We start from the raw sequence: 143,750 nt of genomic DNA on the forward strand, positions 1-143,750 counted from the left end.
ACATATATCAAACTCCCTCTTTGCAAGGAAGAAAAAGGTTATCCTGATAGCTCTCCTGAGCAGATAGATCTGTGGAGAAAGGTTACCCATATCCAAATCAAAAACACTCAAAGGACAAGGCTGCTCATATCTTAAAGGGTATTTCTGCACTGTTAGTTAAATTATTTGACTCTCCAAAAAAAAAAAAAACAAACCCACACCTGTGGAAATCAAGCAAATGGCATTTATGGTATATCCATGCTAATCTATAAGGATGAAACATCCTTATGGTGGTCAGTTAAGCATCCACTTATTTTCTCAATCAAGGAACAAATACTGGCATGTCAGTAATTAAAAAAAAAAAAAAAAACACGCCTTTTGAAGTATTCATCAACCTGAACATCTGCCGGGGAATTCAGAGAAGTAATGACCCATATTAAGGTTATTATACAAAAGGCTTAAAAGGGATGCTGTCTCTACCTCATACTAAATCTACTAAAAGTTACACATGGAAAATAATTACATACAATATAGGCCTCCAAAAGGGAATGAACTTTTCTAACATTGCTTCAGAGTATACACAATTTTCCCTAGGACCTGTCTCTACTCAACTTAGTCATAAATCTTCTCCATGGACAAAGCAGCCATAACAGCTAGAAGGCATCTCAAAACATCAAAGCAAAGAAATACTAAAGAAAGGTGACTTTCAGAATCACATGGCAGCCAAGGACAAAGCAAATATGACTTATATTAACCAACGGAATACAGACGAGTAAAATGAGACTTGGATCCTAGTATTTTAGCCAGATTTGACATACACAAGAAAGAAAATACTGTTAAAAGAGAGTTTTCAGAGTCCATTTAATATTTTGCTATTAAACAAACAGGAAAACAAATATCTCATTAAAGACAGATTCTACTTTTCAAGCCTGTAGTAGCCCTTAGCTCTTCTTTATACAGTAGCTTTAGCTAGTGATACTACATCTCCTCAATTTACCTAGTTTTTATTAGATGATACTCAGCATGGAATCCAAGGCTGTGGCCATGATACAATTCTCAAATTTCTTTCTTAGGAAAAAGTAATGTTTGCAAATTGATGAAGGGTTGTTTATCTGGATCAATTTTAAAAACAACTCAATGTAGATATTTTCACTACTATCCATCATCTTCTGTATTAGCCACTGAGATTAGTGCAGATGAGGTATAGCCTCTAGTCCACCTTTCTCATTTATTAGTCACAGAAGAGAACCTATTTATCTGAAAATAACACATTTTTAAACTGTTCATAAGGTAAGAGTAGGACACTGGTCTAGTTGTATATAATGATTATTTCTTCTCCAGATTACAAGTTAAGATTCTGTAATTCAGTTCTATCAAGCAGATGCAGGGGTGAGGGTGGTTCTATAACACCACAGAAGGCTTTGTATAACGTAAAATTAGCTTCCCCACAGAAAGGGTTCTCAAGATATCTTTTATATTTATATTTTTTATTTTAGAAAGCTTTTGCTTTCTTGCAAGAATCTAGTCACAATATCCCAGTGCAATTACAGGCACACACATCTGTAAACTTAAGATGGCTGCAACAGAAGTGTATCATTTTTATTTACAAAATAAATCAACTAGGACTATGCAAGCCTAAGATTACCTTCTACTGTTTTGTCTCCAAAGTTATGTGGCATGGGGTTATGGAACGACCCCTGTTGTCTGCCGAGCTCTACCCCAGTGGCCTGCTGAAGTTCTACTGCAGGATAGTCTGGTGAGTAAGTATCACCAAAACCTTGGTGGCACCTAAACTGAAAGTGTTTCCAATACTAGCATTACTTAAAGTTTCTAAATAAAATCATGTAGCTATGAAAAAAAAAAAATAGATGAGGGAAAAAGGAGAGAAGGTCTGTAGTGCCTTTTCTGGTGTGGTCATCTTACAATGTCATTACTGAAGCCCAAACCCATTTGAAGGTTTCCATAAACACTTAAGATAGCGATCTCATTCCATGAGAGACAGCACCAAAGTCACACTAAAACTGCAGTGACAAAAATACAAAGAAAATTCCTTCAAGAATTGACTAGCCGTAACTTAAAACTACTGCTCATGCAGTGTATGTGTTGTTCTTGCATACCACATGAAGCCTTTGAGCAGTACCACGAACACAGCACAACAGTGAAGAACTTCACACAGAGAAATGAACAGAGGCTGCCTGGGTGTGCAGCTCTTCAGTGCTACCCAAGAATATTTTGTATTAGCATGTAACACACTGCCTCCTTCCCCTGCTGTGGGCTCATAAGCAGTGATCCACTCTCGTTCAGAGAACCCACATGGCAGAGCTTAAGCAGTGTCCATAAACAAGCAGTGCATATGAGACAGTCAGTCACTGGTTTTAAAAGTTGTTGGTTTCTTTTAAGTCACTTGTTTAAGTCACCTCTGGCAGCATACAATATGGTGGCTTTTCCATAAAAGGCTGGCAGAGAGTAAACGTATTCTCAAGATGTGTTCAAGAAAACATACAGAAAAAGTGTTACAACCTACTTGGATCAGGAACGCAGCTTGACAAAGTCATGAGGCCAACAAGCGCCCGCTGGTGGTTCTGTGGCTCTTCACATCAGGGTACCTTTGAAAAAAACCAAAAACCTCCTTTTACTTTTATAGGCCTTTGTGAACTGCCTAGAAATACTGGTCTTTAATATGAATCCCTAATCCTTGAATAACTCTGAGAATTTCAGAAGAAAAAATAGTCCAAATTCAGCCTCCTACACCTTTGCACTGTACCACAGATAGAGGTGTCACTAATTTTTTTTGAGGTTCGGACATCTCTGAGGGCTGTGTCACATAATGCACTGGTGTAGAGGACACACCACCCACTTTACCTTGCTCAGCATAGTACATTCAGGGAAACAACTCTGGATTTGACAGCCTTCTACTGGTAGCCCTGTACTGCTGTGTCTTCAAATTACAGTCCACACTGGAGGTAAACACTGGAGCACTGACCCCGCAATCAAAATGAAGTTCACATCCTGGCATTAGCACTCTCAGAGAGTTTATTATATGCCACATAATCCACAGAAATATATATTCATACCTGCCCTATTCTGTCACAGATATTTTTAAATGCATAACCAAAATACTTTCTAGTGCACAATATTCCACATGATGCCAGAAGGCAGAAGCACTTCACACAGCAGTTTGAGTTATTTAGAAGTTTTTCGTGCAGTTCAATAAATACTGGAGTTCAGTTACACTTGATTTCAAAAGGCCACCAAGGCTTTTATACTGCTTCAGCAAATTAACCATTCTTGGGATCTTTATCTCGTCTGAAAAAAAACCACACATCATTCTATGCATGTGATAAGACAAAATTTTTTGTAATCCTTGACCTTTGGCAGTACAAATGAAGGCTATGTCAAAACTACATTTGAGCCCCAAGCAATAGCTGACCCTTTAAGCCACATAAACAGCAAATACTTTTACAAACTTCCAAAGCAATTGCATAAGCAATCTGAAGTGAAGAATTACCTGTACTTGACTTGAGGAAGGACAATTAGAATTATATAAACTATAGAAACTAATGTAACAAATTGTTTCACTACCATATATCTGATCTTTAGCTCAGTAAAGTGTTAGGGGTTAGACTGAAGCTTTCATCAGGATGAATGCTCTCCCACAGGTCTTGTAAATTCCCAAAAACCTAGAGTAACCTGCTCCCAGGTGTAACCCTGTAGGGGAAATTCCTGTATTTCTGAAAGAAAGCAAAAGAAAAGATATCTTCTGAAAATAAACAGAAGTTTCTGTCACCATGAACGTTAAGTCTCATACAGCATTAAATCTCAAGCGACAGAAAAAGCCAGCTTCTTGATTAGATCTGCGGTCAGGCAATAGTTTGGTCCTAAATTTCACCCTGTACTTTGTGTGTTTGCTACATAGCATCTTCAGTTAAAAAAAAAAATAAAAAATCAGTATAAGTTAAACTTACTTTACGAGTAGCTAAAGCAGAGGTGAGAGAATGTAGGGCATAGATTTTTATTTCCCACTGTGGCACATACATAAGTGTGAAAGACCTCCCAGAAGGTAGATCTTGGCATTTTGTACAGGAGACTGGAGGAAAATGTTTTAGAATAATCCATTTGAAGAAGGAGGAAAGAATGAAATCTTCGCTCATTTTCAGTTACGAGGTAGTTTCATCTGAAGATTTGAGAAAAGAGCTCATAGCTGCTGTGCCAAGCACTCTGCTGTTGCAGATGCACCTCAGCCTGTGAAATTGGGGTTTCTTCCCCCTTCATTCACTCTCATTAATGTTCTGTGATGCTCCATATGAAAGATGCTTATATAAAAATATGTATTATTTTACTAAACATCTCCATGTTTATCAAGTAAGAGAAATTATCAGCCTACCAATACCCTGCACTGTCAGAGTGTCTTTTGATGAACCGGGGCCGAAATCCGAATCCTAACGACAAACACGCTTTGTTAGAGCAAGCATGGTAAAATTCTGGATCTATGTTTCTCAGCTGGTCACATTATCTAAAACAGGACAGACCAGTCCCAGATATAAATATACCCACACTTTAAGGAATTCAACATTTGGACTCTTTTCCTAATTAGGGGTCCAGGGCATTATTATTCAGGTAACATTAAATCACAGGCAGAATATGCTTTTAAAACTAATAGTACCACTTTGTTTCGATAGCTCAGCCAATTTCTTGTGTGCAGGCAATATTTAACGGAATACTGCGAGGAACAAGAGGCATTCCTTGCCAACAAACCTGTGGCCTTCATCCTGCTGTGGAAGGCCATCACTGGACCACTTCCATGCTGAACCCACTAGAACTACTGATGCCCTCTGAGACAAAGGAGCCCAGATCAAAGGTGAGAAGGAGAAAAGGCAGTCTCGGCTCTGAAGGGGGCAGTCTCTGCAACAATCTTCTGGTGGACTTCAGGGTTAACCCTCCTGAGAACCACTCACTTATCTGAAGGGAATATTTTATCATCATTTGAGATCAAGGACAGTGGTGGATGAAGGGTGAGTGAGACCATGACTAATGGACTTAACCTAAACAGCCCCATAATACAAACACTCTTATAATGCAGGGAGAACTCCCATGTGGTCTACAGAGGACCTCAAATTAAGCCTGTTCTCACATGTTTTTCTGAATAGGGACAGATTTAAATAAGTACTTTTTCTTAAAGCAGAGCCTTAAGCAGTAGAGAAATCAATAGAAGCATTTATCAGGAAAAGGTAAAAATCAGTTACTTTTGATTCAAAATGAACGCTGCGGGCAAATTAGGTTCAAATCCTTCTACACAAGCAGAATTAGAATTTGTAGTGGAAGGTTGTGTAATATAGTTAGCTAATTCTTAGCACCAATCTTTCAATATCAGTATAAATCCTAAAATCCCCCTACAACTAAAATGTTGTCAAATTTCATTAGCAGTAAAACAAAAAAAAATATCCGTAAACTCAGTGCTAGAGATAGACTGTTGTTTAGCTGGTCAATAAACAGTAACTACAGCAGTTTCAGCTTTTGTTTGGGGATTAGTAGGACTGATAATCAGAAGTTTACAAGAGTAATAATCCTGCATAAATTGTTTCTTAACGTACTTTTTTGTAAAAATAGCAGTAACTACAATAGTACATAGATATGCCTTGAATACACATGCAGTCTTGGAACAACACGTGGCTTACAGTGAGAGGAAGTCTTCTGCAGCGTGAAGAAATTGTGAAAGAAAATGAAAGAGCTGATACCCCTAACTTTTTGCTACATTTTTAACTCACACCCACCCCTATACACCCATTTTGTTCTCTCACCTGCTGTCTTCTTTTCCTCTTCTCCATCTTGCTGCTCCCTTTAGTTATCCCTTCTGAAGTAGCTGACTCAAAGTGATTAACAAATCTTTGACACCTGAAGGTTGCAGCATTAAGCTCACCTCTTCAGCAGGCCTTCCCTAGAGGATGAGAGCCAAGTAAGGCTAGTGCTGTTGAATATGTTCCCTGGAAACAACAGTGGGAACAAAAAGTCACTTTAGAAGCCGAGAACCGGGACGCTGATATTCCCAGGGCTGTTGCATGCCAAGATGTCCATGTAATGCTAGCACATCTTGGAGCTCTTCAATGTCTTCTCTCCAGAAGAGCTGCAGAGACAACACGGGCTAGAAATGACACTGCAAAATAAAGATTGTCCACCTGTTCTCCTTTCAAGCACCAGTGGCAATTTGCCATCAAAAGCAAAAAAACACCGCTTTTCCTATCTTTTCTGTGCTGCTTTAGGTGTGTCCATGCTGACACGGAGCAGGTGGGGGAAGGCAGCAGTAAAGCCATACAGTGCAGTCACACACATCCCAGAACAGGTATCTTCAGACAAGGGTTAAGATACAGGATAGGCAAGTGACACTGGAGGCTGAAAACTACAGGACAGTTGGACAAAAAAGGTACAAGCCGAACAGTGGGTTGTACAGAATTTTTTAGCATCCCACAGCTACCATTTCACACCATTCATCTTTTCAAGGTGCTCCAGCCTCCCTTCTTTGCTGTTTATTTCCCAGCAGTCCTGTTGCTTGTCCTGGGAGACGTGGAGGTGATGGAGATAGAGTACTGCTCCCATATCCAGCAAGAATAGAACAGACAGGCTGAGGATTAATGTTACCCTGAGAGCAGAAATTTCTGTTTGACCTGGGGATCGTACTGGTTTCATGCCCATATGTCCATATATTTTCATTCTCCAGTGTCTAAACCTGCCAGAATCAGCAGATGAACATTCCTCGGCCTCCCTGAGGACCTCTGACCTCATGTCCCTACCTGAGACACACCCAGGGATTGCTCTCCACAGCAGCAGTAGCCATTTCCATTCGAGAAATACAGCACAATGCAGAGTTCAGTGATCAATGTACTATTACAGAATACAAGAGACCAGTAACTTCCCTCCCTTCTTAAGTTTCAGCCCCTCACCTCCCATCTCGCAAAAGCATGTATGTTGGCCCAGTCAATGTTATGTTCCCTCTGTCTTGCACAATTAATTTTGATTGTTTCAAGATAAGTGCAACAGCTTCAACGGGAAAGTGGCTGAAGTCCCCACATACCACAGGAGCCTACAACTTGGCACTTTCCTTCTGTCTTGGGAGGCACAAGTTTGATCCCTCCAGCTCCAGAAGGAATTAAACTTAGGAGTATGATCTCACCAGAAGGTGGTCCCATAAAGACAAGAAGGGGACACTGGCACCATTAATCCAATTAAACAAGCAGAAAACGCCAGTCCCTGATGTATTTTTGTTTTGCGGGGTTGGGGGGAGCAAGGAACGGGAGGAATCAATGTCTGACCTCAGGGCACCGAGACATCATAATCCCCTGGGGATCTGCGTGGAGGAAACTGAGTCAATGTTTTAGGGAAAGCAGTGTAAAGAAAAATTGAGAAGTCTAGTACATTCCTTGTATCCTGTAACCAATGACAGTACCTAGATGCTGATGGCTTCATTCCCAGGACTGTTGCCTTGAGATGAGAAATGACGAAATTACGTACAACTAAAGAGACTTTACTGTCCCTCAGGATTTTCCCTGTAATTCGGCATCTCTCTCCTGTAATGGTGTGAAAATATATTGGGCTTTTTGTTTTCACTCTGCACAGAGAAATGGGTTGTCGCAATACAAACACTGATCTGACATTTACAGGGCAGGATCATGCCATGTATTGCTGAAGGGCATTTTGATAGGTCTTTTCATACACTACTTTTGCCTGAACCTGGTAATCAAACAGATAGAACGAAACTAACACTTACTGACTAAACCAGTGCCAGCTCCTCAGCAATCCGACTGTGTTCCCATGGCGCAAAACAAGAGCACAATATGAATTCCTTCCTGTTTCCCTCAATAGAAAGGGACTTGAAGCATTTTCCAGTACACATGGGAGAGCACTTAAAAGGTCAAATTCATCCCTGATAGACTGATGCCGATGCCATGACAGCAGCTGTTTCTAAGGAGAGCATTTATCTGAGAGCGGAATGTGGCACTGCTCTTCTCTCATATTTAATTTCAGATAACATTTATGATCCAAAGAAGGGAAAAATAAGGGGGGTTTTGCTGTAACAATCCCCACCATCCAGCTACGCTCTCCAAAGGTAAATGTAAGTCTAAACTTTCTCCCCATCCCCAAATTAGCTCCTAATTAGAGACTTAATTGTATGACACTCTCATGCAAACAACTTTATAGGATAAAGCAGAAAAAGATGGCCAGAAAGATGTCAAGCACATATCCCCATAAGATGGTTCACTCATATTTAAGGGTCCAAAAAAACAAATTCATTTTACTGAATATATGGCCAATTATTCACAGCATCAGAATTAACATAATTCAAATTATAATGGATTTCTTCAAAAGGGCACTGCTGTAGTAATTACATAAGGCACTCTAAATGGGAAACAAAGCCAACTGCAAATTTCAGATGTTATTTTATGCAAATAATGTAGCTGTAGTTTTCTGAAGAATTCCATTGTGAGCTGAATTGTCCATTTCTGATGCTATGAATAATTGCGTACCCATTTATTTCTAATAACCTATTATTTATGTGCAATTTCTTTTGTCCTTTCTAAATGCTATGAAGCCATTTAGAGAAACCACCTACATGACAACTTACCAATTATCCTTATAAAAACTTGTATTGCTTTGGATTAGTTAAATGCATAATTAAATGCCAGCTAACTATTATGTTCATATAAGTTAGCAAAAGTCTGCAAACATCAGCAATATAATATTGCATTTAATTCTAAACAACTATTTCTAAAAGGAAGTGATTTATATATAATCACCCCAGAACACAATCAAATTACACCCAGTTTTACCATTAAAAAGATTAGTGAGTGCATGTATCAATATATAAATAGGCAAATAACAGCCACCATTTTCCAGACCATCCCCAAAACAAACTCATTGACTGCTTTACTCTTCCAGTGCACCAATATTGCAGCCACTTACACATTTGCCCAGCAGTATGCCCACGAGCAGCCCCATGGCAGTACATATTTACCCTCCATGTTCACCTCAGGGTACACTGGCATTGCATTTGGTCACTGAGACACAATTTGGCTCAATGTTGTCAAACTGGATTGCTAAAGTCTGTTTCATCCATGCTGCAGGGCTTGGCTTTCCTCTTGGTCACACTGCTGTGCTCCGGTGTAATTCAGAGGGCCTGGGCTCAGGCTCTCAGCCAGCATACAGGTGGGTCTCGCCACATTCAGTAGAGGTGGGGGAATGGCAATTTCTCCCAGCACAGTCACGTGGTCCAAGACGCTGCCACTGTGCCACATTTACTTACTGCTATATCCTTACTGCCTGGGCAGAGCGAGGCAGCCCACTGTTGCCAGTAGCATTGCAGAAAAGCACAACACCATCTGGTATCTCAGCCACCCTTTTACTACGGACACCAAGGACGCTCTAGCTTCCTTAACCATAGAGGGGCATCTGGCAGCACCTATTTTCAATCCGCTGCTTGCCTAAAGGTAGCTCTGGCTACACAGATGAAAAGTACTACCAGACTGGAGAACCATTAGGTTTACTTCACAGGCACCGGTAAAGGCTGTGCTATTACGCTGCACTATTTCCATACCTTCAGAAAGTCAAGCCCCACGCTGCTTGGACAGGCACCTCCTTGCCTACCCCCAGACAGAGATGCCGGCACGGTCAGGATACCAGCCTGCAACACAGCATACCCCTTGCCAGACAGCCCAAAGGCTTATTCTTTCACGAACGTTGAGGAATTTAGTCAATCTGGGCTTTTGCTGAAAACAGAACATGGAAAGCCTGTGGCAGCACTGAAAAGTAGCAAGGAGAAGACAGAACTGGCATACACCCTCCAGAGCTCACAGAGTAACACATAAGCTTGTCAGTGCAAACCAATAGCCTCTCCCTGTCCCACAACACATCAATCAGGACAGCTTTCTTGTGGGGGGCCATAACTACAGCACCCCAGAGTAAATGCAGGAGAGCTATGTGCCTTTCCCAGACTGGAGACCAACTGGTCCCAACCAAAGCTCTAAACAAACCATGCACATGCTCTAACAGCCCCCTCAAGGACAGCAACTTCAGAGCAGCCAATCTACAAACAAGCAGCCTAGCTTGGCAAATTGATGTCTCCCATACAGTGAATGAGGGAAGCAAAGCACCCGAGAAGAAGGCTCACGTTGCCCGGCACGCTGAATGGGAGTGGGTGAGGAAGGGCAGACATCACTGCAGCTAACTGCCAGAGAAGATTGCAAATGCATCAACGTGAAAATCCACCTTTCCCCTCCCCAGCCACAGGCAGAGACGGGAGCTGGAACGCAGACCCTCAAGGCACTTCTTGGGCTTTTGCGTCTATCTTTAGCCTCCAGCAATTAGTATGTGCTTTTCCTTCCAAACAGCCCCTCTGGCAGATGATTTGTGATTCTATTTTAAGTAAACACATCTCATTTTATCTATGCATATACTTTCTTAGGCCTTTTTTTTGCTGATGTCTACACCATCTTTCAGAGGCACAGCGCAAGTAGCCCAGTGTCAGCCAACAAACCTGGCCTGTGTGGCTTGCTAACATGAGTTACTCAGGACTGCAGTAATCACAGCTCTGCAGCTCCCAGGCTGGAGCTGACTCCTGCCTGACCAGCTCGAGCTTGCTCACAAAAAACATTCAGTGCATTTCTTTTCAAGCGACTTTCCTCTCTCTAAGCATCTTAGTAGCTCCCATGCCTGGGAAACTGTGCCTGGTGCTACCTCAGGGTACGGCAGGGCAACCCTGGCGTACAGCAGGACCCCCAGCAGGGAGACACACTACCACAGGCAGGTTATGGGGGCAGCGAACAGGATTCAGTCCTGGAAGCCTCCGTATCATAAAACAGGACTTCATGTACATCGATGTAAACAAGTGTAAATGTAATCCATGGCCGGTAGGCAAGAGAAGCTCAATTTGCCCAAAGGGATCTTGGCCTAACTTCTGTTTTCTTTAGTTTCAAGTTTTTCTGTACTTATATTCTTTTGCAAGATGCTGCGTTTGGTTTGATTTCCATCTTTTTCCAGCTGAACCGCTCTTTACTCAATGATTTGCCATCTTGACTCTTTTGATACACTTTCCTTGTGTATCAGCATCCACCTCCACTTCTGTGCCATGAAAAGGCTGCAACATCACTGTACCCAAGATAACACTGTCTCGTCTCTTCCTTTTACCTTCAGTGATTTTGACTTAATTCTGGACTTTGAGCAGTTTTCCTTCTGAAGCAAACTCGGGCTACTTCTGTTATTGTTATTCTGGAGGGTCTGTCATGCCAGCAAACAGCTTTGTATTTACAGTAGTTATTAATGATACTTATTCTACTGTATTACATAGTTGTCTTTCCATACTAATGCATTTTTCATCTCTTTTGGTGCCCTTGGGCCTTCAGCACGCAATTCATTTGCGGACAAGGCACTTGTTATGGCCCTGTATTTTAAACGATTCAAAACACTGTCAGTGAAAAATGCAACACGAGAGAGCCCTAGAGGGCCTGTCCTGCACTGCACAGAAACTTTGAAATCACCCACGTATAAAATACACACTCTGTCTCTTGTGCTTCAGATTGCTTATTTAAAACGGCAATAGTCAGGGCACTGAGGCTGGAGAGGCACAAAATGGCCTGCAGAAGCAATTAAGTGCCACAGAGACATTCACATTCGATAACCACAGAAGGTTGTTTATTGCCCTGTTTACTCCTCCACTATGAATACTGTGCTCCATGGTACGACAGCAGGAGGCCTGAGCAAACCCCAGTGCTCGGACACATTTGTTGCTGGGCTGAGGGTCCGCAGCGCACCCACGATTCCCACCGGCATTGCCGTACAGGTGGCCTTCACAAGGCTTTTTACTCCAAACAGTGATCTCTGGCTGTCCGGGGAACACACCCATCAAACACAGATGGATTTCAGAGCCGCTTCCCTGACCACGCTCGCTTGCTTTGTGCTCCCATTCCCCCACATCCTCCCACACCACGTTTTTTCTCTCTGGCAAGACTGCAGCTGGGCTTTACTGCTAGAAAATCCTTTAGAAAGCATGAGGGATTGCATTTAACACCACTGTGTGACCGCTCACGCCAGGCAGGCCAGCACAAGAAGTCTGTAGGACAGAGGTAGGTCACCAGGAGGGGAACCGACTCCCCCGTGTATTCACCCCAGCCTGGTCTGAGAGCTGAACCATATTTTTCTGACATGGGAAAAAAAAACTTTTCCCACCTTTAAAAGTAGGCCGTGTTGCGTTGGACAGCCCAAGAGAGAAAACTCCTGCAGTGGGAGAGCCCAGGCCAGGGGGCTTTGGTGGCCATGGAAGACCCCGCTTCCCCTGAGGCAAGCTGAGGCGAGAGGGGTTTTCCCTCCACAACCTCCCCTCAGGGCAGCGAGGGCCCCGGGCCCATCTCTGAGGTGACACCACCAGGCATCCCCATCCGAGTTTGGAGGGACTGAGGTGCAGGGAAGCCCAGCCTCTGATGCCGCTCCTTGTCCTGCTCCAGTTAACCCTCATCCTCTTGAGGTAGGGCCGCCCTGTTTGACAGGGAGACCACAAAATGGCGCCTTGGTGGAGGCAGCACCCCCCAGGCCACGGCCCAGCTCCCCCCGGGCAGGGGCAGACAGGCCCTCAGGGCCCCCCTCGCCTGCTGGCACAAGGTCCCACCACCTTACAGCCTCAGTGCATAAAGCTTCTGTTTATATTCCCTCAGCACCTAAACGTTAAGGTAATTTTTTCTCCGGTGATGCAGAAATGGCTAACTGTGCCTCCAGTACCACAGCAGCAAGAAAGCTGGGTGTCCAGAAGCTTACACATTGCAAGGGAGGACAAACACAGTGGTTTGCCAAGAAAAAATAAACAAAAAGAAGAAAAAGATACAGTGTTCTAAACGAATAACAGCCAGGAAAACAAAGATTCCATGGCATCAGGAAAAAACCAGGGTGGGTTGTGCTGGGAGACCAGAAAAAAAAAAGAGAATTGTAGTCAGCATAAATATTCTCCCAAAGAATGAAAGAAGAGACCAGCCTGGTCATCTGCAGAAGTTATTCTGATCACCCTCTGTGCCTGCAGAAAAGAAATGAAGAAGAGGGAAGAATATAAGTGCTCTGTTTTTTGTGGTTTGTGGTGTGGTTTTTTTAACATTTTTGGGGACATGTGGCTAATGCCTAAGATTATCTTGTATTTCATTTTTTCCTCTGAATAAAATTACATTGCCTATGGATATATCAGAAATACACAATAATGAAACTGACTTATTTACCTGCTGGGGAAAAGCTAATGAGTGTTGTAGTAATGAAAACAGCTTCACTGGCTTGTAAAATGCAAAACAGCAGGGAACTCGCTGGAGACCCAACAAGCATATGTCAATAAGCTTATATTATTCTCAAGTACACAAGCCTCCCAAGACACCAGTTTCCCAGCCTCCTTTCATTTCCTGGCTGCTCCTGACTGCCTCACGTTTTGAGCAAAGTCAAAGACTAATTTTCTATCTTCCTCAAGCCTCAAAAATCTTTGCCAAATGATCATATGAAAAACTTTCCATTCAGATGCAAACTGAATATTTTATCGGCTAATACTTCATATTATCCGATCTACAAGTATTACAAAGTTTGATAGCAATACAGGACAATAGTATCCATGACCGTAAACATCTGAATGCAAATAGCATTTTACCAGAGCGCTCAGGCACAGCACTGATACAGTATACTCTCATTCAGAATGCTCTTCTCTATTTCTCTCCTTTGCATCAATCCCAAGAATATCAACATCCGTAACAACCTCTGACCAATCTCATTTCAGCACTTCCAGTGTACATTGCCAAGCTCTGCCGTGTGTTAAGAGTGAAACAGAGGGTGCTAATCCCCACCACAGGTGGTCGTTCGGCCAAAATTCAGATCGAAGTGTTAGGACTTTAACAAAAAACCCAGTAGAATTCAAATTGCTGTGTTAACAAGATTGCGATGACTGTATTTCATGTCCCCCTTCATTATAAATCCATTTGGCATCCTTACTAATAGCCAGTCTACCCTCAGAAAAAAATTATTCGACGTTCCTGTGGATGTCATATGTGTCCTGTACTTTTACAGCACTTCTATTGTAATTTAACATTAATTATCTTTCCAATTAATGTACTGCATAATGCTGCAATATGAAATGCTCGCATTTTATAAATGAGAAAATTGAGCTCAGTTCTGTCTGCTTTGATCCCATTTACTTCTATTATAATTTGGTACCAGAATTCTTTTCCTTTTTGGTTGGGTTATTGACATCCTGAACACACAGAGGGGAGCCATCTCTTGCATACAAAAGATACATTTATGCTTCTCTTTTCTGAGAAGACCTCCAATTTCTCTTTTTCAATATCATTTTAATATACTTTCCTGCCTTATGATTGTTACTGAACAGCTCATACGGGAAATGGAGGTGACAAAAGTACTAATAGAGCAGCATTTAGCAGTTATCATAAATGTAGATATTGTAAATACCTACAACTGCTGGGAAATGGTAAATGTGAAGGAGGTCACAAATACATTAAAAAAAAATTAAATCAAAACTGTGATCAGGGAGTGAAAAAAACCTCTTCTTTAGAAGCTGAATGATCCAACATATTTTTTAAATGTTGTATGTGAGAAATACCATTTAAAGTTTTACTGCTGAGTACCATAATAAAAAGGAAAGTATAAAAGGGAAAACAGCTATAAAGTATAAAATATAGAAATGGAAAATACATATTCAGAATTGCTCCCTATATGTATGGCTGAAAGAATATATGACTGGTGATTTTCCACAATGAGGAGTTTAGTTTTTGTGTTGAGTTTGAATCTTTTGTTTAGCTGCTGTCAATAGCTGCAATCATCATGAGCTACTGGATTTGACCTTCAATGCCACCATCTCAAAGCACTTCACAGTGCTTTTTCATCCTGAAAGCACTTAAGTGCTTGAGGAAGGTACAAATTCTTCCTTTCTCTGATGACATTATGACTAGCTTTCTTCCCTGTTACCCCACATCATTTTTAACAGAACCAAACCTAAAACACACAGAAAGCTGCAGAAAAAATCAGCCGCCCCTCACACTCACTAGTCTTATATTTGACGTTCTTCAGTGCTTATCATTAACTGGCAATTACTGAGTATGTGAATATGTGCTGAGAAACACGTGCAGATCAGACTGAAGGAATTTAAGAGTGTCACCTACAAAATATTCCTTCAGATAGCTAAACAACCTCAGCTTAAATAACCTTGCTGGTCAAAAGGGGTAAAAATTTAAGAGTAGCCTATTTAGCACCTTGAGATGGGATTTCCTCTTGGACTGCCCAGGAATACTTCATTGTAATTTTAAACTGAGAAATACGGTGGTTTAAGTGGACAGGCTGGCTATTACTGATCTATCAGTAATTCAGGCAACCTACTTTAACAGGAAGTGGTGCTCCTGTTTCAACATCACCCTTAACCAAAGCCTTTCAAATTTCCTTTTATTTATTGCTTAGCAATGATCTTGACCTACTGCTGCAGCAGGTACGGCTGAGGCAAATAGCCATGGAATGTTGCTGCTTTTCCCAGTGCCTATGTAAAGCTTATAGGCAACCTCAGATTTGTTTGAGACTCTAGTGACCTGAAACTTTAATTTGTTTGGTATTAACCCACTTCATTCTGATACAGTTTGGTTTCGTGTGTTCTATGTTGCTCTTCAGTCCTCACTGTTAACCTCCCTTTTGGTTTACTTATTTCGAATGGCCATTATTACAGCTGTTAATTTTGAAAGGAAATTCACATCTGCATCGATCCTTCCTTCCCACCATGTGAATGACAGCCTTTGGGACACTGGCATTTCAGCTAGTCAACCTAAAGGACCACCAGCTGGAGGGTTTTGTGCCATCGGTGTAGCTGTATGCCGCAGCAAACACGGCTGGAACAGGAGAAGAAAATTAAAAGTGGAATATGACAGGAAAGAGAGACAAATAAGATTTCATGGAGATCTGACAATGAAATTACAAGAGATTCCTAACTATGCATTGAAGATAATTTGTCTTAATCATTCCCCTGTCGCTGGCAGGCTTTCAGAAGGGGATTCTCATTAGCACTAAATGACTGGGCATTTGTTGTGTTTACCATCAGCTAACGAAGTGTGCCGCAGAAGGTCTCATGGAGTCCATCTGTGTCAACACCACAAGTACCCAATATTTTTTTCAACGTGGCTAAGGTATACTCTTTACCCAATATTGTTGTAACAAACACTCCTGACAAATCATTTACCACACTTAAGAAAATTATTTCTCAGACAGAAGCTGACAAACTACGAGGAGGAAGACTTTAACCTCCCCTACTGGCTAAATTAGCAACTGTGTGCCTATTACATGCATATTCCTTCTTGGAGTACTTTTTCCTTTGTATTTGTTTGTTTGTTCTCTTCGACGATAAGGAAATGCCTCTGGTGGGGAAAACAACCAGCTGTCAAAGACTAGTGTTTAACCAGCCTCCCAACGGAAAACTGCAGCCTAAAAAATCAGCCCTTTACGAGACCGTTCAATGTTCAACTGTCTTGTGCCCACCTGTCTTCTGGCACCACCCAAGGACAGTCATTCTGTTCTGGACAGTGGCACTTCAAAGCTCCCAGACAGACATCCAGAAAAAAATCCACGTCCTGGCTCTGAGATCGTATATACTACTGCTGGGCATAGTGTAACCCAGGCAAACCCAGACAACCCAGGCTCAATTTCCCGAGTTATGCAGGTATCACACTTCCTTCTCTCATGTCTAAAAAGTCCCTTCTTCCAAACAAGTCAACCAGATGGTTACCAACCCCTCTGCCTCCATACCATAAAGAAGTGACTTCCCCCACAGTCCTGACCAGCCAGGAGCTTCTTCATGTGTCTCCTCAACATCCAAAGCAGGGTGGGTGCTCAGGAGTCCAAACAATCACATGGACAAAACCTGCCATTCTCAACATATGTTTCCAATTTCCCTGATGGGTAACCCTCTGTTGAGGGTAAGCAACAAAGCAAGCCACCACCAGGAGGGGGACTCCAACCTCCATGAGCAAGTTCTGTCCAAGGCAATCCCTTCAACTGCTCAGGATGAGATCTCCCACTACCAAAGGAAAGAAAAATATTATTGCCGAAAGGGGGAGAAAATTTCCACCACGGAGTTCCTTTACTTTTTTCACACATTTATCAGCACACAGAAAGTGACTACAGACAACTACAACAAGACATTTTGAAATTTCATTTTACAGTATAAACTTAGAAATTAAAATTATATATGAATACTATGAACTTAGAAATTAGGAATCAAAACGACACTTCATGATAGTTTTAAAAAATCTCTTGGAAAATCACTTCCAACATACTGAATGCATTTCCAGTGATTTCAGCAGGTTTAACTACTGCATACATATTCCACACAGGATTCTACCAGGTAACAAGAAATCATAGCTAAAACTCAGTGTTGAAAACTAAGTGAGGCCAAAGAACTACAGGTCATTTAAGATAATCCACTGAAGTCAATGATATTAACTGCATGAGGAAGGATTTCTTGTGTAAGTTAAGACAGCAGAAAAGGTTTGCAAATTGCATGGATTTTCAAAATTTTTAAATCAGATATTGTCCTGGTTTCTGTTTTATTTCATAAAATTGAATGAAAAGCAGCCTGGACATAAGTTTTCTCTCTAAAGGAGGTTCAGGCCTTGCAGTACACATCATATTTTAACTTCGCATCCAGCTTAGTTCCTTCTAAGCATACTTTGAATTTGGCATCCATTTCCTGGTTCTGGGCTTTAGTGAAAAGATTTTTCCAGTCTCCAACAACACCTGGAACATAAAGAAAAGTAAAATACTACCCTTTACTGTAAGAACAAAGGAGTATGACTTAAAACAAAGAACTACCTTGTCTCCCTTATTATCATATTTCAGGATAATCCATTTTTGATTTTTTTTTGTCCTTTTCCCTGCAAGAAAAGAACCTTTGACCTAAGAATACACTCACGATTGCCTTATGTTTGGTGTCCTCAATAGAGCGTGAACACAAAACGAACACAGGAAACTACTGGTCTGCCTTCATAGCTTTGGCATGCGTCTTGTACAGTTGCAGAAAACTATACAAGATGACCAGCAGTTGTGAAACCAACCCAGAAATTCAAAGATGCGGCTTTTAACTGCAGGAGCTTTGTGCACTGCAACCAGACACTGTCCTAAACTGCAGTCTACCTTTAATCTAGATCTCGGAGAGCCCACAGTCTGAGGTTGTCTGAGTCTACAGCCTTAGTTTGATCCATGGCTAAAAGACACAGCTCAGTCTGTGTTGTGTCTGGATTCCATGTGTTGACTGAGGTTCACAGGCAATCACAAGGCTTATTTCGAAAACCCAAGGAGAAAAATCTGTGGAGGCACTCTGTAGACCAAGTGCCAGGCTATCCCCAGGACTCACAGAAGACAAAATAAAACTCTTCTTTGTTCTAGCTGGTGCTTACTGCATACCACGACTGAAGGGTGTGCTAATTGTAGCACACTTCTGCTGATCACATTGTACAGGGCTTTACCTAATGGTACTGGCCCTTGTGATGAAATTGTGTGACACCGTCCTGCATCACAATCAGTGTTGCTTAAACAACTCCCAACCTTGAAAATTATATATAAAGATTAACCATCTACTGACTCAAATTCCTGCCTGCCCAAGATGCAGGGCTACCATTTACCACCCTGGCAAAATAAAAACAAGTTTACCTTTGCGGAAAAGAATTGAGCCAACAGCACCATGAGTCTCCTGAGCCTTATCCTTCACTGCCTGGAAAGTGGCCCTGTCTGCAACGGACTGGATCTGCTCTGCCGTTGGGGAGAATCCAAAGAATTCAGCTATCTGCTTTACACTGGCAGTCAGGTTCTGAAAGCAATACAGTGAAAGGGAGTCATGCAATATGCTTCCTCTAAAAAAGGAGTTAATCCACTTGGGATGTGCATTGCCATCATCTATTAACAATATTTGCCTTCACAGTATGTTTTCTGCATTAAATTGGAACTCAGCTTTTGTACACTCAGACTCAACTTGTCATTAAAATCAAATTGATATTTGCTCTTTCAGAAACCTACGCCTTTCACTGTTAATTTCAGCAGATTTCAAGGAATGGGCCCAGATGTGTTTTGCCTGTCAAGTACACAGCACCTGCTTTACCTCTTTAAGGTCTTCATATATTATGAACATAGTATTCTCATCATCAATGTGTTTGTTCCAGGTGACTGCATGATCAAAATAGGAACCCCAGCCAACTGTAAAGAAGAGAAAAAAGCATCAGTGTGACCTTCTTTTCTTACTGGGTACTTATTTCTCTCCAACTGAAGCATTGCCTTCTGTTGCCTATTGGTTACATCAATGCAAACAAACAGAACAGCCTCGCCTTTCCATGGTACTGTACAACAGAATGACAGAGGCTTCCTCTGGGCTTTTGTATGTAAATGGTTTCCACGCAGAAATACGAATTTCACTCTGTGCTCTCCCCTCTGTTACTATACTGTCATTTAAACACCTCTTAAAAGCCAAAGCCAGACATCAGTCTAAATCTAAAATTTGGGTTGCTAATGCGGTGTTTGGCCTTGTGTTCAGAAACAGTAAAGACAACAAACTGTCATTTCATTACCACTTCAGATCTGTAGCATTTCCTCCATCACTAAGTAGCGGAATGTTGACCAAATGCCATTGTCAAGCTGCCATGCAACTCCCTCACCCTTGCCGGGAAGAGCAAAATGCCCAGAAGCAAAGCATCTTTTGGACATTCTTCCCATTCTGGCATTCAGCTGCCTCCTTTATCATGACGTATGGCCATCAGTAAACTAATTATGACACAGCTGTTTTCCCACTGGCCTCATCTCGTTGTTTTTAAGTATTTTTTTCTGTTGCTTCTTCAGCTACATTCAATAACTATAACAATACCTTTCCCATTCATGAACTCTGAGAAGAACACATCCCAGGAGCTGTAACTGGGGACGCCTGGCACATTGTTGTGGAAATGGAAAAATGAAACAGCTGTATCTTTAGGGTTTCGAAACAGCACTAGTATCTGGAATGGGAGAAAGAGGTCAACCATTTTAGATCACTTATTTCCCCCGGCAACCAAAATGAGACTATAACCAAACATTCTGCAATCAATAACACACTGGGGGCTATAAAATATTTTATTAGTTAAGGCATGGAGAACAAATTTATAATGTGATCATAATAAAGACCTTGTTACCACTTTTAGGATTTCCTTATGTCATGAAGCAATTGTAGAAAGAAGCAACTGGAAAAACTGTAATATTGTCATTGAATATTATCCCATAACTACCTAAGATCTGGGAAATTGTAAGGATCCATTTGCAAGCCCCCTGCTAGGACAAGCTCTGTATAATTCTCCTTCAGGAAACTGCAGCTGTTACAATCACCTCCCATTTTTCAAAGCATGGTAATAATGTTCTTGAAATCCTAAGAGAGTGTAATCCTCAAAGAAGCATAAACACTTCTGAAAACATGTTATACACATTATTTTTTTTTGTTATATGCATTATATTTTTTTCCTGTCTCATACAGGAAAAAATACCAGCGAAACATGGAAAAAATCCCCATCCCTTAACCAATTATTTCCGTCATCTGTGGGACATCTCCTAAGTGCTATCTATGTATCCGCCATTCTTCAGTGATCAAGTACCAAAGATACTAAAGTTTTAACAGTGTGACTCTTTGCAAAGAGACCGCCAATGTCCCAGAGATACTGCTGCCACATTCATTACTACCACAGCTGTGAACAGAAAAGAGCGGCATAAAAAAGCCACTTCTGAGCACTGCAACAGTCTCTAGATCTGTTCTTGTTCATGTCAACTACATCACCTCTAAGGCTACTGTAAACTGTAAGGGCTGCTAAGCCAGCCCAGGCATCATGAGATTCCCACTGTCTCCAAGTTACTTTCCCCCAGTGCCACCTACTTGGGGACAAGAAAAGGATGTGGCCCCAAAATTATTCTTGCTTGCTGGTATTGTCAGAGAGATGAGGCTTGTTCTTGGAAAAAGAAAAAAGCCCACCTTGGCTTTGTTCTTGAAAATAGACTTGGGGAGGCAATCGTAATTCAGATGTGTTGCCAAAATCCTTGGAGATGGAATCTGCTTCATCCTCTTTAGAAATAAACAGAATCATAAGTGAGAACAGGTTTATTACATGGGTGCAGCAATGATCTGCGAGAGACGCCTGTGTGAAACGGCCCCTAATCAAAAGGCATTAGTCATCCAAGATTATCATTTTTCCCCTCTCAGGAGAAATATCTTTACTTGCTGCATGACTTCATTTTAATAACTTGTGTGCGGGGGTGCAGAAGAGAGAAAACAACAGACTTTAAGTGGTTCAATAGTTTCTTTTCACTAACCTGATATTTATCTGGATCTCCACATTCAATAAATGGTAGTTCTGTGCTTACAGGTTTACTCTGGATAGTTGTAAATATCAAATCACTTAAAATCTGGATAAGCCAGTTCACACCTGCACCAAGAAACCCAGAGAACAAAATAAAACATATCAGAGGTTTATGTAAGTTCTCAGAGCCTTCTCATTACATGGCTTAATTCAGTGTAATAGACAGTCATCAAATAACACTAAAGCTCTCAAACGATTATAAACAAAATAATGTTTTCCATTAATGAGATCCTCAACAGCTTCTTAACTGTGACCTTCTTGGCTCACTTATAACTGGTACGTGGAAAGCACTGGGGGCAGAAATGACTCAATGATGCACTTAACATCTTTTTAATACATTCATAAAGCAGTCAGTAACAGACAATAAAGGGAGCTTTCCTGTCCTTTACAGAGAAACACGTGGGAAGGGTCTGGACAGGAGAAGCAAGGAATGAGCAAGGAGCTTTACTCATTCTGCCAAGGAAAGCCTCTGTCCCTCTCTACTGCCCTGGGTCAGGAATGTAATGGAGTCATCTATTCAATGTCACTGCCAGTGCTTGTCCTCAGTTGTGCCTGTTGCCGTCTCCACAAAGCACATGCCAGCACAAGTGCTAGAAGAGCTGTTACCCACTGGATACCTGCATCTCTCCTCACCCTTTGGAAGGGGTCTTGCAGCAAAACCTCCCCCATACCGCACCCTGTTCCAGCATGAGCATGTGGCCAGCTCCTGGAGCTGTGCGGTGGCGCCTGCTTCCCCAGGGTTTCCAGGAATCACATTTGCTCCACTGATGCTCTGCCGATTGCTGGCAGGACAGAGCAAGGGAACAGCGTGTTCACCTTGGCCTGCAGCACCCTCTCCGCATCCTTGTAGGGAGGCGCTTGGAAGGCTTCCCGCTGGGCCCACAGAGATGGAGCTGTGGAGCTGCTGCCGCCTCCTGCATGCCGCGAGTCCCCTGTGAACGCAGCTGCCAGAGGCACTAACAGGGAATACACAATGTAAACAGCTTTAACCTCTCGTGCTTTCAGTAGAAAGTTATTCCCAGAAAGGAATAACTTCCACCTTACATTATAGGAAGTGTCTCAGGATGCTTGGACGGAAGCAGCAGATACATGTCATTTATACAGTAATTTGTATACATCGTGCAATGTCTTATAATACATATTTAGCTACCTACATAAATTTATATACCACCCAATATCATATTTATATAGAAGACATTATATGATGTATTTAATTTATATCACTCTCCCATTTACATACAGAACAGATCAAAAAGCCTTAGAGTCTCCAAACCCATGTCCTCATCTATCTGCCCAGTATTAACTGCATGTACACAAATACAAATTTTGTTTTAACAAAAAGCTACAACTGATAAACCTAAAATTCCTAGTCTCTAAATCCCCTACTGTCTTTTCAACTGTGCGACCTGTCCCTAGGAAGTACTGCATCCTGGAGTTCCATCGTCCTTTACCCCTACCTCATCAGTGTTCTCTGCATCAGAGTTTTCCTCTCCACTGCGCACAGCTGAGTCAGGGGAAACCTTTTATATAGTGAGACTTTACTGTAACTTAACCTTCATAATACTTAATAAGTAAAGTGGATATGGACAATATTAAAGCATTGAGAGGCAAAGCTTTTAAAAGGTCTCAGTGCGAGTCCTTCATCAAGCATGTTCATAACCATCTACACCTGCAAATGCCAAAGAGTTCGAGCCCTGCATGGAAAAAACCTGAGAAGCTAGCAGAGGAAGCCAGGCACATGGCTCCCTTGGTTTGAGAAGGAAAGAGATGTGCAGAGAGATTTTTATCACCACCTGGTGACATTACACCTTAGTGGGTCCAAGTATTGTGTCAAAGGGCAAAAGGGAGCACAGCAATATCTGGATTTCAAAGTACGACAGATAATATTTTCTTTTCTTTCTTTATCCTCCTCTCTTGCAAGCATTAGGAAATTAGGACAAGAAATCTATTTAGCACTGTTTAAGAGTGTAAGAGCAAACATCCAAATGGGAGAAAATTCCAAGATTTACCTGCAAACTCTAACTACAGCGCACTGCACAAATACAGCATTTTCTCTCCCTCCTGCTTTCCCATTTCTTCCTGCAACCTCCTGTACATGCCTTTCCAGGAGTGCCTGCCGGGTAACAGGGTGCCGCATTCCCTGGCAAACCACAGGCAGCTGTGTGCTTCCTCTCCTGCTGAGCAACTGACAGTGGTCTTTGGTAAAATTTCCCCCTGCTGACCTACCATGAACTGCCAGATATTAACAGTGTGAGATCTCTTTCTTTATCTATTGATCCCCCTCCCTGAGCAGGAAAGGTTTACTGAGTTACTAAACCTCAGATGTAATCAGCATCACAACTCCATGTCTGAACTCTTCCAAACTCTCTGAGAAATCAAAGCCAGTGCCAAGTTATGACAATGACCTTTTAGGTCTTTGTAGGGTCCAGAAGAACTCTGGACCCAAACCCCATGGAATCACAGGCTCCTTAAGCTAAAAATGCACATTTCACATTTTGTGCCAGCTCCCTCCTTTTGTATTTGCCCCCTTTGTCTTCGTTCACTGTTCTGTCTCAGAGCTGCTATAAACTCACCCTAAACACTACAGGCATACTCCTTAAGGCCCTAAATACACCACAGTTTCTTTCCAGATCAGAACTTGACAACCAATGGGAATTCTACGTGCTGAATGAGACCTTGACCTAGGACTCTCCGGTTAGAGCCCAACTTGACCACATCCACTACCATGCTAGTGCAATGAAATCCTTCCATGGACCCACATTTTCTCTGACAAGCCTAAGCTTCTGCTGCTTGGGTCTCAAAGAAGAAACTTATGCTTGGATAGGACTTCTTAGATTAGGAAAACCCATGCCTTCCTTGTAAGCAATCATGTCATAATTGACATCTAATAAAACCGATCCAAATCAACATGTTGGTTGCTTGGGGTTTTTTTCACTGCTCCTGTTGCACCTTCCCTCCTTTCTGCAAACCCCTGACTAAAAGATTTAAACTTCCAGTATGTCTTAGTCAATGCCATTTTGCAGTAACAAAACAAAAACCAATGCTGATACTGAATAATGCCAAGAAAAAGCTTATAATTTTACAAGTAAAGATGCTGTGCCATGTCACTTTTTACACCGTAAAGAGTCTAATGCATAATTTCATTGCTTTTGTACACTACACTGCATTACATTACTAACACGCTTTTCAGAATACAGTTTATCATGCTGGCAGAGTTGTCTTGTCCCACTGATACGTAAAAAGCTATGTACTTTATTCTCGCTTCTTCAGCCAAAAATATCTTTGAACACTAAAACTTATTTTCCTTTCAGGAAACACAAACCATATTAAAAAGCCGTGCAACAGACTGCTTAATTAAGAAGGACAAAAACCTGCTGCCTCTGGTTGTAGTAGAAATGCCCAATATTCTCACACAATGTACAATCACAATCAGTTGGTTTTCTTCTTATTGTGTCAGCTAATTAGTTACAGTATTGTAGACTACAGCAAGCAATATATAATGTATTCACCGCATTTAGGGTAGGACACCAGCACCATGTCATCTCTTCTGGCTTCCAGGTTCTCCAGGGCTTGGAACGTTTCTGCACTGCACACCGTGACAGGATATGGGGTCCCCCGGTAGGAGAACAGCAGATCCTTCAAGGTAAGCCCTTCGGACTTTGCCAACGCTTTATTTATCTCATCAACAAAGGCTTTTTTATCCTCAGCCATGTTTATCACTTTTGGGGTGTGAAACTGTTAGTCTAATGCAGTAAGTGCCTTTAAATAGACATTTTTAAAAGGTGGAGTAGAAATCCTCGGCATTACTTCTGCCCTCCCCCGAATTTGATATGTTTCTTTCTCTCCTCCCTTCCCACCTTTCTGGAAATGGAAGCTGGGTTGATTCTGTCCACTTACAATCTACAGAGCAGGAACTACTTGAATAAGAAATCCCATTGAGGGCAAGTAATACTTTGCAAGCTCAGCCACCAGGAAAACAGAATTGGAAAATCAATCACCCTGTACAAAAGAGCAGTGAAATATTGTATCTGATCTTATGTAACATTAATAGGAAAAAAAGCATCTCACAAAGAAAAGAAAGCCCGTAATAAGGAAAATCCCAAGAGGTTTTATTTTGGCAATAAAGTCAGCCCTATACTATGAGTTAAGAGAAACAGGTAGTGAATAGTAGAAAATAATGAAATCAAAACCACAGAACAGAAAGAACACTGAGAGGGAAAGGATGCTGCCACTTTTGATTCTAAATACCCTCTGTGGGAGCTGGTCTGTAAAGTCCTTTTTCATGTTGAAAAGACAATTAAATACTGAGCTCTCACATGGCGCTTTTTTTTTCCAACAACCCCATGACAGAACTATGACCCCTTGTTAACAGCTGTGAGCCTTATGTATCTAGCAGTGTTCTCCCCTAGCAGAAAACCCAGAGCGAGCGGTGCTGGCTCCCCGGAGGAGCAGGGGTGCTCTCCCACCAGCCGAGGCGGCAGGAGAGCCGTGCTGAAGGCAGGCCTGCTCCCTTGCCTGACAGGGGGCACCCACTCAAGACTTTCAACGTGGGGCTGCAAGGCCTGGCCCGGCCTCTTAGCCGTGGTGGGCACACAGGCTGCCTGCTCACAGCTGAAACAGCGAGGCGAGGAGAATGGGTTCCCCCGGGCAGCAGGGAAAGGCGGTGGCGAGTCGGACCTGCTGCGGGCAGCCACCGTGGGCCGCCGAGGGCGAGCCGCAGCAGCCAAGGACGGCCACCTGCACCCAACGCCATCGCTGTGCTGAGCAACGGACCCGCCTGGGCCTGCCCGCGCAGACGAGACGCGCCTCCGCCTCCTCTCTGCCGCCCTCCACAGACCCGGACCGCAGCTTAGCGCCTCGGCGGGATCCCACGACCCCGAGATCGGTGCTGGGTCGACCGTTACGGGCCCGTGCGGACGCGAGCGGAAGAAGCGCGCATGCGCTGCCCACCCCGTGCGGAGACGGAGCGCAAACGGGCTGGCGGCGCGGGGGCGCCGCGCATGCGCGGCCGTTACCGGCGGTAACGGAAGGGCGCCGTGCCCCGGCGGCGGCGATGGCGCGGCGCGTGGTGAGGGGGCTGCTGCTGCTGGAGGCGGCGGGGCTGCTCGGCGCCCTCCTGCTCTACCGTGCCATGGACCGCAGCCAAGGTGCGGCGCGGCGGGGGCGGCCTGGGGAGGGGGCGGCAACCAGCGCCGCAGTGACGGGCGGGAAGCGCCTCCGCGCCGGGGGCTGCCTCAGGTGCCCGCAGCCCCTCACGCCGCGTAGGCGGGCGCGTTAGGAAAAGCTGCCGCGTTAGGGTCAGTAGTTGGGGTTGTATTAGCGTAGGTGCATCTGGAGGACAGCTGCTAAAAGAAAAACCGCTATTTTAGTTTTGCGAAATCAAAACCGTGAGGAAGCGTTCGAAAGGCAGCACGTGACCGCCAGGAACAAAGCTGAATCTTGGGCGTTTCGGTAGTTACAGCGTCGGCTCAAACAGCGACTTAAAAAGGAGAGGCCGGTTGCAAACGAGGCGGGAATTGATCAATACCGCTTCAGGCGTCTGGTGGTCGTGGCCTTCCCTGGGTCTGGCGGGCTCTGTGGTTTGACAGAGCCGGCTGGCAAGTGGAGGCGGCAGCCAGCATCGTCTTAGAGGTGACGTGGCTTCGGTCCCCCTTAGGACTCAGTGCCTAGGTTAACACAAGAAACATGCCAAGCGCCAACCCAGTTGCTGCAAGGAGATGTGCTGTGGACAGCAGCGCCTTATTTTCCATTCAGGGTGCAGCGCTAGTTGGACAGGCCTGTGTCCCTCCAGGACAAGGCCGTGGGTCCTGCTACCCGCAGGGTCAGTGCAAGACAAAAGGCAGCCACTGCTGGGGCTGGGAGGGCACGAGCCCACCCATTTCAGCAGTTGTGCGGTCTACACAGCCAGTTCAAGCTGAATTTCACTTCCACTACATCAGTTTGCATCTGTTTTCCCAGATTCAGATGCAGGCAGGCTGTTACACTTAAGCTATCTTTCTCTTTGCATTTTTATTTAAAAAAATATATAACCAAAATGTGGAGAATGGATGTATTGGCTTGTCTTGGTAACTTAATGGTGGGCATTCATGGTTTCTCATTTCTGCCTTTTCAGTTCTAGGTCCTTGTTCTTCTGTGTAGTGCAGATTAGTTCCTGTAGTTCTGTAAGGTTCAGTGAGCTCATCTAACAGTTCAGTGCGCCCAGAATGAGGCTTTTGCCACTTTCTTTGTGCTAGTACTAGCATTGATAAGATCCTTCTGTGAGCTGCTGTAAATAATTAAAATAGCGTAAAGCTATCATTACACGATTTTTCTACTGGGTTGACAGAAGGATTTGGTGAACACCTAAAGCTGCATAAGGAAACAAGGAAATTTTCACTTGCCTGTCCATCTGAGAAGCATTCAGCATCCTGTGAATCTGTAGCTTGCTTTTGGTTATCACAATTGGGAGGAAGCTCAGAAAACACTGTGATGACAGGGCTGCACATATGAGTAACCTGAATACAGTCTGTGATACAATTTTTGAAAAAAAAGTAAATTCAGATCACATTATTTAATAGTGGCTGTAACTAAGGAGCTCAGACAAACTTAGGTAAAACTAATCGTTATAGAAAAATAGTACATTTAATTATTTGTCTTAAAATACGTTGGGTAAAGTAACTGATTTATCTTTCTTCTCAGACTTCAGACACACAATGCAGAAGAGGTTTCCATCAATTCTGGAAGGTAGGTTTGTCATTGTTGGCTTCAGAAGGATGGCTGAAGCTTCAGTTGCATCTTATGTATAAAACCGATTTTATTATTGCTTAAAACTTACCCCAGGAGACATTGCAGAAGTGTTTATTGTTAAGTATAAGTGCGGCTGGAGTGTCAGACTGTTGGATGGAGTCCTCAGGACTATACATCCAACAAAACTAGTCGCAAAGTAGCTCACCTTCAGACATGCCTAACTTAACAGCCGACGTGGATTTTCCTATTTTTCAGTGTATTACAAATCCAATGAGTGGTCTGGAATTCACGGCATAAGGGAGAATGACCAAATGACATGGTTAAGCAGCAAAAATTAAAGTAAGAAAGATCTATGATTAATTAAAAAAATATTTTAGAATAATTATTTTAAAAGTGTCCACATTAAAATGTCCAGTTCATCTTTTTGATTTCTTGCCTTTGTACTTGTTTTTCAGCCCTCTGTGCCTGAACTGTTTCTTCTTTTTGATGATGCTTTTCACATCCCTATTGTGAAGCCACTTGTCACGCTCTATTTCCCACTGGATCTGTTTGGCATCTGTAAGAGGAAAGGTGACAAATAAGGAGCCGATGGATACCTCTGACCGTGATGTGGAATACAGACGAATCATGTAAAAGTTAAAACTTGGCTACTGTATTTATAAATGTTAATAAAGTGCAAGCTGCCAGTTTGGTTTTGACACCAGAGAAGGTTTTGGTTTTTTCATTTCACAAAACATACCCTACCATCTCAGAATCTCAGGGTTTAAGACCGCTCTTGCCACTGCTTTTTATTTTACTAGTGCTAGACACGCTTGGGATAGGAGTACAGTGTTTGAGTGCTGTTAACATTTTTCAGGTGACACCAGCAAGACTCGTTAAAGCTCTACAAAGGACTGATTATTCAATCAGTAAATACACATTTAATTCATTAGAATTATTCTTGGGGAACTACTTTTGCATCACCGATACTGTAAGGAAATACTCTGGTAGGTAGATAAAGGTAGATAAAGCCATGCCTTATGTCTTCCCTTCACAAGAATCCAGGTCACTCTTTATCAGAGCAAAATTCACATGAACGCTTGACAAACAGCATGCTGCCTGTCCCTATTTACAGTGTGAACGGGCCATGTGAGAGCCTCTTCCATTTTCCTGAAGCCATATTAGCACTGGGGATCTCTTGTAACTGAAGAAAATGAAGTCATGTCTTACTAACGTTGAGCTACTGTCCCTGCTGTGGCATCTCTGACCATGTGTGTATTTTGGTTACAGGTACATCTTTTTAAGTACAGAATCTGAAGAGAAAGAAGCAAATGGCCTTACAACTATCTGCTTTTTGTAGCATGTACTTACTTGCATTATCTCTGTTGGCCATGGCATTCAGTCCGATATTGTCAAACTTTGACCCAGCATTTTCATCCAGCAGATAGCCAAACTTTAAAGAGAAAAATTTTAGTATTTTATTAGAAAGAAACAAGTAAAATGCTTGATCGCTTTTTGCTAAGCACTGATCAAACTTACCTCTTCTGCAGATGCCAGTATACCAGCATCATTCAGTTTTCTCTTCTTTCCTCGGTTGGATCCTTCAAACAAAAGGTGTTGTTTTTACAAGACAGAATTTTCAAGTTCACAAAGACACTAAACCAAAGTGTTACCATGTTTTAATTTTTTAAATTTATTTAACAAGAGCATCTAAAATAGCTGTATTAGAAACCTTTATTCTCCACCTCCCCCTCCCCCCCCCAAAAAAAAGGAAAAAAGTTTTCAACCAAGAACTAAATAGCACAAATCTGTGCATCACATGTTAGTAACAGATGCACAAACTGCCAGTACAATTCATTCCTTCCTTCAAAAGTTCCTCCCTTGATTCCCAGTCCTTCTTCAGTGTATTGCCACCCCCTCTGGAGGACAAGGGTAAGGCCAACTCCTCTTCATTTATGGTTTATTCAAATCTGAACCCAGATCCAAAAGTGTAGATAATCCACTGTACTAAAACCCTCTGATAATAAAGTATTCCAGATTCTGTATTTGTATTAAGCCTTCTCAAATGGAAATCATGTCAGTGTTTCCTTACCTTCAAGCGATCCCACAAAATTCATATCTTTCTTTATCTTCCCCTTTTTACTGGCAGACTTCAATTGCTTGTCATTGTTTGGGTCTAACAGGAAAAGAAAAAAGATACATCGATCCCTAATTCTCACACCATGTACATGTACTTAAAGCACAGCAGAGAATAAAATTTCTTTTTAGGCATATTTGTCATAAATGTCCAAGTCTTTACTTTAAAAAAGTTTAAAACGCAGTGCATGCAACCAAATCTGGGATTTCTTCAACCTAGGCCATTAAAAATGGGTCAGTGGTGTGCCATTCTTTATAATTTTTTTCCACAGCACCAAAAAAGAATGAAACGTGATACTAAGACACATAAAATATCAAGGCTAAAGGCAGGTGTTCTGTAAACCTTGAATGTCTGCTTGGTAAATTTGGTGAAATAATAACCTCATGAAAGATTAACAACATGTTAACAGCTGTATGAGGTAGTTTATCTCCTCTCCCCTCGATCACCTTTCTGTGACCTGAAGTTATTAGTTGAAATACTCCACTAATCTGTGCTTTTCCAGACACGTAAAAGTATATACTGTGTAAACTGTACTTTTCAGTTGAAAAGATAATAAAGCCGTTCAGTTGCAACAATCAGTTATTATTACAGTGGTAATAAAAATTTGGGTGCACAGGTGTATTAGAAGAGTAAGCTGTTACTTACGAGACAGCAATTTAAATAAGTTACCTCATCTAGCAAAATCACCATTAACTAGGACTAAAGAAATAAAAAATTACCAAGTACCAGAACTTTTTTCTTATTTTTCTCTTTGAGACGTTTTCATATTTCTGCCTACTGAAATAGGTAGTTATTTGTGTGTAATACACAAATACAGTTATTTATACATAGTTATTTGTGTATAAAGCTACTTTTTTTTTTTTTTACTGCCAATGTTTTTGGAATGAAATAAACATGTCTTGTTGGCAACTTTTTATGCCCAGGTGCCTAATTTGCACTTGCACCTAGGAGACTGTGCCAGGAAACGTTTCTCTTAAGACTTCATTGTCCAGAGAAAGACTTGTTGTCACTTCTTTACTTAAAAGCTAAAACTCCCACCTAGGTAACTAAATCTGCATTTATATATGTAATTACATATTAGACAACCTATTTTTAAAGCTTTTTCTTCTCGTTTTTTTGATAATAAATGGTACTTTACCTAAGCTGTTATCATCATCAGACACATCCATAAATACACCTCCTTCTTCATCCATATCCTCTCCAAAGTCTTCCTCCATACTTCCTAAGGAGACTTCCTCATCATCCAGATCACTGAATTCATCTTCGTCATCAGAATCCTCCCAGTCAGCATTGGATTCCTCGCTTCTTTGGCCTTTCTTACCACCTTTCGTTTGCTTCTTTATATTACTAAAAAAATACGTAACAAACTTAGTACTTCATCTGGTGAAATACTGTTTACATCCAGATAACTGTAGATAACATAGGTAGATAAATGTTATCTACACTATGTTAGAGAAGTTCAACATCATTGCAAAATACTGTAAATATCGGCTGAGACCTAAGAAACTCAGATATGTTTTCAACATCACCATATGGATCTGTATTATAAGAGTCAACCACTTTCAGAAGTTCTGGAGAGAATCATATTCCGAAATTAACAGAAATGTCAGCTTCAGTATTTTATGTCCTACGTGCGTTTTCTCCTTTTCAAAAAGTCTTTTATGTGAAACACACAAACTGCTGGTATCTCTAGCAACTCTACTAAATGAAGAAATAAGAATCCTTTTTTCCTTCAGAAAGGAAACGTGGTTCTTCATGTACTAGACGGTTACTTGTTTTTTTGTCTCCTCTTTACTGTTTTTTTTTTACTTACAGCAGTCTGGATCACAAAAATGTTCAGGTTTCACTGTAAGTTTAAGCTTTAGTTCTCCTTTCACCTCAAGAAAAAACTCTCTGCCAATTCGAAAGCTGTATTGCAGGTACTTTCAGTAAAAAAGAGGCTACTTAATGAAACTGCTGACTTCCTGGGAACTGAGCTCTGCGATTCTGGATTACACAAAGTTTATTTACTGCGTGAGGTCCAGTTACAACCAGTCCTTACAGCAGCAGTACCATTATGCCTCATTCTGCTTACTTTTGTACTTGGTAATTCTCAAACAGAAACCTGAGACAATGAAAAACAAGTAAGATTTTACCTTGCTTACTTAAGTCACTGCATTGTATAAATAAAATACTATGGGTCTCACGTGTCAGGCCAGCAGACTGTAAGCACCACGGGATCACAATGCTCCATTATGCGACATGAAGAAAAGCAGCATTACCCACCATTCAACTGCTACTGCCTTTTTTGCAAGGTGATATTCTTTCTGAAAAAGGTCTATCCAATTTTGCAGAGTAAAACTCTATATAGGTATGAAAACAAGAGATGAAAGAACCAATTTAAAATCTTACCCAGCAAAATCAAGGTCATCCTGGCTGACATCAATGGCATTATCAGCAGCTTCAAATGTATCTAGCGAGAAAAAAATCGTTTATTACTCCAAAACAAAATCAAATAAAGAAATATAAAGTCATTGCAAAATACATTATTTTTAGGTATCATTTCCTGAACAGTTTATATGATCTGCATCAGTAACAAAGGGCCCTGACACCAAAAGGTTCATACTCCTATAGAAAAATACCCCACAAAATAGTTACATAAAGTTAACTGGACTATTTCTGAAAAAATATTTTTCTTTGAAAAATAATGAAAGTTTTCTTTTATCCAGGATGTAATTTCTGGCCAGAACTACATGATGTGGGAAGCAGGCAGACAGAAATGGACACAATTACCCAGTGATTCAAACTTAGTGGGCAGGTGGGATATCACAAGTCTCAAACACTTGCTCCAAGTCAGACAAAATAAGGGGTTAATTAAGGTACCCCAAGCAAGTGTCCTGCCAGCTAATCTGTATGTTAAATTTCTGATTAGAAGTATTCACTGTAATTTTTGACAGAAAAGCAAGCAGACTAGAGGGTGAAAGTTCCTATCATCGGACTCACTTAGAAATTAATTGCTATATAAAATAGCAGGGAAAAACAAAATCTGAAAAGTTACAGCTGTTCTGTTTCAAAGAATAAAAGCTAACATTAGAAGATCCTTAATTTATGCTTCTGAATTTATGCAGCAAATTCTCAGAGATGTAACTTATTAGAGATACTAACAATAAAACAACAAACACAATTAGTAACAGATTCTTGTCGTTAACTAAGACAATACTAACTGTGTCACTAAGGAAGAATCCTACTGTGGGAGTTCAGAATTCTCAAAATATTGCACAAAACAGTTGTGGAGAGCTAGCTGGACTTTTTTTTTTTTTCCAAATAACATATACAATACACATATATGTAATGTGTATGTATATATAAGTAAAATATGAAATCATAAAACAATGGACATTTTATGGTACACTAACAAATTCAGATTCTGGAACAAATCATACACTACTTCCAAAGCAAACAAAGTACATGCTACAGGAAGAGCTAAGACTACTGCAGAAGCCTGCCAAGGACCTAACTGAACAAATAACCTCAGGAAAGATGTTAGGAACGATGACAGAAACTGCAAGGAAGATTGAAAAAGGCCAAGCAGTAAAGAAAGGATAGAAGCAAATGTTACGTGCTGTTGTAAAAAGTTATTTAACTCTCAGACTACATTACGAATAGGACAAAAAGGCATGAAGCCCCACTCATGAGCTTATGTTCAAAATTAGACCCCTTCCAACCATTTGAACAAGCTGAATGCTACTGGAGTAGTGAGAGCGAGACCTCTTACAAGATGGTCATTCAGTTGGCTTATGTGAGGGACAGTATGAACTGCTGGCTGTAGTAGCACAGAATGGGAATTGGAAAGCCAGTTTCCTTCCACTTCCATATTCCTTCGTTTCTTTTATACAACATAAACTGTAAAAAGGATAAATTAATAATTTGCAAAAGCAGGAAATACTAGGATAGTTACTGCAAGGAAAAATACAACCTTACCCAACGCTCTTTCAAATTCATCATCATCTACATCTTCCACACTTTCTTCATCATCCTGACGCTTTTGTTTCTCTCTCCTCTTATCGAACTTTGAATAGAATCTGAAAAAATGTATTGCTCTCAGACACAAAATTACAGGTGATGATCTTTATGACAAGTTTTTTTTTTTTTAAAAAAAAAAAACAACCTGCAGATTGTTTCACATGTATGTTGCCAGTTGAAAATTGTACATAATGGTTTCAAACACATCTCAAATCAGCGATTTATATTTTCTTTGTTTCTTCAAAGAGTAAGCCACTACTGTCAGATTTAAAACAAAGAAATTTCACAGCCAAAGGTGCCAGAAATTATTTTGAACATAGTGAATTTATAAATAGGCACAAGAAAAACGCAAACATCTGCGTTATACTGACAAGGAAGAAAGGATCAAGTTCAACTTGAATCTAATTGGGGGAAAAAACACATAAAAGAGATTCACTCATTAATTTCTGTTAAGTTTTCCTGTAGCCCTCTTCTTGCGTGTGCTTAGTTTTACCTTCTGCCAGTCATTCTAAACAACTTTCTCTCCATTTCATATTAAAGAACCACCAAACACAGAAAGCAAATATGATCATATACAAGAGCAAAAGAGTACAGCACCTGGTATGGAAGACTTTAAATGTGTAATCTCAGTTTCAGTCACCCTTAATGTAACCATACTGTTCACTTTTCAGAGGCATGTTTTTACGCTGCTTTTCTTTAATCTCAAAATTAATACCACTAGATTAGTTATTTATTAATCAATATTACATTCTTCAATATTACAATATCAAATAACTAAAATTAGTAAATTCCATTAACCTGATAGTTCAAAAAATTTTAAAAGCCCCTACAACAATGAATATATTAAACAAAAAAAACCAAAATGAATTAAACAAAGTAAATGAAGTGAATTCAAACATGGATTTCCTAAGACGACACTCACAGGTAACCAGTATTTTGATCTAATAAGAACAAATCTTTACCAAATGGACATCACTTCAATTTTAGTAATATAGCTGCATTTTTATATCATAATCTGAAAGGAATGCCAACTACACGGAAAGAACTATGAATAATAAAACCAGAAATACACAGAAAACTAGTTCCTCTGAAATTTTTTGCATTGCTCCATTCTAGTGAGATTTGATGCTAATAACATAAGCAAGGTATATTCCAGATTTCTTTTAAATACCTCTTATGCATAAGAATTACAACCCACAAGACATTCATCACTACCCACTGTTTAAGGCTTCTTTATTACAACGTCAGCTTACTTGATTGTAGACTACAAGCACTGATTGCCTTTGTTGATAAGTGATATTCTTTCCTAAGTACTTTTGACAAATGTTGAAATTACTCAACAAATGTTGAAATGTTCTAAGGAAAATACTATCATCACAAGTCACTCAAATTAATCAAATTTTGCAAACACTTGGAATACCAGAGAATACTTATGAGATGTAATGGGGTTTGATGGCATTGCATTAGAAAACAACACTTAAGATGAATATTCACAAGTATTTTATTACCTGTGAAAAAACACTTCATCCACTGGGATTTTGCTTTCATCTTTGGCACGGAATTCCTTACTGTTGACTGCAAATATAAAAAAAGAACTGATTTTACCTCAAGTTAAAGTGGTTGCTATTCTTTTAAAAGGTTAAACAACATGCACAGACAGAAGTACGCAGATACCCAGTACCATCCGTTGAATAAAGCGGAGCTCATCTCAAAACCTCTTCAAAGTAACCATTCGCACTGTATATACTGAAGCTGATAGATGTGAGCAGACCCCATGGAAAAACTCAAGAGGCAAAGCCCTAACAAGGTTTTAATTTATGTATCAGCAAGGGAGGTTTTGCAAGCACCTAAAGCAGGAATGCATTTTTAAAAAAGGAGGGGGAGGCGAAGTAGGAAATGAGATAAACACTCTGTCATGCACTGAAACACTGGAACCACTTCTGCCCAGCACTCCTGGCAGTAGAAAAGCTCGTCAGCAGCTGCAAGGCAGGACCACACACCAGCTCAGCATGTCAAAGAAGGGATTGAGCCTCACCCTGCCTCCATTTTTGAGGAACTGAGGCAAAATATGACACTGCAACAGCAGATCAACTAGGGGATTGATCAAGTTCCCTGTGGAGAAGCTTTTTACCCTCATACATTCCCCTTCCCTCCTCCACGTCAGAAGTAAACCAAAGGAGAAAGAGCTACTGATTATCTCAGTGGGCACAGATTATAATATTTCTTAAGCGACAAGGTCCAAGTTTCTGAAGCCAGATCAGCATGCTCCCAGAAGGACTCTTCAAATGAATAGTAGAAGGTACCAGAAGATTAGCAATCTCAGTTCTGTAAGCCCCAGCAGAGACCAGCTATATGCATTAAGTGCATATTTTTGTATCCATATTAATATATCCCTATTTTTGTATCAAATGTTTCATTTGTAGAACACTTAAATTCCTCAAATTCAGTTCTAAATGCTTAGTCTGCTCCTTCAACTCAGAATAAACTAAAGAATGTGATAAACAAACTGTACCTTCAAATGCATTCTAGGTAAAAATTCCTACTTGAAGCTTTGATAGCCATAACACCACACATCAGTAAAGGTATCTCAGCTAATCTGCATACCTAAAACCTCTGTGCAACACAACAGAGGAAGCACATCCCTGGGAATGTTACAGAGATTGTACCACAAAGGATGGCACCTATTCTGTCCTTAAACAATGTGTTTTACTGATGGTTTACCCTGAATTTTTAACTGCTTTGTCTCACCACCAAGTCCTGCCCTTAACTGCAGGAAACAGTGGGATTAGACAAAAGGCGGCCTCTTTCTAGTAGCAGGAAGATTCTTGGCAAAACAACAGTGCCAAAGATACCTTGCTCTAATCCTAACAATAGCTGCAGCTGTGGCATTGTATGGAGTAATCCATATCATTTACTCAAAGAGCTTAATGTGATCTAAATAATTACATAAATTCATTTTCTGAGATTTTAAGCAACTTTTCAATCAAAATAAGCAGAATAAAAGTGATTATATGATAAATTGGAACAAATAAAAACATTAACTACACAATACTAGTATATTAACTACTGCTAGATCACCATATGTTTTAAAGATTTTTATATAATTTTAGATATTTTTAAGAACTTTAAAAAATATTGTTTGTAAAACCAGGATGCCAGACAGACATAAGAATAGCATGTTTGTGAGCAGAAAATTTAGTTAATATTTCATAAATTCATGTCCCTCTGAGGTTAGTACCCTACCAGATTGCTCTCCTAACTAGAAACTTCATTAGCTGACATAAATTCTAAGGCCTTTTCCCCGCCACCCCTCCAAGCAGTCACATTGCCAGCTACAAGCAAAGTTGTAATAATGTTCTAAACTTTTTATACAAGATTGCAAATCTACTATTCACCCAGCGGCTGTATTTCCTTTTACAGGGATGCAGGAAAAAGGTAACTTAGCATAAGAGAAGGTATAGGAAGCATACACAGGTCATAGCAAAAGCAGCACAGGAAACAAGGCATGCAGCTTTCAATAGCTCTGCCCTTTGCTGTTTTACATTTCTTAATGGGATGGCTAAGCAGAAGGCATGATCTTCATCATGCATTGCCTAGGAAAAAGGAATTACTACAACAGAGGGGGGAAAAGCAGAGAGAAAAGAAAGGTCTGAAAAAAAATTTGGCGTGTAACCAAGTGCTACAGCAGAAGACAAAGTGTTTTCCTACTCAAGAGGCTAACAGTTGAGGTAGCTGACTTTCTCTATGTCATTTGTTCTTAAAACGGTTCAATGGATCCAAAGTTTCAGCTGTAGAGATGCCATGCACCCTTACAAAAAGATTAGACCTGATCCTGAACATCAAGCACCACCATTGAACTCCCAATAGACAGAACTTTCTTTTATTGCTAACAGAAATAGCACAGACAGTGCAGGTGACACATGTCTGCAACAAACAGCCAAGAATTATTTACCCGTCATATTCTTAACTGAAAAAGAGCTGGCTTACCTGCAAGATTCTGCAGATCTTTCATAAACTGCTTCTTCTTCGGCTGCATTACCACACTGCTGGTGTTTTCTGTAGCAGAACATAAATCAGAAACAAATTACTTTATTACCATTGATACAAAACTGAGAAGTGGCTGACACACCAGTGGGTCGTGCTGCCATCCAGACTGGAGAAATGGGCTAACAAGAACCTCATGCTGTTCAACAAGAGGAAATGCAAAGTCCTGCACCTGGGGAGGAACAACCCCACGCACCAGTATATGCCTGGGGCTGCCCAGCTGGAGAGCACCTTTACAGAAAAGGCCCTGGGTGTCCTGGTGGACAGACACCAAGTTGACCATGAGCCAAGCAATGTGCCCCTGCAGCAAAAAAAGGCTGACAGTATCCTTGTCCTGCATTGGGTAGAGTATTGCCAGCAGGTGGAGTGAGATGATCCTTCCCCTCTACTCAGCACCTGAGACCACACCTGGAGTGCTTTGTCCAGGTCTGGGCTCTCCAGTACAAGGCAGACGTGGCATACTGGAGAGAGTCCAGCAAAGGGCCCCTAAGATGATGAAGGGACTGGAGCATCTCTCCTGTGAGGAAAGGTTGAGAGGCCTGTGATTGTTCAGACTGGAGGAGGCTCAGAGGGATCTCATCAATTTATATGAATACCTGAAGGGAGAGTGTAAAGACGACAGAGCCAGGCACTTTTCAGTGGTGCCCATGACAGGGCAAGAGGTGATGGGCACAAACTGAAACACAGGAGGCTCTGTCTGAACATCAGGAAACTCTCTTTCATTGTGAGGGCGACTGTGAGCTGGCACAGGTTGTCCAGAGATGCTGTGGAGTCTCCCTTCTTGGAGACATTCAAAAGCCATCTGGACAGCCTGGACAGCCTGGTCTAGGTGTCCCTGCTTGAGAAGATGACCTCCAGCGGTCCCTTCCAAACTCAACCATTCTGCAGTCTTTATATTCCCCTATCACTATGCTTATTCCTGCTAGGTTAGCAATTTCTGCACTGCGGATGTGAGAGGCAGCAGTACGTGATTGTCAGCTGGTTCTGAGTTGCAGACATCTCTCTTGCAGCCCTAAAGACTGATCCCACTCCACCATTGCACCACATGCATGCCAAATACTCGACAAGCAGAAAGGGTTACTTGGTAATCTGAGAGAAAAAGAGTTCATTCACCATCAATAATCCAGATCATGTGCCAATATGTACAAGAAGTTCGTACCTTTGCCTTTATGGAGTTTGGGATTTCTGTACACAAACCGATCCAAGAATCTCATTAATGTGAAATCCTGCAAAGGGTCACCGGAGTACTGAATGTGATTTCCCTGAAGTAAAAAAGCGAAAAATCATTAAGGTCTTCATTTTAGAAAGACAGCAACTAAACACAGAGGACTCAGACGGTCCAAGAATATTATTAAACCACACTTTAAAAAAAATAAAGACTTGGGGATACTTCATCACATAAGCCTGACCAGCTAATACACTCCTGTGTAAGTTCTCCTTTTTTTTGGAATTCCAGTATTTTCTTAACTAAAACCACCTCCTTCACTTTGTTTCAGTGATGAACTGTCTTGCAATGTATGGTGCTAATAGCAGTTAATACCCAGTACTATTTGGATACCATTTATTCAAATGAAAATAAATATTTTAAATATGTATTTGTATAGGTTTGAGTATTTTTGGCATGATACCACAACAATATTAAGAAATAATTTGTTCCAACAGCAGGATTCCCCACATAAAAAACCCACTTTAAATAAAAAGATAGACCAAAACTCGAAAAAAGCTTTAAGAATCATGTAATACCCACATTTTTACCAAGTTAATTACTTCCGTGAGCAGCTCCTTTAGATAAAACACTTTAATTCCATGAAAAGCTCTGCATTTGAGTGTACGTTATAGTACTGCAGAGCTTCTAGTTACCTGCAGAGCGCAAGGAAGCTTTATAAAGTATTTTTTCAAATGGCAAAAGACAATTAACATAAAAATCAACCTTCAAAGCTACAGACTAGTAAAAGCACTTACTTCTAGAATTGTTTTTGCGAAGAGGGCCACAGACGGATGAAAATGTTCAGAAAGCTGAAAAAACATCAATCATTTATTTCTACTTTAAAAATAAATGCAATCATTATTCACGTGGACATCTCAGACTCCTGACAATACCACTATGTCATAAATCCACTCTATAACTCACCGAATAACGTGCAGACACGTGTAGTAGTGTGAGGCTGATGTGTTCTGCCCTTGAATAACTGAAGAACTTCACGTTCTCATCTTTTGTTTGCGTTAACTAAATACATCCTCACTTAAAATTTTATTTAATCCAACATTAAAAAGCTTTATTGATACAAAGCTAAGACCCAAAAGCCAAAAAATACTGTTATTTTTCAAACCTCCACTTAAAAATTCCTATTCCCTACTCTGGAATATCAGCATTGTATGTAACGTATACAAGTTGAACAGTGTGTCATTTAACCTTTCTGTTACATTACCCAGGTAGCTACTCCAAGAATAACCAAGTTAATTTTCTTCTCTCAATACAAGGGCCACACTAAGAAACCACCGTAATAGGCAACGTAAGAATGCCTTACCTTCTTCAGTTCCCAAAGGCTTGTACTTTCAGCACCGCAGTATAAAGGACTTCTGTGCATAGGATCATATGAAGCTCCACGCTTCCTGCCTGAGGGGTGGAGGAGAGGAAAACAACTTAAATTTCCTCAGGCAACTTTATGAGAGTATTATTTTCATTTCACCATGATAATAATGCTGCGCATCATTCTTAGCTGGACAGGCCACAGATTCATTCAGTAGCAAGTAAGGGTTACTGTCAGCTGCCCTTCCCCAGTGTATGATCAGGTGCACAGGTGAGTTCCTAAGTGCTTCCAAGGAAGCTTCTGAAAAGTCCTGCTCTGTCCCAAAAGGTCCTCAAGAAAGAATGAAGCTAGAAGCAGGTTCAAAGCTAAACGAATTGTTCTACCAAGCTTCACAAGCAGATCGGCAGTTACATGCCCTAACCTCAGCTACATCACTCTGAAGGTGTCTGAACTTGGAAGCAAAAAAAACCAAGCCTGTTTATTGCTTAGGCACAAACACAATAAGCTGCACAAAGTGAAATACACTAGCAGACTCGTGCAGTCTCTTCATCACTGCTGAGCTAACAGAGAAAGAAAAATTATTCCAACTGATTGCTTTGAACCGAACTTCAATTTGAAAAACTAAAATAATGTTTTAATCACTTGATTTCAAAACAAGTCTTGATCAACACGCCACTGTTACAGAATGTCAAAAGTTTAATGAATATTTTCTTGCTAATTTACCTGCCAAATTCAGATGATGCACCCACGAGGCTGTTGAATTTGAGTTGTTTGTTTTAGCAGAATTTTCCGCTGTGCTCCTCTCTTCACCTTCTACTTCTTTGTCTGCATCCACAAATTTTTCCTCAGCCTCTTCAGCCTCTTCTTGATCCTTAAAACATTCTTCATCATCCGACTCCTAAACAACAAAAAATATTAGCAAACAGCTTTTCCTTTATGGTTTTATTCTGATTTATTAGAAAAATGCACATACAGTTCTTAAAAAGGTACTTAGAAAAATATAAACAACTGATGGCCAATGTTCACGCAGTACAGATTTTTGGCCTTAATACAGGACCGAAAATTGAACTTTACAGCTAATATCACACAAGTGTAATAGTCCCTCCCCATCTGAAGAAAGAAACAAACAAAATCCAGTCCTGCCTAGCAATACTTCAGAGCCCGCAGACAGAAGAAACAAAGGGGCCGTGTTTTGACAAAGCTTTTGGGTGAAGAATGTTTACCTGCTTACTTACACAGCATTTAGCAAAATAATCCCCTCTCCATGAATGAAGTTCACAGGACCCGCTAGAATGCTTAAATCACCCTCATCCATGCAGACTTTTAATGTAGTTATAATTGTTCAAGTGTTTTCTCTCATAACACAACATATTAGCAAACCCTCAGGTTGCTAATAAACAGGTTAGGGAACCTTATGCTTGTGATACTAGCTCACATAGAAAAACAATGAGGTAAAGAAATAATCTTGTACCACATGATCCTGTAACTGGACCCTTAATTCTGGTTTTACTTTCAGAAGCTCAGACAGAAGGTAGAGGGTTCCACAAATGAAGGGTGGCATTTGTCCACAAGTGACTTGAAGTAACCTCTTCACAAAGGCCTTCACACGCCGTAACACTACATCTGCCTTCAGAGATTTATAGACAAGATTAAGAAACATGGATGGCTTTGAGCAGGTTGCTAAAGCAGGATCTAGAAGCTTCCTGTAGGACACACGGGAGAAAATATTGCTGATCATTATAATGCATATAGGAGAATAACTGCTATTAACAACAATCATCTTCATTTTTCAGAGTGCCATCTAAAAAGACCAGTGACAGTTTGTTCCCCACTACTCAAAACCATTACAATCAACCCTGAACTGTCAATAGCTGTGTAATATTTCTAGATATATGTGAGACACTGAAGATAAAAAAAAAAAACTTCTATCAGTAAGATAACATAAGAAAATATGAAGAAATTGAGTTCAACTGGAAACAGTTTCAAAATTTGAGCTATTCAAGGTAAGAAGCTAATCTGATTTATTCAGATGTTCAAAAAAATAGAAAGAAAATGGTTAGCAATTAGCTTGCCCCACAATCAGACCAGACATATATGTTGGGAAGTTCATTTTCTATTCCACCTTTTTTCCAGACTGCCAGGCACAGAAAGGCCTGTAAACACACTGCACGTTCTGGAAGAACTTGAGTTCCCTATTCAAAAATCAGCAACTTCCCTTTGGTCTACTAAACAGAAGCCTGTAAGAATGCCACAAAGACTCTAAACAATCATCTGGGATAAAAAAACCCCAAACCAGATACTTTTATAACACAAGGCTTTCCAACTATACAAATTAAATCTTCTAAAGAATTTATTAACATAGTATTTCCCCATCCCCCATACGAAAAAAAGGAAAACAGGATTTTAGGCTATTTCGTGACTAAACCACTGTACCTGTAAAAGTGATTTCAGAAGTAGTTATCTATCAGTTTTAAATAGTATCTGGAATTAAAACGTGCCACCAGAAAACAGTGCCAACGATAAAAGGCACATGTTGTGTTCTCAGGACCTACCTCTACCATTTGTTTTATCCCCACATTAAGTCTAAGAAATCACACGCTTATTCTTCCAGCTCATACAAAACATCAGAAATGTTTAGCCAATGAGACGCAAAACTCACAATATCTTAAAAGCAAAATAAGCGTTTCTACAACTTTAAATTAATGGTGACTCCCTCATAAAATAAGATGTATATAAAAAAAATGCAAAGCTGTCACTTACTTGTATAGTGACGCGTAGTACCTATCCGACACAGTCTGCTGAGAGTCCATCACTTGAAACAGTAACATCAGAGCCTGGACACTGGTACTGAAGTTCACAAGATGCAGAACTTTAAACAAGGTGTCCATTTGTTCTTTCACTTTCTCATCACCAGTCTCAGCGTAAGGGTAAGCTCTGTTTACCCCACAAAGAAGAGCACTGAGCATTTTGGATTCAACGTCTTTTTTCTTAATGCAGTTCCGAAAAAAGGAAAAGTACAAAGTTATCAGCTTGTTAGCCAATGCACTTTCTTCATGACTGAGCACTATCTGATTTAGAAAGCAAATGGCGTAATATTGAGTTTTCACATTAATGTTTGTCCGGTACAAAAGCCTCTCCACCTCACTGCACACTACTCCCTTCATATTTGGATGCTTGTGAAGTAACGTCTCTAAAAGATAAGAGGCTTTGGTGGCGATTTTGTTCTGAGGGTCTCCCAGTTTGTTTACCAGCTGAACAAGCAGAACTTTCTCCTGCTCAGGCTTGTTACAGAGAAGCTCGTGGGAAACTGCCAGCGCTCGGGATTTCGTTGCTGTCAGAGAATCATGACCCAGTGTTTCTAATGCTTGCACAAACTCTGCCACCTGCAGTTTCAGATGATGCTCAAAGTACCACAGTATCAATCGTCTGTCTCTGGAATCCCTATTGCCACTCGACATCTTCTCTATGTTGTTAAATGGTCGCTGCGAGAAAGACCATAATTTCCGGTTGTCTGGTAAGAGATCTGAAATGAGAAGCTCCTTGAAAGTATCCAAAGCCATGTGGCTCTGATGCCTGCTGCCCTTTTTCTTTATGAGGTTTACCAAGTTCTCAACAAACTGGAGACTGTGGACGGCACTGTCCTGAATGAGAAGGGTCATCGCTGCCATTCTGTCAGCCAAGGTACCCGACGAGACAACGGTTTTCATCCATGCTGAAGAGGCCCCCTTCTGATAATCTGTCTTATTCTTATACAAGTCTGTCTCATGTTGGTACAGCTTTTGGGCCAAGGCCTTATACTTGGACAGAAGCGTCTGATTTTGTGGCTCCGAAGAGAATTCACTGGTGTATTCTAGATCATACCATTTGCCCCCCGGTTTGATCAGTATCACTTGCCTACCATGAAACTCAAAATCTTCTTCCAGCCTCTCTTTCTTTGCTGAAAGGTGTTGGTCCTGATCACTGCCAGCTTGCTTCTTCTTACTGTCTTTCACACCGCTTGCCTTTTCCTTGACTGCCTTTTCCTTGACTGCCTTTTCCTTGAGTTTTTTTTCTTTTTTCCCTTCTAGCGAAGGAGGATTAGTTTCTTTCTTGTTTTTTTCTTTCTTTTGAGGCTCCTCTTTCTCCTTGCTGCCGCCGCCACCGCCCTCCTCCTCCTCTCCCTCCACCACAAGGCAACTTTTCGCATACTTGCCGATCCCCAGGGAGCTGACGAAGGCCTCCAGTTCCCCTGCCTTCAGGTCGTCGATGATGTCCTTCTTGCCGCCATCCACCATCTCCTCGGCCTCGTCCACGGCACACAGCATCAGGTAGTCTTGCTGTGGGCGGCAGCGTACGGCCGTTACAGGCGGACCCCGGCGCCGGGACGCGCGCTCCCAACGGCCCCCCGCACCCCGCGCCCCACACGGGGCGGCCCGGGGAGAAATCGGCCGCCACGTGCTCCCGCTCCCTCCTGCCCCCCCCTCCCCCTTACCTTGGTGCCGCCGAGGCGCAGCACCTCGTCCAGCGTGAAGCCTTCGGCATCTCCATCTTCTCCTTCTTCTTCATCCTCCTCCTCATCGCCACCCGCCTCCTTCGGGTTCCTCACGCCGAAATCCCACAGCGCCGCCATCACTGCTCGCCGGAAGCTGCTGCGCGCACGCGCTTCCGGGGTCGGCGGGACGGCAGGTCCTGCAAGGGGGGTGGAGGGCACGCGCGGGGCCTCGCCGGAAGGGTCAGTGTACGAAAACCGAGGGCTTACCTCAGAAAAATCTCACCGGCATTTCTCTTGTCCTCAGCGGCGTTCAGGTGGCCGTTCTTACTCGGGCGGCGGGAGGTAGCGCGGCCACCAAGCGGCCAGGACCCGCGTGAGAGGAGGAGGGGCGGGACACGGACGCCGGCGCCGCTGCCATGGTCCCGCTGCCCGCGCGCCGCGCGCTCCTCGCGGCCGCCCTGGGCCCCGCCGGCCGCCTCCCCCGTCACCATGGTAACCGCCGCCTTCACACACACACACCCCTACACACACACACCCTCCCACCGCGGGCGGCCCCGCTGACCCCGGCCCCATCTCTCCTCTCCCCACAGCTCCGGCGGCGGCGGCGCGACCCTTCTCGGGCGCGGGGGGCCAGGAGGAGGCCGAGGGTGCCAGCCGGGCCACCGCCATGCTGCGGCACCTGCTGCTCAAGCTGCGGGCCACCGGGCCGGTGACGGTGGCCGAGTACATGCGGGAGGCGCTCACCAACCCCGGACAGGTGCGGGCGGGGCGGGGCCGGGGGTTCCGGGCCGTGGCGGGCGGTGGGTCGGGGGTGTTGTGCCCGAGCGCCCGGGGCCCGCGGTGCCGCAGCCGGGCGGAGGGCAGCCCCGCCGCGCCGCTGAGCGGGCCCCGGCTCCTCTCTCCCCTCTCGCCCCCGCAGGGTTACTACACGCGGCGCGGCGGCATCGGCGAAAGCGGGGATTTCGTCACTTCACCTGAAATAAGTCAGGTGTTCGGCGAGGTAACGCATAGTTCCGTATGTCTTCAGTAACGGGGGGGTCGGCTGTGATTTCCGAGCTGGTGTTCGGGTGTGTCACCAATGGCAAAATACTTGTATAGCAATGATGAGCAGTAGACACGAAGCCTCAAGTTATTTCCTAAAGGAAAAATTGGTTTTGGAGGATGAAGAGGTGTTGGGTTTTTTTTTTGGAAGACTGGGGAGTCCTTAGTCCTTCCATGTGTTATAGTCTGTGCTTACTAAGCACTGTCTGTGCTTAGTAACACTTATTTTCGTATAGAACTTGTTTATCAATTTAAAAAAAAGAAAAGTTATGGTAGTTCCCCAGTATGAAAACTCTACTCCAAAATAATTTTCAGACTTTGCTCTGGTTCACTGTGGCTCGTGTATCATTTCCAGTGGTGAAGACCGGCTGAAGGCTGTTCTCATGACACTTCGGTAAATGCATTGTCGTGAAGAACAGCTGTTCGGAGGCAGTCGGGTGGTGACCTGTGTTTGAGTCTTAAGTAAAAGTTCTTGCGCCAGCCAGAAAAGAGTCCCGTCCATTTACTGATGGAGAGCTGCTTCTGCTGGGCTGACAACAAACAATTGTGATTTTAATCGATAAAGAGGGCAAAGTTACGAATCAGAATGATATTTTTTTTTTTAACTTTAAAATCCTGAGAGAGAATATTGCGTACCTTAATTATTATCAGGCAAAAGGCAGGTATCACTTCTCACAAGTTTTCAAATTACTACCGTAACTCTTCCTTTGTATTGTTTCTCACTGTCAGTTAATAGGAATATGGTATATTAGTGAATGGATAGCCATGGGCAAACCTAAAGCGTTCCAGCTGGTGGAACTGGGCCCAGGGAGGGGCACTCTTACCGATGATATATTACGGGTAGGTGAAAACTAATATTAATATTTTCTATTTCTGGCTTTATTCTGTGGCTACACCCAAATCTGAAGGAATGAAGTTTTGCTGTCTGGGTTTAGCCTTCCCTAGTAACCAAATAATTTCAGGCAGGAGATTTCGCAGCTTAGAGTCTAATTAGAACATATGCAAGTTTCTGCTTTTCATGGAAGAGACCAGGTCTCTCAGTTGAAAGCAGAACACAGCCTGGTGTGTGCACACTGTGCAGACACGCATGTAATCTTTCAAACACCACTTGATAGAAGGGGAGGGTGGGAATATTCCATTACAAATTATTTCTGTATAGGAAAGCATTATCCAAACTAAAACCCATTTAGGAGGGTGCTGCTGTGTGTAACTGGGAGGGAGGCCTCGGTGCAAGCAATAGGAGGAATGGGAGGAGGACAATAACACAGGAGTGAAGTAGTGTCGATTCCTTTGGGGATTTCAGAGGCTTATTTCTTTTGAGTTAGCCCTTTCTGTTCTATCATGCTTGCGTGGCTGTCTGTTATTTAAAATATACTGATTCAAAAACAACTAGCTAATGGGATTTAGTACCTCAGAAGAACTTTTATTCTACTTACATATGTTAATGAAAAAGAACTCTAATAACCATAGTGAAATGTAGGATATCGAGCAGGTTTTGTTTATGGTGTCTGGGAAAACTGAACTATTTTTCTCCTAATGCTAAACCCACTGCAAGTATCAGAGGAGCTACTCGCTTTCAGACTGTTACTATTCTAAATTAGCATTTCATGTTGCTGTCCTTACAACTATATTATGTGTGCTGTACTTTGCTAACTTTATCTGAAGTGTAGCAGCTTTTATTAAAATTTATCAAGAAATTCCCATTTCCTTCTGGAGGAGCAAAATGCAGTCTTTCGCTGAGACTTAGTTTCTTAAACGAAAGCCAACTAATCTTATCTTGAATATAAGTAATGAGAGTAACGGTTAGTTCTTAAACCTTTAATGTATACAGCATGTGACTGTGCCTAATAGAATTCATCTGCCTTTATAGGTCTTCAAGCAGCTTGCGTCTTTACTAAGTAAATGTGATGTCTCTATTCATCTGGTAGAGGTGAGTCCCAAACTCAGTGAGATCCAAGCGCTGATGCTGACAGGGGGGAAGGTGCAGTCAAACCCCGAGGACAAGTCTGCTTACATGAAAGGCGTTAGCAAGACTGGAATTCCCATTTCCTGGTACAGAGACATTCAGGATGTGCCGCCAGGTAAGGAGCTTGAATGTCTTGTTACAGGGATGGCATCCTTCCTCCATTTGCAGCTTTTGATAACAGAGGACATCTCTGCTAGCTTTCATAACGCATAGAAAAGTTGTTAATATACATATTTGTCGTTACCTCTTATGAGTCTGAGGCAGGACCCTGACTCATTTTTGTAACTGCTGCCTATTCTCACTACCTTCATTTTGGGATAGCTACCTAATTTCATATATTTTGACTCTTTCTTTTCATGGGAAACCATTTACTGGCTTTCTCTGAATATCCTTTCATGAGATAGCCATCTAAAATTCATGGACTGGAAGCTAGAGCTAGCTGTAGAAATGCTGTCTTTGATGTATGTAAGCTGGAAGTAATGATAATTATTTCACAGCCACATTAACTAGCTTAATTAATTAAAATTCATAAAAACATTTTAATTTTCAACTGGCAGCTGCTACAAAAGCATTAAATTATTAATGCTTTTTTTTTTTACCTTCCCGCAGGTTACAGCTTTTACCTAGCACATGAGTTTTTTGATGCCCTGCCAATACATAAGTTTCAGGTATAGCAAGAAGATTATTGTAATTGCGACCGTCTCCTTAAATATCTTTTCTCTTTCAGGATGAATAGAATTAGGGTGCCAAATTAGACACATGCATTGTCTATGGTGATAAAATATTTCTAACTGAACTTGGACACATAAGGCTTAATTTAACTGATAACTGTAAGATTAGTAATTATTCTTGAATGGAAAAACTTGTAGAAAGCTAAATATTTCTTTTTGCTTAGATAAGTCTCAAGTTTGTTTCTTATGTTACACTAATAGATTTTTAATTTCAACATTATTTTACGTACCACTACTAACAAAGACGGTGCTCTGAAGGGCTTTCGTTTGAATGGTAATGAGAATAGCAAAATAAAAGCTAGTCAGGATTCAGAAGAAACTTTCAATTTGATAATTTATGAAAATCACTGGTAGAATAAGTTTATTTTATTTTGATAGGTTAAACGTTGCACTGCCAATAGAAGAGGCAGCATTTTTCTCAACAGCATCGTTCATTCCTTTCAAGTATAATTAAACTTGGATTTGTTTGCTCTGCAGACTGGCCTCTGCCACAGACTTTTTTGAAGGCAGTTATTGGAATTAAATAGGAGTGAATAGTTGTTGTTAATAGCATATAATGTTCTTAAAACTTCTGTGAAAACGCTTGATGCATCAGTTCAATTCAACATGCAAGATACTGTGTCTACCCACTACAGCGTAAAATGAATACTCTGGGTTCACTCAACAGAAAACAGAGAAAGGCTGGCGTGAAGTGTTGGTTGATATAGATCCAGATGTTCCTGACCAGCTGCGGTTTGTCCTGTCACCATCCAGTACCCCTGCGACAGAAAACTTTGTTCAGGTACTTTACTGACTCTTTCAAGTACACTTACTGCTTCTTTGTTACTTCGACAGCAGGAGGGCTCTCAGTTTATAAATGAGTAAATACAGCATACCATTTCCATTCTGCAAAACTTTGTTTGCTGTGAAAATATAGCACAAAAATAAACACGTACATCAAACCTTGTAAAATCAGAGCTTAAACAGACAAAATGCTTGGGAGCACAAACTGAGGCAGCAAGTGAGAGGGAGAGCTCTGCATTGCATGTGTCACATCACCATCTTGACAGTGGCCCTGCCTAAGCCAGGCTCTCGCCCTGCTGTCTGTGTACTCAGTGCAGCTGGGTACTTCTGCGCTATACTGACCTTTCAAGGGAAAGTGGCCAAGACTTTTGTTTTCTTAAAGTTTGCTGGAATCTTAAAGCTACGAAATGAAGTAGCTGAGATTAAACACAATTACAAAGTTTCACAAGAAAGGCTGTTTTAAGGGTGTGCACAGCTGAAGAGCTATTCTCATTCTTTCAGTACCACAGTAATGCAGTTTCACCTGATGCAAGTATTCTTAATTGTTACAAAAAAGTTCATTTCAGTTGACTACAGGTTATAGATCCAGTGCTCAGAAAACACAGGTTGAAAATGATGGGTAGCAAAAAACTAGCTCAAGCTCCAGGTAGCCAGGCATACACCCCTGGACCTCTGCGCCCCAGTGAAGCGACAACAATCCCTAGACATCAAGTGTGAAGAACTCTTGCCCTGTACTTGTTTGCTAATACAGGTGTTTTGATCTTTGAACTCTGGGCTAGCCTGAAGAAACACGGGATCATGTGGAAGTGTGTCCTGAGGCTGGTGTCATCATTCAGAGGCTTGCCTGTCGCATAGAAAAGGATGGTGGGGCTGCACTGGTTGCTGATTATGGTCATGATGGAACCAAAACTGACACTTTCCGGGTAAGTCATTTACCCTGAAATAATAAGCCAAAATACTGTTATCTTTTATTTTTCGCTTGGATCATTAAGTTATTGTAAGAGAAAGGTCTCAGGTGGACACAACTGCAGCATAATGCAGTTTTTGCTACCATAAAACTGAGTAACTGAGTTCTTATTTAATCAGTATCCGTAAGGGTTCCTGTCACACAGAAAGGATTTATTTCAAATTTTTCAAGTATAATTTGCTATTCTCACCACTCACACACACAATTTAGTCTTTTCTAGCTTCAGCAATTTAATATTTCAGGGTTTCCGTAATCACAAACTTCATGATGTACTGAAAGCTCCGGGAACAGCAGACCTGACAGCAGATGTTGATTTCGGCTATCTTCGAAAGATGGCACAGGGAAGAACAGCCACATTAGGCCCCATAAAACAGCGGGAGTTTTTAAAAAACATGGGCATTGACCTCCGATTGCAGGTATGATAGTACTTACAGGTACATAAATGTGCCTAATCCATCAGCAATACTCTTAAGCAGCAAGAGAGCTTTTATAAAAGTCTGATTTTTAAAAGAAAGCTGTTCAAAGCAACATATAGGTGTGAGATCAACAAGTTGCTTCTCCTAGACATAAGTTACTCTGGATCCCTCACAGTAAACTGATCGTATTACATTTAGGAGTATTTAATGCAAAACTTTGCTACATACATCAGTATATGAGCTCCACCAGGGATCTCACCAGTTCTGCTGAACATTGTGGCAGTTACCTTAGTGTAAGTGAAGAGGATGCAACAAGAGATTGCAGGTATGAGGGAATGTATAGGAAAGCAGGAAGGGCTATAACTTACTACAGGTTTTGGTTTTAGGTGCTCTTGCAGAATTCACGTGACACAGCGACACATGAGCAGTTACTTCACAGCTATGATATGCTGATGAACCCCAAGAAGATGGGGGACCGTTTTAACTTTTTTGCCCTGCTGCCTCACCACAGACTTGCAGATCCTGACAAGAAACATAAGCCAGAATCAAAGTCTCCCTTACCGCCTGTTGCTGGATTTGGTGAACTCTTACTGAAGTAATTTCAAATACCGTAGCAAAATGTTTAATAGTAGTAGTTTTCAATAGCAACTTATTAAAAAAGAAAATCAAAGTAAAAACAAGAGTCCTGCGTTTTATGGTTGCACGTGCTGAATGTTTTGCGATAATGTAATCCGCATATAACTACAGATGTGGTAAGGTAAGAAAGCACATGAAATTTCACATGAAAGCACATGAAATTTCACATTACTTCTCCAGGCAATTTTCTCCCACTAATCTACACTTCAAAGCATAGCCACAGTTTGGTAGGCAGTGCTCGTTCAGTGTAAGCCTACTGCAACACACCAAACCTACTGAGTGACCTACTCAAAGCAGTACGTGTAGAAATTAAACACTGCACATACAGAAACCAGCTTACACAGAGCAGAGAACGAATGATGTTTTGGGGGTCTTACAACGGAGCCGAGTGAAGTATTTACTAGCGGAATCAAGTTAAAACATGTCAGTAACAAACAGCTATGCTAAGGAGACTTTGAATGTACTCAGCTTTGGTACTTGCTTAAAACACAAGATGCTTTGATATTTTTAAGATATTTTTATCAAGAGAATGGTGACAGGAACCATGCCAAAAGAGTTATTAGCTCCAAAGCACCTGCTAACAGAATTACCACAGCAGGGCATATCTAATCCCAAATCCACAACCAGGGAAACATAAAGAAACATTCACTTCTCAGAACACATCATAGGAGAGATAATTCATGTAAATAAAAAGAACAAGTGTGATAGGGAAATAAATTTTATTTTCAAGCTTATCAGAGGATATTTACAAACAATGGGATGTATAAAAATATAAAAGTACTTGACAGTGTCCTTTTGAGGCTATAAATTTTACATGAGCTTTTTTCTAGCATCATCATAGCACTATTTCTTGAATGAACGCAACTTAATTCATCTAGGGGTAAGGATATTAAACACTGTAACCTACTGCTGTCAAAGTTTGCAGTAAAGGTAGAAAAAAGGGAATAAAAAAAACTCAGCTATTTTTACTACTCTGAAGAAAGTTTACTTCTAATGTATGTCCGATTTTTTGGTTCCTTGACTATTAGCTGCTGCTTGTGGCTTCTATTGTCTGGCCCCATAAGTCTGCGTATATGGTCAGGCAATGCCTAAAGGCCAACAGCATTATTTTATTTTAATATTTTTAATACAACTTGAAGAATAAATAGCTCATATAGTATTTTGGAGCAGAGCAGACTTCATGGGGAGAGACATCAGCCAGGCCTTCTACTTCATTGTTGTCCCCTCCTTCCTCTATTCCTGTTGTGCTTTTTCAAGTGACCAAGCTGGCTTTCTTCCTCCCTTAAAACAAAACAAACAGAAAAACCCACAGGAAAACCTGAAGTGAGAGCTCAAGTATAAAATCTGAAGTTTAAAACCAGACCGTGTCTACATTATTACAGTTAGGATGGAAGATAGCAATGGCTTCACTTAAATTTGGTCACTTGAGCAGTGGAAGTTAAAAAAAGCACTGCTTCCCTTGCCAAGCCTGGGCAAACCAGGCTACCAACTTCACAGCTGATTGTCCTGGTTCCACAGATGAAAAACAGTGCCTCGCTGAAGAATCAGTTCTGAAACCCTGCCTTAGCAGGATGGCAAGGTTAAGGGACAAACTCTGCCCCTTTGGAATTCCTTAGCACTGCCTTGACAGCATAGAAGGGGGAGGATGACCCCCAGTGTAGGAGGGGCAGGGACAGCCATCAGGCATGTCCCCCGCACAAACCTGAGAACATTCATGTGCAAGGAGAAAGGACGTGGTGGTGGGAAGGGCTGAAACGCTCTGCCCGCTGCGGGCTGTAGGAAACCGCCATACAGATTGCACCGACGTTTTATACAAAGTTTGGTATATCCTAACAGGGAAGCCAGAGCTCAGCCTTTACCAACTTAGACACCTACAAAATGCAGTGGCGGTTAGATTAAGGGCAAGAGGAAAAGAAAAGGTGGGTTAAAGACCCAAACCTACCTGCGGGTACATACTTCTGCAACTGCCACTGACTCAGCTGCCGGGTCACTGTCATTGCAAGCAGCTGCCAGCCCTGAAATAACCGTTTAAAATTCTATGTATATCTAACAACTTAGAAAAAGTCTGCTCACCTGCTTCCTTACCTGAATAGCAACTGTAGAAAAAAATACTTATCTACACACACAAAAAAAGTTATCTTTGTAGGAAAGAGAGGAAATACCCCAAAGCCTCTCACTGACTTTGCAGTTCAAGCCCGTATCAGTATTTTAAAAAGTATTTCAAGCCAAGCTCCAGTTAAGCGTCTTGGCACATCAGGGATATGTACAGCCATTCCGGACCTTCCAGCAGCACAATGCTGTTATCCCACGCAAAAGGGAAGATTTCACCTTTTCTGTTTTCTAAAATAGAACAAAAAAAACCAAACCTCTTCCATTTGCATTTAGCATTCAGGGCCTCAAACTTCTTTGAAATACTGTGAACTTTAACTGTCACGCTGTCCTCCGAGGAATAATTTCCGAAGAATACTGCTGCTTCCTCTCTATTGTGCCACAAGTCCAGTAAGCGGTTGGGAATCCATCAACTGAGGCATCTGCATAAAAACCTGAATTAGGAGTTGGTTTTGGCCCCTTCGTTCAGTTCAAACAGCAACGCTGAGCACAGTGAAGAGGACGGGGCCAGGGGGCTGCAGGTCAAGGTCAGAAGGCAAAGCCCTTTCTCCTCCAATCCAGCTGCCCTGGCAGAAGCAACAGGTGATTTGAAATCCACTGTTACTCCTAGCTTTTGAGCAGAGTTAAGATACAAGCTAGCAGGCTACAAACTACTCATGATGCAAGTCCAGGGAACCTTAAAAAAATTAGAAAAATACTAGAAAAATTTAAAAATCTAATTACTCAAAACAACAGAAGAAAGCTGCATGTATTTTTCCCTATTCTTCCACATCCTTCTGCTAGAAGCTGTTTTTCCGGAGTGAAAGGATATGCTACATCAAGTCTCATGTGCTCTCTGTGCATTACTTGTGTAGTTTTAAAGGCAAAACGCCTTTGGTGTGTATCAATGACGTGCCAGCCTTGCACAGCAACACACCGTTGTGGCTTATTGCTCGGTTTTAACAGATGAAATAAAGGACTAGCATAGCTTTGATTGTCATCTCTTTACATTGTCAGCCAGCATTTCAAGAGGAATGTAAGAAGTTGCGGGGTTTTCTTTTTTTTTTTGGAGTATCTGGAAGAAGTTCAATTAGGGCAAAGACACATATATTTAATTGTCTTAGCAGCAAATTATTCCTTCATCTATGAAGCTGTATTCGACCTAAACCACCACGTTTTGCTATTAGCCAAGGTATTCTGCACTGATTTCTTTTTGCAGTCTCTTTTCACCATGCACAGTTCAGGAAACGGGAGATGTATCTAAGTAACAGAAAACCAGAAAACAGTCCTCTATGGCCTAGTAAATAGGGATTAGAAAACCATTACAAAATTCTTATTGTGTAGGCTATTAAAAAAAACAACAACAAAACCAAACCTTGAAAAACACACAAACCATTCAATCTGTACACATTACACCTCAGTAATGGCTTTGTAGCCACACAGCTCGGTGAAATGTTACCCAACAGGGCTTTATCCCACTGTCCAGTAACGACTCGTAGTTTAAGTCAGAGATGGAGAAAAGCTTGTCAGACGACAGTCTATTCCACTGTCAATGCAGATCCTCTGGGGCTTTGCACGCTGAACTATGTGTTCAGCATTCAGAATGAGCAACAACTGTTCCAAAAACTGATCTTCAGTTTCTGTCTGGAGTGTCCTTCGCTGCAATTTAGCATAGTGAATAAATCAAGGGTCTTCTTCCATGTCATCTGGGTTAGGAGCCATAATAAAATGCTGGGGGTACTCAAGGTTGTGTTCGTAAGCGTGTTCTTTCCAGCGGGCATCATCACTCTCGTGGGTAATGTAACGCTCTCCAATGCGCGTTTCAAATTCTCTGAGGTCAAGCCAAGTCTGATAATCCTAAGGAGTAAGAGAGATTTAAGGAAGCAATTTAAGAAACAGCAACACTACATTCCCACAGATGAATTATGCAGTTTGTCTCCACCTTTTGTATAAATAGCCACAAGATATAATCAACAAGATCTGCTAAAAACAAACACACAAAAAAACCCCCCAAAAAAACACAAAACAAACACCTCCCCAAAATACTCCAGAGTGTCCACAAAAAATATTCAAAGATAAACAGGATAGTATCTAAGGATGTAATACTGTAAATCGTGAAATCTTTTTGTAACAAGACAGCTATGTTAGCTTTATTACAAAATTAATTGTATATATACACATACATGAAATTCCAATATTGTTTGTACTCAAAATTAATTGGATTTTCCCCTTGACATCTTTTAAGTTATTTGTGTGCATGGATATGTGCATACAGTAGTGAAACCATTGTGAAAAGAACCCATGTCGAAGTGGAAGTGGAAAACAAGTGGAAAAACTCCATCCCAAACAACTACAAGTTACAGCACACACCAGCTCGTGCGTCCGCTTCAGCACTGAACAAACGACGTTTGTCTCTGTACTGATTTCCGTGGGGCTCCATGCCCTCGGCACGCATTCGGCAGTGGTGCCAGAAGAGTAAAATTCTACGTTGGTGTCAGACAGAAAGTAAGGGGCAGGAGACACAATAAGACAAAGTTTTCCTTGAGGAAAGAAGCCATTAACAGATGGGCAGAATCCTGCAGCACATAAAATGTAAAGCTAAACCCAGAAATACTCAAGCCTCCATGAACGCTTGTTAACAAACTTTGATAGTAGCAATTTTAATAAGCCTCTGCAGGATTTAATCCAAAAAATCATTATAAACCACTACAAACGTAGTGAAAAACGCAGATGGGTTTACCTGTAACCACGGGTGACTAAGGGATTTGTCAACACTGAAACGTTTTCTCATCTTCACTTGAAGCAAATTGTTTATTAAATCAATGGCTGACAAAGAAGAACAGAACAAAAATTATATTGTTTAAATACTAAATCACCTCTATCATCATTTACATGCTACAGTGAAAGTGAATTGTGTGTGCGTGGGTCCGTCTGTGTCCGTCCAACTGAACTCTTTTAAACTTAACGAAGCTCTTGAATTTTATATTTAGCTTTGCTTATGTTAAATGATGCTACAGAATAGGCAGGGCATAAGCTACCCCCCGGCTTTGATGGGAACACTAAAAGCTTTACTATATTACTTGTTAATCTTTTTCCCCTACTGATTTTCAGAAAGGCCTAAATAACTTGAACATAATCCTGCGTTCCAAAATTATGTAGGTACTTTCACTATTGTATACTTTTGTATGTGTCCTTCCACATCTACCTGTGTGTTAATCATATATACATTACTAATAGCAAAGCTGGCACAGGAGAGCTCTAGAGACCAACCTCATAAACTTCTAGGTTGTTCAGAACTGACATTTAGATCCAGGTTTTGTTTCACTTGCTAATGTACAAAACCAAACTCCCAGATTCAACTTTGAACCATTTCTGCAATTATAGTTTAGATGAAGTATGTTTTGAGGTCAACGTACAGCAGATACACATGATTTAATTTTTCATTGGGAATTTTGGGAAGTTTCAGGTTATTTATCCCACTCCTCATGCATGCAATCAGTTTTTCTTGCTAAATCTATTGGCCCCTCCTGCCCTGAAAACAGTCTAAAACATTGTATTTGAGAATTTATCTTTCACAAATATATGCCCGCTCATATTTATCCATTTTGGCATAGTCTTAATAAACTCAAACTATCAATAATTCTCACCCTCCTATCTGAATGGACTTTGAGATTTAAGCATTTGAATGCATCATCTACATATAAAGACATTCTAATAGAGAAAACTGATTTCTTTACCTTCACTAGAAATTTCCTTCCAAGGATTTGGTGGGTACATAAACGCTGCATTTTGAATCTGATCGTTTATATCCTCATCTTCATTAAATGGGAATGTACCACTAAGGCTCACATAGACAATGACTCCCACCGACCACATGTCTAGAGAGCGGTTGTAACCTTTACTCCTCAGGACTTCAGGGGCAAGGTAAGCAGGTGTCCCCACCACAGAGCGCCTGAAAGATTTTTCGCCAATGATACGTGCAAAGCCAAAATCACACAGCTTCACCTGCAAAAGAAATACATTTTAAACCGAGAGATCTCTTCTTGATCTCCAAAGCATGCTACCGCCCAAGACCAGAGTGGTACTTGATACCATTTCTGCCATCATTTTAAACATTGTATGTACTAAACCAGAGACAAAACATGACGTAAGCCAGTCGGTTGAAGTTTTAGGATGCTGGTTTTGCAGATTGCAGATGGAGCCTGCTCCAGACTGAGACACGAGCTGGCCTTGCATGGGCTGAGGTCTGAGGCAGTCTGTGTAGTACATGGCCACAAATGTGCAAGTAAGGACAAAAAACTTGATTCCAAACTCAGCTCATTTTCAGAGGCAAATCCACATCCTCACAAGGCACAGAACCAAAATTTTTAAAAAAAAAAAAAAAAAAAACACACATACGAATCCCAGCCAGATCACGTTCCTCTTAATCACATCCCTGGAGCTGGAGGCTTCAGCTACACAGAAATCAAACAATGAGCTTTAACTAGAACTCAGCCCCAGCCACCTCCGAACAGAACAGTCTGGTAATCGCCCAGGTAAAAAGCATCAACAGCTGGTACCAGCATTGATGCTCAAATCTTCATGGTTCTTTAACTTCAACACAGCAGGCACTTGTACAGAAAACAGGATCCAGATCAAGCCCCACACCAATGCCAAGTTAATAATCCCTCCTCAGGGTATAAGAAAGAGCAACGCACTAAAGGCATACAAGCGACTCTCCAAAAGTACACTCCACTTTGCATTAACATCGCAGGACTGGAAGCAATTCCCTGATGCTGCCTAGCAGCTTTTGATTTCTGTATATCCTCCACAAAATCCATACTACCCAAGGTATCTAACGTAATAGTTGACAGTACATAAATACTAATATCACTGGACAGCATTTCTCTTACAGAAATCAGCTATTTAGTTTATATGACAATGTAACATCACACATACTGATGATGAAGATCCCCAAGCAAGACCAGTGACAAATGCGCCAGTCCCTTTTCACAACAGCTTCTAAGCAAGACAGACAAAAGCAAGGAGGAGAAGATGCACAACAGGGAAGAAGCTGTTTCCCCAGGGTCAAACAGCATTGGAACAGAAATAAGGACTGATCTTGAGGTTTCTAGTCCTGTACCTTTTCCACTAGACTATTCTCACTAATCCAGGATACCAATTTCCATGCACTCTTCACAAGCATAAAAAAAAGATGCAGTTTACACAGCCTTTTACTAAGTGCCAGCAGTAGCTGTGCTTCTCAGGCTCTTTGGAAGACAGAATGCTGGTGCACAGCACTGTCGTGAGACGGAATCCACGTCTGAGGGGAAAGAAACTGAGACAGACTCTTGAGCATAATGCCAGGCTAAGAGTTGGAAAGGGGAAAAAAAAAAGACAACTATAATACAGGTAGTTCAAGTAATTCTAGATGAAGTCAGTTGAACAGTCCCACAAGAAGCCACCTTTTAAGCTGCAATGCCTGTATTTCTTGAAAAAAAACAAAAAACAATGAAAAGTGATGAAAGAAGTATTTTTAATCTTCACTCACTTGAGGGAATGGCTCTGCTGATGCTAGTAGTACATTTTCTGGTTTTAAATCACAGTGCACGATATTCTTGAAGTGTAAATTCCTCAAAGCAACAAGTATCTACAAGAAGAAAAGAATATTTTCAGAACTTTTCAAGTGGACCAAAAGCGTCAAAACTCACATACACTAAGCAATACAGTAATTTGTATCAACACAGTCTTAAAAAAAATTAACCGGTATATACTGTGCAAGTACTATTTTTTTCCCAGCCTATCAAGACCTGGAACTAACGGTTTTGATTTTCCCACCACCACCACTCCTCCCTCTATTTTGAAAGCTAACTGTTTCAACATGCATCTTTGTACATCCACAATGTTATGTCTTGGAAAAGAAGGGCAAAAAATTTAACATAATTAGCATTCAAAATTCTTTCCGTGTTTATTCAACTTTCATTAGGTGTGCAGCCTTCTGTGCTGCCTCTTTCAAATAACAATACAGAAAATTACTTCTCCAAACTCCATTCTCAGATAATGACAAAAGACAAATCTAGCCTTTCCTCTACAAGTAGAGAGGCTGAATGCCAACCTGAGTGACCATGAACTTAGTTATTCGTTCGGGAAGTCGACTTTTCTCACTGGAAAGAATCATCTCTAGCATATCCCCATGCAGCTTTTCCATCACCACAAAGACCCGTTCTGGGGTTTCAAACATACATTCCAGGTTCACGATCCCAGGGTGGTGCAAATTCTAAAATAAAGTAATATATCTACATCACTAAAATAAAACAGTAGGAAATATCCTGAATAACACAGAAATGTTGTGCCTCAAATCAAAAAGTAGTTAAGTGGAGAGTTAGAGATGAAAAAACAAGATGTTTGAGGGAAGAAACTAGCTTGAAACATAAATGTCAACCCATGAAATATGCTGATTATCACTACTGAGAATAATTTGTTTTAACACAAGTTATCCATAATGATTAATTTTACAGTTGATACGCTCAGTAGCTTGAGTACAAAACATGGAAGAATAACACTCATAGATTGAGGAGCCAGTAGTGGAAGGCAGCCAAAATAATCCAGAGTTTCCTGCTACCCAGGGGGAGACAACACAGAGCTAAAGTACGTGTCTTCAGTGGATTCCCTAGCAGGGGTAGATACCACTCCCAAGTTATCAAATCGACTAAATACTCACAAACTCCCCCTCTTCTAAGATTCCGTCTTACAAAAAGATTTAGAAATCGCATACGCAGATTCAGAGCACTTACACACACTACAAAATTTTATTAATGACTTGAGACAAACTCCAATGTGATCCAAAAATATTTTTGTACCTGGAGAATGGCTACTTCATTACGAAGCTGACTCTCCTGTTTAGTTGGAAACCTCATCTTGTCAATGACTTTGATAGCCACATCTCTTCCAGTCTTCCTATGTTTTCCTAAACAGAAAGTCAATGTCAGCCATCAAGAGGCAGAAGCAATTCAGAGCTATAAAACATTACAGCTGAAACTCTTTTTTGGGGAAACAAGTATGTTTTGTACAAGTGTACAATATTACTATATCTATATTTAAAATTGCAACTGGTACATGAGTAACAAGAAGCAATTAGCCTCGACAGGAGGGTAGCAGATAAATTTAAACTGGTTACTACTCTGCTGTCAGGTATGCACATTGACATTAGATGTACTGGGTGAAGTTTTTGTCTGTGCAAGGGACTTGCACGTTAGCATGTAATACCTACTCCCACAGAATATTGCCTCTCCTATAAAAAAAAAACAACAAAACTACTCAAGCCAAATACAAAGAAAGACCTACAAGTCTTCTCCAGTGGTTTCATACTTTCATGGGCTCCACGTGCACAGGAAATTATATCTAATACTTTAAGGGAACATAGGAGTAATTATGTGCCATGAAGAACAATACATTAACACCCAGGGGCTGTCCGTTGTCTTCGAAAAAGCTCTAAAAGGTTGTGGGGCAAGAAGAAAAACGTGCTGAGCAACCTGATCTAGTGGGAGGTGTCCCTGCCCATGGCAGGGGGGTTGGAACTAGGTGAACTTTACAGTCCCTTCTAACCCAAACCATTCTGTGATAGCACCAAATATTATTCCTTGCTGCAACCGGCATCAGCTACACGAGAAGCATTCTGCAATACACAGAGAAGATGTTTCAAGGGCCAAGTGAGTGTCTGTAAATGCTTACCCAGCTTCTCCACAACTGCTAAACTGACTTCTATCACACGCACATCACAGAGGTTAATGGGATCACACACTGCAAGGCCTTGATAATCTAAGACATTTAATACTAAACTAATATAGAACAATAAGTCCGCACCAAAGGAAAAAAAAAAAGTCAGTATCTGCTTAATGAAGGATTTGGAAGCCACTTTAGGAAAAGGGATGACACACACAGGTAGAGTGCAAGAGGCACAGGGGACTCTACTGGAACTGCTCCGGGGAGCCCAGCTATGCCTTCACTAACCACCCACCTGCTGCTCTGCACTCGGGACTGGTGGCCAGGGCTTAGGCTGGGCACAGGAATTGCAACTAACACACCTGCCTTAAACGTCGTCGTGAGTAAAGGGTCAAACCCAGGCTTATCTCCACCAGACAAAGTAAGGCAGTTAATGGAGATACCACTCAAGGTCCAAAAGGGTTTTAAAAGTTACCAAACAGAACTAACACTTGAAGAGCAAAAAATACATTTTAAAAAGATTACATTAGTCCTAAGGAAAAGATACGCTGTATAATGGATTGTCAAAGACAACAGCATAAAGCCAGAATTGTTGAAAGAAAGATCTGGGGAATTTTGTCATTTTGTAGCAAATCAGCAATTTTTAGGCAAAATATTAGAAATCACAGCACACAGCTATGATTTAAATAAGATCATAGATTCAGGGAAAGTGACTCTGGCTCCACCAGACATCAAATTACATTGAAACGTAGCAGAAATACCATTAACTATGAACTAGGTGCAAAACCCAGAAGACAAATGCTAGGTTGCAAGAGAACATGAAGCAAAACGACCAAATGAACAAAACACCACAGAAGCTAGACTAGAGCTAAAAACTGAACACAAAGAAAGACTAACAGAAAAGCAGCTTGAAAATTCCTTTTCCCGAGTAAAACACAACCAACCAGGTCTCAGGGCAAGTTTTACATCAGTAAGAAACTATCAAGAATTTTTTTTTTTTTTTCTGTCTCCATTTTTCAGACCCTTCAAAATTAACCATAATAGGCAGAGGTAAACTGTTCTCACCGAAAGAAACAGGAGTTGGATACCAATATCCTGTAACTTCTTGATGTAAAATTAACATTTGTAAATGTCTGTCCAGAATCAAGGACATAAAAAAAACCACCACGACAACAAAAAAACCCAAAACAATGTAAGCAACTTAATTTTACCTTTATTTGTTTAAATAAATGGGTTTGTTACCATTATTTCAGTAAGCCTACACAGGCGGAAGAAGCCAATATTAGAAGTTACCAGATTGACTCTCCAGCAACAATTAAGCAGTGTGCAGAGACAGGAAAAGAATGTTCTTTTATATTATCTTTTCTTCCTCTTTCAGCTTGTGATTTTATCTAAAGAAACTGAGTATGCATATCCTATATGTTTTAAGGCATCTTTAAGTGAAAAGATTTAATGTAATAAAAGCCTTTCATAAGCATTTATACGCATTGAATCATGAAAAATACCAAGCAGATTTACCTAAAAGGCAATTTAAGAGACTATATATAGAAATTAAATCAAAACATTCAACTACTGTCTGCATTTGTGCACATTCCATTCACAAGAGAGGGAGCATACTTTGATTCACACTATGCTTTAAGAAATACAAGGGGAAAAAAAACAGACATCTTGAGAGAGTGATGTAAAACCAGACCATCACACGGTTCAGAAGTAACAGAGAAAAATATCTAACTACACAATTGGCACACAGAAAAATCGTAGCCACAATACTTCCTGACTAGAAAGACAACATGACAACAGCAGAAAGGTTACCACTTTTAAATCATTAGTTATCACTTTTTCTTTCTTTCCAGATTTATGTTGTGTGGTTTTCTCAACACTTGAGATATAACACATGGGATTAAAAGAAAAAAAGAAACAGTTCGTATGATGCATTTCTAGTATTTCCTTTTTGTGATTACAAACTATTAACAAGTTATATGTTGCAAAGAAGTTTTTAAAGACTAAAAGGGATAAAACTACATTTGAAACCTACAACTGAAACTTCTGAGCAAAGAATTCCTCCCCCTGCTTTATCCTGCTGACAAAAGTTTGTAGCAAAACTGTTTGCATAAAATATGTCAATAATATGGTTGCATAAACACTGTCAAGGCACAAACTAAAGTATGTATTTTTCTAATTGCTTTTGGCCTCGTCTCTCAGGCATTATTAAAAACAGGTATAACTGACAACCTCCTTAAATACATGATTTCTAATACTGTAAAATATAGATGACAGTGTTAGAATTTGCAATTAAAAAACCCCACATCATTAACCAAGACCAAATTCAGACTAGAGATTTCTTTGTATTTAACTGCAGTCAAAACACAATGCATTTTCTAAACCAATTTTGATGCCACTGCAAAACTCTAAGTACAAAAAATGAATTATAAGAAACACTGTATATAAAACTGCAGAGAGAAACAGTAGAGCAATCCAAACAAAACTTTTAACACGATAAACTTCATCTAGACATTCTAGATACAGCTAAGTACATATGAAATGGCTAGTTATATCAAGCAGACAGACATTCTACTTTAATAAATGCAGAATAGAATCTAATGTAATTTACCTCCATATACAATGCCAAACTGACCAGAACCCAGCACTTCATCAGCAAATATCTGGTACACAGAGCTGATATCCTAATGCAAGAAAAAAAAGAAATCACAAACATCAGGAGTAATCAAAATGTTCATAAGCATATTCGTACTGGCTGAGCTGTATTTACATTTTACATTAATCAAACTGTGTAAAGTGTGCTGTCACCACCCTGAATGGAATGGAGAAACAACAAACTTCCCGAAGAGGATCCAGAAAGCAGGGACATACATTCATACAAACTGACACCTGTGCCCTGTAAGTAGATTACTTCCTGATTATAACACAGAATCTTTTAGCTACAATACCCTAGTGTTCGTTTCTCATCCAGACACTGTTACTACCAATCACTTTGTAATACCCAGGTAAACAAACACCATTATGTTATATATACAATAAATGCGACTCACCACGTTCTCCTGGACCTGGCAATTTGAAACGGAGATACTTAGAGATAACTCTTCTGCAATAAAGAAGATATAACTGAGTAAGTAAATGGGATGGGCAGGCTTTTTCTAGTAAAAAGGGGGGAAAAAAAAAAAAACAAACACACACAAAACCAAAAACCCCGTCACTGACTTCTAACCCAGTCATGGTGAAATGATTTTTATTGATGTTCTGCAGAAACATCATACCCTGGAACTCAAATTTCACAATTGATTTAGATAAACAACCCTGGGAGTTTTGCTGGTATTATTTATCTATTTTTGTCATATCACTGATTACCAAAATAGAAGAACAGTACGAGCGTGTACACAATAGAAATCTGGAGAACAAAAAGCAACAGTGATGTGGCAGTTGTATCGGAGTTCATTAAACTTCTAAGAATTCTGATAGTAATATAGAGAAATACAGGGAAGAGGATTGGGTAGATGCCTTATAGTCCAATGAACGTGGTTACTAATTTTCTGTGGCATCAAGATATACAGAATAAATACATAAGAAAAGGGAACATCAAGCAAAGCAAATACCAGAAGACCTGATAATTAAAAAAGCAATAAAACCCAAAATATAAACAATCTTTGTTTCATGGATAAACTACAGAAGCATATAAATCTTTAGAATATAAGAGTACATCTAGGAAGTATAATCTGCAAGTAAAAGCACCAGATAAAGATATAAAATTTTCAGCCTGCAGCAGATGTTGATGTGAAGTTTTCATTACAGGAATAACATTATGATGCACAGACAAGAGGAGGTACAGCGAGGAAGGCAGAAAATACCCTTTTCCTTTGACTTCCAAGACAGAGGTAAAGAACATCAGAAATGGACACCTATCATTTGTTATGTTAACTTCCAAAAAAAAAAAATGCAGAACAAATTCATATACAAGGTGGACTGAAGATACACCATAGATTTACTAGCACTTGGAAAAGAGGCTTTACCAACCTAAGAAGAGCCTTGGGCTTTAAAAACACTATTTTAGAGAACAAAGAAAATGTCTGTATCTGATTTTTGCCACCTGTGCTTTCTCTCAAAGAAGGAATTTATAGACTTAAGATAGCAACAAATACTAGTTCTCAAAGACACTCTGAACACTGCACTGAACTGGAATTACAGCCTTGCATAAGCCAATTGATTATTGACTCGAGTCAGGTCTGTACTGGAGTAACGGTACAGAACACAAGGGAAAAGAAGAAAGGTGGTAGACAAAAGATTTACTAAGGTCAACATAAACTGCAGCAAGGTTAAAACAAGGTAATTAGAAAGTGAAGATACAGTTCTTGAAACTGTTTAAAGAGAACACGCTGAACCCTTCCCCGCAGATGGCTACAGAACACAAAATATCTGGTAGGTAGAGTTTGTGTTACTCCTTCCAAATAAATCCATTTTTCTAGTGTTTGAAATGCATAAGGGCTGAAAAATTGTCACTTCTGAAGAAATCAGTAATGCCAGGATTCAATACGTAATCTATACCAGGTAGCAGCTTACTAACCTTCTCTTTCTCATTTCAGCTCAGAAACATCCCACAAAGAAACATCCCACCCCAACCACCCCTAGGTACAAGCTCAGAAAGGACTCCTTCCCACGGCTCAGACTGGAAGAACATCCTCATTTCTAGCTACTTTCTGACTAGAACGGGGTATAAATTGGCTAGACAAAATATCTTATGGTCATTTTGACACTACAAATTCCTGCTGATGCAAATATTTCAGGCACTATCAATGTATCCCTCCTCTTCTGTTTTTTTTTTCCTGATTTTGGGTTTTTTTGGTTTGTTTGTGGTTTTTTTTCTCATTTAAAATAGTGTATTTGAGGCCTTGGGGGTTTATTTTTTTAACTAAAAGACTAATTTTCTTAAAGGCTCTTGGGATACATTTCATGGCTCACAGTGTGCAGGAAGGATAGAGATGAACAGGCATTTTGTGGGCTCTTTGGAGTTTAAAAAACAGCCTGATGAGTTGTCTAAGAATATGGGAACACCATTCCACAACTCACAGTAGTTTCTTATACTCTTAAAATCCTAAGCATGCTAAAATACTTGCTCTCTGTATCTACCCCTGCGTCTCTATTCCCTACCACTGTCAAGTTTCAATATAAAAACGTTACCATTTACATCTGCAAAAACATTGATTTTGGAAAGAGCAACTGTCTTTGCAAGCCTCTCAGCAACAGTAAGCCTTAAGTTCTAGAAAAGAAAGAGTGCTTTCGTATGTATATATTGGAACTAAGTGGCATTTTACGTATGTATAAGGCCAGTTATGAGGTACCACCTTACAGGTGTGTTTCTTCACTGTAACTAAACACAGATACCAGTACTGGCATTTCATATTCAGATCATGGTTGTATTTTCAGAAAGTGCCTTTACCTCAGACTAGCATTTATATGTTCTTAACTGTTGCTGATGCAGAATAACCAGACATCAGAGACAAGAAACTTATCTCAGAATCTCCTGCAAAAGAAAATGTCGCTAAAAGATTAAGGAGTAGCTCAAAGATGAAAGAAAACTGAAGAATGAAAGCATAAATCCCAGTACAGAATGTGAATGAATGTCGTTGCAAAGAACAAAGAGATGTCTGAAGAGAAAGAACACAATACATAGTTTGGTGGAGCCTTTATAATGAATATGACCATATGCCAGAGAAAGAAAGGGAGTTCAGGTGCACAAAAGGAAGAACAGGGTACTTTTTATTACTAACCACAGTTCAGCAAAAGTTCTTTCCATCACTGGCAGTATTTACATTGCATCACTACCTCCTTTTCTTCTCCTTAACTACTGGCATCTCACAGTTTTTAAAAAAATATAAGCGATCACATCAAAAAGCATGCAAGTTTAGTTTTTTCAGATTATATCTGAAATAGATATATAGAGAGATAGATACAGATATATCTGAATCGTGTATATATATATTTAATTTTTTAAAGTATATTAGAAATATCTAAACTATGGTCCCTTTTTATATCCAGCAACTACGTGTGAGTTCTTAATGCTCCTACAATAAAGCTCTGCAATATGCATTCATACAGTAAATCTGATTCTAAACTACTACTTCCTGTTTCAATAGATTAAAGGATTTGCCCACCCTCCACAAACCTGAGTGTCACTTTTTAGACATTTGTGGAAAGTTACAGACCCAATTCAGCAGAGAACAGACAGACAGACTCACTCTAAATAGCCCTTTTCTGAAAGGAACCTCTACCATTAACAGCTTCAGAATACGAATAATAGTGCCTTGTCTCCCTGCTTACTGTGATCTTTTCCTTGTCCTGCAGCAGTGCAAATGCTAGCTTGAGGAGTGACTGGCATCAAAGCCTGACGAATGGCTTTCTCCCAGCCCTGAGCTACGTCAAGTCCAACTCCGGTGGCAGCAAGAACAGGACTGTGATGACTGCTGCCATTGTTTTCGCCAACAAAGTACACCATCGTGTCAGTGATGATCTCAAAACAGTATGGGTTGCTGCCCTGCACCACGTTTGAAAAATCTCGAGGCTGAGTCACCTGGAGAATTTCTGAAAGTGGAATCTCCTGAAGAAAAATATTAAAGATTAAAAAATGAAAATGCACATAATATTTTAATATACTGATATTCAAAACTTAAAAGTGTTTGCAAAGAAATCAAAGCAAGTATATCAAAATAACAAAACCAACATATCAAGCTTCGTAACTAATGTCAAACCGTGCATGACCACTGCCCACCCGTGGTTTTCTGAATTCCTCTATACAAGCCTAGAGAGACTTCCAGCCCCACCACAACTCCCTCTAATACAACTGCTGTTCTCTACTCAGACAAACTGCATTTACATTAAGTATGACAGATGTCCCCACCGCATACAAACGATGCACAACTCTAGAATGGCCATTTCCCCCTGTAGTTTACACAGCTTAGCTAGAGAAGAACATGACAGGGGGAAAAAAGTGAAACAAGACAACATTAAGAAGAGGATGTGGTTTTTGGTAAAGATTCTCTTTCATATAGCTATTAACAACTTCTACTGACTCTTCTACCTTGCCAGTTTAAGATCATGGTGCAGGCAGTACTAGCGAACAGATCTGAAGGGAGAAATGGTTGCAAGTTCACACTAGCTGGAGGAGGACATTCCACACACATGGGAAGGTGCACATCACTGGCAAGAGTAGTGAACAAGCAGGTGAACACCAGGCTGGCATTAGGGGTTAAGAGACAGTAGCTGATTAAGATGAAGAGCAAATAAACGTAAAGGCAACAACCGTGAATGACTCTAACAGCAAAGACAAATAACCTGAGATTTAAGCAGTTTAAAAAGGGGGGCCAAAGGGGCAAGTCAAAGGACTAAAAGCAGTGACATAACGGAGCAACAAGCAAGGAACATATTTTACCAGCTGTGTTTTGAACGCACAGGGCAATACAAGTATCAGGGAGGTCTGAGAAGAAGAGACTGCATTGGTCAAGAGAGGGATGAAAAGGATCTGGGCAAGTTTAGCTGGGTGTACAGAGAAAAGGCTTGATCTTAGAGATGTTATAAAGGAGGAAGCTGCAAGATTTGGACCCCCACCTAAATGCGTAAGACAAGAAAGGGAAAAATCCTGTTTATACGTTAGAACACATTTTCTGAATATTCCACCATTGAACACATTACTATATTAATAAAATGCTAAACTTAGCAATAAGTTTAATTTCTGTAACACCATGCTGCACAGTAAATTTTCTTCTAAATCTTGCTTGCAACTTTCAGTCATACAAGTTGGGAATAATCTAATTTTGGGACCCTCAAAATAAAATACATAAGCATGCAAACTTTCAGTCGCTACTTTTAGAATTCAAAAATCCTAGCCTTCATTAGACTAGTGGACAAACAAATTCTCTGGTAATTGTGAAGAAAGCTTAATATGCTAGGCAATTCAGGTGAACAGTACATGTAAAATGCAAGGAGAGACATACTCAAGGGGATTAGAACAGGCGCTGCAAGCAACTTCTCAGAGTTAGTCTTGGTCCTTCTCACATACAAGCTTTGGCCAACAATTAAATTGTCACAGTTTTGATTAAAAAGATGAAGAAATGGAGATAATAGTTATACTGTTCACAAGTAGATTTCAGATCTATAAAGCACTAAGTAAATAATTATTACTCGTCATACATTACCTTGTAATATTTCGTTCCAGATTCATTTTGAAACAGCGTGAGGCATTTGCTGTCCAGTCTCCAATAATGCCTTTTTCTCTACAAAACGCACAGTACAATAACGTAAGGAATAAACACTTGCATGGCTTTTGTTATCCGATTATTTAAATGAGAAAGGCTTTAAATGGCTAAAGTAATAAACCAATGTTAATCTACAGTCACATCTTAGACTAGATACATGAAAATAAACACATCAGGAATAAAGATTTTATTTTTTTTTTTAAACTCAAGAAGAGGGTCATAAAATTGTTTCCACAAATAAGAAAAAATATCACTTACCTTACAGTTATAGCAGTGACAACAGCAGTTATCTCATACAGAAAAAACACTTACCTACACAGGTACATGTGCTCACAAAACATGAATTATTTTAATTTAGTAATAACTGTGGGAGTCATGCTTTCTCCCTCTGTGCCCTCACACCAACATCACAAGGGTTCAAGGACTGAGCAAGCCTAACAAGCCCTTAATTCTTTTGTTAATATAGAATTCTAGAAGGTCAAAAGCACACAGTAGCAAGACAGATTATGAGATTCGAGTGGACAAAATATCTTGGCAGTGGGGGATGGGGTGTATATGAAATAAAAATCAAGACAGACTAAATAGCCATTTTCTGGAAGTCTGCACCAATGAGAAATACTGTCTCCACCAAGAAGTAACACAAGTAACCTGTTGCACAAAACTGTCTTGTAATTTTAAGAAAAGGATCATTCCTCAAAACAAAGAAGCTTTTAGAAAGCTAGCATGACTGTATGAATCTAACTTACTTTGCTTGCACCATGCTCACATAGTTAGAAACCCAGTTTCACGGGACAAAAATCCAAGACTCTTAACTCTGGCCTAGGATGACACTAGTTTGAAACTTAATACAGCGGACCTTAAAACGCTTCAGTCATGGGGAAGCTAAGACTACCTGTAGGACTTAGACAAAGAAAGCTAGGACATAAATTAAGTAAATGGAATTCCCAGCCAGCACTGAATATAAACTGCGTGAAAGCATAAGGGTGAACCTGTCCTTTGGACATATATGCTCTTTACTAAATCATGGAAGGCTTTGGAGGAGGGTAATTAAGAAACAGGTTGGTAACTCACTCAGGGATTCAATACCTGCCCATACCATATTCTGAAAAAGAATGGGCTCGGAGTGAGGAAAAGAATACAAGTGATTATACAGAAACTTCTCATTATAAAGGGTGAAATATCTCGTTATCCAGAGTCAGCAAGAAGTATAAAGATGTTTCTGTTAAAATTAACCTCTTTGGAACTGATAGAAAGCCCGAGTTCCTTCAGGAATAGGAAATAGTCTGACAATGCTGGAGAGCAAAGCAGTCAGGGGAAATAGCTGATGGTCTCCTCCCATTAGGAAGCTCTATAAGATCTTGCTTGGCTGAAGGTATCTTGCTTTGGGGCGTAATACTCCACTTCATTTGAACGTCCTTTTCCCGTAGATGTCATCTAGGTAGCAGACAGACTGACAGATGAAAAAAGAATCAAACTAAGCTAATGTACAATCTGATCACTGTTCTATAAGGAGGTCCAAAGAAGTCCATGGAAAAAAGTACTGGCTGTACTGAAAGACTAAATCAGAGCCAGATACCGGATTTGCCCCTAACACTGCTAGAACTATTCATCTTTGTCTACTACCTGGCCTTAGTTCTTCCATAGCCAGCTGACGATAATTGTCTGTTAAGTAGCCTCAGCTGGAATCTCATTTGAAATATGCTAGACACTTATTTTGGTTTGTGATAAATACATCTAGATATTAGAAAACTGTACTTTAAAGAAGTGTTTTGTAAGGCAGTTTTTGACAGGCCACTTGCAGTGGTCTGTTTAGTTGACAATCACAAAAAGTAAAAATACTACAGTATCCTGAGCTAACTAGTATCACTCCTCAGCTTGATTTCAACAGAACTTAAATAACTTTGCTTCTCTAAATTCCTGAAGTCCTCTTCAATTAAGACTCCTGTGTAGAGACAAAGAATGCAAAAGTATTTATGCTGACTTTCATGAAAAGCCTGAATGTGACACACTGTGCTTCATGAGAACTGCAAACTTAATTTCATCCTTTTCATTCATCTACCAAAAGACAAGAGGATTCACTCCATCCCATCGGACAACTCCAAGGAACCAGTTATTCTTCCTGATCTCCCTCCTCAATACACAAAACCAAGGAGCTTGCCTAAGAAGGTTCAATTAAGAGATCGTTATTGGTAGCACTGAAAACAATGTAGTCTTTTTGGAGGATGCTTCCATACACAAGGACATACAGTCAAGCCAGAACTCTTTGTTCCACTCACATCAAGAGGAATAGTGAGTTTGGGGGAAGATGGTGATCAATAATGCTTACTTTTAGATAGAGTGAATTGCTAGAGGAATGAAGGGTTCCCACATCTACACAAAAACACTTACAAACACCTAGACCATTAGAATAATGAATTAGAAATAACCATTTTAGTAGTCGTCATTTTTATGTCTTTTCACATAGCTGGAAAAAAAAAAACAACACTGATACAAACATTTAGTTCAACTGCTAAACAGAAAGAAGACATAAGCAAGTTATTCCCAATTATTATCTGAGGAAAGGTGAAATCTTAAACCTGCAATTTATTTGAGACAATTTAGAGATGCTTCTCTTTCTTAAAAGGGAGAAGGAAAAGTACTGTTGAATCACCACCTAAAGAATTTTGAATAAACTACAGTTTCTTCTTTGCACCAGATTTCTTTATAATAAACATCATGGCTAAGTTCTTTCAAATGATAGTGTAAATCAGAATATCTAAATAAAAGTAGTAAAATACACTGGTGGAGAGATATAATTTAACGTAATGTAGGAAGAAACTGAAGTCACTGACCAGATTGTCTCTGCTAGTATAGTGGACCATCCATCCTTCCTTCACCATTGTACTGCTCTTCCTTTTTGTGTGTTTGATTGACTGTACAACTCTCATGAGAGGAATATTATTGCTCGTTGAAGGACTAAAAAAAGAAAAAATAAAATATAGAACAGTTAATATTTAACCAGTTAAAATACAACAGTACTGCAATTCCACTGGTACTACACATTTAGGTCATAATTTTCAGAAATAGGCACCTTTTCTTCCCATACAAATTATTTCATCGATCGATGAAACTGATAAGGTATCCGAGCTCCCACTAGCTCTCCTAGTGCAAGAATCACAGTACTTAGATTACTCTATGGAACACAAAAGAAACACAGTGGAATGAGAACATCTACAGAAATCATTCTCTCTCAAAACAATCAGCTGAGACTGCTGGTCTTAATCGAGCATAAAAATACAATTAACATCAGCATTGCTATTATTTTCTCTTGTCTGCGTAAGTTGACTATGCTACTTCTTCATATTGTTATTACACTAATAAAGGTCCCTATCTAAGCATACTTTCAATTTATGAAAATGTCAACAGGGGTGTGTTAATTCAAATCACAGCTCCACTAGGAAGTTTTATCAATGCTTGAGGAGATTAACTGTCCTGTAAATGAAGATTTTATACTCTTTAACATTCTGACAGTCATTAGTTAAACGTACACGTTTTAATAGCGCTGCAGATGGAGTGAACCACTAAGTTGCCTGCTTAACACCAGAGCTTCTACGCATGGCACTAACAGAAGCGTTTGTAAACGCACGAAATCACATGGCAGATTCAAAACCAAAAACGTAAGGATGCTTTAATACAGCACACAGTTACAGAATTGTCTGCCACAGGATGCTGTACATGCCAAGAAACTTGAATTGCTCCAAGTGCAATTAAAAATAAATGGAGAAATCCTACCTAGAGGTGGAACACAGAAAAGATGCTACTTCTAACTCAGGAAATCCTTGAGCTATAAATCATGGGAAGTTGAGAAGGTATCACTACATGCTCTTCCTTAGTTATTTGCTATTAGCTAAAATGACCTTTCATTTGACCTAATACAACTGCTCTTATGTTATTAAAAATGACCTAAGAAAACCAGGACACCACTATTCAGAATAATACAGAAAGTAAAAATATGAGACTGGATTAAAGGAACTATGTAACAGTAATCAGATAGAACACTTCAGGAAAAATCACATTCAAGTTAAAAAACACGCTTTCACCTAAAATGCATATAAACTATGATATGAATATTAAAATATCTCAAGTAATTACTTTTAAATCCACACATGCATAACTAACTAAATTAGGCTGTCACAAACATCTTAGTCATGTCTTAGCCATGTTAAACCAAGCCATAAATTTTATCATGTTTTGATAATCTGGCTTTATTTCTTTGATAACAGTCATAACACAGCACTTTTTCCAATTAGAAGAGACTATATTATTTTAATGTAGTTATGTTTCACATTTGCTTGAATCAGGATAACTTTACAAAGCATTTCCAGGTTAAAAAAAACACCAATGAAAAAAGTGACACTTTAAGCAGTAAAATGGGGCTAATCAGAATTATTTTACTCAAAGTTTTACTTCACAATATTGAGGAAAGTATATCCAGAGCAAAGAAATCCACCTTATGACTTACCTGATAGTTTTGACAGCTTCCTCATCTTTGTCTGCATCAAGGTCAGATGGATCCATAAAGAAGATTTTGTCCTCTGGAGGAGATGGCTCTTCAGCATCATCTAGACCCCGACTACCATCACTGTTCATTTCACTGCTATCAACTTCCATTGGCATGTCCAAGTCCTGGCCTGGGCTGGCAGGTTCTGGAAACAACACAGGATTCAGATATTATTTCAAATACACAATTAAAGAAAAAAAATCCACCAACAAAAAAAAAAAAACATAAACCCAAAACAAAGAAAACCCAAAAAAATCCACAATATTTCTTCTTCAGTTCATATTTATGCAAGTAAACGTAAAAGTACAACCAGAATATACAAAATCCTCAAGTTTTTGCTAAATGATGCAAAGTGTGCCAGTGAACATTATCAACTTATCTTTGCTAAATGCCAAGGCAAGAGAGATCCAACCAAAACAAGAATCTCGTTGAAAGAAATGGAGTGAAAAGCTTAAGGTCTAAACCTAAATCTCATTAAGTAATTCTGTTCCACAAGTAATCAGTACAAAGTAACCTTTTGATGGCTAGAGATGACCCAGAGAATTATTCCTGTGCAAATGAAATTCTCCATCAACAGAAACCCAATTCTGGTCTCACTGCCCTTGTAGCCTATAGTAGCAAAAATAAGAGAGAAAAAGGGGGCTGTGGTATTGCAGGAAAAGAGAAAAGCAGAACAGATCTTACTCGCATCTGACTCTCTGCTGGCAGAATGAAGTTTCCAAAAGCTGTACAACTTGCACTGTAGAAAACTAAGAAATAAGACATACAAATACCTTCATCTGTAACCTTTTTTTTTTTTTTTACCTTTTTTTTTGGCTGAGGAGAGCTCAATTTAAGGGTGGGAGAAAGAACAAAAAAAATAAACGACTCCTTATGTTCACAAAAGAATTGTCTGAAACTGTAGTTCCCAAACAACGAGCTCTAGTACCTTAGCATCACAAGGATGGTGAAAGCAGGCTGCAGCCAACAACATGTTGTACATTATTGTTCATGGCCACCAATCTCATGACCCAGGCAGGAGCATTGGAGCTGGAGAAGGCAGGCATGAACAGATGGGATATATTGTGCAATGGTGAAGGACCCACTGGCTAACAGGGCTGCTTCCCAGGCCTCTGAATCAGGTTGCACAGTTTGGTGTGATCAACAATAGGCACACCAACAACCAAGATTTTGGACAACGCCGGAGGAGACCTCAGCCGGAGGAGACCTCAGCCGGAGGAGACCTCAGCCGGAGGAGACCTCAGCCGGAGGACTTCTGGTCCAACATTTCTCCAGCCTGTCAAAGTCCCTCTGGATGGCAGCATAACCCTCTGGAGTGTCAGCCAGTCCTCCCAGGCATCAGCAAACTTGCTGAGGGTACGCTCTGCCCCACATCCGGATCATTAATGAAGATGTTGAACAGGACTGGACCCAGTATTGGCCCCTAGGGTACACCACTAGTTACCAGCCTCCAAACAGACCTCATGCCACTGATCACCACCCTCAGGCCCACCCATTCAACCAGCTTTCAGTTCACCTCACTGCCTGCTCATCCATCCCATGTTTCATCAGCTTAACACTGGTCTAAAACTTATACGAATAAGACTTTAAACTTCCTTCCATACAGTGTTCCCTGCCTTCCCCTCCCAACTCTGTAAGGTCTATTCAGAAGACAGTTCTACTTAACTAAGGTTCCAAAAAATTAGAATGTTTTGTTGTTTGTTGGGTTTTTTTGGCTTGGTTTTTCCCCTTCTCTTTTACCTCACAAACTGCTGGGCTAACTCTGGCCACTGAAAATCATGCATATGAGAAAGTCACAAAAAAATGGTACTTGTCGTCAGATACTAACATTTAAATATATACATTTCACAGTAAACAATGAGCAGACTGATCTCAACAGATGTTTGATTTTTGTATATTTAGAAGGCTTCTTGATTTTTTTATTTTCCTTGAACAATCTCAAGCAAAGCGTACTGCAGTTGTCAAGACTGATTAAGTAAAATTAAAGTCACTAGAGTATAAGTTTTACAGTGAACCTTCTTAATTGTCAGCAATCTCAGGTGAAAAAACTGAGAACATAAAATAAAAAGACATAAAATATTCAAAGATGAGGGAACTAAAAGCATCCTGTTAAGCCTCCAAAGATCTGTCAGTATTTGAAAGCATGTTTCGCATCTTACCTCCATTGAAAATCACCTCTCCAAGACAGTCTCTAGGTACTTTAGATGCACAGCGTTTGTGACAGTTGAATCTGCAATCTACAACAGAAGACAAATAAGCCCATGACACCAGAATCTTACTCCTACTCAGACACTAACATTCTATCATTCGCTACTTCCATCACAAGCTTCAGTTCAGATTCATACATTTGCATGTAACTGAAGACAGCACCGATGAGGTCACCTCCAGAAGTAAATTAACAATCTCGTCCTGATGCCACATGTTGATTTGCCCCACCACTATTTACTATGTCAGCACTTCCTCTTCCAGTACAAAAGTTTTCTTCTTCTCTAGCTTTGTCTGTAGTTATTTTTTCCATTATGATGTAATTTTTCCCATCTTCTCATCTGTTCCACACCCTTTTTTCCATTGCTGTATGATTTAAATGTCTCATCTCTATCATTTTTCACCACCTGCTGCCTAGTACTTGCAGCCATCAGATCCTCTAGGATCAGAAACCTGTATCATAGAGCAAATATGCTCTGCACTAAATCCCAAAGTCTAGCTCCCCTATCATTCAGATTACAGATTTGGCTGAACACTGAAGCTCCATTTCTCCCTGCCAACGCATGGCAGACGGAATAATGTTATGTCCAGATCTGCCCTGACGTGGAGATGGAATCTAACCTGGACGTGTGCCATTTCTGCATCCGAGGTATCAGATGCAACCTACTGAACAAAGTCCAGCATATACCATTAGAGGTAGTAAAAGAAATTTCCATTATTAGCAGCATCACTGTAATTTTTGACTGTGTATCAACATCATGAATTTCAAAACCACCTACTGCTCCCGTAACTGTTTTCAAACCGATAATTTAGCCCGTTTCTGCTATCCAAAGAAAGCTCATCATGCTTTCAAGTCCAGACAAGAGAAAAATCATTATCTCCCCATTTTTAGCAGCAGAGAAGCCAAACCCTGGAGCAAAATACAATCCTGTTCAGCTTCTGAGTGCCTACGAGGAAGCATCCTAGGAGAACAATGAACTGTCCTTTCTATAGTGGTGTTTTCAGTCCATATTATGCAATATGGTTACTTTACTAGTTTGAACAGAGCTGGAAGAAACAGAAACATTTCAAGTCCTACCAGGAAACTAGAAAGAGTGAGTCAATCCTAATCAATTAAACTTTGTCTAGAAACATTCTTGGGTACTGCAATGCAACTCTCTAGTCTAGTAAACAGTTGTAAACATCCCCTAGGATGCTTTCAGCCCACAGCATTAGCACAATCTCAAACAGTTCCCAGGTCTAGTTCATAAGTCAGAGCATCCCATGAAATTTTTCCCAACGGGCAGCCTCCCTACAGCCACCCGGGCTCAGATGCTAAGATGACTTGTTCACGGGCACAGGTCATTTTGGCCCTGTTGATCAGAGTGTCCAGGAATGTTCCTCGGGCACATTTAATTTATTACCAGAAATACAGCCTTAGCATCCCAAAGATCATCCTGAGAGTCCAAGTAGAAGCCTGGATGAATTCAAGAAATCCAGGGCTCTTATGGGTACTCAGGAACATGGGACTGCTGAAAGACCCCAAGCTTTGGGAATGTGCACAAGGAAGTTTGTGGAAACTTTAAGAATCTGTAGGAGAAAGCGGTATGAAAATAATTTGATTGTTTGATATCAATTCCTGATATATTCAAAATATGTATAGGATCATACTGTGCAATGACAGGCCTATTAATAAACTTATTTCTGTCCTGTGTGCATACATAACGTTTCTTTATTCTTGTTTTCCATACATAAATTCTATTTTTATACAGCACCATTCACTTTCCCAAAACTGATGTGGTAGCCCCATTTCTTCAACTGGATATACAGTCACAACAACTGTATTTGGTCAGTAGTATTTATATGTTAGAACTGCAAGGCATCTTTTTCAGGCTTCGTTATTCATGTATTGCATGTATCCAAGGGACACTCAATATAACTCAGAAACATATCAAGAGATTTGAGTATCAAGGGATACTCAAATAACTCAAAAACAGTTCAGGATGCAGACCTCAAACAGACCACAAAGACTGCAAATTATTAAAACAGAAATGAAAGATAAGCTACATGAGACAGTAGTATTTTTAGTCAAAAGAAAGTTAACGCAGCCATAAGCTTACAACTTTTGCTCTCTTCTACTTAAGGAAATTGAAAATGTATAAAGTAACCGCTTTCAAAATGTTGATTGACCTTTGCTACTCATGTTTGATAAACTTGCATGAGAGCAACAGAAAGTCCTTTCCATATTAATGTTTAGGATTCATCACTACAGTTCTCTTTCCTGCAACAAAGCTGACAAATCTGCACTACCCAGCAACGAAGTGACAGAAGACGACCACAATGTCATCGTTATGCCCTGGGAAATGCACAAAAGAGTCGGAGAACTGAAGTCATGCATCTTAACGTATGCTAAATAAAAACCATGCAGCTGATGAAGCCTAAGCTAGTTCAGGAAAGGCACCTACCTGTACGATGTTTTTTCCAAAAGACAATAACCAGTATCCTGTGCTAGAATGATATAATGAAAACTTACAAGTTCTTTAGTCATGAGTCTAGAAGGCAGACATTGAACAAAGGGAAATATTTCCTATTTATATTAATTTAGAATTATCCTTCTAAATTTAAGGCGTTTCCAATCTATATGTGATTAAACATTTTTCATAAAAACGTACAATGCACAGCCTACTAAAATGAAAATGAGGGCTGCTGTTATCCTCTCAAAAATATGCATTTTTTCAAAAATTATACTGCCCCATTTTGTAGTATACAACTTTCTAGCAATCAAAACAGAAGTTGAAATCAGTTTTAAATACAAGACCTTCACTGAAATTTATCGCTGCAGCCAAAAATTAAATGTTTACCTTTACACTGCATTCCTTGGCGAAAAAGGCCCTTAAGTAGCCGTTTGCAATACTGGCATATGGTGGGACGAGTGTAAGAGTGAACAGCAAAGGTGTGTGGAACCTTCACTCTGCAAAGCACCATCTTTTCCATCCAGATGGGACGGCCGCTCCAGGAGGGAATCCTCTTACTAGGTTCTGGGCAGCAGCGCTGGAATAAAGAAGGTATACACGATTTGCACCAAAACAATTCCACTTCAGGAAAAATAAATAAATTTTTAAAATAAATAAGTAAATGTTAGGGGGGCTGGGAGGGAGGTGTTGGCTCAGAAAGTGAGTGTGTAAGAACCTGGCCAAGAAGCTTTAAAAGGAGATTCTCGTATCATAAAACGAAAACACCAGACGAAAAAGCCTTGCAGAGAACAGGAAAGTATGTATGAATCTTTATTTCCACAGAAGCTAAAATGCTAAACATTCAGTCTTATGACCTTTTTTTTTTTTTTAAAGCAACCTGGCAAGGCTGACGGACAGCACGTACAGACCCCCAAGCAGGGGATAAAATGGAAAACACGGGAGGTAGGCAAACCAAAATCCAATCATTACCTCAAGCTATCAGTTTCAAAAAGCAAAGAACAGCATACCTGGATAGCTTACTAAGTTAGGCAAAAATACTTAGAAAATTAAAAAATAATTTTGGAAATTAAACCCCCCAAGAAATCTTTGAAATTAAGTTAAAAAAACAATTAAATTTGCAATTAAAATGGCAATTAAAACAAAAAAGGCATTGAGTATCATACTAAACATTCAGCAGGATAAATTTACAGTTACCTACGTCTACAGAAAATTGTAACGGAACATGGCCCTGTACATCTGACCTAAAGTATTTTAGGACTGCTAAAAGATGAACCGCAAATATGATAACAGAATATGATAACTGATCATCTAAGCCAAGTATTCAAAATCAGATAGCAAAGAAGATATGTCAAAGAGGTACTAAACACGCATGTAGAAATCAAAAGTTAAATTCCATGAGAGGAGAAATGCTTACAATTTTATGTTCACTGAACAGATCTTACCAATAGTTAGAAACATCAGAATAAATATTTTTCATGACTCAAGACTAGGCTTTGCAGCCTCTGGCTAAAAAGCATTATGTTCTTGAACTAGACAATCTATACAATTTATAAACTATGGTAAGAAGGTAAGAATTGTTATACTGTAGAGTAATACAATTAGATAAGCAGGAAAGACGAAGTGTTAAAAGCACTGCTTTTACCCCACAGTGAAAGCAGCAATGAACAAATGGATCTAATCACTGCCTGCCCTGTCTTCAGATCCCAATATAGTTACAGGATATCTGATAACCTCTCAGCAATCCTCATAACCATTATAATAAAGAATTATTATGAATGATGATCTTTACTGTAAGCCCTTCATCCCCTACACTCTCCTTGATAAGTCTTGGGTTATTTTTTAGATTGTCTGTGAAAAGCTTAACAACATATCAAGAATACTCGCTGCTCTCCCAGCATAAAAGCTTACAATTTTTAGTAAAGTAACTACTCTATACTGATACTGTAATTACAGAATGAATCTGTATTACGAAGGCAGCAAGGTGTTTTATCATTCCCAAACCCAAAGTTCTCAGACTTCATACAACCACAAATGACAGGCTAATAATTATACATAAAAGTTATAATTTACTTCCAGTTTCACTTCTCACTGTAATAACAGTTATCAGTAAGTGCCACTGTCTAAGACTCACCAGATTTAAAAATGAACTAAAACCAATCACAATGGTTAAGCTCAACTCCCTTGTACTCATTATGAGCCACTTGCAACACTAGCTAGTTCCCCTGAGGTTAAAGGATTTAAAACCAGAAATTGTTTCCCCTTTTACATTACATACTTCTTCAGAGGCAGAAGATGTGTATTCAGCTTGTGCTGGTCTTGGAACTGAAAGCCCTGCTCCTGGTAAAGACACATTAGACAGACGCCTCTTTCTCACTCCACTGCAGTTATTTGGAATCTTGAAGGCACACCGCTTATGGTAGTTTAACCCACAGCCTGAAAGAGAAGGGTTTTAGACAAAAAACCCAAAATCTCCCAACATTCGAAATAACAAAAATAGTACTAATGTTTTGATAAGGCAGTTAAAAAGATGACCCAGGAAAACACTAAAGACAGAAACAGACTGTCCAGTTAAATTCTCTTATTTTAGTGTTCTTGGTGTGGTCCACAGAAACACGTTTTTTTTTGCACTGCTTGCTATAATAACGATCTCTAGTAAGCCCAGCTCTAGAAAGAAGGTCTAAGACCCCGAAACAGCTGATAGCCCTCCTGACTTCTCCCCACAGCAGGAGACTTTCATCACTCCCTCCCTCCAGAGCACCAGAGCCAAGGAGAAGCCAGTCAGCAGGCAGCGTCAGTACCTGACAGCAGGCTGCAGAGCGCTCCGCTGCCAGCTGGATGAAGGCCATAAGGAAAGGGATTCCCCTTTGGGAGTCTCTCCAAAGTATGTGCTCCTTGTGCAAGGAACACATGCTTCTAAGCTAACTTTTTTTTTCCCCCCCCAAAGTGGGAAACAAGAACACTTCTAAGTCATTTGCCTAAGGTCACACACAGTTTGTGGTAAAGCCAGGATCTGAACTCGGGTTTCCTGATACACAATCCCTTCCAATTCTATTAAATACAACACTTACCACATGCTCTCATATCAAACAAGATATATTTTCCCCTTATTCATCTTATATAGATGTATACACACAAAAATACACTAAAAGTCACAGACTTACCTTCACATTTTAATCCTTGTCGTACCAAACCCCAAAGCATCTCTCCGCAGTAGTCACAAAAAGTAGGAGCCTTGTAGGAATGCACATAAAGTGCATGAGGACGAATCTGGAAATCTTCAACTGTAGCCAGAGCTTTTAAAAAATTGCAGTAAGTTATGGTTCTTGCCACAGGATCAACAAGGATTTTACTGTACACCATTTAAATACGCATTTAGAAGATTACACGGCTTTCAGTAAGCTTTTCTAGTGAGGAAAAATTCTGTTGGATTCTGCAGGCTAATGGCCACAACTAATGAACAGTATGAGTCATGATGTTGAAAACCTCACTACCTTGAGAAGGCAAATATAACAAGCTTTGCTAAAGTCAACTTAACAGGAAACATTTGAAAGAGCAATTTAATTTCCAAGCTGGTTTGCAACCTAAAAAATTTTCAAATGAACAGTTCTACAAGTTAGATTTTTATCTTCTAAAGGACTTTTTCAATAAAAGTTTATTAGAATGAACTCTATGTGTATCAAAACAGAACCGTGGATACAGTTTCCATGGAACACTGGAAACTTCACCAGGAATGTTCTTTTTCTTAAACAAGCATAGATACATTTAAATGAGTTTTTTTGTCCCATTTCTTTGGAATGTAAAAAAAAAAAGTGATATTTTACACTAACGTTACTTTGCCCTAATTGTTACTATTCTTTGATCAAATATGTACTAATGCTTCACATTCAGATTCTCATGTCTCAGTTTTAAAACCCTACTGAAAGAGATTTACACGCCTTCAAAATGCCTCAATTTCTAGTGGTCTGTCTGTTTATAAGGAAACTGTCAGAGATTGCAAGAGGCAGCACACACAACAAATTTTCCAAACATGTCATTCACCAGAAGCAATGAAAAGCTCAAACCAAGATGATCAACTACTGAACACCCTAGACATGCCTTGAACAGTAGCCTGAAATGCAGCCAAGGAACTCATCCTTATGACTCTGGAAATCATACTTTGTTGGTCCAATTTACAAATCTAATCCCATGACAGCCAAGAGATTGCTCTGTCTAGAATGTAACTTCAGTTTGGCACTTAGTCCTCAAAGTCTGAAAGAACTGCTCAGTACTAATCCAGCTTTTATTTGTAGTTTAACTACAGCTGGCTTTTGGTTGAATTTGATGGGGTATTGATGAAACACATACAATTCAAATCAGTTAGGGGTTGGGGGGGCTGTCCTTGTTATTGAAGAGTACTACAGGTTAATAACCACCACTGTCAGGACTTCATTTAAAAGAAACTGTTTTCAAGCACTACAGTAACCCTCAAGAGTTTGTCCTTATAGGTATGACTCAGCAACTATGTTTATTTGGAGCCTTTTAGCAGTATAAACCATCAATGGCAAAAGCTACAGAACAAAAAGACAGATCTAAGCAAAAGAAAGCCAACAACAGGGCTGGAAGACCAAATTCTGAATCCTGTCTGCATTTCAGCTTCAATAATACTATTAATAAACTTATATCATTATAATTATACATTCATATTCTTATAATTCAGATTTACCTGTAATAATAAACCTGAAGAAGATTAAAATGTGACAATGAAACAATAATAAAATTGAGTACTGATGCATGAGTACCACTAGGATTTTCTTGGAAACCTCTACCCCAAAACAGTGACCCAGTATGAGAGTTAAGTCAAAGAGCTCAAGGCAAGCATGATAATAATGTTCCATAAAGTCCTATTTTCTTTGAATCTACTGAATAAAGTGCTGTTCCTCTGTTGCAACAGTACCTACCAGAGAGTACAACCTCAACAAGATCTCCCTCATGTATCTCTTCTGCTGATGTAATTCGTTGCAAAATATTATCTGAGTTCAGGTCATGACGGAAGAGAAGAATTTTGTCATACATGCCAAAGAAACCACACTCTGGGAACTGCAATAGAAAACAAACTCTAAATTAACACACACTCTTTCATAATCCTATCCATAAATGTTTTCAGCAACAGCTACAGAACTTGAGTGTTTGGAGTGTTCCATGGAAACAAAATTGATCTGCTTATTTTTGAGCAACTGAAGCATTTTCTGAACTGAAATGTAGCATAAAAAGTTAAAAAAACCAAACACACAAAAACACAAACAACATATACCCCCCCTTCCAAAAAAAAAAAAAAAAACAACCCAAAAACCACCCACACACCAAATCAAATCAATACCAACTTCTTCCTTGTTTTCCCCCCACCAACAGTGACACTTTTTTTTCCAAACCTGAAAAGAAATAATGTTAAAGTTTTTGTTTCTTTGGGTTTTTAATCTCTCAGATCTGCATAATCAGTCTGGCACCTGAAGCCAATGCAGATCTTTCTAACTCAGATACCACCACCTGTAACCCTTATTGGGGCAGACATCTATTCAGCTCCAGACACTCCAGCAGCACCTGCCACACTTTTCTTGAGGGGCAAGCCAAGAGAGGCTCCATGTCACTGTTCTACAACAGTTTAGATCTGCAGATGCAAGAAAAGGAAAACTTGATTCCCTACAAGGACAGAAGATAATGTTGTAAATCCATATAGGGAATAGACACACCAAGTAACATGCCATTTTTCCATGACACTTCACTGAAAATAGCTTTCTTATTCTGTATTTTTACCACTCTTCAAAATATTGTCAAGTGTGAGTAAAACTTCTTAAAATGAAGAGTTGAAGAGTAAACAGCCAGTTCACACAGAAAAAGAGCAGGAATAGACCCTGCAGAAGAACGAGTACCAATCAACCAGCTCCTTTTTGTTTAAACAAGAATTCAAATTTGAGGTGGGAACACACACAGAAGTGCTCCCACCGAAGAAAACAGAAAGAATGTGGGGGGAAAAAAAAAAAATGGAAAAGCACACAACAAACTTTCAATTAGTTAGGTAACAGACTACAGCTCAGTAATTTAGATCTTGCACAGTCAATAAGTAACAGGGTCTAAACTGCATGAAGCTTGTGGTATACTAATTGTCCTCAACTAAAGTAGCCAAAGACTTGTTTCTACCAAATCAAAGACATAATGAAGGGATCCGTCACACCCATTGTTTTCACACTCCCTTCCCATTCAGAGAGAAAATTATTTCCTCTTTCCTGTAGCAATTTTATCCAAAATATTAAGTTGGCCTTCTGTTTCGGTGCGCACACCCTACACACTTACATTACAATAATACTGAAGAATCTCCATGCTCTGGAAAGCACACTATCTACTTGGACAGTCACAAAGGGAGGCAGAATTTGTGCCATTTAACCCGTGCAAAAGCAAAAGAGGGACCTGACAAAATTATACTGACAACAGTAGACATTTAATCCACAGCACCAAGAAACTGATTTACTGGTCTGATGCCAAAGCAGCAGGCTGCTTCATCTCCCAACTCATTCTTAGGCTCCCTACATAAGTTTGATATTCTCTTGCACTCTGTACAGTAGCCATGATGTACAGATATGAGAGCAGCATTATATTCCCCTGAAACAGATGCTTTTTAAACCTTTATACAATAAAATGTTATTGCTTAAAATCCCTTAAATCATCTGGAATTACCTGCAAGAACTCTCTTATCACACTTTATTTCATTATACTCATCTGCTGATTCATCTTGATAAATAGCAAATATCCTAGAATATTATGAATATTACATTTTTCCAATCTCCCAAAGATTATTTGTATTAGGAAAGCAAATAAAAAGCTTGAAGATTAGCTGTGCTTCCCAAATATGTGTCTCTATCTCTGCAAGGATGCACAGGACTTGATGTTCAGAACATGCATAGATACGGGACACTAATAGTTCTTCCAAGGGAACTAACAGTTCTTCATACCTGGAACAGTGCATAAACCTGCTTTAAGGTCTAACTCAAAAGTCCATTGTGCCTCAATTAACAAGAAAACAAGCTATATTTACCTTTTTTTTTAGTAAGTGCTGTGAGGTTTTATTCCTTGATACTATACGCACTGTTTAGCCAGGTATCACACCTTAATGCTAGTATCAATAAAAGCAAGCTACCACATCAATGCTACAATCAATTGTATCCTCAAGACAATTTCTACTTATAGTCTATCAACTGCATCACACTGCTGAAAAACTTAATTCCAAGAAAAGGGAGAGAAAAATCAACAGGAATATGGTATGTATCTGTCTGCAGATAAGCATGACACTTTTTATTAATGCTGATATTAATTTCAGCTGCCAGGAGGGACAACTGATGATTCAAAGCATAGTGTGAACTATTGCTTCTTTGTATTAAGTTCACAGAACCACCTGAAACCACAGATTTTAAGGAACCTCTAAGATATTTCACAGGTTTAAGTTTCCTTCTTTTGATAAAGACATGTCTTTGTTTCTTTTTTTTTTTTTTTTTTTTTGATTCTTTGAGACCATAAACCCATCGCACAGCTGCCAGAACATCCCTACACATAATCCCCCACCCCAGTAACCAGAGGTCACATAATCACATTCCAAGAAGCACTTATTTTAAATGCTATGACCATATGTACTCTGCATGTGTACTATTTACCCATTCTCATGTACAAATCTTGTATTTATTGAAAGGTTTTAAACATACCACATTAATTTTGGTGACTAAGAAGCATTAGCTGACACAAAAGTTACAGATGAGTACTCAAATCCTCTTTGTGAAAGCAAGTGTAATCATTAAAAATGAGAGACATTACTTTGCTTAGAAAACAGAATCAACATTTAATTCCAAAGTTTGTAAAATAACAGTAGAATGCCTATAATTAACATCTGGTTTTCAAATAAATTCCAGACAAAGGCTAAATTAATTTCTGTGGAATAAAAGTATTGTAAAAAAAGCAAAATCATCTATTATAGATTGTTAGAACTGTTGGCATCAATATCCTCATTTGCTTCTATGTTAATTAAATTGACCTTTTAAGCTGTGTGTCATGAATGCTTATGACACTAGAATGACATGTTTTACTGCCCTCTTCTCTCAAAACAAGTATACATACACATGGATGAAATGACTGTGAAAGGTTGTCTGGTTTTGTAACTGTAATATTTAACCTCCTAAAAGATAATTCTTCTATTTACAAGCTTCAACTTGATCAGTAGCTTCTGGACTAAGATGCGGAATCACAATCTCAGGCCTAACAAGACTAACAATAATCTATGCTAGTATTTATTGCAAGAAGCCTATCATTAAACACAGACAGTTTCTATACTTATGTGTCACAGACTTCACCCAGGACACGTTTTTCTACGCATTGTGCATGCCTAATCTCCATTTCTGAAGCAATCATTCCAAAAACTAAAAGCATGATAACCTGTTCATCAGTGCTACAGAGCTGCAGTTGCTACAACCCACAACAGGGCAGGCATAGCCGAGGAACCTTGCAACAGCTCCCTTACCTATCCTGCCTGTTAGGTCAGGCGCTTATCTTGATGTCCACAAAGGAACAATCCAGGTGGGGCAGCCCATACAACACCATACAACCCCATCAGCCCACCACAGGCCCATCTCCACATGCCAGTGGAGCAGAGAGGCACAAGGGCATGCAGAGAACCCAAATTAAGGGCTCCAAAGAAAGGATACCCTGTCCAGGCCCATCCCAGGGCTGTCACAGGAAAGCCTCAGCCCCAGTTTCCAGCCATAAAACCTACGAAGATAAGTCAACACTACAGCACCTTCTGGACTGAGGGGGGTTGCTGCCCAACACTACGGGACACGTTATGAGACATCAGAGAATTAGGATTGTACAAGACTTATGGGATGTTTATGGAAAGAACCAAAGGCAAGAGAAGAGGTGATACAGGGATGAACAAACATGGGGAAAAAAAAAAACAACATAGGGATAAGAAGATAAAAAAGGCTGGACACCTGTAAACAGTGGCTGGTCAGAACAGTTGTCATGCCCTGATCAGCACCATCTGTCCCATCTTTTCATTAAATTCCATTCCTAACTATTTTCCTGGATGACACATTTTCATTCTGAGCACATGTGCATACGGGAGGTCTGAGTGCCAGCAACTGAAGCCAGGCCACAGGTCAGAGGACCCATGTGTCAGTGGTGCCAGCGACTGGAGAGACCTGAGCGTGTGAAATCAAGAGCTTGAATATCCAGATGCCGGCAACTGGAAAGACCAAGATCCAGAGGCTGCTGCTGGGCGGAGAACGCCTGAGCCCAGCTGCTGGAGACATCCACTTTTTTCAGTTGGGTTTTTTTGGTTGGTTGGGGGTGAGTGTCTCTCTCGGTTCCCACTAACAGACCTTCATCCTGAACCACCAGAGAAGGGTACAATATGAGACCATTGCTGCTGTTTGTGTTCATGTGAGTGCTCTGCATGTCTGCCTGTGTCAAACTGTGTGTATACACATATGTATTGTACACCTGTATCCAAGTGCCTGTGCCTACTGGGAATATGTGGTCTTGCTACTGGTTGGACCTGGGGCATTGAGCTGCAGCAGCCTCGCCTCTGCCAGGTGGCTGTCGGATTCAGTTGTCCCTAACAAAACTTTTCGAGTTTGATGAAAGAGTCCTGCCCTTTCCTTGCACACACCCCTACATGATTCCCCTGTTATAAAAGAACAGACTAACACAAAGACACCTCTCTGACCACTCCTTTCTACACACTTGAGCTCAGATTACTCTCCTCTGCCCCCACTACAGTCCTGTGCACCCAAGCAATGGACACGCTGGCTGGCTGCCCTCTGCGTGGCCGGCCCTGATGAGCTGCAGGTGGCCCGTCAGAGCCCATGTCTAAGCCACTTGGACAGGCTTCGACTGGGGGAGCTATGCAAGCCGCTTGGCTCCTTACAGACATGCAGCGCCCTGCTCTCTCTTCCGCTCCCCAGTACATTCGGGAATACAGCATTCTTTGCTAGCACCTTAGCCAGAAGGCTATGTGGGACTGCTGGCCAAGAATAACCTCATCGCTTAACAAGGTTTTTATTTCAAGTGGTATCTTTTAACAGAATTTTTACGCAACCTTAAACTATGTTCGAGTTGTACACTATCAAATTTTTCTCTCTTGTACTACAGCAAAGTACAGCTTTTATAGCCTTCCTTATGCTCAATGACATGAAGCTGTTAAGAAAGAACACTATCCAGTTCCTTTGAAGTGTTAAGAGCTCGTAATGTAAACTTGAAAACAAAACTCAAAGCAGAGTTTTTTTAAAGCCTGTTTTATCTTACAGGATTATACAGCTATTACTTTCCTGCATAAAAGCCCAAAGTATCTGCACAGTGACTCAGAACTTATAAACTGCTAATCCCAGTATTACTGTGTTTCCTAAAAGCAAAAAGGAGACTGCTCTCAGTGTTAACAGCTCCAAAAGAGCATCTAACTACAGGAAATCACTTGCGGGAAGTCTACGTATGCAATAGACTGTGCCAAAATTAATCTCTGGTACACCAATATCATCAACTTATGTAAAGAACATATGCAATCCTTTGTACTTGGGTGGTGCTAGCACAAGTAACACTACTGGTGCATTATTGCACTTACACTAAGGAAAAACAATTGGTGTCATCTAGAATGCTTATACTGTAACAGTATGTCTCGTTTTAATTGATAGTGCATTCCTTTTACCCAGAAGAACTCAATATACAGCAGCCAGCATTGCTGGAGCGAAACACAACTGAGGCTTCTTTCTATCTTGGCAGTAACTGAAAAATCCCTCTACTTCAAGTTCCAGGACTTACTTTACAAAGTTCTGGACCAGTCGCCAAAAATTCACACTAGGGAAAAGCGTAGGCGGATATTGTTTCAAGGTCCAATATCTCATGACCCATCATAACTCAAAACAAATGCTTCAAACCACTGAAAGTTAATTCCAAATTCTAATGGTGCAAAACACCCATTACCTTGGAAAGTCTCCTGGTTCACTGAAATCACTCCAATCTATTATCCTGCATCCCTACTCAGCTATTCACTCCCACTCTTTAGAATCATATGCCAAATCACATTATCACACAGACAATTAGCTTCAAACATGTTGCATCTTTCCCTCACCAGATGCCTCAGTACAGACATACTTGGACTACTGCTTGGCTAGGTTCTCCAGCATACGAATTTACCACCATGCTGGAAATGCTAATCCACCCTGCATATACCAGCTCCGTAGCCTCAGTACTTCCCAGCTCCCATCTTCTCACAGGCATATTTGCTTCTCATGTCTCAACTCTCTATTACTCTGCTGCCTTATTTAGCTCATATGAAGAAAGCAGATGACAAGAGGGCAGACCAACAGGGGGGGAAAAGATTTGAGCAAAACTGATGAACACAAAACACGATTTGCATTCATTTTTGAACCATTCAAAAATAGGTACCATGAACTATTACAAGCTTAATCTGGAGAAAAACCCAGAAGCATGGTTACAGTACTGTTACTTATTTATTACACCAAATTAAGTTGTTACTGCAGGAGTTGTAGAGTTCCATTTGTAATATGGATGGATTGTAATATGATCCTTATAATATCACACTTTTACTTCTCAATATTTTTCTAGTAAAACATCTGTTAACATTTGAGAAATCTTATTAAGCTCCAAGTCAAGACCTCTGCCACAATTTGGTTAGATAGCCATTACCATAACAATGTCCAAACCTTTGAGAGACAGCTCATATTCATTCCACATGTTTTGGCCTTTTCATAACATGACAATTTAAAAGTATTTTTAAATAAGTGCTTCCCCCCCCCCCCCCCAGCAGCCCTCACTGAAGAACTAGCTATCCAAACTACTTTAATTCAGCCCCATTAAAACTTGAGTCTTAGGTACACAAATAATACAGGTATACAGTCAATTGTCACTTGGTTAGAAAATTCTACAGATATATTTGCATGTTCTGCATGTGAGCCTTTCCCCCCCCTCCAATTATCAAAGCAAAATGTTTGAACACAACTCCTCACCTCTCTGTCCCTACCCCCCAGTCTAATTCATCTTCAAAGGAAACTGGCTAATTTTCCAAACAACCCAAGGGCTTCAGTCACACTCCAATTATTGAAAATGAAATCCCAACCTACTCTAATTAAAATAATAAGCAGGACTATCAAAAAAGTGCATACATACTGATAGGATCATATTCAATTGAGATTATTCAAATTATTGACCAGGGAATACAACGTACCATGACTACAAAATTGATAAAAACAATGAAAGTATGAAATTACAGAAACAGCAGAAAAACACACAAGCATGTGTAATGTGCAAAAAATTAACTCCTTTTAAACACAGCTATACCTCCCATGATTGTGTTCTCAACACTTTACACAGTTCAGAATCTTGAAGAAATAAATATAAGTGTGTACATGTTAAGTACCTGTGTAAGTGGCTATTGACAGATTAAGGCCTGAATTCAGGCAAGACAAAACAGCATAATGTGGCAGGGAAAACAGTCAGGGGATTAGCACTAGTAAGAACGCATAAATACTGTTGGTAGAGGAGACAACATTTAAGGTAAACAATGACACTTTCAGGACTCTGCCTATAGAGAGAGAAATGACCAAAAAACAGTCAAAAAGTAAGATGAAAAAGCAAAGAAGCATAAAGCAAGCCAGTAATCAAGTAGAAATGAGATTATGAACAATTGTGAATTTGCTGTTGAGAGACAGACAATTACAGGTGCAGCTGAAAGAGAGTGACCATGTTAGGATGAAGAAAAATTAAGACAACAAAAATATTATTCCTAGCAAAAGCAAAGACACCAAACACACATGAGTTACAGGAATCAAGACGAAAGCAACAGGTGCTAGATAAGGGTTTCAAGCCTATACGTAAGCAAGACAATTTTGAGACTACTTCGAAGAAAGAAATGGAAAAAAACCAACGTACTACATATGGAAGAGTTCAGCAATAGCAGAATTGTAAACACTGTTGGTGGAGAAGGTTTAACAACAAACCTGAAACAGGCAGGCCACGGAAGGAAAAATTACTTTTGAAGGTGAACTAAAGACACAAGACAGACCAAAAAGTACTAGGCTGGATGAAGTTCAGTAAGAAAAAGGTAAATGGACAGGGAACAAGTGCAGCAAACATGAATGAAACACTAGAAATACGTAAGGTCAGAGAAAGAAAAGGAAGAGAGTAAGAAAATAAGTTTGATTTGGCTTTTTTTTTTTTCCTTTTTTAAAATTTAAGACAAAAGCAACGTTATGAAAATACAGAGGAAAAATCTGAGAGGCTTTTTAATCAGTAAGTCGAGAAATATCCATTTGACTTTGCTAAGCAGTGACCCTTTGTGAGGGTTCAGTGAAGTGGAAAAAGAAAAACTAGTTTGGAAGATTAAGAAACAGATTGTACAGGTAAACAGTGTATCAGTACTCAAGTCAAAGAGAAGGCAACGGTTAGAAAGGACCACAAGAATTTCAGGCAAACACCCTAAAGCAGGAGGGGAAATGGCCTATTTCAGAGCAAAATGTAGCAAAGCCATTAGAGGAAAAGTACGTAAAGAAGGAGGATGCCAAGTATGACTGAAAATGAAAAGGATGAAGGGCAGTTTTGTAGATAAAAAGGTAGATAAGGGAAGTTTCAGAATCACAAAAGTAAAGATTTATGAGTTTAAGAAAAAAGTTATGATAAATCTTGCAGGTACTGATACTATACAAGTAATAGCACAGAACAATCAAATGTTTTTCACTTATAGCTATTAGTTTAACTATAACAAAATAAATAAGCTAGAAAAAAGTATTTATAGCATGCTGTCCTGTATAATTCTCAGTTTGCAGGCAGTGGAGCATCACCACATGTAAGTTCCTAGTTTTAAGCTAGTAAGCCCCATGCTCTACTTCATGTCCCCTCATGTGAGGAATGAAGAAACAGTATGTAAACACACAACAGGATTAAGAACTTGCCTCTGTAATATCTGATCATTGTGCAAGGACACACAGTGTCCATCTACAACTTACACTACACATTTTTCTGCTTCTAAGCACACTCCCTCTATTCTAGCAGTCATAGCTGTTCATGCTTTGGTTCCTCTTCAGACTCCCCCTGAGAACTGTATGTCTGGTACTTCAATAGACAGCAATCTAAATAAGGAATGAAGAGAGCAAATTAAGACTATAACCAAGAATCTTTTGAAGCATCCCCATGAATTCTAAAGTTTGGGTTTTCCGAGGACTTCTATTAAGCATTGCAATATACAATACACCTAACATAGTGCTCCCCAAATCTAATTTTAAACTTGAAAAAAAGGTTTTGCTCCTATCCTGATGTTTAGAACATTTTTAACAGAGCTAAGAGACACATCAAATATTTGCATTACTCATCCCACTCTCCTTGCAGACACATGCCTCTCTAGTTTCAGTTCTGCTGATGCTACTTTTAATTACCCTTCTGCAAAACCTGAACCAGCTACCCCAAACAGCAGTGTCTCAAGCAGGAAGCACAGCTGACCATCAACAATACAGCAAGACTGGCAATACAGAAAGTGCTATGAAAAATGATTAGGTAAACACAGTACTTATTTCCTAACTAAACTGCTCTCCAACACTGGCTCTTGCAGGATTGTTTTCCCCCCAGTTGATTAATTTCCACGAACGAAATAAAGGTAACACGTAAATTGTTTTTCTGAAAACCTTTAAGGATGCTATAATTATTTTTACAAAGGTTAAAATCCAGCCTCCTCAGAGATCTGCTGTAAGTCCTGATCAACATTTTTGATACTGTAATTGTAGCCTCAAATAGAGTTAGGCAGGCAGTTCAACCTCCTAAATAAATGAGGAAAGATATCAGAAACTTTTTTTTTTGTTCCAGATATGTAGAGAAATACAAGTCTGAAATGTGATTTAAAAGCACTGTTAAAAATAAGTAAGGAAACTTCCATTAGATTCTAGTAAAGATACCATTCAAATAAGAAGAAAAGCTATAAATGATTCCAAGTAAAAAAAAGATACTCCTCCTTTTTCATTGAAAAAGTGCAATAGTAAATAGATATTGCTAACTACAGAACTATCACAAGAACAAACTATATGGTACCCTGAAGTTGAGAGCCAGGAGCCAGTCAAGAAAAGACAGTTTAAGCAGGCTGTGGAACACCAGAGGAAAGGGAAACTTTAAAACTCTTAAATCTCAAAGGCATACTCAGTAGCTTCAAAGCTTTCGACTGGAAAAAAAACAAGCAGCCATATGCATGACAGTACACAGAAGAACACAGTTCACAATTTTTACATAAATACAAAATTATCTATATATTAATACTAGAATATTTAATATACTTGCAACAGTCACCAGATCTAAGAGAAAGAAAAAAGTCACATCAGGTCATACTGCTGTCAAATAGAGGGTGAAAGGAGGATATTGCGACTTGTGCACTGGCTGCAAAACTACTTATGAAAGATGAATCCACCACACATCAGGTCGTTTCCTGATCAGTTTGCCGCCTGCAAACATGTTCTTGCTGAGCAGTAATTTGCTGGTAGCATCAGCTGCAGGTGAGCATAAACTAAATTAAAGCCAGACAAAAGAGAAAACTGACCAGGAGATCCTCATCAGTTTTGCAGAAGATTAGGCTCAGCATATAAGAAGTTTCTTGAGCTATAACAAGAACTTGAGCTAAGCTTTTAGCTGAGCCTGCCAAAAGAACAGAAAGGAAAAAGAAAAATAAGTGTTAATGTATTTGTTTTCATCTTTAAGACAGAAGACAGGAAATACGCAGACGCAAAGAGAAGGAGTTGATACAGAAAGAAAAAGCGGCCCCTAAAATGGCTGCAAAAAAGTGCACCTAACATGCATAGTCAAAAAAAAAAATTGACCTAAATAACTTGTCTCTCAGAAAGGAACTAACACGCTGAACTACATTTGGTAGCCCAAAAAAGTTATAATGAAGTCAGCTTGCTTGTCAAATATTTTGTAAAAACATGTAAGACACAGTAAGTTATGAGATGAGGGAAAAAAAGATACACAGGCATACCCAAATGAGAGTTCATGTAGTGTTTGCATTTACTTTCCTTCAAATGAGAGTTCATGTAGTGTTTGCATTTACTTTCCTTCAAGCTATTTAGTGAAAAAGAACCATCTATAAAGCTAATCAACCACAAAAACCAACGCATAACAATTAAAGACATGGAAAAAACAACTCCCTACAAAATAATCTACCTTCAGTTCTCTCCCTCTCACCCACCCTTGCCCTTGAGGGAAAAGAGCAATTATTTCTTCATTATTTTATGAAACAATGTTAACTACTTTTCAGGTTGCTTAGTAGGATCTAACCTACCTAACCTAAATAAAGATAAAACTTGGATGCAAAAACAGCAAGATCAATGTTATTTCCTTCCTAGAGAGTCAGAACTTGCAACAGCTTAACCAAGACACATTTGAAAAGGATGCTAAGATTTTTTTATTTCTTGGTTGACCCTCTCTTAATAGAAATTATGCTGATAACAGTCCTCTCACAAAAGAGCAACGCATGTATTCCTTATATGGAAAAACAATACTAGGACAATATTAGCTGTTTGGTGGGGGTGTTAATTATTAACTAGAAACAAAAAGAAAAGCTAGTATCAAGCAGCTCTACAGGCCTGCAGTGCATTTCTGTAGCCACAATTGGTCCTTTCATTACAGCTGGCTATACTGTTGCAAGAATACTCCTTAACAATACTAAGCACAAACTAGTAACCTAAGATACCGGTAACAACCACTGAAAGGAAAAAAAACATATTCTCCATATTGTGAAAACTAATTCTCGCAGGAAATTTACTCCTACATCTTCTTTTACTACATTTCACAAGCAAGAAAGTAAAAGGACAGTTTACTCCTTTTAAGTGACTCTTGTGAGTTGGCAAAACGTCTTTGTGCATAACTGCAAACACCTAACATGGATCTTTGTCACTGTACGAAACTTCTTGGCATATTCCAGTCACACATTGTTATTACTGTCTGTAACAAAACAACAAGTGTTGGCCAACAGCAGAACACGGTAGCATTATACCATACCTTCTGGTAAACTATAGAGCACACGAGGTCTTTAACAGCAGAGAGTGACAGTTCCTGAGCTTCAATGGTGACAGTCTCTCGGGTGAGACCAATCTGCAGAAGGAAGGAGACCCCATGCATAGAGCCCCGGGAGTTGGTGAGGCTCTGGGTACTGAAACTGCCATTGGAGAGTCGACTGGAGAGCCCCGACTGGGGACTTGAAGACAAAGTTGGGGTTTGTGGTGCAACAGCATGACACGTAGGCGGGGAAAACTTCTGTAAGGATGGGGGAGAAGAGTCGTTTGCTGACATCTGACTTGCTTTTCTCTGTCAAGATCTCCCTAGTAGTCAAATTCTAAGAAAAATACGTTGTCAGTTCTTGGTTTGAAATGAAAACAAGGATAATATAACTTTCCCTTTCTTAGTTCAGTAGAACACCCCTGACAAGTAAAACTTAATTTTCCCTTTCATTCTGTGCAAGCCAAACAGTAAAATAATTTCAGCTGTAAGTTACTTTAAATTAAAGGTTCTCTTTCCGCAGTTACAACTGGCTGATCAAAAGCAGATTGTCTGTCCTTTAGCACCACGTCCGGACAACAGAGGCTTACATAAAGGCCTCAAAGAAAGACAGCACCTCTGCTGTTTTATACTTGTCCTTCATTTTTTATGTATTAAGAAAAAAAAAAAAAGCTGGAAACACAGATGGAAATAAATGTTGGTAACTCATTAAAAGTATCCTCATTCACCTAATTCCACAGATCATATCTTAAATGCAGACTCATCTTCATGTAGATAGCCTTTTAGAATGGGGGAAAAAAAAAGCGTATCCTTGAGCAACAACAGAAGTCCATGTATGTGATGAATCTATTCCTCCTTCAGAAAATCTTCTCTGAATTCACGGGACACGGTTATATTGGAGATCAGTAAAGGTATCCAATTTCATTTTTATGAAATATTTTAGCTCATGAAATGCAGGAGGAGAATGTCTGAAGACACAATCACATTAAATGTAATCTCTAGCTTCACCCAGATAATCTCCAGCATTTTGAAACGTTGTACTCTGCCTGTAGGGGAAAAGATAAAGCTGTTATTTCACATGAAATGCATAAAATTGCATAGCAATGTCATAACCGCTCTACTTTGAAGCAGCAGGATTGCCAATTCCTTGTACTCAAATATGTTATGTTAGTAACACTTTGTACTTATAACTTAACTGTTTTCCCGCTGTATAATACACAAGACATATCATACCTAACACTGCCCAATATGTTACCACATCTTTCTATTAATGGTAATTTAGCAGAGCAAAGCACAATTACAAAAAAACAAAAAAAAACAAAAAAAAGGGGGGGGGGGTGAGTAGACAGTAGACCACAGCTCTGCTCTGCTCCATAGGTGCATACTGAGAAGTTGGTGAGTAGGGAAGGAAATGTATTAAAATGCATTGAAATGTCAAAAAAAATATGATGTCAGAACTCAAAAAACCTCTACGTAGCATGTACTCAGGATACCACTTCAATACTTTTATTCAAGGCAACTGAAGAACTTCTTGCACAAACTCTAACTGTAGGGAGATATGCATAGCATGCAATTGAGCATTGGTTCCTTTGGGGGGAAATAAAAAATAATCATTTAAAGCTCACATGACTGATTAAAAAAGCAAGTCTGCTACAACCCTTTAAAATAAATCATTTCATGAGCATGGACTCAAAATACTTGTTACAAGATGCTGTGCTACCTGATTTGTTATTTCAAGCACTTCATGAGCAACTGAAATGCTCGAAAAGAATCATTTTTAGATCCCCCAAGCAACTTCTGCCACAGAAAAAGTTTGCTATGAATGCTAAAGTTGTTCAAATACATAGATCCTACGTATTGCTAACAGTTTTTAAAGGAACGTAGATCAATACAGGACACTAAAAATCAATAAGCTCATGTATTTTTCCCTTCCCTTGCGTACAAAAAAAAAAAAATCTCAGAAAGAGTATTACTAAGATTAAATTACATGAAATTTTAGAAAAGAAATGACACAGTTTATCACAGAAAATATAAACTGTCCTTATTAGAAATAAGGCTGATAACTGGTAAAACAGTCCATTTAATAGATGACAGGCACCAGTGTAATAACTCAAAACCCCACTGCCATTGTATTCTAGAAGGTAGATAAGGAAACAGCAGTGCATGAATTGCAATACTGGAAGGAAAATAAGCTCTTGGTTCTATGACAAAAATTCCTAACAGGGGCTCCAGAAAAGAGAACAAATTGATACCTTCTGGATTTTCAGCAAAGGTACCTACGAACTGTTGTCTTCAAATACTCAAGAGTCACTGGACGTTTACCAACAACAAATGAAAAGACAACTTCTGCCTTAAAGAACACACTAAACACAATACAGATGAAGCTCATAAACAGGAAGAATAAGGGCAGCAACAGTAACGTTTAAGCACCTTTCTTAAGAAAGCAGCTTCATAGTGCCTTCAACTTTGCTTGAAGATGACTTATTTTTGGTTTTCTACATATTGCTTTTCTCTCCCTTACTTCTCACAGATACCAGAGACAGCAAATACCAAGCCTTAGGGGTGCATCTGGATTAAAAAACAATGCCTGACCAACATAACAGAAAGTAGAAAAGCCATATGATGTGAAAGAACTAACGGGTCTATGAAGCAAGTTTAATTTAGACAGCAAAAACATGCTGTGAAAGCTCACCTACAGCTGCCTAATTAGAATGTTAATTATATTTACCAAAAGCATAATGCATTTGCATTTACAAAGACTTTTCATACCAAGTGTATTTGAATCTAAGCCTTTCATTAAGTTTATTTTTGCTACTCAGTAGGAAAGAATGGATCCAAGAAAAGAAAACCATAGGAACTGCTCGCTTCACAGGCGGGACAAACCGAGTCTGAATATCAAGTAAAAATAAGTGCATATTGAAATTTATATTCAATCTTATGATTATATATACACATATAAAAAACAAACCCCTGACACCTCAGAAAGCAGAGAGGCCCAAGGGCTATGAAGGGAGCCCATCCGCCCCTGCCTCACAGCTGGCAGCCTGCTCTCCCCTTCTTTTTGGGGCTGCTCCCAAACCAAGCAGCTTCTCTAACACCTGGCGCTGAATTCGCCCTCCTTTTCCCCCTTGCTCGGCACCACACGGACCTTCCAGCCCCGCTCCGAGCGGCTCCTCTCCCCCTTCTTACCCCCGCGGCAGCCGGTGGCTTCCCCGGTTCCCGCCGGGATGGACCCCGAGGCCGCCCGCAGGTGCCAGGGCTGGGGTTGCGGGTGGGCTGGCGACCAAGAGGCCTCCCCGCCGCCACGGGCCGGGCCGGAGCAGGCGGGACCGGCGGAGGAGCCGCCGGCGCGGCGGCGAGATGCGTCCTGCCTGTCGCGGGTCACGCAGCCCCGTCCGGGCTGGCAACCGCCCGCCCCGTCCCGTTCCGTCCCTCCCAGGTTTAAATCCCCGCCGGGCGACCCGCCCCTGCCGGCACAGCTCCCCGCGGCGCCGCTCTCCGGAGATGATGTGGCCTCGGCCCGTCGCCCCCACCCCGGGGCACCCCCGCGCCAAGGCGGAGCTGGCGCCGCGACACCGCTTCTCCCCCACACGCGCACCCCGGCGGGGGCCTCCCCTCCCCGCAACCCCCCGGAGTAGGGCCCTCGCCGGGGTCGGCGGCTACGTCGCCGCTCCCGCCGCGGCAGGAACTTTCCGAGTCCGCCCCCGCCCTTCCCCGGCGCGGCGGGCCCGGCCCCCACCCACCCCCCCGGCTCCCCCTCCCCGCGGCGGCGGCGCCCATGCCCTTCCCCCCAAGTCCCGCCGCCGCCCTCACCTGCAGCCCCGCCAGACGCCGGCTGCCCCCGGACCGCAGCTGCCTCGCGCGCATCTCACCCGCCGCGCAGCCCCGCGGCTCCCCGCACACACCAAGAGCCGCCCGGGACGGGACGGGCTGCGCCGCGGGGGTTGCCGGGAGCTGTAGTCCCGCGGCCCCGCTGCGACGCGGAGCGCCGCGCGCGGGCGAACTACAAGCCCCGGCGCGCCACGCGCCAGCGGGGGGGCTCGGCGAGCGAGGCGGCGCGTGCGCAGGCCCGGCCGAAAGAGTTTCCGTTAGTTTTCTTGCCCGTGGCGGTTGCTGCCCTGAACCGCTAACGGGACGGCGGGGCGCGGCCGCGCCTCCAGCCGCTCCTTGCGCTTCGTCTCTCCGGCCCCCGCCGCCGCCCTCGCCTCGCCCCTCCGGCCCCCCGTCGGTGCCAAAACACTTGGTTCGGCGCCAGCTCGCGTCCCGCTCGCTGCCGTGCCAGCGCCGGCCGCGGGTTTCCACAGCTCCTCCGCTCCTCCGCCCCTCCCCGCTGTACCTAAGGGAGCGCCCCGGGCCTGCCGGGCTGCCCGCCGCAACCCTCCTCTCCATCTGCGGCCACTTTCAGTTCACCTTTCCGGGGCGTGGGTGGCCCCAAGGAGATCTCCCCAGGGCCTCGGACCGGGCCCTTCATCTCTGCGCAGCAAATACTTGACCTGGTGTGTCACAGGAGCGCGTCGGGCTTTTCTGTGGCCGCTCCGACCCGGTAGTTGGACAGGGTTTTCTGCAAACAGCGTGTCTGACGATCCCCACGCCTCTCTTGGTGGCCCACAGCGATGAGCTTGTCGCTTACCAGAGTTCTCCAGGCCCTTCCGGACATGGCTGTCCCTCTCTGCTATTAGGCGGCAGCCTCCCCCTCCTCCTAATACTCTGATTCACCCAAATCCTGTCTTCGTGCTCCGCGTTAATGATGCCACACTTGCATCATCAGCAAATCTCTGCATGCAAGATGTTTAGCAAACACGCATTTAGCAAAAGTACTAAATAAAACTGGTCACAAGGCAAAACTGCGTTTCTAATCTCCCTCCAGACCGAAAGCTCCCCATTAAAAAACCAACCCATAATCTTTCTTCTTGAGTTTGGATTCAATTTCTGCGCGTGAGTCTTAAAATAATATCCACTACCATAAGAAGTTACTGAAGTTTATATACCAGACTGAAAACACTTGGAAAAGAGAAACCGTCAACAGAAATTCAAAGGCTTCTAATTCTCATCTCAGCGAGACACAGATGGAGAAGCAGATTAGTGCTTTGTCATTTATAGTGCTGTTTGTAACGTACGTTTCTCATTTCCTTCATCTTATACTCCTGAGGCCTGGCCTAAAACCCACTGAAGCTGAGTGGAGTCTTTCCGCTTACTTCACCCTACTTTGCATCAAACCTTCACACAGTGCAGCTGATACAGAGTGCAACCAGCTCCATGTTCTGACTGGAGCCAGTTTATTTGATAAATAAAAATTGCTCCTTGTTGAAATCTGGAACTACTTTAAACTAAAACTGTAGCAGTTAACGGCTGATTCTGCTTTTAACTGGTTTTGAATGCTAAAAAACACCCTGGGACTTTTTAATGAAGGCTATTCCATGAATAGAGGATGTTCTTGCCAAAGCTCTGCACCAGATAACTGAGCAATCTTCGTTTCCTTTTTCCTCTAAAGTGGGACTCCCACACGCCACCACTGTAAACATAGAGCTTGCCTCCATAAACATGATTTTTGATGTTTTGCACAGCAAGGAGTCATACTCTAGAGTATTTAAAGTGCAGTGAGTTTCTCACATTCTGAGTAACAGCCCTAAAAATAGCTGTTTATGGACAATACCAGATGGATATTAGGTATTACCACAGTCACTGGGCAACGATTATACTTCTTTGTAAAGAAGCTCAGCTTTATACCATCCAGTAGGCTTGGTGCCATTCAATTTGCTGCACTAAGCTGTAATAGCTGCTTTTTCATAAATTAGAACAGAAGATGGATTAGTTTAAATCATTTATTATGGACTACAGAACAGAATCAGACAAAACAAAACAAACTGCTATAAGTATTTGTGTGGTGGTACTTTCTACTAACCAAATACTCCTGAAGCACCCTAAAACTGTTCTGTTTGTAAAGACCTCTGAGTAAAACCCATCTGAAAGCGGCTCTGCATGTCAGCATTTATGTACAGAGCAGCACATACATCTGTGCATACGCACAGCTGACACTGTGTGACTCTACAGCGCAGCATCATGAACGGCATCAGCCGTCTCTGCAACAACTGACAGGCCGAGCATTCTGGTTTGTTATTTTTGTGACTACCATCATTAGTGATTTCCTGTGGATTTCATCAAAGTTCTTCACCTTGCTTCAGAGCCCACATCATTCCCTCAGATGGTTAGCTTGTTTTCACACCTCGGAGCTTTCCCTACTGAAGCCAGCTGCACTTTACAACTTGCTCTCTCTTACGGCTACAAGGTACCAGGAAATAGGCGTAACTTTTATTGCATTTACTTGCTTTTATAAAAAAACCCTGGGTTTCATTCTATGTGGACCACTAGGTCTAGACAGACAAACTGCATTTGGAACAAATAACTCTAAAAATATGTCAAGTTTTTCCAGTTTGAAATTAATGCCGAATTCTATCTGAAATCTATTCACCAGTCTGATGTTTGTAGTATTCTCATATCATCTAACTGTATTACAAAGAAGGCAATGTCCTGGGAGACGTGACTGGTGCATTTGTCTGAGAAATTCCATAAGCATGTGTTGCCATGAGCATTTTTCACTGCTTTTGACACTGATCTTGCATACCAAATGCCCCTATTTAGGATTCGCAAGATCTGCAAGAAATGCTTGCAAAAAAAGGAACTAATATCTTTATGGACAAAATGTTCAAAATGCTTTTCTTTTCCCCCCCTTTTTTTTTCTTTTTTTTTTTGCAGTGCATTGTCTCCTTTCTTCCCCCCCTGTAAGAAAACTGAAAAAGAGTTAGGAGTTCAGGTTTGGTTTGGATGCAATCCTGAACTGTGGATGTGTCTCTGAATTACCTCATCGTCTCGGTTTGAGCCCTTAGCTGAACTTTGTCCTAAAATCCACCTCCAACAAAACAGTGAAAAGTTTAGGATAGGCTTAAGAAACACGGAATCAAAATTTACTTTGGTATAAATCCACTGAAAACAAAATATATATTTATATTATTAATTACACGTAATTGACCTTTTGGCATTCACTAATCCCCCTACTAGTTTAAAGAATGATCTCACAAATCCTTGCGCCTACCGGGTGGGCAGCCTTATTCACATCATATAGTCCTATTGTACAGACTCTGAAATAAACATAAAGTTATTTCCCTAAATAAGTGTTTAGGGTTCACCCATGCACTTCATTTAGTAAAACTTTGTGAGTACATCAGCCCATGGAAACAGAATCTCTTAAACCCGAAATACCAAGCATGGTACTTCCACAGCCTGATCAAGGCTCTGTTCCAACCCCACCAAGAGCAGTGGCGGACGAGTGGACTGGGATGAACAGCAGCTCAGGTTCACAGGGCGCACGTGAAAACCAGGCACCTGCAGGCCCGAGTGCTTGTTTGTGAACATCAGCCCCACCACCCCTTCCCTCTGGGCTGGAAGAGCTGCCTACGGATTTCTGAATATGCAGCAGCCCAGGCTGCCAAACACTGGAAATCTCAGACTGTATATTCTAACTGCTGGTTTATCACTGCCGGCAAATCAGCCACAGCTCAGGCACTAAACTGCCTTATATTAGGCGGATTCAAAACACAACAAACCACACTTACTCTCCTCTCCCTACCATGAGGCTGCCAGTTGAAAGAGCTGAGCATCAAAACTGTATTTGAAACAGCGGAAGGTGCAGGAGTCCTCCTTTTTGCGAAAACAGTCCTGCATTCCGTCCACAGCATTTGACAGTTCATTTCTCCAGAGTCAATAACCAAGGTAATGAGAGAGAACCCGCCTCAGCTTCCGAGAAGCGGTTTGGGCTGACACTCTTATATGCTGCAGTGCCAGCACAAGGAAAAGCTTTTGACAATGCTGCCTCTAACGTCTATCCTTCGGGACTTCAGTAGATGGCACTGTCACATCAACAGGGTTACAGGAAAAGAGCGATGTACAGATTGTATTTTCACAGATAATGTATGCTTTTATTCAAATTTTTTTTTTTCTCTAGGTGGTATCTGGTTACATCTATTTGATTTTTCACGGTAATAAACCAAAAATTTAAAATGTATAAAATAGAACAGCTGACCACTGAGCAATTTGTTGACATCTTTTCAATTTGGTAGCATGGAGTGGGATTAAAAAACGTTTTTCCTTTATAATCCCTGGAAAAAACAAAACATTCGTCACCTTTGTTATTTTTTTAACTTTATGTATTATTTTTAAAAATAGTTACGTAATTCTCTATTCAGCTGTGAACTGCTCTGATTTCTGTTGATTTCTGTTACATTTCAACAGATTCTTTTTTTTCTCTCTCAGTCTTCCTTATATCATTAGACAATGAACTTTCTGGGGTGGTTATGAGGCGGGGGGGAGGAAGGTCTCCCCTCTAAATATTGAAAGTAACACATTCAAAAAATCCTGTTCAGTCTCTCTACGCATCTGGTCCGGCACTTACATTTTTATCTGTGTTTCCCATGTAGGTGAGATCAACACTGTTTTAAGCTGACTTTACACTTGCCAAATTCGTAATCTATCAAAAACTGTAGCCCTCGGTGGGACCAAAATCCCTTCGGGGAAAACAGTGTTAGCTAGTCCTGAATCAAGCCTATATTCTTGGCAAATTTCTCCTCTAGCTATTGTATTTAAAAAAAAAATTCTGCTGAATTGTATAAGAACCCTGGCACATAAACCAGAAATTTTGTTCAGTATCTGGATAATATAGTCAACCACAGGAAATCTGATAGAGGGGCAACAGATATTTGTTCTGTCATGCAGTCCTGTTGGGATCACTGTCATCTTGGTAGGTGGATTTAAACTAATTTCCGTGACTTGATCTCTGCTGACGTGCTGGGGCTGTTGCCTAAGAATCTCTAAATGATGCTGATTTTTCTTGGTAATCAAATGATTGACTGTTTATCCCTATTCACCAGTGACTTGGCTTTGCATTTGTAACAATTCCCTAACAAAGCTGATGTGTGGACTTTTGTGGGGCAAAAAATGGCAATGATTTAAATTAACTCTTCATTTCCCCATATACAAAAAAATTTGGATATGGCCACATTCTTACTATCAGCTAGAAGGATGCTGAATCTGCAGTAAAACTATCACCACCAGAAATCCCATCTGTATGCTGGGCAGCAGATCCATCAGCTTTTCTAGGAAATCTGTGGAATCTGGGTCAAGAATCTGCAAATCAACAAATTGCTCCCTTTCTCTAATATTACCCTCACAGACACTTTGAATACTTGCAAAGCTGTAGCTTCCAGGATGCGACTTTCCCATCCGAGGCTTAAAAGCAGCAAGATGATTATTCCTGCTCCCTCCCTCCCTCCTTCCTTCCTCTTTTCTTTCTTTCTTTCTTCTTTCTTTCTTTCTTTCTTTCTTTCTTTCTTTCTTTCTTTCTTTCTTTCTTTCTTTCTTTCTTTCTTTCTTTCTTTCTTTCTTTCTTTCTTTCTTTCTTTCTTTCTTTCTTTCTTTCTTTCTTTCTTTCTTTCTTTCTTTCTTTCTTTCTCTTTCTTTCTTTCTTTCTTTCTTTCTTTCTTTCTTTCTTTCTTTCTTTCTTTCTTTCTTTCTTTTTCTTTCTCTCTTTCTCTCTTTCTCTCTCTCTCTCTCTTTCTCTCTCTCTTTCTCTTCCTTTCTCTCTTCCTTTCTCTCTTCCTTCCTTTCTTCCTTCCTTCCTTCCTTCCTTCCTTTCTTTCTTCCTTTTTCTTTCTTTCTTTCTTTCTTTCTTTCTTTCTTTCTTTCTTTCATGCGTGGGGTGTTTTTTTTCTTTCAATTTTTTTTAGCATTAAGTCTGAACTTTAAGAATGATGTGAAAATTGGAGACTTTAAATAGAGTATCTGTGACACAGAATAGTCAGATGTTTCCTACAACACTGCAGAGCAAGGATGGTGATGTCAAATGACCTACAGAAGGGCTTGTGTGCTCAGTAGCTTATCTGCTTGGTTTAATCATTTTAAGTGGTCTATTGCAAAATAGACCTCACCACAAATCTAGCTTCCTTGGTAGCTAACAGTATAATTACAGAATTTAAAATGCCTGAAGACAGGACTGTCATTTTAGCAAGCGTTGTCGTTTTAGGCCTAAAAAAGATCGTAAGAAGAGCTAATGAAACAATAAATTAAACAACTGTGCCACTCTGTAGACCTTTGCCTTTCAAGACCCTCCACGAATACTCATTTCAGACTGGTCATCGGTAAGGAGCGATGACCAAGGCCCATTCCCAGCAGGCGCCTGAAGCCGCCCTACAGAGCCCTCATTCAGGCGCCCGGGGCTCCCCATCCACCTTCACACGCCCCGAGATCACGGAGAGCCTCGATCCATTCCAAAGCCGTCCCTGGAAACACAAAACGGGTTTTCGGGGGAAACCGCAGGCTACAGCTTGTCTCACGGTGAAGATCGGCAGCCGCTGCCAGCCTCCCGGGGGAAGAGGAGCAGGGGCAGGAGGAGGAGGAGGAGGAGGTGGGGGGGGGAGGCGGGCTGGTCACAGGCAGCCCTGCGGGCGCTGCTGACGTGGTGCCAGGCACCGGGCTCATTTCGGAGGGGACACCAGCTGGGAGAGGCTGGCGGAGCTGCGGCTGCGAGAACCAGCGCCCGCTTCTGCAGCAGCCTCCCTCCCTGCCTCCCTCCTTCCCCCGCCTCCTCCTCCGCCGGCACCGGCCCTGGCTCTCCCCTTCCCACCCCCGAGCTTCGGGAAGGCGGAGGGAGGAAGGGGCCGGCGGGGAGAGGAGAGGGATGGCAGGGTGCGAGGGGGCGGCGGCTTCCCTCCTGCTCGGGGCACTGTGCCTCTCCGCCGCCGCCTGCTTCCACCTGGTGCACGGCAGGGACAGCGGAGCACAGTGGACCCTGGAGAAGGTGGGTCACGGTTTGCGTTTCTCAGGTTCTTCTCGCCTCTCCGCTCGGTTGCGGGGCTGGGGGCGGGGGGCGGCGGCACCTTCCCGGGCGGCGGTCCGTGCCGGTCCCCCACGCGTGGTGCCGCCTCGGGCGCCAAGGCGGGTGTCAGCCGCGGGTGGCTGCCCACGCCCCGCGCGGGAGGTGAGGATGCACCGGTAACATGGCTTCCCGCCCAGCCCGAGCTGACGGCTGCAGAGAAACAAGGCTTCTTCACACGTGGTATAGGCTTTGTCAGGGGCAGTTCGTAAATTTAAGTGAATTAACCCAAACAGCACAAGAGGGATCAAAATCCGAAACTATATTCCATGTAACATACTATTACACTCCAATTTTCAACATGATCACGGTAATTCAGAGGACAGTGACTTAGTTTGAGAGAACAAATAGTTCTTCCAGCAGTGATGCACGCTAAGCTGGGAAAAACAAGTAGGGATGGCATTGATAGCTACTGCAAAATTGTTTTGAAAGGATCTAATATTCTAATATGTCGTAGAGCCATACTGTACTGTTTTCAATTCAAAATGTTGTTTGAACTTGTGAAAAAAGCAGTCTCGAGAGAACATCTAATGAAACAGCAATAAGCAGTAAACCCCTGATTTCTCTGTGTAACAACTCTTAGTGGTCGATTATGAAATACTGACATAGTTTCTTTGTGAAGAACTAAACCACATGGATCATGGGAGAGCATACAACTGCAAATTGCATTCAATTAAAGGGTTTAGGAATTTCCAAATGGAAAATATACTTCTGGGGCCCATCCCCAGGTGTTTGTAGAAGAGCTGAACTCAAAGTTCAGCCAGAACTGACTGAACTCTGCTAATCCAGTGCTCTGTTCTCTTCACCGATAGATCAGAGTCCAGGACAAACTGACAAAATGACGCTTCCCTCATACACTTCCACTCACCCTTAGTCATTCCCTTTCTGCTTAACTTTATTCACTCCCCATTCAAATAAGAGTTGGTTTTGTGGGGTTCTTTTGTTTGTTTGTTTGGTTGGTTTTTTTAAAGAAAAACTTTGTCATTCTGTTCTATTAATTGTATCTTACTATATATATCATGTATAGACTACATATCTGTAACACGATACATCTATAGTATGCATAATACATGTATACGTACATATATAATACATATATAAGAATATGTGAGGCTAAGTCTTTAGTCATACTAGTCAACGTACAAGTGTGTAGCCCCAGTGCTCCTTCTTTTTAGCCCCCTTGAGCCGTACCAATACATTCTTCATCTCATTCCATTCCAGTTAGTCAAATCTACTTGCCAATGATGTAAGTAGTATCTAACCGCAGAACCATAGCATCTGAAATCCTCTGCCCGTGCAGGCACTAACCAAGAACCACTTCCTCTTCCTCATCAAATTCTTGTCCCTCAACAACTTTTGTTCCTTCTCCCAAAAGGGATGTGGGAGCCAGAAGTTGAAAGTCTTACAGCGTACAGACCTTCTCCTCCTTCTCTCATTGAGGAGGAGGAATCAGGTCCTGAACTTAAGAGTTCTTGGAAGCTAACTTCCATTGGCACTGAGCTGAAATATACCAAAAGCAAGGTAAGTCTGGGCTACCTGCAGAAGTTAAAGTCTTGCAGGTTATGCAAATTAGTACAAAAGGCCATAAATATGTTGTCCTGCATCCCTGCCGTGGCCATGGAGGAAACAGAGATTGACCAACAGTGTAAGGACTGAGTCACCTACAGATCTCATTCTGCTTCTCTTTTATCTCATGACTGCTTTTGTAATTCCTTTCACTTCCCAAATTTGAAGATCTCCCTATTATTAGAAATGGGAATTTATTCCTCTCTTCTGAAGTGTTTTCGTACATTTGTACTTCAATAATAATAATGTTTCTTTGCAAAAAGTGATTCAATGACCACAACTACTAGACATGCTCTACATTAGAAGTGAGACGATTCTAACTGAGCCCTTCACTTGTTCAACTGAAGGTGTATTTTCTGAACTTCCTTAATTAAATTGTCCTCCCACACTCTTCTGAAGCATGTAGCTGCTTTGGACTCTCTTCTTACCGCCCGTTCCTCCCAAACAGAACAGCTCCCTGACAACATTTTCTCTTGCCTGTGCCTTTTCTACATTGGTGTAAATCTCACTGTATTAAATGTTTAGTCTTTCAAAAGACATTTTAGGCATCTTCTGCAATATAATTTCCAAACTTGTAAAAGTTCTTCTATATACCAGATGAAATGTGATTTTTCTTTAACCCATGCCTAAATTTGCTAGCATGAAAAATGTTAACTGGACATCCTAAAATTTGGTGTCCTTACAGTCTTAAAATTCAGCTTTAAACTTAAACACTATATTAAAATCAGCATCGTAGGATTCAGCGTCTTTGTGTCTCCCTTCTCCTTAATTTCACTAAGTAAGCTGAAGTGGAGTTAGAGGAAGGGTCCACACATAGACAGATGGCTAGGACAAGAGAGAAGGGTAGAAATGAATGGAGAAAAATGAAGTAGAAAAAAAGACAAACAGTGAGGCAAAGCCCATTTTTTAACAGTATTTGTCAGTCGGGGTAATTAAGATAACAGGTCATTATACAGGACTGCAGAAGATCTCAAGATCAGTACATTTTCTGGCCAAGTAATCAGGTTCAGTAGTCATTTCAGACAAATGTGAATTGATGCACATGGGAAAGGAAAGGGAATGATATTTTTATTTTTCGTTAACGTACACCATGACGGAGTTAGAGTAAATACATCTGTGAAAATGTCAGTTCAATGCAGCAGCAGCCTGAAAGCAAGTCGGTTGTTAAACAGTTTTAAGAAAGGAAAATAATAAAATAGAAAATACCATTATCCTACACTATAAGCTATGGTGCGCTCATGTTCCAGTTTCCCTCCCTTTCCTCATCTCAAAAAGGATGAGGTAGACAAAGAACACTGAAGGACAGCAAACCTTATCAATCATAAGGCAGCTCTGATCAAAGAACAAATAAACAGACCAGGATTCTTCAGTGGGAGAAAGACAGGAGTAGAAGGAAGCCTCTACGATAGAAATAAGGAATGGATATGACAGGAGCATCCTATAATAGTGCCTAAATTAGGAATCTATAAAACCAGGAGTGACTCACAAAGTTCCCGAGAAGACAATTGCTAGAGACTGGGCAGGTTCAAATCAGATGCCCAAAGGGGCTTTTGAGATTCCTTGGGGATCCCACCTGGCGTTCAGCTACCACTCCAGAACAGCACAAGGCTCTTGAACATCTTTGACATATTTGCCAGCCCCATGACATGTGTCTCAAGTATTCCTCCAGGTCATCTCAAATAGCTCTAAAGGTCCATGCTTAGGCAACAGCCTAAGCTTGGGAAGTAGCTAGCACTACTAGCTCTTGTCACGGGAAACAAGCTGCCACTTCTGAGGTTAACCCCTGTGTCACAAAGCTGATGTATACCCCAGCGCACCCCAAATGAGCTGCACTATGCCCTGTAGTCACACCAGTTATACCACTGTCAGCAGCGGCCGCAATGACACAGCTTCACTCTTTCCAGGACTGAGCTAGCTTACGCTTTTCTTTGCAGTACTACATCTCATAATGTAGGCACAACACAAAGCCAAATATTACTACTAAAAACAAAGTTTCTGGTGTTTGCCCCAACGGAAACCTCATTTGAAGGTCACATGCCTACATACATAGTCACGCAGACATGACTATGCGTGTAGAATTAAGATATGAGAAAAGAGAGAACCCAATCACGGGTTGAGATTTTACGGCTGGTAGGTAAAAATTTCTTACATGTTTTTAATAGTAGTACATTTTGCACGGAAATCAAAGACAGAACTTTAAAATGTCAATATTTTATGAGACAAAAGCTTTTCTTAAGATTACTTTTTGTTGTCAGTAAATCAAAATAGCACAATATATCACATTTACTGTAATTCTGAAGAAAAGTATGGTTAAAAAGGTCTAGTAACAGTTATAGGTACAGCAATCTTTCCCTTTTTCCCCTTTCTGCAGTATTCTCACCAACCAAGAATTTTACATTCTGATGCTATTCAGAAAGTCGCAGCAAACACAGATGTTTCTAAAATGTGGGAGAATGATTTGCGCCCTATCCTCATAGAAAGATACTCAGGATCACCAGGAAATTATGTCGTACGACAGGTAAGACAACGTTTCCTGAAAACCTCTAATAACATCTATTATTTGTATTCTGGTAGTGCTTTTAGTGATCACTAAAGGGACGGACACATTCCTTTCATTTGGTAGAATGAACTCTCTCATTGTTCAAGTCTAGACTGCATAGAGCCTACATGACACAGCTTGCACTTTAGCTGACATTATTTTCCACGGCTGCACAGCATGATGGAAAAAAAAAATCCATATTAAAGTTTACATTTTAAATTAAAAAAGCTTGCCTCAGGTTTGGTACCCAAAGTACAACACAACAATTGTCTGTTTCCTCACACGCACAGGCTTTTGGCCACTGGTTCAAATCCCCTGGGATCCTACACAGGGATGAAATAAATTACATATCCCCCACACCCCTTTTCTGGAGAGGTCTCCTGTGCTGGTACACTCCCTGGAGTGTTGCCTCAGACGAGTGTTTCAACACGAAAAGGGGTTGGAGGGGCCCAAACCGGCAGGCAGCCTACATGGTCGACATGACAAAGCACAGCACTGGTTTAAGTATAGCACTAGCCTTTATCTACCTTTTAAGCAGTGACTCAACAGCTCCAAGATAACCTGAACTACAATAAGTTTATTTGCTACTCTGCAATTGGTAGATTGGAAAAACACAGCCTTTTTTATGCCGTGTGTGTGCATACGTGTACGTGTCTCTATGGATTTATTTTTGTGGTTTCTTTAGTGATACCCTGGAAGGTAGCCAAATGAAAGGGGAAAAAGTGAGAATAACAGAAAAACAGCTGAGCGGAGGCTAGAAAACCACAAATCATATTCAAACAGGATCATTCTGTTACAAGGTAACAGCATGTACTAAAGCAGGCACCCAACAAAGGAAAAAAAGAAGAGTCCTCCTTTGTCAAAGCACAACGGAGTTTGAAATGGATGACATTTCTTTGTTAAAACACAGAAAACGCATCGGACTCCTTCAAGGGAGAAGGCTAGTGATAGTCACGAACCATGGACACTGGGAACTCCATCCAGGCTTGTATATTCCTCTTAATCCATAGCAGATGTCCTTTGCTCAGCCTACAGATAGCGGATAGACCATACAACGCCATAAAAGCTTTCAGAGGGTGACCACAAACAAAATGGAAGTTTGTTCTAGCACTAAAATTAATGGCAATATTCCCACTGACTTCACCAAGAGCAGGACAAGTCTTCAAAGTCTATTTTCTTTTTTCCCCCTTAGAGGCTTTTTCTAATGTTTATTTAAAGAGAGGAATCTGCCTTGAGGAAGCACTCTGGGGACCCATAAAAATAAGTTGCTCAACTGAGATGGCCCTCTAATAAGAGTTAGCCAGAACTCTGTACTAAGTATAACTGGGGTTGTAAGAGGTATTCTCTTTAGGTAGGAAGTTACCTAAAATGAATAACCTCTCTTATATATTTATAGCATTCATTTTTATTTTTACATGAGTTACGCTTACCAGATTTCCTTTTTAAAAGATTATTCTGAAATGTTTAATTCTTTCTTTAAAGGAATCAGACCGTCTCTTACAGCTTTGTAAACAACTAACGCCACTGAAAGACAGATTTTTTTCACAGAAGTTAAAAAAACCAACAGCATTTTTTTTTTTTATACTGCTGTGGCATCTATGTGCGGTAATTGTCAAAATAGCCACAACCTCTCTGTCACTTTTGACGTTTTAATTTAATGACAGAACTGAGTTTAGATTTGAAGAGGTAAACATTAGATGTGCCCTGGTTACACCTGAAAAAACACTGGCCTGGAAAATTCAGAGATCAAGATCTTAATGTGTCATATTAATGGGCAAGGATTCAAAGCACCCTCAGGCTCCAAAGACAAAAGGGAGACATGAAAAGCAAGTGAGACAGAGCCTAAGATAGCAAAGACGTCGCTTACTTTATATAGTGACATTACATTTTTTGCTATAAAATTTATCTTTTAAAAATATCACAAACTGACAGAAATAAGCTTAAGTGCCACTATTAATTAGCTAATGACAGTTTGCCTGCAACATCTTTTTGAAGCAACCAATATTAATCTTTTGTTTTGTTTAATTGCAGCACATCAAGCACCGTCTTCAAAGATTACAGGCTGGTTGGGAAATAGAAGAAGACACATTTCAGAGATACACACCATATGGATATCAAACATTTTCAAATATTATCAGCACTCTCAACCCCTCTGCAAAACGCCATCTAGTACTTGCTTGCCACTACGACTCAAAATTCTTTGGACAGCAATGGCAGGAGAGAACATTTGTAGGAGCAACTGATTCGGCAGTGCCTTGTGCTATGATACTGGAGCTGGCACGTGCCCTGGATAACAGGCTTCAGTTAATCAAGGTAGTTTGCTTGTTTCATTTTGGTTTTGCAATAGCAATAGGCCTTAGGACACTTTCATGTTCTCTCCCACAGCCTCCGTGCCTGATTCTCTGATCGCTGTGCCTATCGTAAAACTCCCATTGACTTCGAGAAGAACAGAAGAGAGATCTATATCTACTGCTTTAGAGTACATTATCACGTTAAAACTTCTTATGCAAAGGGTGACCATCTAAAAATTATCTAATAAATGTATACTATATTCAAACTGAAAAACGGTAGATTTAGATTAGATATTAGGAAGAAATTCTTTACTGTGAGGGTGGTGAGGCACTGGAACAGGTTGCCCAGGGAAGCTGTGGGTGCCCCATCCCTGGAAGTGTTCAAGGCCAGGCTGGATGGGGCTTTGAGCAGCCTGGTCTAGTGGGAGGTGTCCCTGCCCAGGGCAGGGGGGTTGGAACTAGGTAATCTTTAAGGTCCCTTCCAACCCAAACCATTCTATGATTCTGTATGAAAATAACAATTTATGGATGATTAATACATGTTTCAAACTCAGCAAGATATAGTCCTCCTTTCGATCTAAAAGGCGCAGAACCCTAACTCAGAAGCTCCTATCATATCCAGTAACATCTAGGGTCATTGACAAAGTTTTGTTGCTTTCTGAATCTTGCATTTTTAAAATCTCTCACTTGTACTCTTTTTGGGAGATGGATGAACTAATTGCTGTGCAGGAGAGTTACACTCATGTCCCTCCATCCCACAGCAATTTCAAGCTTTTCTTGTTTTCCTTTATCAATTTTAGTAGCTTATTTATGAAACAAGCAATGGCCAAGTACAGGAAAACAGTCAAGTAGTAGTAAAATATTATGCGTCTGTGTTACCTATGCTATGAAAATATGCTTCAGAGTGCTGCCATTGCTAGGCGCAAAAATCTATTGATCCTACGAGCTCTAAAAGCTTGCAGGATTACAAATTTGTAGGATTACAGATTCATGAGTGCCATCTACTGGTTCAGTATTTATTATTTACAGAAGAATACTTCTCATCATACACTAATGGAGCTTTCACAGGAAAAGGTCTCAAACACTTTACAGAGCGTTGGGAATACACTCAGCTCGGGTATTAAGATTACTCATTGGCAGTTGTTTCCAGAAACTGATTTGGTGCCTTCTGACATTAGAATATTTAAGAATTAGAAGATTAAGAATATGCCAATGTTCTTAGTCACAAAAAAAAAAAAAGCACTTTTGTAATATGGACGCTTTCATTTAGCAGCTTCATTTAGAATAAATTTGCCTAATGGTTATTTATGGAACAACCTGCACACTGACTTAAAGACTGGAATTTTTCGCAATACATCATTTTTTTATTAAATGGTTTTATCATGTAAGATGACAGCATTTGACGAAAAGGCAGTCTAATTACTTTGCACAGGCTTCCATTTGTACAGTCTGTTAACAAAGTATACTTTGGTATCCATCTGCTTAATACATTAGCTATGACCTTTTTGCTCTGCTCATAGCAGCATAACAGACTCTGTTATGTTTTCAGCCAAATCTATTTATACTTTGACTTGAAGCTGTGATTTTTATCTTGACGTTTCTCCAGTTTATATAGAGTAAGCTTAAAATTAAAGGGCAAAGACATCTCTCTACATTATTCAGTCCTGGTAATGTGTTAAACAGTAGTAATAATAATAATTACAAATATTACTTTCTAAATTTCAAATGGCATTAACACAGTTTCCTCCAGAATGTAATGCAAAATGACTGCTATCAAAAGAGCTCTGTCCTGTGCAAAGGACAAAGGGCAGCAAAGCATTGCCATTAGAGAAATCCATATATCACTGTAAGCATAATCAATATCATCTTGCCTACGTGAGCGACACTTTATAGAAGTTTTCCACTACTGTTTATTTTGGATCAGCTCCAGCTCGTTGGGAGTTGTAGCCCGTACAGGACATGACTGTTGCCGGTAACCCCACCTTTTTAACCACATCATGCAATTTCAGTTGAAGTAACATTAATTTATAGAGGGGTTAAAATATTTATGGCAACTACCAAGGCTACAGTTCCCAAAACTGTTCATATTGCGGAATCGAACTGGGGTTAGGCATTATTAGGAAATGCTGCCAGTGCAAACAGGGCTTCAGTTAATAAACGGAGAGAGAAAAAAGACTCTTTCTACACTGGGGAGAAATTTCAAATAGATGTCTCCTTTGTAACCTTAAATACATTAATCATATATGTTCTCAGTTTTTACTGCTGTGATATTTTTGGTTGTTGAAAGGGAAGGGCGTATCTACTCTACTCTCTTGGGCTTTGGTTTTAGGGTAAAGTCAGCTAGGTGGTTGCAAGTCCCCCTGAAGGAAAAGAAATGGTCATTCTTCTCATGACCGACTGCTCTTTGTCCCTCAAAGAGCCATCAACTTTAAAATACGTAATTCACGTCCACTGATGCACAACTATAGCATTAGATATTACTCCTTTGTGGCACTATCATGTAATAATATTAGCACTCAGATCAGGTGTTGGTGCTGACACGTCTCCTCATTATTTGAGATGATGTTTCTGCTTCCTGGTTTTGCAGACCTGTCTCAACACCCTCAGCTCATGTCCACTAAAGTCAGAAATGAAAGTATGTCTTTCATTTAAGAAAATCAGTCTTTTAACCAGAAACAAAATGATACCAAACTGAATCATAGAATGGTTTGGGTTGGAAGGGACCTTAAAGATCATGTAGTTCCAACCCCCCTGCCCTGGGCAGGGACACCTCCCACTAGACCAGGCTGCTCAAAGCCCCATCCAGCCTGGCCTTGAACACTTCCAGGGATGGGGCATCCACAGCTTCCCTGGGCAACCTGTTCCAGTGCCTCACCACCCTCACAGTAAAGAATTTCCGCCTGGTATCTAATCTAGATCTACCCCCTTTCAGAGGAAACATGTCAGTGTGCTAGATAAATAATAATGACTGATCGCTACTACTATTACACCATAATCCGTGTTTAACAGCCATAGGAAGGTTTGCATAGGGTACACCTTGAAAATATACCCCTACTGATGTTGCTTATATGACTACAGCATTTGTCCTGTATTTAATGTTCTGGCCAGAATCAGTTATGTTATTTTTAACTTCCTCCAACAGACCAGCTCAACGTCAAGACCAGACCTTTCACTTCAGCTCATTTTTTTTGATGGTGAAGAAGCCTTTGTCCGGTGGTCCCCTTCTGATTCCCTCTACGGATCTCAACACTTAGCTCAAAAAATGGTATCTACTCCACATCCACCTGGTTCAACAACCACAAATCAGCTGCAGGGCATAGTAAGTGGCTTTCACCTCCCTAATGAGTAATAGTAAATTGCATTTTTTTAATATTTCATTAGCAAGTAATTGGTCAAATTCCCAAGAAACCACAAACCCCACCAAAGTTAAAGGAAGAGGCAGACTTGTGGAAACTTTATGAAAGGTACTAAAATAGAGAGTTGGCAAGAGCTTTTCAGGTGAATCAGCTTATACCTTCTCCATGCAAATATGAGGAGTCATGGAAAAATCAAAATATACAAATTTATTAGAATATAAACTAGGATACCCACCTTCTTCAAGAGAGATAATTCAAAGTGATTAGGAAAGGGCATGGACATAGTATCGGTCCATGAACAAATCTCCCCTAGCTCAGCGCTAAGCTCTTAGTTTCCCTTTGATTCCTACGAACATTCTGATTGTCTGCTGCCTTCTCCCTCCTGCCTTCTAGTTTCCCTGCTCACTGCTGAGACACTTTTCTTCTGTCGCTGTATCTTGTGACTCATAAAATGTCTTTCCCTTGACAGACTTTGTTGTTCTCTGGGGAAGAAGCAATTTCCTCTTCTTTCTCCCCACCTACCATAGTTTTTCTTTTAAAGAGATATAACACACATACTCCAAACAAAGCAACACAGTCTGCTTCAGCTTGAGGAACAGAGAAGCGGCCTACCGCTTTCCTCCTCATAAAGACAGCAAAATGCATCAGATTGGAGTCAGGTTCTGCTAATGGGTTCTTCTCAGGCATCACAGTAGAAAAGCTAGATCTTTGGCCAGAGCCACCAATGACCTATACAGGAACCAAGAGGTTTCATTATTGCTGCTGCTGCTGTTGATGATGTTGTAGTAATGTAAAGAATTCTGTATTAAAGATTCTTTCATTTATAGGACCTGCTTGTACTACTGGATTTAATTGGTGCACCAAACCCAGTCTTTCCCAATTATTTTCCAAACACTATTCGATGGTTTCAGAGGCTTCAAGCAATTGGTAAGGAGAGGGGTATGGGCTTTTGGTGAATTTGAAAGCTTAGAGTGTAGTTTCTGAATGTATTAAGTCCTGTAAATCAGATTTTTAGATTACTTTTTTGTTTGACACTTATAATATTTAAAAATGTAAATGTTAAATTTGGTGCATCTTAAATCTGTAAGAAGATTTTAATATTTAATTAATAAAATAACTGAGGAAGATTCACAGACACTTGGAAGCCATGAAACAGATTCTATTACTGATTGTCGCTGTGACTCTTGGGAACTGCTTTATTTCTGTAGTTTAGTTTCACTTCTGTAAATAATAGCACCAATCATAGAATAATTTAGGTTGGAAAAGACCTTTGAGATCATCAAGTCCAACTGTAAATCTAACACTGCCCAGTCCAAATGCAGGACTCCCAGGTGGGTCTCACTGGAGAAGAGGGGCAGAATCACCTCCCTCGCCCTGCCACGGATGCCGCCCGGGATCCAGCTGGATTTCTGGGCTGCCAACATGCGTTGTTGGCTCATGTCTGTCTTCTCCTCCTCCGTGGGGTGGCTCTAATCCATTCCCCAGTGGGTATGGATACCGGCCCAGCAGCAGGACCTCACACTCAGCCTTGTCAAACCTCATCCCCAATCTTGAGATCTTCTAAGTACTAAACAAATGCAAAAGACAGTCACCAACTCCTTTTTCTTCTTTCACAGAAAAAGCTTCCCTGTGAGTGGAAAAACAATTCAAATGTTCTAACATGCCCGTATTGTCCAAAAGTTGTAATAATCACTTTCATTTTCAATTACAGAGCAAGAGCTACACAACATGAATCTGTTGAAGGATCACCTTGTTGAAAGGCAGTATTTCCAGACTACTTTACATCGAGGCTTGGTTGAAGATGACCACGTTCCATTTTTATTAAGAGGTACTGGAAGCTCTTATATTTTGACAGTAACAAATGCATCATTTAGCAAATGAGCAAGTGCATATGATCCTGTGTTTCAAGCTTATTTGCCCCAACTCAAGGCTTCCAAATCCAACTTTATGCAGGCCAAGAGTCACAGCTTTGAAAAACATACCCGAAAAAAAGCAGCGATAAAACATACCCATCCTCATTTTGCACAAGCGCAGCTCCAACAGCACAGAGATAATGGAAATTTCTGGCAGCAGTAGTGTCCTACAAAGATAAGCAACTCTGATCCAGTGGGTTCTCACTACATACCGCACTAGCCAGCTAGTTACTATTTCTAGGAGCAGCGAAACGCTCAAGGGTCGTATCTTCAAAGAGTACAAAAATCTCTAAATAGCTGCTGTCAAAGTTACGGTAATGCTCACTATTATCTGTTTAAATTTGAAGGCACTGACTTCTGCAGAAACTCACATACTCAAATTAGACATCCTCATTCCCTAAAGAGAATGGAGATTTCACAGCTGTCAGCTTGAGGGGTGGGAAAGGTGCATAGAGTAGCCAGCAGAAATAGCAAAGGACACAATATGCCTGAAATCCCTCCTGGAATTAGGCACATACCTGCAAGTGGGATTCCCAACCGAATCATTTCTCCTGGAAGACACCAACACCATAGCCTCTGACTTTGTGTTCATTCTTTTCCTTTGGGATCCAGTTAAAGAAAGGGAACGCAGTTGTACTACTGCTGCCACCTTGTCAAGCTACAGGTCAGTGATTAAAGCACTCGTGCAAGTTCAAGATATGGATTTGATGTCCTTCTTGGTTCAAGCACTCAGCAGAGCATCTTCAAAACTAAGGTGGGCCAAAGAAGGACAGTAGATCTAGTAAAAGTTGATTGAAGTTTTCCACTGTACAGCAAGGACTACAAGAGTTATATTCCTAGAGGAAGGTTTACCAAAAAGAAATGTAACACTAGTTCAAAGAAGAGGGTATCTGCCTAGGAAAGGAGGGAGGTATCTTCATATCCAGCCCCTCATTTTACCATTGCTTGTGCTCTGTTAACTACTGGGTAACGCAAAATGCGGACACAGCTCTGGAAGGAGGCACAAGAGCAGCCACACCTCTCCACTTCTAAGCAAGTGCTCTCTTTACTGAGCTATGGTTACTGTCAATGGCTCTTCAACTCCACAAATCTTTCATTTTTCACACCAAGGCAGGGCCCAGGTCCAACGAAATCACACGGCCATCACATGTATGTCTAGGGACATCAAAAATCCTACATGGGAGAAGCTGCTAGGGGAAAACAATGACTAGACCTCAAAACCTTTACTAATAACACGATTAACACCTAGTGAAGAAAACAGATTCCTTAGTGATATGCAGCTGAAAAATGAGAGGGGAAAAGCAATAAAATGGGAAAGAGGCTGCAGAGAAACAATGCTCCCCCAAAAAGCAATCAGGAAGCAGAAGACTAATTTAACTCCTCTTTTACCTGAAAGCTGCAGTATGTATAGGTGGCTTGATGGGTATATATACATACTTACATATATATATACACACACATATATATGCAGTGATACGGATCCTTTAAAGTGAAAAGTTCTTTTATCCGAGGACAACAGTGGTTCTGTTTTACAGAGCAAAAATACAGACACCCTGTATGTCTGTATTTATGGAGAGGACTAAAAAAATGCTTCAAAAAGTGCTCAATCTTAACACTGTCACAAGAACACGTTAATCGGTTTTCAGTTTGGGGAGCTGCAGTGGTTGCTCTGCCCTTCTGTAGCTCCTAAACAAGGCATCAACAACTACAATGCAAAGGATCTAAAAAGCCAAAAAAGCAAGTATCATGGTAAAACTACTAGGTACAAGTGCCTTAAAAAAAAAAAAAAAAAAAAAAAAAAAAAAAGAGGGAAAAGTATTCAAAGAAAAGGAAGGTGCTGATTTTAGGAAACACTACGAAATCGAGAAGGTAAGAGGAAGCTGCAGTGACACACACTGCTCTATAAAGTCAGCTTATTGAGTAGTTACCTGAATCTATTGCTAAATGGCGACATATCGATTGGCTTAACAGAACTTCTCCAATATTTCTTCTCCAAATTTCACTTTCCTCCTTATAGGGGTTCCAGTCCTACATCTGATTCCATCCCCTTTTCCTGCAGTATGGCATACCATGGAGGACACAGAAGAAAACCTTGATAAAACCACTATCGACAATCTCAGCAAAATCCTGCAAGTGTTTGTACTGGAATATCTAAACCTGTGATAGACAAAATGGAAACAAGTTGTACTCCATCCTAAATACTGTTTTGTCCACCTTCACATTTGCTGTTTAATTGCATTGGAGAGCACTACAGCAAAGCAAAATATAATGATACCTCTTGCTAGACTGATTATTGATTCAGCTGTTCCTGGCCCAATGTTCCATGTAGCCAAACAAGATAGCATTAAATAATAATTAGTTTCAGCCTGGAAAGAATTTGATCTTTCCATGTCTTTCCTCTGAATAAAAATCCCCAGAATTTTCCCAGATTGTTATCAGTGTTTTATGTCACATATTAAGATCCCAGGAAGGAATGCCTCCAGACTTAAGTGTTAGCTACAGTTTTTACAAGATGTGACCAACTTTTGCAGCATTCAGCAATGGAAATTTATACCACATTATCAAAAGAGGCAAAAATTAAACTAAGACAAACTTCTACTTTGGGTTGAACTAAACTACCTCACCCTGAAATAAGTTGCTAGAACTGCTGACACACAAAAAGGTATTTAATCCTCTCTGTTCCCTCTCCTCCTTCCCCTACAAGAGCAGCTGCAACAGCTCTCATCCACACACACCAGGCCACCAGGAAACAAAGAAAAAACCCAAATTCAGATTTTCTCCCTGTCATTTGTTGGATACCTTTTGACAGAGAAGGGTGGTGGGGCATGATGCTAAGAGGAAGGTACACGGGAGTTTCCATCGTGCTTTGACTGCAACACAGGAGATATAAACAGAAGAGTAGGTGGTGTGTGGGAGCAACGCCCCAGCACACGCCATTAATTCATGTGAGAATCATTCACAATTTGACCCAAAATAAATTAAAAAACACTGCTGTTTTTAATACAGATTACATCAGAAGTAATCATACTAGGAAAGTGATCACTTTAGAAACTATAGTTTTATATAAATATAATTTTAAAAGGCAAAGTGCTCTCTATCAAGAGTAAAATAAGTATGAGAGTCAGAAGCAGAAGACAGTTTAAGCACCAAAATGTAAGGGCAAGCCATAGCCTGTATCAGAAAAAGATACTCACCAGTTTAGCAACCCTGCGCTTTTACATTCCTTACTGGAATTTTTTATTCAATAAATTTAGTATAACACACTGGCAAAAATCTAGCCTGGAATGAAATCAATAGGAGAAGCCAGAAGAACAGTATTCAGAAGCTACCGACACAATTATGGTTTTGGCTGTGAAAAAAGATGAGAGCATTTGAAGAGGAAAAAAAAAATTAAAAAAAATATCAAGCTGGTAGATTGAACTGAGAAAAAAACAAGTCGGTGTTTTACTACTCTGAACTTCTTCCATTAGGAAGTTCTATCCTGGGCAAAGAGATTTAAAAAGGAAATAAGCTATGGAGCTGTAGGCATATCAGATTTGGCCTGTATTTTAACATTTTCCTAAAGCAAGCATTTCTGAACTTAAGACAATATTTACATACATATTTTAAAGTTGCAATAAAAATATGTATTTACAGCAATGCAAAATTGCAAGATTTTACTATTACAGGACAGCCTAAAAATGAAATTCAATGTAGTTTTGTTGCTCAAAATGAAACAGAAGCATTTTGTTTTCCCATCACTTCAACATTTGTAAGAAATGTTTCTATTTTGCATGCAACTTCTGAAATAGAACGCAATGAAAGTTCTAAAAATCAGACAGATGTGTTTATTTTCAGCTATTACTGTACATCTGTGAAAATACATCAAAGCTATTTGAACTCTCCATTATCATATTGTCCTCTACTTCAGCCCACGTGAAAACATTCTAAACAACTAAATTAAATCTTCTGAAGTTTGAATACTCTGAGCAGTATAAGGCACCTACTGCACCCTCCTAAGCAGTGAAAAAAGGTAACAAAATGGCTATATACAGAAATATCAAACATAAATTTGTGTGGCTAATTTCAGTTCTACTGGTAAACTCTTGTGGTACTTCATACTTTGCAGTGCCTCTGAAAAATGCAGTACGTGTTTGCAGTGTGCACTGCTACTCTGCGTCAAGCATTTGGAAGTTAACTTAAAATAGGCTTCATTATGAAATGTGGGATCAGAGGGTTGTTATAACTGGGAAAAGCCTAACTTTTAAAAATCTCTACTAGAGTTAGTTGAAAACATAATTTAGCCATGCAGTACACCAAATCTCTGGCATGTCAATTTTGTCACCAATTTCTCACTGCCTGAGCATGCAGTTCTCTTATGTTTACTCAGTTCAAAGAAATAAGGTACAGGCTGGTGTACTATGATTCAGTGGTTCCAAAAACATGAAGAAAACATGGAGAGGCTTGTTGGTTGAGGTTTTTTTCCCCTTAGGTTTTTGGGTTTGGGGTTTTTTTTGGTGTGGCAAAAGAGGGCCATCTCTTAACTGGATGTAAGCCCAGGAAAGGCTTTACTGAAAGAGGGGAAGATCATCATCTTAGCCATTTATATGACCTACCATTCATTTAAAAAAAATAACTGTTGGAAGGAAAACTTATATCAGCCCAGTAACCATGTGAATCCAAGAATCTTATCTCCCAAAAGCACAAGAACTTGTCGTCAGTAAAGCAAAGACATGGTGCAAGGTGGGTCCTCACTGCTACTAAGGCAATGGAGAACAAGTAGGTAGGAGAAACTGTAGCCATTTAATAAAACAACCAGAAAACAAAAAATACAAGCGAAAAGACCAGGACTGGTATCTCTCCACTCTGTTTCAACACTGAACATTGCTAAGTATCCACATCAGTAGGATCTGGACATACACAGTAACAATAATCACTTCAGAATTCAGAGACAGGCTTTATGTTGAAGAACCTATCCCTGGATAGTTTCTCTGTCCCTGTTGGATGGTGGCAGCTGGGAACAGAAATCAACTGAGGGACTTCAACTGATCTAGTAATTACACAAATCAGCAGAATTGCTACACAGGTTCTCTGCTTGAATAGGATTTATCACATCTCAAGTCATGGGTGAGAAAAAAATTAAAAATCATCAATCTACCACCCATGAGAGGCTGTCGCTGGCTTGTCAAGAGTCCTCCTAAAGGTGTATGTGGTTATTACCAGGCTGAGGGAACACAGAACAGAATGAACTCAGGAGCCACTACTCGACACGTAAAGCTGAAAAAAACCGCCATATTACATTAGTTATTTGTATTGTAGTAAGCACTCTAGCTCTTTTTACATCAGGATAATGCCGTTTTTCACAAGAATCTTAAGCCTATGTAATGGTATACACCCCTCAAATTGTCTAAAGCTTGATGCATTTACCTACAAGTGAAGTGATCCTATGCAATCACAGGTGGAACGAGTTAAGGGAGTAACAATGCCAAATCCTCTGGTAGACAGAAATGATAGTGAGTACCAGTCCTCTTTTTTTCTCTAGCTGGGACAGAACTCCTATCACTAGGAATGAAGACGATATAAATTAGCAATTCTTATTCACCACATTTCAAATAAACATTTAGATTGTGACCACCTAACAGCAAAATACAATTAGAAAAGACAAAACGCAGTAAAAATCCTTTCTGTAGAATTATTACAAGGACCCAGTCCACATTGGTAGCAGACCCAGCAAAACAGTTCTGAAGTTTCACACATCTGCTCATTGAGATTGAAGTATCACCCGAGAACATCACTTAAACAATCAATATATATAAAAAGATAACTATAAAATCTTGTACACAAATTACCACTTTTTCCTTGTCATTTAAGGATGACACTGATTTTATTTTCCTCGTATAAAAGGAGACATTTTACTCTGTGATGATTTAACAAATATTCGTAATATATTCATAACAATAAAGCAGCTAAAAAGCTGTTCTAATCTCTAAAAGAATCTCTCATCTGCACATATAATATATATTGTAAACAATCACTCCAAAAAATAATTTTGTTAAAGTGATTATATTGCACTCAGAATCCTGGGATTCTCATTCTCCTTTCTCATTTTAAATCAAAGGTCAGCTTCATTTTTTAATAAAATGGAGCTTTAATTTTCTACTAAAAACAAGGAGGCATGCAATCAATATAATACAATGTATTTAAAATGTCAGAAAAAGGGCAAGTGTTTGGTTATGAAACTGGAGTAAGGAACAATTCTCAAATAGGCCACACAAGAGTAGTATATTGTAAACATTCTGCTGGCTCTAAGGTGTTGCAGATGCTGTAGAGAGTGCAGTCTAGTTCAGCACCCGAGAGGTACAGAGAATCTGTTCAAGTGTTCTGTACTTCAGCGAATTTTCATGCAGCAATGGCACGTGTAATAGTCTACACATAAAGACAGAGTAATGAAACAAAGGTGATTACTGAGCTAATACCGACCTCATCAAAACATAGCCAATCATTACAAGTTCATTGCAATCTTTAAATGCAAATTTTCCAGATCATTACGTTTTCTGACACAGCAATGAAACTGTTACTCTTGCTGCAAATGAAGTACAGAGCTAGATTCCCTACTTGTAGCTTACATGGACGGTATACATACCAGTGGCAGTCTGGACACCACCCTCACCCTAAAACATCCCGGCAAGATGCCATTGTGCAGAATGTCACCTTGCTTTGTTTGCAAGAGTGACGCCCTCCTCCATGCATTGGAGCGAGAAAAACAGGTAGTGGAGCAGGGAGGAAAAGAGAAGAAAAAAAAAAAAAAAAAGAAAAGGAAAGCAACATCCTTGTGCAGCAAAAGGAATCCTCAGCCAGTGTGAAGAGGCCACAGATCTTTAAAATTCAAATGAAGGCTGTTTTCTCAACTCAGTTCCGCAAGAGAAAGATTTCTCTACCAAACCCATTATCTTCAGGTAACATATTAATATCTTTGGAGTCCCTGAGATACTACAGCTCCATATAACCACCCTGGACAAATGAAAAGACTTACTTAGTATACAGATTAACAAGGTGGAAGCCGATATATAGCACCCTGAGTTGCAAGTGAAACGACAGGAATGGGCAACCCACTCCTCAACAGCCAAGACATGCAGAAGAAAATGCAGACGAGGTATTGGCTTGGGAATTAAAAGATACATACTGCACAGGAGAACAGGAAAAAAACCCTGGAGTATTTCTAAAAGGCCTTTCTGTGTTATCAGAGCACTGAAGAAAAAGACAGCAGTCAGAGGGAAGAGCTCTCCGAGAAAGGCCCTGAAGAAATACGGCCTTCTAGATGTACAGTGGAATGATAATGCAAAAGCAGAGACAAGTTAGGCAGTCTTGTTCCAAGTGTGCCCCAAAGGCTAAGCACTCTAGCAATGACTAAGAACTGTCAGCGATCACTGACCTGTACTCTGGATATAAACCAGGAATATAAATAGATACTTTTTCCCCTGAAACTACAGAAAAAATACAAAGAGGAAAAATACAAAGTCACAATCGAATCAGAGAATACTTTCCATAATGAAAAATGAAATACTGGCTTCAGAAACAATACAGCCATCTGCTCTGGATCTTAAATAGGGTCAATCATAAAAAAGAGGTGCTTGTAAAATCTTAAGTTTGAAATACTTTATTTCCCACTATATTGCTAAATAATTTTGCAGTTAAGCCAAAAAGGAAGAAATATCAGAGATGAATATGGAATACTTACAATTAGAAAATGGTTGCTGAACCATCTGAATTTCTATAAAAGCATCAATAAAAATGTAAAAACATGGTCTCACAGAATTAATTAGAATCTGAAATGCCAGATTGTCTTCACAATGGCCACAATATGAATATTGGATTTTTGCAACCAAAACCTAATTGTGACTTTGCCAAAAGATGGCTTAATACAGCAATCGAAACATCTCCAAAAATGGGACTTGTATTTCTGCAATTTCCTATTCTCTCAGCCATTCAGCAAGCAATTCACATTAGAAAAGAAATGCTACCTGGTCAAAATTTTACTCTCTTACGGAGTTGTGCTATACCTCAATACATTCTTGGGAAAATAAAGAAAAGTGAATAAAAAGCCGAATAGAAATAGACGCTCTATAAAAACTACCTGTAAAGTATCGTAAGTCTGGAAAATATTTGTGGCATTACACAGGCTACTGCTGATGCAAAGAAAAAAATTGCAGTTTAACCATTTCATGAATATGAACAATGCACTTGTTCCCAGCCATTTAGAATGATCTGACATTCCAAATGTTTATAAAAATTGGGTAATAAAAGAATTAAGTCAATACCCTTAAGTACAATAAATAATGGTGTTTATTATGGTCGAGGTTGACCACGAGCGTTTGTTCCATATCTGCTTGGGACATTTGTAAAACCAGTTCTGAATCCTTGAGTTGCTCCCATTCCCGGTATTCCAAATCCTTGATTGAGTACACTGCTGTAGGGTACGGATCCATGATTAAAGCCCAATCCATAGGGCCTTGTCTGAGTGTTTAAAAGGATGACTGGACTCACATTTTTGCCTGGTGTATTGAAAGAAAATTCTGGTGGTGGGCTGCTGGGTTTAGCTGGAGTGGATGTAACAGGGTTCAAATTATCAGCAGCTTTCAAAGATGGCATTGGAATAACATGATGATCCGAAAGGTTCAGAATATTGTTTGCAATAGGCACAGATGATAAGGTAGGTCTGATCCAGTCATCTTTGAAAATCTGAACAGTCAAGGTAGAGACCAATGTGTATAATCTGTTAGTGACATGGGCAAGTACCATTTGTTCATTTGCATCTCTCCGAATTCGGACGTGTACTGATCCGGCCTAGAAAGTGATAAAAATAAGTCGGCTGTTAACTGTTCCTTCAATAGAGATTCTCCATATGCATTCAAGAAGAGGTAAGTTACCCTGCAAAGAATTATGCAAAGACCTTTTGCAGTAGAGACTACTGATTCAATTGAGAAACTGATTAAATAATTCCACAATTAGGATACATTTTGATCTTTCCTAATACGTTGATCTCTTATGAACACATCAAGATCATCATTCAGGAAGAGTGAGTCTTAAAACCAAACTATAAATACAACATGTGATGGCAGGAAAGGCAAGGCAACAGACGGGACAAAAAGCTGCCCAAAAGAAGAATGAAATGGAGACAAACTCCATTTTTAGGAAAAGTGTCATCAGTGTGCTGTTGGAGCAGACAAGAGGACAACACGCATGGTAGGCACACTCAAATCGGGACCATTAGCAGGAACAGAGGCAAGAGCCCATTGTGGAACTCAGACTAGTTTCTCCTGGACGTGCATGTAACTGCGGGTTGCCCCTGCCTTCCTCTCAGTAACATTATCTCTGTTACCTTGAACTACTACTGCAAAGAGAACAGGACACACAATAGAACCTCTCACATGCTTTTTCAGTTCATATTTAGTAAAGAACATGGTTCACAGCTTGTGCTATATATATTCTGTAAGAATTCAGAAGTAGAAAAAAAGAATTCTAAGAGTCTTAATTTTCCATCTGTCACAACATACCTGCATCAACTTAGAAATAATTGAGTTGTGTGATAATTCTGTATCACAAAAAAAAACCCTTGATTTTTTTCAGTTTACAGTACACAACTGTAGACCTTTTTTTTCCACCCCCACCCCAGAAGTGCTGAAAGTGTATGATTCTACTGTAGACCTTTGGTACCTGAAGGTTTACAGTTTTCTTTTTCTCCCCTCTGAGACAATTTACAATAATACGCCATCTGAAAAATGTCTTTACTATTGTTTGGGGGTTTCTTCACTACCAAAATACAAAAGTGATTCTACAGTTGCAAAATGCATGCTTTAATCTAGAGCTGCAATATACATAAATAATATTAATCAATAACAAAGCTTTTAAAAAATAAAAAGGACAAGGGAAGAGAAGTTCTGCAATACATCACAAGGACTGAGTACTGCCTTCCTCAATTTTTTTTTTATATTTAAGATTTCAGAAGAAATATCTTACTTTATTTAAATAAAAAATTTAAAGTAGTAACTGACAACTTTTTTTTAAAGGCTAAAAAGACAATAAAGACATAACTTACCAAAGTGCCAAAACCTAATGTCCAGAAATGCTCATTTCGAACTTCCAAGACACCATCCAAAGTTGAAACCTAATTTTACACAAATATCCAGAAACATTAAATTAAATTAGAAATAGTGTTTCAAAACCTTTTAGAAATGTACTTTTACACATAGCTGAATAATACAGCATTTTCAGTAGTGAAATAAAAGCTTCCATACTACAGAATGGATGATGTCTGTTAATGATGCCACTAATGCTTATCTACTGTACCCTTAAATGTCCAAATCCATCCAAAAAGTGGATTTAAGTAACTCATTTAGGGTAATTCTTGCTGCCAAATTGCAGTATTTTCTCAACTTGATATGCTGTAAGTCAACAGCTGCCTGTACTCCTTTTCCTCTCCCCACTCCCATTCATAAAGCTCTTCAACAGTAGCTTCTATTTAGTTAATAAAAACACCAGCCTGCACTACTTTAACAGATTTATTCCAGATACCTGAATGACACTATTCATCTTAGATAGCAAGATCCATACTTTCTGCATGCAGCTAAAAAATAACATTAAAAAAGTATTTTTTTAGCAATCTTCTTGGACTACTTACAAAAACTCTTTGTATTCCTGAATCCATATTTAATTTTAGCTCTACGCGCTCTGTCATGTATTATACACTGACTTACCTCTCTAAGAAGTTTATCTAACTGGCCAATCACATGAGGTGGGGTTGTCTTCAAGAAAAAGAAGAAAAAAAAAAAAAACAAAGAAGAAAAAAGTTATAACAAAAATTAACTGGCCTGTTAAAATAAGAGAGCCTGTAAGTTTGGCCTAAATACAGAAGAGACCAATAGCATTACACAATAAATTCTTACGACTTCATGATGTGTATTTCTACTGCCCTTAAAATTCTTCTAGCACATCACAAATTCCCCTTGGAACACTTCCTATTCAAATGCTTAAAACATATTTTATGTTTTTGAAAAAATAAAGACACTGAACAAAACTGAAACCACAAAAAAACCCCTTGTTTTGTGGCAATGCCTTACCTGGAGAAGTACTTTTCCGCTGTAGACACTCATGGGATACATGGTACCAAATGTCATCAAAGCAATTGCTATAGCAGAAGCTGTATCGACAGCAAAATAATTGCTAGAAAGAGCAATTTTAAAGAAAAACAGGTGTTCATATTTTTGAAAGGTGTAAGAATTTTCTTTTGATTCTTTTTCATTCTTTTAAATTATATACACTTACAGAATATTACACATACTAATTTCATCTGAACTATACATCTTTCAAAAAAGAATATATTAACGGAGTTGCAATCACATTCATACAAAATACAGCTTTTGATGAGGTCATTCCTTTCATGTAAAAAATGCAATTTCCCATAGACTGGATAAAAAGAGAGTTACTTTTTTTAAACAACTGTACGTACTTGATTTCAATGAGCATATATGTAATGCAAAGAGCTAAAGCTCCAGCAATATCAATCAAGACAAAAGGGTTCATTCGTGGCAGAAAGATGCTACTCAATCCTGGGATGATTCCACAAATACTGTAATGAAACAGAAAAAGCAGTTGTCAGCTAGATGTTCAGCGTTACTTCAAAATGCAAAAGAGTTACACCCACAATTTCAGCATTTGACACCTTGCAGTCACAGCAAATGATGCCTCTGGGGACTAAAAAGGCCCTTCTAATTCTGCTCGAAGTTCTGGAATAGTCTGATGCCAGCAAAAATTAATCAAGTTTAGATCCACGTCACATTCTCTCTCATATCTGAAACTAATCTTTAGCCTCTTGCATCTTAAATTTGCTTTACCTCTATCTTCGCATCTACAAAATGTTATAGTACACTAAATTTTATATTATTTTTTTCTACATGTTAAAATACATATCTTGTGCTACTTTCTATTTTCTGGTAACATAGCTAGCTATGTCAGCTGTACACAAGTACTTTACAGGTTCAGATATTGCTATTACATATATGTAAGTCATGGTGGGGTTGCATATCTCTAGTCTTCAATCCATCTGCCACCTTGGTGTGAAAAAGTATTCTAAAGCCAAAGCTAACTAATTGATGGAGTCTGAAAAGAAGGAGGAGGCCAGCCTTGTGAATAAGAGGAGACCAAAAAAACTGGGAACATTGGGAAAAGTTATTTATTTATAGTTATCTCCTATCAATGGGAGCATGAAGAGAGAAAAGGGTTTCTGTACTTCCCAGCAATGTATTTCACATACTAGAGAATTTAAAGGAAAAGACAACATGAAATGTTTTGTTGCTCTGTTTAAAACCAACCTATGTTTAGACATCATGAGCTGGTCTGCTCCTGTAAGAATTTTAATCAACATAATTATATAGAGGTGCATATATTTTGTAATCAGCACAGCTTCACAGAACACACCTGAAATAGCTGTATACGTACTAACCAAATTTAATAATTTTTAAGAAATTGTTGGCATAATTGTCTACAGGTTATCCCAAAACCCAGTAGTAATTCTAGACTCTTGATCTGGGAGCCCTTCAAGTTGTCCATCCGTGTCCTCCCCAGTAACACTGTGTCACCATATCATTAAAGAAAAACTGCTAGTGTCTGTGACTGCTATCCACATTTTCTTATTATTAATATATTAATATTAATATTTTCCACACTGAAACTCCAGGTACTTGGGCAACCCTATTGTTAGTCTTCCAAGCTGTTTTGCAGAATTTGTGTCTGATGATATAATACCTTACACCTGTATAAAATCAATTACGTTGAACAAACCAGTGTTCTCTGCTTTCCTCAACTGTATATGAAAATCACAACATGCAGAAACAGATGGGCTTTGCAGCATACTTAACATGTTATACAATATGGTTTAACATTTTTTGATACTAACAGCATTGGAACTTGGAAGAACATGTATGGCTCAAAATAAACATTTCTGACATCTGACAAAATTATTTGCAAACAATGTTATCTCACATTCAGATATCCAATACAAGCAAGACAGTTAACAGACAAGACGAATGAGCAACACTCCTTCAGTCCCTGGAAGACACAGCAGTTTGCTGCTGGACAGGTGAGGAGTTTCCATAGCTATGTTTCAGTGTGCAACCTGCTTCATAGATCACATTTAAACTGCAACCATCCTAGTCATGTGCCCACCCCAACACAAATTACTACAGGTAATGATTGTTGAGAAATACAGTTCAAGCCTGTACAGGACAAAGCTAGTTTACCTCACCTCATCCAAGGAGAACTACATACAATGTACCAAACACATTCAAAGGGAAAGTTATGCAGAAGATGTATTTCTATTAGATTGATGTATCTGAGAAACATGAAAGACAATGTTTGCTCTAGAGTTCATACACCAGACCTAGAGTAGGTAAAGCTATTTTAAAAGCTCTAATACACAACAGTTTATGCCTCAATACCCATCCAAATCATTATTATACACAAAAAACCACCACCTTCCAGATGTTAACAATTTTGAAAAATATTATAAAGCTTTACCTTCTACTAAGATCTGCAACATGCTCCTGAAGCCAACTTGTGCTGGCAGCTGCAAAAGAAAGAAGGTAATAAAATTACTACAAGTAAAGGTATCCATTTTAAAGTATGCTTAAAGTTTTATTTTAAGGAAAGAACCCAATACAGTACGAGTGAATAAATATATCTCAACAGATTCCCTTAAAAAAAACCCCAGTGTCTAACTTTTCCAGGCATTAAATAAAATGCCCGTCTCTCATAATCATCTGAACTGATTAAATACATATATAATTGACTATTATAACCATCACAATTATATTTATATTATATAAAAGTATGTTATATAGCTATAAACAATTTACAGTTAGCAGGAATGACTGCAAGCCTACTTCACAGTGAAAAAGCTCCAGGTAAAAGAGCTATTAAGAAGAACTATTATATTATTTTTTATCCACTAATATATCCATAAAACATCTTAAAAGTTCTGATATCTGTCAGATGACCTTCACTGGTTGAATCCAAAAGAATGAAAATAAAGCGTACTTCAGCATTAAAATGATGCTCAGTTTGTTATATTAATGAATACATACTTCTGAGAGAGCCCCATGAGCAAACTAGAGTTGAAGTCTGGATGGCAATTCTAAATTGCATGAAGTTATATTAATGTAGGTAACAGTAATATATACCCTCTAGTTAAGAAAGTTACCAGACAAGTTATACCTTGATAAAAATAGGAACATTAAAATCATTTCCCAACTCTTGTTATAGACTAATTTTTCACATACCTTCAGAGACATAAGCAAAAGGCTTATTCCTAATGGAAAGCATTGTAAATAAGTTGAAAAAGAGAGCCACGAAAGTACCAACCAGCAGTCGCCCCCTAGGGAGGGGAAAAAAAAAAAAAAAAGTATCTTAATTTCACACCATCACATGAAATCAAGCTGTAATTACTAGTAACAATATCAAAATACTTTGCTTGCTATCTTTCACTGAGACTGAAAGCAAGAGTAAGATAAACTAGTGTAATGCGTAATAACTGGCAGTGTATTATCATTTTAATGGTTATATGAGATCACTGAACTTCGTACGTATTATCACATTAGGCTGTACATAAAATTCATAATGTTGAGTAACAGTTCTTAACTAATTGCATATATGCACACACATATATGTTCGTCCTTTGAAGATATAAATACATTGTCCCTGCAGCAGCAGAGCTAAAAAAAGCTTAGTTTCCCATGGAATTATGCCCTACGTCCCTACTCTTTCTTAGAACTACAACTTCACCACACATGCCATGTCCCAGTCTTTTGCCCCATAACACCTTCTTTTCCTTTCCCCATATTCATCATCTTTGCAACACCCCCAGCTCCCTAATGATCACAGCATCCTTCCCCTCACGCACCAGGCCTTCTAAGAGGCCTCCATAAGAAATGAGAGCAACTAAACTAGCAAAACCAGCGATATATAGTTAATTCATTATTTACAAGAGCACGTGTGTTATATTTCAATTGTACCTTGAAAAAACCGTTTGCAATATAGCTTACACACAGTTTGAAATAAATGCCAAGGTACCAAAACCAACTTGGTGTTGAATGTACTTGCATAATTAATACATGCTACATTAAGAATTAGAAACGCAAAGGGACACTGAAAAAACTATAATTTTACACGTCAAAATAATTTCTTACGTGTGTATCTCAGGTTGTTCCAGAAACCGCTCTGCACTACAAAAATAATTGAAAATTTGAGTTATATTCATACAATAAAACCTTGATACCTGAAGCATATTTTTTCCAGTTCTGAAGAATTAGCTGCCATTCATAAAGAAAACCTGACAAATACAGTACTGCAAAAAAATGAATTGCTTAAATAGGCACAGCAGTTTTTATAACTGATGAAAGCATTTAACACTGAAAAGAAGCAGGGTGTAATTTAGATTTTCCAAATATTTCCAAACTGTACCACATAGGTGCTAGCTACCATGAACACTGCCTATACAATAAAAAGAAGCTTGTAAATGAACATGCCAAAAAATACTGCTACTGCCACCACTGGTGTTGGTAACCGCAACAAACTAAGTCTGAAATCCTTGACTTACAGCCTCTCACTAAGCAAGGCCAAATAAAGGAGATGTGGGACACTGTGGTGGAGATACAAATCTTTTTTACCCACCAGTAAACTAAGGAATAAGGAATAAGCTTTATTTGACTAAGGTAAGTTTTGGGAATTTCCTAAAATTGATGTTTAAAAACTTGGAGGCTTTGACAGCTTGTCATTATTAGAATTCATTCCAGTGTATGTGATTCTGTGTATTGTCCCTACAACAGAGCAACCCATAGTATAAAATTGCTAAGTTGTTAACATAGCCCTTTACAGAGAAAATAGAGCCCTTGAATAGAAAAATGGAAGGTACACCGCCCGTTTTAAATTCCAAATGTTAATAAAAGCCACTTCATTTTTAAAGATTTTTTTTTTAGGCTAACCTCTGAAATACAAATGCTTCTAAGAGTAAACAGTATGTCAAATTAATACTTGAGCACATTTTGATGGACTGATGAAGTTGATAGTTTAAACATTCAGATCCTTAATATATTATGACGTTGCTTTACTTCATGAAGTAACTGAAGGAAAAAAATAAAATGTAAGAAGTTTTATTTATTTACTAACTTAAAAAAAATCAAGACGCATAGGGAAATGCATTAAATGAAATACCTAACTTTTTGGAAAACGCGATTCTTAAGAACATTGAGTCTTTTCCTTGAAAGCTGTTTAATTACTTTTATTGATACCTATCATTTCATTTAAAGCCTACCTGTAGTGTAATCAATGTAAGTGAGCAGTAAGGGTTAGCAATATTTTAAAGAAATCTGAACTTTTTTCTACAATATCTCTCTACATTTGTAGAATGCATATGCTTTTGCTTAGTCTGGAATATCTTCATACATAACAAAAAAATCATAGAAAATGGTACATATCCCTACCTTTCTTTCAGTATAAAAAGAGCACCAAGCTGTGCCAGAACTGTAGATGCAAACACGGCTAGAACTTCAAACCTTTCAAACCTGAAATTTGAGAATTCGGTTTAGAAACACTGAACATTGCATCAAATGCATTCTGGTCTGTGCAGGAATCAGTAGGATAAACCTACTATTTCCAGTTCTTTAAAGAGTAGATAGATGGGAAGAAATTGGAAGTTTTATGGAATAGGCATTATTTTCCAATTTCTTTTACGCCAACACTCCACTTGTCACAAACAGTTCAAAATTAAGCATTTCTTAGTTCTTTTTCCTGTCCCTCCCCTAAGCTCTCCTCCCCTATTCTGCAACTGTTCTTTACAGCATCAGTCTTGGGTCTCCTTATTTTTAGGGTCTTTTACACAGAGGTTGTTAGTCATGGATGTCTGGGAACACAGGCAACGATAGTCAGCAACATATCAAATGTTGCATTATCAAACACTAAACCTTGTTATGAGTACTTACCCAAATGAATAGACTGGGCTGGGTTTCTTCATCATTACCCAATAGCTTATTAGACATGTTACCAAACTGAAAAAAGGGGGAGAGTTAGACAATGATAAATAACTGCAGCCTTTACAAACTGGATAATCTACAAATACACACTTCAGCCATCAGAACTGAACAAATGAATATAACCGTGTCTTATCACGAACTCAACCCCTCCATCACTGTTACAATGAGGGTTCCAGTGAATCCAGAAAAGGCTGTGCTTGGGTATAACACTGAGACTGCATGATGTCGTCTCAGCTGTTCACAGAAGAAGGGCAGCAAATAATTGTAGTGGAATGGTAGTTGGTCTAATTCCTTAGACCTTACAGCCTTAATGCTGTACTTAAGGCATGCTGTGCCTACAAAGGCTACCACCAACCTTCTTCAATACAGAACATCACTTAACCTAAATCAAGTTTACCAGAACTCCAAATGCAATGCATTTTTACACTGAGGTCCTGACACAAAGCAGCACAACTAGTGTTCAAGCTGCATGCACTCCATGAATTTTCCTCAAAGGGACCTGGAGCATGCAAGACCAGGTACCCCAGTATCTGACTAACAGGCAAAGGTGATTTGAGAAAATTCTTTTAATACTGGTTGGTATCACACATAGTAATGTCACATGTAGTAATGAAAAGTACAAAGCAAAAGCCTATGAAAATATAAACTAGACACCCAGTAAATGCTCTTCTTACGTGCGCTTTATCAACTTGCTTAGAAATACTGTAACCTGAGAAAGGCCATTTAAACGAGAAGGAAGATGATAAGCACGATAACAGGACTGTCACATCTGTGTCACTTCCTTTGTATCCCAGTGAAACAGTGAAGAAAGCTCTCCATTAAACTCTTCTTCTAGAGACATACCATGGATTAGATTTAGTACCAGAATAAGCCTCGGGCTATGCCAAGTATTGTCTGTCTTTTCCACAGTGCATTTTGCCTACATATATGGCCAAAACAGATTTATTTTTTCTGGCTGCATTCACCTACACAAGCTCTAATCTAACTGGCCATTCACTGACAGCCACAGGTCTCTCTTGCTATTTCCTTTCCAAGTTTTTCTCTTATATTGAACATCTGAAATTCCAATTATTTTATCCTCATGGTACTAGCCTGAATTTTTCGAGGATGAGTCTTGTTTCATGCCAATGAAACATGCCAAAATATGCCAATTTTTCCTTTACTGACCCCTTCAGACAATTTTTTTTTTTTTTCATTGGAACCCACCCCGATTCAGTGCCATCTGTGCCTTTATGCAGCCGTTTCTTAACGACAAAGTTAAATGAGACTGGATCAAGAACTCATCCCCACAGCTGCTGAACAACTGCATCCTCTCAACCTGATCCACAGCTGTGTGGAATAAAAACAAAAGCAGAGGAAATAATACTGCTCATACACAAAATACTAAATTCATATACTCAGTAAGACTATTATAAATGACCAGGAAGAGGACAAAAATGAAAGAACCAGAAATTGATTTTTGCAGCAGAATTACTGAGCATTGTTCACCCTTACAGCAAATCAAAACTCTTGAAAGAGATCATTGAGAGTTAGAATAATCTTCTAGTCCGACCCCTAATTAACCTAATATGTCAGTGCCAGGGGTATTCTATCTTCTCCTAAAACTAAAAAAATAATATTATATACAAACATGGAATACAACATCAAAACTTTCCCCAAGGTAAAAACTATTTTGAGTCAACATGACAAAACTCAGTAGACACAAAATTCTAAGAAAAATACAAGATTCATCGAAGTTATATCACAATTCTAATGCAGTCACAGAGCAGTTTGGTATTTTTGTGCCTATATCAACCATTCCTGTTCCTTTCTGCCTTTTTGCTGATGTTATTTATAAATGTTTTACTATCATTCAGATAAGCAACGGTATGTAGTGGGCAAAAAAGACTGCAGATAGCTGATCCCTATTTTTTATAAGCTAGTGAGCTTATAAAGGAAGATAATGTAAGTTAATAATTAAAAAAATACATGCATTTTATGCAGTTTATTTCCCAACTACTGCTACCAATCTGCATCTCAGGTAAGAACTGAATATATTTCATGTCTGTATTATCAATATTATCAAAAGTGTTCAGAACTTTCATACTTTAAGTAGTTTTAATATAATTTTTTTTAGGAAACAGGAAAAATACTAAAAATAGCTAATAACCTTATTGGTAGAGTGCATAGGATCTAGCTCTTGAAGTATTTTTAAATAGAAACAGGCTTACATACTCCTCATTTCCTGATGCTAAAACTGAGGGATACTTCAGAATCAATGACTGTGACATCAGGGAAATGTTCTGAGTGAACCACCAGATAACAGTTTGATGCTAGATTCTGTTTTATGTTGTTACACATCTGCATAGAGAAATCCATAACTAAACTGATTTGTTACTAGTCATTCTCAATACAGCTATGCTGTTTGTCAACATCTACTTATTGTGATGTAAAATTTTATACTTATTTAAGCTATATGCAAAACAGTTAGTATTTCTATACTGATGACTCTAAATAACATGTGTTTGTATCTCTAAATAAATTTTATATGTATAGAAATATACAAAGACAGGCACAAACGAACAGTAAGACTAAACGGGAAAAAAAACTCACCTGAAAAGGTCAAAGATTGTCAAATATGTGTAAGCAGTTAAAGCTGTAAAAAAAAGCAAATACTAAAACTGAATATAATTTTTCAATGCAGAAATCAGTTGTATTCTTCTAAGTCCCTCTTGTGTAGCTCTTTTTCATTTCGTATCGACATAAACTGTCTCCACTGATAGAGTAAGACTCTCTGTATTTTGTATGTGTGTATAATATGAACGTCCTAAACACTCAATACATTTAACTTCATAAACAGGTTGACTGTGGCAATCCAAATTCTAATAAAGCACTTAATAATGCCAGACACAAAAGGTATAAAGCTTGTGACTAGGAATGTAAATACAGAAAAGTCAGGAGATCTAGTAATACTTCATCCGCCAAAGCAAGAGATTGCTTATGTGCATTACTGCAGTGAAACGTAGGTTCAACAGACTTTTTTACTTGTTTTGCATCTCCGACCCATCTTAAAACTGCAAGAAAACCTATGTCATAAATAAAAAGCGTAAGGTATTCCACTTTCAGTACAGAGGATGGGAAGCATCTTGGAGCCCCTATGCAAAAATAGAAGATATAAAAAATATTGAAAAGGGGTGTTCCTGGAATCGGACAAGCCTTTTGCCACACTACAAATATCTTCATTCAACTGCAAGTGAGGGTCGCTATATGTCACTGGTACTATTTATACAAGGAACAGGTCTGAGGACTAGCTTCGAAGTCTACTTTTTTGCGATCTTTAAAGAGGGTACTGTGGGAAGAAAAAAACCCATCAGTTCTGGAAAACCTTGCAAACTTTGAAGGACTTTCACCCATCCACACTCGCCATCGAGAAATGACTCTAAGCTGACTGTGGTAAATCAAAAGGAAGCACTTTCCAAACCTGGCTGTGCAACCACCTATCTCCTTTACGTGCTGAACTTTGCTTTTTTAGTATATTGGAAGTTCACAAGCTAAGAAACACATGGTAGTTGGATGTAGTTTCAGTACTAGAGAGTGACCTACCTATGCTGTTTGTAGAGCTGCACCACATTAGCAGGAAGCCAATACATATTAAATTTATAGCACCAAACAGCAAGATCTTCCAGGACTGTTGATGAGAATAGATATGTGTTTTATATCTTCCAAAATTTACAAGACAAAAATATATCTATCTGGTTTTACAAAACAATATTGCAGTACTTCATCATGCAAGCAGAACTGTCTTTTCCTCCCTCCCAAAAATTTACAATTCATTTCAGAACAATAAGCCCAGATTTTGTTTTCAACTTTACAGATTGTCTCAAAACTTGTTTATAAACAGCACTTGTGCATCATGCTTAAAATACCTTTTTGGTCTAAAAGAAAAATCACCCCTGTATAATACTTGCATTTAATTACAGCACGCACCGTGTGACTTTTGAAGACAGACTTATACAACTTTATATTAGTGGATTATTTTCTTTGTGCTGGAACTTAGGTCCCAAAAATGTCTGTGCATATTCAGTTTGCAGTTCTACTGAATGCATTAAATATAAATACAATTCTGGAGAATACTAACTGACAGGGACAAAGCACAGGAAGGCATTCAGCTTCACAGCTGGATTGTTTTTTTTAAGCACAGATGGAAAATTTCAAAGACATATTCTCAAAACATTCTCAAGTTAATAATGTAGTTTCATTTATCACAGCTAATGTCTTTTTTATTGTTATTCATTTTTTTAAAAGAAATACTTACCCTCCTATCTGCTGCAACCAGCCTAAATTCATGTGTTAACTTTCCAAACAGCGATCTCTGTGATTTTCGGAACAGGTGTATTGTCCCCTTAAAAAAAATATTAAAGTTTAATTAAAAATTTTACTTAAATCATAATTTAAATTAGCAAAAAGGAGATCTTCATTTATGAACTATTTTCATATTTATATTAAGAATCAGAATGAGGTTTTTGTTAATTAGTGACAGCCCATAAACATGAAATTCAGCAATATTTTTCAATAGTCACTTTAAATGGTTATTATATATGTATACTATACTATAATGTAATATATAGTATATTATATTTTAGATAATGATGAATTACTTGGAATCAAGCTTCATTTACATATAATCCAGAATTCAAGTTTACTGGAAAACATACCAAAATACCATTTAAAGAGTGGGCTTTTTACTTTTATTTAAGTAAAACTACTACAGATGTTCTGAAAACACAAATATTTTTCTTTATCAAAGCACACTTCCCACCCAAAGCCAATTGGTTTATTAAACAGGAAAATATTGTATATATTTATACACACACATATATATAAACGAGAACCCATCAGAGGAATAAAAACAATGCTGGTATCATCTGTAACGTGGTGGACACAAGGCCAGTAACATAATAAGACATACAAACAATCTCAGCCATGGCTTAACCTAAATGTGCACAGTAGAATGCAGTCACTGTACGTGTTCCCTCTCCTTTCCTGAGGGTGGAGAGGGCACATGGGTATGTGGGAGATGGGAGCGAGGGGGATGCTACATGGCTCTCCTGAAAGCATGACAGGGAACAGACTATCAGACAAATTCATCAACCATGCTACTTTCTCCCTGTCCTAAAAGGGCTGAAGGTTCTAGCTAACCACCTTCCATTCTACTCTTCACACAAAGTAAGCCTTCCACACGAAAAGCCCTTCTGATTTGCAATAGAAATTCGTGGATTTGTAATGGGTGGTCTGTCCTATGCAGCAATTTGAGGCTGGATGAAATAAGGTTTGATTGTAAGCTATCACATCTGTAACTGCAAGCAGAAGACAAAAGACATACTAACAGGCTGGTTACCAAAACAGACTCAATGAACTTACAGACACAGTTGTCAGCACAGCTGCATTTCACAGTATCTGTAGAAATACCCGTATATCTTGGGGTCATCAATTAAAAAAGCGGTATTACAGATCCCAAGTTTTGCTCACCTAGAGCAAAAGGCTGGCACTTACTATTTTCTTTACTATCAAATCATCACGTGACTATTTTTTTTTTCTCAGTAAAGACAAACAGGATGAAAGAACACTTCGGAAAGCTTTCCTAAAGGCAGCAGGCTGCCTGCTTATGAAGGTTACTGTCACCTTGGCACCCATTGCTTTCCCATGCTGTTAGCACTGTCCATTGCCTAGCTGCCCTGTGCCGCATCTCCCCGATTTATACACAGTATGCTGTGCCCTAAAGCTGTGCATTCTGTACCACAGAGGAGAACCCCATACAAAACCAGGCTAGATATATAGCTCACCCCTGGAAGCAAGCTCTAATCAGCCCACATTGCACTTTGACATTAAAGCTTCCCTACCCCCTAAACTTGTGGCAACACAATGGCGAGAAACACCTCTGTGCTAAGCGTGAGGGCGGCTGCCCCACACCCCAGCCACTGAAGGTCCCCATGTGGCACTGGCACAGCTCTACAAGAAGTATTTCTACAATGAGCGGCAGCGTCTGCTCCTACAACGCCAACAGGTGACAGCACCTGTCATCGCTACCGATGTCAACTCAGTTGCGCTCAGCATCAACAGGGAAAACTCAAGACACGCAGCTGAACAAGCCTACAGGGTGCTCATTCCCAGGACTTTCCTTCCCTGGGAAGCGAGACGCACGTACCAAGGGCAACAGCCCCGCGCTTTCACTGACGCGGGGCCGGGCAGCCGGTGTGTCCCGGGGCGGATTCCCGTTGCCCGGATGATTCGGTGCTGAATGAAAACCACCGAGGCCCAGACCGCCCGGCGACAGAGCTGAGCCCCTACCGCTTGTTCCTACGGGGCCCACCCGCCCGGCGCGGCCTATGAGGGGGGATCTGAAGAGGAAGCACTACACAGAAAGCCCCAGCGCCCGCTCCTCCCGCGCCCCGGAGCCGTTAACGGCCGCCCCGCCGCCCTGGCGAAGGGGCGCTTCCTTCCCCCCGGCGGCGCCCGGCTAAGGGGAACGGCTGAGGCGGCCCCGCGCGGGCGGGGCAGAACCCCCGCGCGCAGCCACGTCACCGACAGCCCGGCGGGGGCTCGTGCCAGGAGCGGGGCAGGGGGCGGCGAGGCGGCGCGCTCCGGGCCGAGCCGGGCCGCGCCGGGCAGGCAGCGGGCCCGGGGCGCCCTGCCGTGCCCAGCCCCGCCGCAGCGGCACGGCCCCCGCCCGGGAGCGGCCGCCCCACACCTCCGCCTCCCTCGCCCCGCTCCCACGCGCGACTTCCCTCCCCTCCCCAGCGGGGGCCACTCACCATATTACTCCCCGCACCGGAAGAGACGGCGCCATGCGAAGCCGGAAGAGGCGGAGGAGGCCCCCGTCGCTACGGCAACGAGCGGGCCCGTAAGGCCGTGCGCGGCAGCGGATGTGATGCCTCACGGAAGCGGCAGCCCCTTCAGGGGCCGTTGGAGCGGCGGCGCCTCAGCCGTTAGAGTGGCCCGGCCCAGCCCCTTCTGTCCTTCCTTCCCCGGAGGCGGCGCCCCGCAACCCGCGGTGGGTTCCCGCTCAGGCAGAGAGGCAGCGGCAGCCGCCTTCCCTTGCGACGCACGGCTTCTGTGTGAAGCCCCGCGGGGTTTTACCGGCCCGTTTTATCTGTTCAAGGAAAGGGCTCCGCCGTGGCAGTCGTGACGCTCTGTCGCAACGGTTCCACAAAGGCACGGTTTTCCTTCCACCGCTTCCTCGGTGTGATTAATCCTTCATACAAAAATACACCTAAAATCATGGTGGCATCGCTGCCCCCAGCCGGCGCCTTGCCGCTGCGCTCCGCATTAACGGCAGTAAGTACACATCTTTCAGAGTTGGTTTTTTCGTAGCAGAACCTCGAAGAGAGAGTAGCTCTCCCAACTACAGGAACTCCGTTGAAAATTCAGTGATTTTGTTGTGTGCTGAAGGTCTGAGAATTGTTCCCGTTGCTCCGAATAGGTTAAAACATTATCATAGAACGATTAGACTTGGAAGGGACCTTAAAGATCATGTAGTTCCAACCCCCCTGCCCTGGGCAGGGACACCTCCCACTAGGCCAGGCTGCTCAAAGCCCCATCCAGCCTGGCCTTGAACACTTCCAGGGAAGGGGCAGCCACAGCTTCCCTGGGCAACCTGTTCCAGTGCCTCACCACCCTCACAGTAAAGAATTTCTTCCTAATATCTAAGTATTACAGTTCAGAGGAGTGATCCATAGTCAGTCTAACCCCCTCCCAAAGACTGTTATGGGAAGCAGAAAGAAGACTTTGAGGGAGGGAAAACAGCTGTATTTAAGATACTGCTGTCAGTACTACTACTGAGGCTCTGGAACACAGGGACACAAGGGCTGCAAGATCACAGCAGTCTCCTTGTGTGGCCTGGCTAGCAGACCACTAAACTGCCCAGTAGTTTCTGTTAGAGGAACAGGGACAGTAAGATCACTTTACATGGAACCAGTGCTCACTGGGAACGAAATACAAAA

The 143,750-nt window shown here is 40.2% G+C and overlaps 7 protein-coding genes across 15 annotated transcripts; 3 read left to right on the top strand and 4 right to left on the bottom strand.

The window, feature by feature from the left end:
• Positions 1 to 17,286: 17,286 nt before the first annotated feature.
• On the bottom strand, positions 17,287 to 25,106 carry SULT6B1 (sulfotransferase family 6B member 1). Its single transcript, XM_054197449.1, has 7 exons — positions 24,899 to 25,106; positions 21,343 to 21,455; positions 21,005 to 21,094; positions 19,880 to 20,006; positions 19,124 to 19,218; positions 18,679 to 18,835; positions 17,287 to 17,766 (listed from the first exon to the last, which is right to left on the bottom strand). Exons 1-7 carry the CDS (start codon positions 25,098 to 25,100, stop codon positions 17,636 to 17,638), a joined length of 915 nt encoding a protein of 304 aa, XP_054053424.1. The 5' UTR covers positions 25,101 to 25,106; the 3' UTR covers positions 17,287 to 17,635.
• A 916-nt stretch (positions 25,107 to 26,022) lies between these two features.
• Positions 26,023 to 28,823, top strand: CEBPZOS (CEBPZ opposite strand). The gene is made up of 4 exons (XM_054194778.1): positions 26,023 to 26,536; positions 28,068 to 28,112; positions 28,371 to 28,454; positions 28,571 to 28,823. The coding sequence occupies exons 1-3, from the start codon at positions 26,023 to 26,025 to the stop codon at positions 28,451 to 28,453; spliced, it is 642 nt and encodes a 213-aa protein (XP_054050753.1). The 3' UTR covers position 28,454; positions 28,571 to 28,823.
• Positions 27,992 to 45,610, bottom strand: CEBPZ (CCAAT enhancer binding protein zeta). The gene is made up of 16 exons (XM_054197445.1): positions 45,280 to 45,610; positions 43,569 to 45,124; positions 42,280 to 42,511; positions 41,532 to 41,706; positions 40,806 to 40,894; positions 40,240 to 40,293; positions 39,437 to 39,539; positions 38,221 to 38,289; positions 35,742 to 35,808; positions 34,192 to 34,292; positions 32,623 to 32,683; positions 31,370 to 31,578; positions 30,187 to 30,270; positions 29,634 to 29,695; positions 29,466 to 29,547; positions 27,992 to 28,671 (listed from the first exon to the last, which is right to left on the bottom strand). Exons 1-16 carry the CDS (start codon positions 45,415 to 45,417, stop codon positions 28,532 to 28,534), a joined length of 3,222 nt encoding a protein of 1,073 aa, XP_054053420.1. The 5' UTR covers positions 45,418 to 45,610; the 3' UTR covers positions 27,992 to 28,531.
• A 69-nt stretch (positions 45,611 to 45,679) lies between these two features.
• NDUFAF7 (NADH:ubiquinone oxidoreductase complex assembly factor 7) lies at positions 45,680 to 51,863 on the top strand. 2 transcript variants are annotated; one of them, XM_054197447.1, is made up of 10 exons: positions 45,680 to 45,771; positions 45,870 to 46,036; positions 46,199 to 46,279; positions 47,050 to 47,160; positions 48,191 to 48,401; positions 48,896 to 48,954; positions 49,685 to 49,798; positions 50,580 to 50,723; positions 51,010 to 51,183; positions 51,570 to 51,863. In XM_054197447.1, the coding sequence occupies exons 1-10, from the start codon at positions 45,696 to 45,698 to the stop codon at positions 51,780 to 51,782; spliced, it is 1,350 nt and encodes a 449-aa protein (XP_054053422.1). In that variant the 5' UTR covers positions 45,680 to 45,695; the 3' UTR covers positions 51,783 to 51,863. The 2 variants fall into 2 exon arrangements, with proteins under 2 accessions (XP_054053422.1, XP_054053423.1); XM_054197448.1 differs by lacking the exon at positions 51,010 to 51,183.
• A 661-nt stretch (positions 51,864 to 52,524) lies between these two features.
• Positions 52,525 to 100,046, bottom strand: PRKD3 (protein kinase D3). Its single transcript, XM_054197446.1, has 19 exons — positions 99,939 to 100,046; positions 96,129 to 97,171; positions 84,005 to 84,143; positions 82,229 to 82,360; positions 81,343 to 81,500; positions 79,455 to 79,644; positions 76,569 to 76,646; positions 74,371 to 74,554; positions 72,701 to 72,824; positions 69,810 to 69,887; positions 67,939 to 68,215; positions 64,659 to 64,711; positions 64,220 to 64,292; positions 60,747 to 60,853; positions 60,002 to 60,163; positions 59,438 to 59,536; positions 57,645 to 57,912; positions 56,648 to 56,733; positions 52,525 to 55,764 (listed from the first exon to the last, which is right to left on the bottom strand). Exons 2-19 carry the CDS (start codon positions 96,417 to 96,419, stop codon positions 55,591 to 55,593), a joined length of 2,673 nt encoding a protein of 890 aa, XP_054053421.1. The 5' UTR covers positions 96,420 to 97,171; positions 99,939 to 100,046; the 3' UTR covers positions 52,525 to 55,590.
• A 6,613-nt stretch (positions 100,047 to 106,659) lies between these two features.
• On the top strand, positions 106,660 to 121,135 carry QPCT (glutaminyl-peptide cyclotransferase). The gene is made up of 7 exons (XM_054193807.1): positions 106,660 to 106,971; positions 110,984 to 111,130; positions 113,183 to 113,464; positions 116,585 to 116,761; positions 117,626 to 117,725; positions 118,510 to 118,626; positions 120,729 to 121,135. The coding sequence occupies exons 1-7, from the start codon at positions 106,852 to 106,854 to the stop codon at positions 120,872 to 120,874; spliced, it is 1,089 nt and encodes a 362-aa protein (XP_054049782.1). The 5' UTR covers positions 106,660 to 106,851; the 3' UTR covers positions 120,875 to 121,135.
• A 5,556-nt stretch (positions 121,136 to 126,691) lies between these two features.
• SLC30A6 (solute carrier family 30 member 6) lies at positions 126,692 to 142,793 on the bottom strand. 8 transcript variants are annotated; one of them, XM_054193799.1, is made up of 14 exons: positions 142,563 to 142,791; positions 140,066 to 140,152; positions 139,354 to 139,438; positions 138,364 to 138,406; positions 135,721 to 135,786; positions 135,223 to 135,303; positions 133,930 to 133,965; positions 133,024 to 133,118; positions 132,263 to 132,311; positions 130,197 to 130,316; positions 129,808 to 129,910; positions 129,445 to 129,492; positions 128,787 to 128,855; positions 126,692 to 127,534 (listed from the first exon to the last, which is right to left on the bottom strand). In XM_054193799.1, exons 1-14 carry the CDS (start codon positions 142,563 to 142,565, stop codon positions 127,037 to 127,039), a joined length of 1,383 nt encoding a protein of 460 aa, XP_054049774.1. In that variant the 5' UTR covers positions 142,566 to 142,791; the 3' UTR covers positions 126,692 to 127,036. The 8 variants fall into 8 exon arrangements, with proteins under 8 accessions (XP_054049774.1, XP_054049781.1, XP_054049777.1 ...); XM_054193806.1 differs by lacking the exon at positions 142,563 to 142,791 and adding an exon at positions 141,956 to 142,142; XM_054193802.1 differs by lacking the exon at positions 142,563 to 142,791 and adding an exon at positions 141,172 to 141,190.
• Between the last annotated feature and the right edge of the window lie 957 nt (positions 142,794 to 143,750).

The sequence above is a fragment of the Rissa tridactyla genome, chromosome 3 (genome assembly GCF_028500815.1).
Source record: "Rissa tridactyla isolate bRisTri1 chromosome 3, bRisTri1.patW.cur.20221130, whole genome shotgun sequence".
NCBI classification, from domain to species: Eukaryota; Metazoa; Chordata; class Aves; order Charadriiformes; family Laridae; genus Rissa; species Rissa tridactyla.

Excerpts from the sequence above, each read along its gene's own strand:
- SULT6B1 (XM_054197449.1), bottom strand. The coding sequence starts at position 25,100 with ATGGCTGAGGATAAAAAAGCCTTTGTTGATGAGATAAATAAAGCGTTG. Across the intron at positions 20,007-21,004 it reads TTTTCAAGAACAAAGCCAAG|ATACTAGTGCTGTTTCGAAA; the intron begins GTGGGCTTTTTT and ends CTCCCATTCCAG. Across the intron at positions 19,219-19,879 it reads AGAGTTCATGAATGGGAAAG|TTGGCTGGGGTTCCTATTTT; the intron begins GTATTGTTATAG and ends TCTTCTTTACAG.
- CEBPZOS (XM_054194778.1), top strand. The coding sequence starts at position 26,023 with ATGGGTTCCCCCGGGCAGCAGGGAAAGGCGGTGGCGAGTCGGACCTGC. Across the intron at positions 26,537-28,067 it reads TGCCATGGACCGCAGCCAAG|ACTTCAGACACACAATGCAG; the intron begins GTGCGGCGCGGC and ends CTTTCTTCTCAG. Across the intron at positions 28,113-28,370 it reads GTTTCCATCAATTCTGGAAG|TGTATTACAAATCCAATGAG; the intron begins GTAGGTTTGTCA and ends CCTATTTTTCAG.
- CEBPZ (XM_054197445.1), bottom strand. The coding sequence starts at position 45,417 with ATGGCGGCGCTGTGGGATTTCGGCGTGAGGAACCCGAAGGAGGCGGGT. Across the intron at positions 39,540-40,239 it reads TCGCAAAAACAATTCTAGAA|GGAAATCACATTCAGTACTC; the intron begins GTAAGTGCTTTT and ends TTTTTACTTCAG. Across the intron at positions 28,672-29,465 it reads GGCCAACAGAGATAATGCAA|ATGCCAAACAGATCCAGTGG; the intron begins GTAAGTACATGC and ends TTCCTCTTACAG.
- NDUFAF7 (XM_054197447.1), top strand. The coding sequence starts at position 45,696 with ATGGTCCCGCTGCCCGCGCGCCGCGCGCTCCTCGCGGCCGCCCTGGGC. Across the intron at positions 45,772-45,869 it reads CCGCCTCCCCCGTCACCATG|CTCCGGCGGCGGCGGCGCGA; the intron begins GTAACCGCCGCC and ends CTCTCCCCACAG. Across the intron at positions 49,799-50,579 it reads CGACAGAAAACTTTGTTCAG|CCTGAAGAAACACGGGATCA; the intron begins GTACTTTACTGA and ends ACTCTGGGCTAG.
- PRKD3 (XM_054197446.1), bottom strand. The coding sequence starts at position 96,419 with ATGTCAGCAAACGACTCTTCTCCCCCATCCTTACAGAAGTTTTCCCCG. Across the intron at positions 79,645-81,342 it reads CATCTTCTGCCTCTGAAGAA|CGCTGCTGCCCAGAACCTAG; the intron begins GTATGTAATGTA and ends TCTTTATTCCAG. Across the intron at positions 64,293-64,658 it reads GCCAGGTCCAGGAGAACGTG|GATATCAGCTCTGTGTACCA; the intron begins GTGAGTCGCATT and ends TTCTTGCATTAG.
- QPCT (XM_054193807.1), top strand. The coding sequence starts at position 106,852 with ATGGCAGGGTGCGAGGGGGCGGCGGCTTCCCTCCTGCTCGGGGCACTG. Across the intron at positions 113,465-116,584 it reads ACAGGCTTCAGTTAATCAAG|ACCAGCTCAACGTCAAGACC; the intron begins GTAGTTTGCTTG and ends TTCCTCCAACAG. Across the intron at positions 117,726-118,509 it reads TCAGAGGCTTCAAGCAATTG|AGCAAGAGCTACACAACATG; the intron begins GTAAGGAGAGGG and ends TTTCAATTACAG.
- SLC30A6 (XM_054193799.1), bottom strand. Across the intron at positions 133,119-133,929 it reads GAACAACCTGAGATACACAC|GGGGCGACTGCTGGTTGGTA; the intron begins GTAAGAAATTAT and ends TCCCCTCCCTAG. Across the intron at positions 132,312-133,023 it reads TTTTGCTTATGTCTCTGAAG|CTGCCAGCACAAGTTGGCTT; the intron begins GTATGTGAAAAA and ends TTTCTTTTGCAG.